Source organism: Charadrius vociferus, unplaced genomic scaffold (genome assembly GCF_000708025.1).
Source record: "Charadrius vociferus isolate BGI_N301 unplaced genomic scaffold, ASM70802v2 scaffold54, whole genome shotgun sequence".
NCBI classification, from domain to species: Eukaryota; Metazoa; Chordata; class Aves; order Charadriiformes; family Charadriidae; genus Charadrius; species Charadrius vociferus.
In genome coordinates, this window is record NW_009648350.1 from 1,564,506 (window position 1) to 1,683,604 (window position 119,099).

General features: G+C 47.9%; 3 protein-coding genes across 3 annotated transcripts in view; 2 read left to right on the forward strand and 1 right to left on the reverse strand.

Annotated features, from left to right (window-relative positions):
* Nucleotides 1–41,578: 41,578 nt before the first annotated feature.
* CAMKK1 (calcium/calmodulin-dependent protein kinase kinase 1, alpha) lies at nt 41,579–102,675 on the forward strand. The gene is made up of 15 exons (XM_009885110.1): nt 41,579–42,034; nt 52,473–52,520; nt 54,219–54,272; nt 62,045–62,096; nt 62,675–62,808; nt 63,405–63,441; nt 65,890–65,911; nt 67,900–67,988; nt 83,435–83,634; nt 83,966–84,019; nt 85,441–85,514; nt 89,940–90,027; nt 92,708–92,836; nt 93,891–93,994; nt 102,603–102,675. The coding sequence occupies exons 1-15, from the start codon at nt 41,579–41,581 to the stop codon at nt 102,673–102,675; spliced, it is 1,614 nt and encodes a 537-aa protein (XP_009883412.1).
* A 15,681-nt stretch (nt 102,676–118,356) lies between these two features.
* MIS12 (MIS12 kinetochore complex component) lies at nt 118,357–118,989 on the reverse strand. Its single transcript, XM_009885111.1, has one exon. The coding sequence runs from the start codon at nt 118,987–118,989 to the stop codon at nt 118,357–118,359; it is 633 nt and encodes a 210-aa protein (XP_009883413.1).
* Nucleotides 118,988–119,099, forward strand: part of DERL2 (derlin 2) — a 6,364-nt gene continuing 6,252 nt past the window's right edge. The window contains exon 1 of the mRNA XM_009885190.1: nt 118,988–119,007. Within this exon, the coding sequence (XP_009883492.1) occupies nt 118,988–119,007 (20 nt within the window). The remainder of the gene's footprint in view (nt 119,008–119,099) is intronic.

The following is a 119,099-nucleotide window of genomic DNA, read 5'->3' on the forward strand; positions in this document are numbered from 1 at the left end:
GGTCGCCCCGTTTCAGCTCTACCCCGGTGGCGGCGGCCCCTCCTCGGCCTGGGCAGGTGCAGCGCGGGGGGGTGGTGGGTGTTTACTCCGGGTTTTACTCCCGGCGGGCGGGACGCGGGTGGGATTCGGGCTCCGGAGGTGTGCACCGAGCCGGGGCTCTCCCGGGCCGGCGTGCTCGGGCAACCGCCTCATCCCCCGGGCGGCGGGGCTGGAGGATGCGCTGGGCAGCCGCAGCTCCAGAGCTGTTCCTTTTACCAAGCCGGAAAATAAATGGGGGATGAAAAAAAAGAAATCCTTCTAAAACCAGGGTTTTTGAGCAGTTTACCCATCACACCGCTCATCTTTTGCTCATTTCTGGAAGGAGAGAGGAGGCAGAGGAGAAGGTAAGAAGTGTGGTGAGCTTCGTGCGTGTTTGTCACTGCTCCCTAATCCTCCTTGCTGCCCTTGGGGATCAGCCTGAGCTCCTCAGAGTTTGGATTTTCTCTGGGGTCGGTGCTTTGGGCTGAGCTGTCCTGCCCTGGCAGTGTCTCGGAGCTCACACCTTGCAGCCAGGCAAGGGGTTTATCTTCCTCTGCCCGCTTACCTTGGCTCTGAGGGAGAATAAACTGCAGCTCTCGAAGGCCTGTGTGCTGTGGACAAGGAAAACTGCTGATCCTGCAGGGATATCACTTTCTTCAGCTGCTCTTATGAAGCTAAAATTACCATTCTGTTGTAGTTGTAACAAATTACTGTTCTGTTGTAACTTAACAGGAAAGGTTTTGTTTAATCAGAAACTGTTGCTTTTCTATTTACAGTAGGCTGTGATTCCCAAGTTAAGCTTACAGTGTCACTTCCCATAATGTGTTAATGTCCTCCCTGTGAGGCATCTCTGGCAGCTTCAATTTGTTCTGGTGTTTGACATGGGATGGCTTTGAAGTGTTGCTTTTGAAACTGGATAAGGCAAGCGGAGAGCTGTTATCTCAGTTGCTTGAAGAGAAAAACCAAAGCCAGCGTGCTGGGGCCATGCTCCAACATGTCCCTGTGCATGGCGTAGTTTGCTGCACTGCACCCTGTGCTCGGGCTGGGGTGTGTGGTATGAATAGGATTAATCTCCAGGCATAGCAATAAATTGCTTTCCCGGGCTTGCTCCCTTGGCTTTTGCCTGGAGAAGGCCAGATCGTAGCAACCAGGAGCGTAAGCACCAGCCTCTTACCATTCCAGCGAGGAGTTCAGGCATGTTATTGTTTGATATGGTATGAAGGCTAGGCTTTAAAAAGTCACAGTAGGTGCTGGGCCACTGGGTCCTGATAGCTTTCTTTTCTGAGGTAAGCTGTGTTCACTGGCATGAAGTGCCTTCAATCTGGAACTGTCTCCAGCTACTTCTTTCCTTTGTTTTTGGGATATGTCTTGTGGGTTGGAGCTGGCGTGCTTGGAGTGGGGTATGTGTGGGTAGATATGCTCCCAGGACAGCTCCTGGCTCAGAGAGAGTAGTCAGAGCTGCTCATCCCACCTGAGCTGCAAGGGGACCTCATCTGTCCCAGCATTGCTCCAGAGAGCAGTGAGATGCCCCCCATTGCTTCACACAGCCTGTTGATGCTTTACTTCTGCTGTGGGTTTCAGCGATGGCACAGATGCCCCGTGCTCCCTAATTAAAGGTGTTCATTAATCTCTAAATGTCTCTGCCTGTGGCAATTAATTGTCCTTGCACTAACCAGACTTCCAAGACCCAGCTTTCTTTTGCTGGGAAGGGGTTTTGGCATTTCTCTTTCCTTATGGGCTCTTGTGGGGTGGCTACAGTGGGAATCTCATCAGCCTGCGGCAGAGGAGATACTTGGAAGGACAGTGCAGCAGTGTTCTGTTTGCTGGTGGAAGAAGCACTGTTTAGGTAGCGGTCACCACAAAAGCTTATGTGGTTTAGAGCTTGGCTGGGTTTGAAGAGGTGGCACTATGCTGAACGTGTCACTCTGTGCTTCAGCCAAGGGTCTGCTTGCCAGAATACAGCATCTCTTCTTGCTGATGTTTGTTCCCTGAAGTTAATGAAGGCTATATTAACCCAGTCGTTTGTGCCAGCCTCTCTTGAGCTGTGGAAAGAACAGTCCTGTCTGAAAGCCAAGTCTTCTGGGAAGCGTCAGGGCTGACCTTAGGCAAGCCTTTACGGGGTCATTGCTACCCCGGAGCAGGGGAAGGAGAAACCTCTTTTCTAAGAGGCTTCAGGAAAAGGCTGGGTGTGCTGGATGGCTTCTGCAGTCTATTAGCACGGTGGTTTGGGTCTCCAGAGGACCCATCTGCCAGGCTGAGGGGCAGAGAGGATAGATCTGATGCAAATCAGTGCATAGTAAGCTAGTGGAGGGGAAGGGATGTGTGTTGGTGGAGAATTCGGTGTGAGGATTTTGTCTGTGCTGGCGTTGTGGAAGGCAGTTTGTTTGATAACATCTGAAATCAATATGTGCAATTACTCTGCCTTGGGAAGATGCTTGGAGTGAGCATAACCATTACTGCCCTAAAGTGCAGGTGGAGTGTTGATGAGCCTGTTCAGCAGCTCAAAGCACTGACAAACACTGGGTGTAGGGGGAGGCAGGCTCTTGCTTATGTGGGAGATCACACTTGGCTTCAGGGCTCAGCGTGGATGCTGAGCACACAGCGTTAGGCAGTGTAAGTACGTAAAAGGTGGGAGGGAGAATGGTTTGTGTGAGGTGAGCAGGAGAGCCCAGCTTTGGGCAGCATCCGGCTGCAGTAGGAGCTCTCCTGACACCTGAGTGTGAAGGAGGGTGGGCAAACATTGCTTTTGGTTAGGTTTTGACTGCCCTCTAACTTGGGCTGGGGGAGACTTCCTGCACAGCCTCTAGCAGATGCCTGCTGCTACTCAGCCCTGCCACTGCTGCTGAATCTTGGCAGTTGATGAGGGTGGGACATTGAGCCTGTCCCTTTGCTGAGGTCCGATGAGGAGGCAAGTTACCCCTTTGGCCTCTGGCCAAAAGTGAGGCCTGAGCTGCCAGTGAAAAAGCCAAGTATAAAGTTGGTATGAGATAAAATGTTACGGGCTTGTGCCTTAAAATGTAGGAAAGTGGACACATCTGGGGAAAACTAGCTGTATAGTAACTCTTGTCAAAATTCTTCCTCTAATGTCTTTCTCCTCATGGTTTCAAATGCCTCTTCTCCTCTGATCTTCAGTCCTTTCTGGTTTTGGTACAGGCTGTCACTTGCTTTAAGAAGCAAGCATTACGTGTGGGGAGGTGACCTGGTCATCAGAAAAGGTGTGGTTTAAGACATGAATGTGGGTAGCTGTCTGTAAAAGCAGTGGGAATGATTGAAGTGTACAGAAACAATTGTTGACATAATGCAGTCCTCGTGGCAGATCTGAAGGTTGGTTAGTGATGTTTGTGATACATAAAGCATCGGGTACAGTGGACAAATGAATATCAAATTATGTCATATAGTCAAGTATGTTGTTTTAATTAAGACAGTGGTTAAGCTTAGCGTGATTGGAGAAAAATGTCTGAAATATTCTAAAGAGAAACAATCCTGATAACTGGTAAATTGGAGTAGGATACTAATCTGAGAGATAACAGTGGGAAGAAGCTGCAGTGACTTCATGGATGTGTGGGAGGGTGGCTGCTGATTTGTGGTGGTGGGTGAGGTGTAAGTGTACATGCATCTTTTCAGCTCTTCAGAAATTCAGATGTTTCTTGGGTTTGTGCAGTTAGCCACAGGTGGTGGCTTTAAAGATTGAGTCCTTCATCACAGAAATGCATGCTCAGTTAGGGACCTCTGCACCAGACCAAGGAGTTGCAGATTCATTTGGAGGATGTTGCAGAATTGTCAAGAAATGGGGTTGCTCAGGTCCTGGGCGGCAGTGTCATTTCATAGACTTCATCATTAATGATGGGGTGCAGTCAAGCACTGTGCAACTTGCAGTTCTAACCTACTTAGGAATTTGCAGTCTTGATTTTTTGGTCACTTTTCCCACTGGGTTAAGTCTTTACAACCTGTTTTTTTTTTTTACAACCTTTCCTGTTCCATCGCAGTCTTCAGTTTTATTTTTGGTGTAAGTGATATGGAAGAAACAAAGGGAGAAGTATAAATATTTGTCATAAATGTCAAGTACATGACACTGGAGAATTTTTTTATCGCTTTCATGTGCTGGTGTTCCTGGATGGGGAAGTTCTCCTGAAAGGTCAAAACCTTTTTAGGATGCAGCTTCTCAGTGGGCTGAGTTTTGCAGCTGAAAGGGAAGGCTGTTGCATGGCATCTGGGAGCTTCTTATCCCAGAAACCTGCTGGTTTAGGGAGGGAACCTGGCTGAAAATGAACCCTTGTATTTTATTTCTTGGTGGCACCCAGCGCATGAGCTGAGTCATGCCTTGTGGATAAAGGTGTGGTTTACTGAGGACTTGTTTCTTTTGGGTTGCTGCCCTAGGTAGGCATTATTTTAGGGCGAGTACCTCCGAAATAGTTGTAGTTCTTTTTGCCAGAAGCCATGTGGGATTAATTTAGCCTGTTTGTCTCTGGGGTGGTTCCAGTGTTTCTGCAGATTGGTGGCTGTGTTCAGGGAAGGCTATGAAATGTTGTGATTAATTCTTCAGTATTGTTCAGAGAGTTTATGGTGGAGTTGTTAACTAGTTAACAGTGACTGCTGTAATTATTCTGGTGTGACTGTAAACAGTGAGGCTGTGATGTGCCACTGTCTGCTGGAGCAGCACTTGAATATGTGTCTTTCTGAGATACAGGCATCCTTCCCCTTTTTACTGTTCCCATGCTGTACTGTCTGCAGAGCAGCCATGTGTATGTCTTAGACAAGCAGGAAAGCCACGGAAGCCTAGCCTTCCTTTCTGCTGATACTGGTGCTGAGGCAACTGCTCTCCTGAGGTTGGTAGAGCTGAACTCATTGCCTCACTCTTTTTTTTTTTTTTGCTACTTTCTGCAATCCCTGTCTCCAGTAGTTTCTACTTCCTCACACCAGTATAAGTGAGGAGGATCATGTCCCAGCCTTTTCAGCTGGCAGCAGTGCCTGGGGTTTTGATGGGAGTCCTTGCTGCAGAGAGGAGGCAGAGGGGTCTGTATTAAGCCATTGGGAGCACAGAGCTGTGTGCCAAGGTGGGAGGAAGAGAGCATCTCCTTGAAACCTGCAGTTCCTGTGCAATATTCCATGAATGTTTCTGGCGAGAGCAAATTGTTTTTCTCAGCCAAGTGGCTACATAATTGTGTAACCTTGTGAGGAGAAAGCATTAACGACACATTTTGGATGTCTGTTAGGTCAGTGTTCCCATAGGGAAACTGTGCAGGACAAGACTCATGACTGCACAGCTGTGTAGATAACATTTCCTTCAACTTTAGACAAAAAAATTCTTGCCTCTGGTGTTCTCACTTTAAGCAGATTTCTGCTATGGTTGTTGAACTCTAAACATGTTAAGTAGGAGCAAGTTCTACAGACCCACAAGGCTTTCAGCTGGAGAAGGATGATCTGCTATGTAGGATGTTAAATTAACACAGAGAAGACTCATTCAGCTGTTTCCTCTGCTACAGATTTCCTTTGTAACCTGGAGCTCCAATTCACAGATAGATCCAAACACTGAGTGCTTAGCATGGGTGTTAAACTATGAGCAGACATGAGGGGCTCAGCTGGGGTGGGAAAAGGAGAAATAAAGAAGTGCTCTGGAAGCCCAGGCTGAATAACACCTTCTGAGGATGTTTAAGTGTTGGATTTTTGACTGTGCTGAAGGTGTGAATCAGGCATACCAAGGGGTGCTATATCATCATACTCTAGTGACCTGGACTTTAGTGCCTACATTTGGTAGTTTGGTACTGCATTGGAGCAGTGCTCTGCAGTCAGATGCTGCTGTCCTCCTTTTGGTGGCTTGTGTTTCTCAGCTGTCTCTGTGTTGCAGACACTATTCACAATTTTATCTCACAGTCTCGTGAACACAGTAAACCTTGGACCAGCCACCCTGTAGTTTGTCTCGGTTTTGCCCTACTTTTGTAATGGTGTACATACTAACTCAAACACTATTTTGCTGTTGATCCCTTGTAGTCATGAGTGACTTTAGAGCATGGGTGTCTGTCTCTTCTTCCCCCCTCCCACTCTAGGCAATAGTTCAAGTTTCTAACCTATAGAAGTGAGTTTTATAACCAACACAAAAGAGCTGCTGAGGATAGGATTTTTTTTTTTATATCCAAGTAGCATGGGCACAGCCTCATGAAGCCCACAGTTGCAGGCTGTCACATCTACAGTACATAAAGCTGAAGGAATCAGGCAGCAGCAGGAAAAAAAATGTGCCAGCACAGCTTTGCAGAATACTGTGTGCATGCATACCTACCTGAGGCTGGCTCTAATTACCAACTCCCATGCTGTTCTGCTGCTGCATCCAGCTCTGTCAAAGTACTCTCAACTAGCACCTGCCTTTGTGCTTCATCACCACAGTACTGCAACACACAGGCATCACTGGAGCTTTTCTCCTGCCTCTGGACCTTCTCATGTGCTAGATGCAGCTGGTGGTCTTGGTCTGATCTGCTGCTCTGATGTGGGCTCTCAGAGACAAACTGGGATGCTCAAAGGGTCCCCTGCCTGAAGAGGATCTGTAGCTGTTACTTCATGCTGGGTGTCTGCTACCAGACCCTCCCTTCCCCTCATACAACCTCAGCTTGTGGGGCCTTGCCTGTTTGTAGACACGAAGCCAGAAGATGTGTGAGCTGCCTCCTTATTAGGAGCCTGGGATGGATGTGATCTGAGGATGAATCACAGCTCCATTGGGGAAGGAGGCTTCTTTGCTGCAGCATATGAAAAGTGATTGATGGTAACATGAAAGAAAAAGGATGGATTTGCCCCTCAAGGGAGCTGAGTGCTGCCTTAGAGAAGTGTTTTCTGCTTCTTCAGAGCTTCCCTCCCTGTCTTTTATGAATGGTTACAGATTAGTGGGGGGAAAAACTGGGAGGGAAGGAGAGAGAACTGGGTTTGGACACTGGTGATATAGAAGGCAGTAGCCCTGTGCCAAAGAAATCAAGATCCTTGAAAGGCAGCAGGACCTGGTGCAGTGTTCCTGTGACACAAAGAAATTATTACAGTCCACGTGCATAAACCAACCACCTAGACAAGTCAAGTCTTAATTTTGGCACTTCTCAACACCTGCTTCCAGTAATGCTATCTGGGTAGTGCTGTTCTGCAATATTATTTGTGCTGGAACCAAGGGTTTGTGTCTGCTTGTGCTAATGGTGTGCCTGCCTCAAGTGGCAGTATGAGGACAGAAGGTTCATCCACTGACCTCTTACTGATGGATGCTTCGATGCTGAAGTCCAGATGGACCCTTCTATAGCTGTCAGGTAGCTTGACTGACAAAGGTTAATGGTATCTGAGGCTCCCAGCTCTGCGAGGCAGAGTGTAAAACAGACCTGAGATGAGATTTTCTTGGCTTGCTGTGTCAGTACCTCATCCCCAGGCTGAGAGACAGGGCTGGAGAAGTGGAAGATGTCTGAGTGCAGCTTGTCAGGCCAACCCTTGCTGAGTGCAGAGGGAACAGAAACGTGTGCCTCTGCCTCAGGGCAGGGGTACAGGGTTACTGTGTGTGCAGGGTGCCATTTGTTGGAATGGTGAGAACAAGGTCCTTTGGCTCAGCCTGCCTAATGCGCACAGCACTGGCAGAGGAAAGGATGGGGAAGTGTGAACATCTGAAGAAAGAGGCAGAAGGAAGGGGTTTATGCAAACTTGAGGGCTTGTAGCTTCCACTACAGTGTTGTCAAGTCAGTCCAGTCTATTCAAGGGTGTGATGTAGGCTTTGCCTGCCTTTGTTGTTTAGTAGTGGTCATGAACTTCAGTGCTCTCGGCTGGAAAATGAGGCCACGTTACTACTGTGCGCTTATGTGTTAGAGAGATCAGGCATCTCTTCCAGCATGTTTCCATACTCTGATCAGGCTTCTGCTTTTTTCCTTTCTCATACAGTATTGATGTGAGCAGTACTTGTAATTTCCCTTGAAGCAATAGTAAAAAGGCATGGTTTATTCATAGCAATTGCTGGGAGTCCATTCCTTAATGCCAGATAGATTGATTTAAGTCAGACTGCAGAATGGAATTGGCATTTTTTGTTAATTTTCAGAGTGTGCTGTTTCCAATGAGCCAAAAAGTGGCTATGCTTCACCCAAATGCCATGGTATCTGTCTGCCATCCAGATTGATTATCACATATGCAAAAAGGCAATATATGATTATGCCCCAGCTGTGGGGAATCAGTTCTTCTGTGGCACATTTTCCCAGCCACCGAATGAGTGAGCAAAACCAGTATGGCTTTCCCCATGTTCTTCCAAACATCTGTCTGCTTGCCTCATTGTTTCTTGTGTTAAGAGCATCAACTTCACAGCAGGGACCAGTGTTTCCTCTGTATAGTATCTGGCACAGGTGATAACTGTGTCTGAAATGCTACAGCAATGGAAAATAAGTCTCCAGATCTGAGTCAAAGAACTGCAGATGCTCTGGGGATGCAAGGCAGAAGGGCTGTTTGTTGGCTAAAGTGGTGTCTCTGATTTTAAGACTCCAGAGTAGTCTTGCTGGGCTGCTTTGGTTGAGTGCCTGCCCAGTTCCCTGGGGAAGCCCCTCTGCCCTCATTCCCAGAGTTCCCTGGCCCTCACTGCTCACAGGGCTGAGGCCGCTCGCCCTTGCTTGCTGCTTGCAGTGGTTGTACCAGCCTCCTGCTAATGGCATGGCTGCAATACCAAGGTATTTTTGAGATTTTTATGTGAGCTAGATAGAAACACCTGGCACACATTGAGGGTGTGTTGTGGTTACTGCAAAGTCTCATTCCACTAAGATCTTGTGGAGGAAAGGAAACCTTCCAGTATTTAATATTCCATGTTCTTTAGGTATGAATAAATATTTCCTTGGCCTGAAACATTCTCCTGCTGTGAAATATGTTCCGTCCTCTTTATCTAAGACAATCAATCTCCTTCTTCCCTCTCTCTTCCCATACCCCAGCTCTTATTAACCTGAAATGTGCTGACATTTCACCATCGAACTGGTTTCTAGCACGTTGGGGAGCATTGCAGAGTGTGTTTGCAAGTTGTTAGTGTAGCTGCATGCAAAAGAACAGGAAGATAGCTCAGAGTTGTTGATCTCCTGGGGAATTTGCTCTTCCTAGCTGATGGCTTTCTGCAAAAGTGTCTGACAACTCTGTGTATCTGTTCCTCGTTAAAAGAAGGGTGTGCGATTGGGGAGTCAATGAAGAAAGCTATTTCATCATTGTGTTTTAATACATTTATTTTGGCAGTGCTCCCTCCTGCAGAGAATCCCAGTCCCACCATGCAAGTGTACTGATCTGAGCTTCCTTGAAGCTGTCTGTTCCACTGTCATGACCTGTGGATCACTCAGTGCCTCTGCAGTTCTTGTTTTACTTCCTTGGCAAGAAGCCTGTGACTCATACTAAGCCCTCTTGCTGCTCCACTCCCCAGGAGGCTGAGCTGTCTAACACTCTCTCATAAAAGAGTGGTTTGGTTCATCTGTGGGATTTCTGGAGTCCCCTGATTTGGCAGCAGATCTGGTTGCTGAGGGCCAAGAGGCCTGAGCGAAGCCCCTGTGTTTTTCCAGGAGCAGGTACAGCTGACTGCACTGTTCGGGGTGGATTGAGTTCCTGCCAGCAGCTGAAGGCAGCTTGCTTGTACCTGGACAGTTAATATCTTGTAGCAAACTCATCCCAGCAACTACTTACTTGCTGATACTGAGAAGCACCATTTCCAGCAGCAATTTGGCTATTCCAAAGTCCTTGATCTCCTCTGAACCCTTCTGCAGCCCTGGTATCTCCCAAGCTGAGCAGTGCTGACAGTGGGAAGTCCAGTGTCCAGGCTGAGGTGCTCAGAGTCATTCAGCTCCAAGGCAAATAGCATGTTCACTCTCCTGATGGCCTCTAACCTCACAGGGCCTGGCTCTGCCCGCCCTGCATAGCCCCATCTTCTAGCTAGACAGTCCTGTGGAGGTTCACCAGAGCCAAAGGCTTTGTGGTGATCAGCTGAGCGGGTCCTGGAGGCAGGCAGGAAGCCAAGAGCTGGAGCACAGGCTGCTGAGCAGGAGGGGGTGTGGAGAAGCCTGCCCAAAAGGGTCTCTGAAGATGCTTTGAGGTCACTAAGTCTGAACAGCCACAGCAACACTCAGTTGGGAACTTGACCTGAAAAAGCTGGAGCCTTAAAGGACACAACAGGGAAACGAGTGAAACACCCCGCTGTCATGGTGAAGACCTGAGCTGTATGGTCTTGGGAATCCACATCCTCCTTGCCTTGTTCCTGTGCAAAGCTGGGGCTGTTGGGAATGTAGTGGCTGTCACTGTGGCCAGCTGAAACTGATCAAGGAGTAAGTGTGACACTACCAAATCCCAGAAGCAAACCAGACCTTTAATTGCTGGGTCACTTATTCAGAAACAGAGCTAAGTGCTTTCTGGGCTTGTTTGTGGGCAATGGCTGTCTCTGACCAAATGTAAAGCACAGTCTTGCTGTTCTTTGTCCCTTTCCCCATACAGGAACTGTCACAAGCTGTGATCCTAGTAGAAGGGTTGCCCAAAGTGTCTGTGGGCTTTGGGATTCTTCACTTTAGACTCCTGAAAACTGCCCCCATAAGGTGGGGCGTGGGGGTGATGCTGATGAAAAGAGGTTCCTCACATTAGAACCAGATGGGCTGCAGCTGCTCCTTCATGTATGAAGCTGGAAGCTGTTGGTTGGGCTTCCCACACCTCTCTCAGATGCTGGGGAGCAGCTGCTCCTTCCCCTGGTGCCAGGCAGGTCCTGCATCCGGCTCTGCATCGTATTAAACAAAACACACTCTTGATTTGGGTGGGCAGAGTCTCTCTCCTGTTAAATCGTTTGTTCTGGCTGCAATTTTGTCTGCTTGGAAACTTGTTACTTTTCTAGCCTTTCAAGCCCACCTCCCAGAGAGCATGGGAATTGTAAGTATTTAGACATATAATAAGAATGATGTAATTAAAATCCTTAATTTTATTTTTCTTGTTTGAGTTTTTTAATTCCTTTGATTTAAAGGGTGGTAGTAGCTAATTGGATTCTGGGCCAGACTTGCACAGGCAGCTGGGGGGAAGGGACTGCAAATGAGCCTAGCCAGGAAATTGCACGTTTAAATATAGCTCTCAGTAGGGTCAGCAAAACACCCAAGGGGCAAATTAAGAATAAAATTTCTGCTGTAATGTGTTCATTTAGCTGCAGACATCATCTTAAGGGAAACACAAAGGAAGCTTGGGAGTGAGGGGAGCAGATTGAAGGGTGGGTGTCCCTTCTGCAGTGCATTTGTGTGATGCTGCAAGTCTCTTCCAGGCAGTAACATCTTTCTCCTGTCCTCTGGGTTAGCTGGTGCATTAGCCAATTCCAAGAAGAAATCACTGATGGGATTTTTGTGTTTGTGAGGGGTTGGTGGTTTCACTGAAGGATGTAAATCCATAGCTCATATAATGCTGTGGGGCTGCTGTTACTGTTACCAGCTTTGGCACAGATCACCAGGGTCACACTGTTCATCGAATGGTAGGGAGATGGGACCCACCACCACCTTGTTTGCACTATTTGGGTTAATGGGGACAGCTTTCCCTGTGGTGTCTTCCTTCTGAATGGGTGAGTGGGATGGCGATTCCACCCCCACAGGTACTGACCAGTTTCCCTGAACTGGTATGCTGGGAAGGTGGTTGGAGTTGGTGGCAGGAGGCGGATTGAGCCCGAATAAAGGGAATTCAGGAAAGTGAAGCACTGGATTTTTCCCTTTGGAAATCTGCAGCCTTTGGGCTTTTCTGCTGGGATCTGAGGCCCTTTCAGCAGAGGGACAAGATCATTGTCCCTGCTGTGGACCTGAGCAAGGAAAGCTGTGTGTAAAGCAGCCAAAGATGCAGGACAAAGAACACATCTGGAGTAACCCCTGGCTGAAAGACAGCAGTGCTCTGGAGTTTGACTAATGTGGGCATTAGTTTTCCAGCCCTGTTTGTCCCTTGATTCCTGCACGGACTGTGGGGTGTGCAGCAGAGATCACCTATTCCTTGGTGGCACTTTAAGAACAGCCTGAATTAGTTCTTGGCATTTTAATTTCTCCTTAAGGCTAAGATAAAGAAATACTGCTGGTGATGGGGGAGGGGAGATGCAGAAGAGCAGCTTGTTTTGTGTTTCCCAGGACCTCAAACCCAGCCCTCGGTGCTCTCCCTTTCGTTTTGACTGTCCCCCGGGGGAAGGCCATGTGCTCAAGGAGATTGAGCTTGTCAGGAAGGTCTGATCCTACATCCCTCCCCTTTATGGAGGGCTGCAGAGCTGTGGCTGTTCAGTTGAGCTGGCGTAAGATTTCATGAAAGCTATGGACCCATGAAGAGGCAGTGGGGAGCTCATCGTCACACCCTGCCTGCAGCTTTTCAGAGCTATTTGTGTCATGTTTCCTGGGCAAGTTTCCCTGGGCCAAATTAAGAGCTCTGTGAACGGCCAGAGCATGGTATTTGGGTGCCTCCAAGATCTACTGGAGTCCTGTAACTGGGTGATTTTCACCTTATCATTTATAAATGGCATACAGAAATATGTTGGGATCATAGGGAAATGGTTGAAACCTTGAATTTGGAAGGCTCCCAACCTGGAAGACAAATGAAAGGAAGCATTAAGGAAGGAGCAAAATGTCATTTTGTTGTTTTTTTTTTTTATTTTAATCTGGGAGTGTGATTCATCTACTGCGTGGTCAGTATGTCACAAATGCTGTTATATTGTATGAGCATTTTGAAAAATCACACCTCAAACAATAGCCCTGTGTCAACAAGTAGGGTTCTCCTTGCTGCTGCTCCCTAAATGGACATAGTAGGCTTGTTTGTGCAGGTGCCAGTTGGGGCTAGGCTTTCAAGGGAGTTCAGCACCCACTTAAATGCACTGGCCTTCTGGGGATAATTTCTTAAGCTCTTTTTAATGCCTGCTTCGATTATAAACTCCTTGAGCCAAAGCTTGCCTTTCAGTGTGCCTTATAGCATTAAGCACAGTGGGGCAGTGATCTCTCTGTTAATTGGTGCTGTTGCCAGGCTATTGAAAAGTTATAATAACCTCGCCAAATTTTCAAGTGCTGGTCTAGGCTCTCTGCCTCAATGTCAAAAAGGGAAAGTTAATTACAGTGTGAACCAAGGAGAACAGGCTGGCCTGAAGGAAATATCGTTAAGGTTCTCCTCAGGTCAGCCCATGTCAAATCACAGCTGTGTCAACCTCTAAATTTCTTCCTCCTTTAGTTAAATTACCACCAAGTAATTTCCTGCAAGTGTAACCACCTTTTATACCAAGAGAATGACTACTGGGTGTTTTCGCTAAATCCAAATAATGGAGGTTGGTGGGGATTACAGAAGCAAACAGAATAGGACAGTTTCTTCTGTATCTCTTCCTTCTTGGTCTGTAACACTGTACTGAGTGTTTGTGTTGGCTTTCTGCTGGCCATGTGTCGAGGTCTACCATGGGGCAGTGAATGTGTGTAGAGGGAGTTTATCCTCTCCAATACCATATGAGATGGGTGTTAAGAGTACCTGAACTTCCCTGTGTGGCTGGCAGGTATGGCACAAGTAGTGCTGTCTGTGCAGTGCTCGTCAGTTTGCAGATATCAATTACCTACAGTGTTGTGGAAGCTGAAAAAATAAATAGCTTCAAAATGATGGTAGGTAAATTTAGAGATGCTCTCTCAGGGCTTCCTGAGTGACTGCTTGAAGCTGTGAGGTGCTGTCAGGAGGACAAACTCTAAACTTTTCCTGATTATCATTACTATTTTTAAGCTCTTAATTTCTGCACCAGCATCTCTCTGAGTATCCGCTACTGGCCCCAGTTGGAGACAGAAATCAGGGCAAGGTGGATACCTGGCCTGACTCAGTATGGCTTTTCCTATAAATGATCTGCTGACTTGTTTTCTAGAAGGTCTTGACCTACATCTCAAACTTAATGCTTGTTCAGGAAGGAAGAACAGTCATAATACCTGTGAGTGCAGAGTTTCATTGTTATCTTTTGCAGCTCCCTCTCAAGATGGGAGGTTTTGGTGTCAGCTGGGGCCAGGAGATGGGACTAGAACCATGTAAATCAAAGCTTGCTGTAAAAAAAAAAAGTGTATTCCAATTTTTTTTTTAACCTGGTTTCCTTCTGAAACCTATATAAAAGACAAACCAGACATCTGCTATGTGTCTCTGTCAGTCCTGTCTCCCACCCTGCCACCCATCAGCTTCTGGAGCCTTTTTCCTCCTGGACTCAAGTGTCTTGCAGGGGTTAAGGCTTCAAAGATGTATTGTTACAATTTTTCCTGGAAATGGATGGCTGGGTAGAGGGGGAAGATGTTACGGTGATGGAAAGATGAGGGGTTCCATCATTAGTTTTGCTCTTCCCAAGACAGGGTGACTTGGTGCTGCTTCTCTTGTCTTCCGTCTCTTTCCTGCTGTTCTTCTAGTGCCGTTCTTTCCCTTTGTCTGCACACATGCTTGGTCCTGAAGGATCCTTGTCCTCTGACCATTTCTGAGGCTGAGCAGGGACTGCTCTGGTTTGGGGCTGCTTGGGGGGCAGTGCTGGTTAAAGCTTGGTTCATTTTGGAGGAGCAGTGGGGCAGCAATGCTGGGATATGTGGAGACCAAGCCTCCACATAGAGCTGCTGCATGGGAGCTTGGGGGGACTGGTGTGTTGGAGGTCCAGGATACAGGTAGCTTGCCTGACCACAACTTAGTACATAAACCTGAACCCTAAGAAGACACCTTAGAAGCCTGCACAAGACTGCCAGCAAGGTGAACTTGCGTGATGCCATACGGCCATGCTGTTGCTACACCAGTTCAGTTGGTGTTAGTTTTCATCTTCTAGGATGGTTCGTCTTGGACAGTGGTCCTGAGCCTTTCTGAGATCATTTTTCCCTTTAAAAGTTCATATGGGGAGTAAATATGGGACAGAGAAGTCCCTGAAAGATAAATAATCCTATAATCTTCAGCTGGACACAGCTCCACAGGAAACAGAATTTGTGGTGCTTTTTTTTTTAATGCTTCATCATCCTCCAGCAGTCCCTTGGCTAGCAGTGTTGTACCCCTGTTTCACAGATGGAGGAAGAAGCTATGTTTTGAGGTCAGGGTGAACTGAACAGTGTCAAATCCAGGTGTGAAGCATTGAAGGGGTCGGTGGGATGTTTGCATAAGGGTAAGGAGTGGGCAAATGCAGTTTGACTTGGGTGCTGGCTGGTAAAGAGTGTAGCACAGAAAATAAAATCCTCAGAGGAAACTTAATAACTGGGGAGAATAATTGTAAAGTACTTCAGAATATTAACCAATGGCTGAATGCGTCTAATTAGCTTAATGAAGCTGGGTGGTTGGGTTCTTTTTTAATCAAACAGATGGGCAAAACATTATGCACAAAAAATGAGATCTGAATACAATGAACACATTTAATTAGCAAATAAAAGACAGAAAGGGTTTGTTTTTCAACTTGAAGTGAGAGATTCTTCTTCACTAAATACTCAAAAAGAGCCTTAAATGTGATGGTTTCTCGGAAGTCTCAGATTGTTACAATTCTTATTTGCAATGGCTTGGCTGTTTGAGATGGGGCTGTCGGCCTGGGGCTGGCTGCACCTGTGGGGAGGCAATCTGGTGCTGGTGGCAGTGATGCCTTGGTGGTACCAGCAGTGCTGTGATGGCACGGAGCAATCAGTGGCTGCTTGTTGCAGGTTGGATTCCGCCAAGGGCAGACTCAGTAGCGGTAATACTGCTTAACCCACTGCCCCAAAGCCTTTTACCTAAGTGTTTATATGTGATCACCTCCATTTTGCAGAAGGGGAAAGCAAGGAAGAAGTAGCCCAAGGTTAAGCAGGGTGTAAATTCAGTGTTGAACATATGGTGCTGGTCAAGGTGCCCTCAGTATTCAGGACACCTATGGAGCATTTCCCTAATGGCCTGTGTTTGCATTGTCTGTGCCTGGAGTTCCTGCAGCCACCTATCTGTGATGCTGCTGGCCCCAGTCAATGCTGCAGTACTGGCTCCCATCCCTGTTGGTGCCCATTATAACATGTGTGCTCTTCTACAATCTGTCTAACCAGTTTTGCTGTGCCGTGGAAACCTGGTGCAAATCAATGCCTTGCCTCTCCCGACAGGAGACTCCTCTCCATATGAACCTCGAGTGCCTATGTAGGTGTGTAATGTAGATCTATAGTATCTCTGAGCCTTTGCAAGGCTGGGAGCTTTTGCTCCAGTCTAATATTATAAGCTGAATAAGCCATTTTGATATTAAGCCTATAATAATAACACCTTGTAGCTAAAGAATGTGTTTTTCCCCATTGGTGGATTACTCAGCTCTGTTCTTTTGAGGCAGTGTTTAACAAAAGCAGAGACTTTCTCAGACTATATTTAATTAAACAGAGCTCAGATCTCTTCCGCTTCATTTCAGTGCTGTGACTGTTGCTCTACAATCTCATCTCTGGGGCAGTTAGAGCACAAGCTCCACTTCTGCCAGTGCACAGGCCAGGTGGGTCACTGTCCCTTGCCCAGATGCGTCCAGTGGTGTGCTAATCCTGGAGGGGCTCTTGTACCCACAGGCTCCAGCTACTCTTTAGTGTGATGGGGAATGTGGCACTTGGGGCACCCTCTGAAGCTGAGCAGGTGCTCGGCTTGAGTCATGTAGCCCATCCAAGTGGCAGCTTAACTAACATGCTTTATGTTACAACTAAGATTTGGGGTCCTAATTTCTACTTGCCTTTTTTTTGTTGTTGTTGCTAACATAGGTATAGGAGCATTTTGAGTATGATGGCTTGATTATCAACAATGAGATACAAAGTGAACACTGTAATTTGAAGACTCCTTATTTTGGTCTTGGGAGGTATCTGTGAGCAGATGGTGATATGCTCTGGTTTTGCTTACTGTTGCAGATTATTTGCCAGATAATTTTTCTGACTAATTCTTTGGCCCGTAGACTGTTTAAAATTGTGGAGTCAGGTTTCTGGTAAAAACACTTGTGTTTGCAAATTTTAAAATCTGTTCCTGTGCCTGAGTGTCGATGTCGCTGTGAGCAGGAGACTCTTCTCTGGGTGGCAGATGCCCTCTGCTTCATGGGAGAGGGGCAGCTCCTAAAGCAGAACCTCCCTCCCAGCAACAGGATGGGAAGTAGCACCCTGATGCCCTGTTAGGGGTTTATTTTATTTTAAAGCATGGTATGGCTGAAGTCCTAACCTCATCATCAGTACTATTGTACTGACCTTCCCTGAGGTCGCATTGCTGTTTTATGTGGCAGGGTAAGGAGGCAATCCTGCTGACACAGAGCTTGTTTTGTGTAGGTGATGCTGCATAACTTCATTTGTGCAGAGCAGCAGTTGGGTGATTTGCCTGTATGTAGCTGGGCAGGGCACTGATGGGGGTAGTGCAGCCACCGGCACAGCTCTCCCTCTGCTGAAAGGCTGCTGTGATTTTTTTTTGGTTTTTTTTTTTTCCTCATATCTTGCCACCTCTCCCTTTAAAAAAAAAAAATAATCTCTTTTATGTCTCTGGAGAGCTGGCTATGGTAACTGCTTGACTGATTTATTCTAGTATTTTAACATTTACTGGATTTACATAACAGCCAAACAATCTGTTTCAGGAGTTTAATATAAGTACAACTCCAGTGAGTCACATCCATGTTAGCAATAACGCAAAGAGAGGCAGCTGGGGGAGTGAGGAGGTGACTTTTTCTGGGTTTCTGCATGGGAATATCTGGCTGCCTGAAATATCTCTGACATAGCTGAGTGACGCTGCCAGTTCTCCTCTGCCATCAGGCATTTGTTCGGAAACTTTGAAAGAGCAATGGGTGTATCACATAGTGCTCCCATCACTGCTCCTGGCTGAGCTTGGTGGCCTTTACAGAGCTACCCAGGCAGTGCTGAGTGTTCCTGGTGCTCTGCAGCCTCGTGGTGTGTTGGGTACCTTTGCCTGGTACACGCATGTCTGAAAGAGGGAGTGTAACTGAGAGTTGCAAGATAAAGCCTGTAGTGATTTGCTTCTTGCTTTTTCAATTAAAAATCACATAGCCCTCATTTGTTCCAGAACTTTTTTGGCCAGGTCTTCAAGGTGTGCAGATCAGCACAGCAGCAAGCGGGATGCTGATGTGTACCAGCACATCCTCTTGGGGTCTGGTGAGCCAAGTGCAGGGTTTTGGAGCCAGAGTGGGTTTGAGCCAGCCAGGTGAGAGCTGGCCCTGTGCCGTTACAGCATGACAGTGGAGCTGTTGGGGCCTTCTTGCTCAGGCATGAGTCAGGAACAAGCCCTGCTCACCTTGGGGACAGCAGGAGTGAGACCCATCAGGATGACTAATAGCAGGGGTTTCCCAAAACACAGTATGTAACCTGCTGCTTTTGGGACTCCCTCAGTTGTCTCATACAGTTGTACGAACGCAGCAAACCTCTGGAGCAGGTCTGCCATGGGCAGCCTGGCCCTCCCCACTCTGGAGGCTCCGTCTGGTGGGATTGTAATGTGGTCAAGCAAAACAGGTCTCCAATTTGAGTTGTCATTTACAAAAATCCCAAGCAAGAAGCAGGAGGAATGGAATAGCTGGGTTTGTGTTGCTGCCCATGTTAGAGGTTGGCTGTTCAGCTAAGCAAGCATTTCTCTTGCTGCAGCTTGCTTATTTGAATTCTTGTCCTCAGAATGGAAAATAAATGCTGGCTGATGAGATCCATTACAGCACTAATTTTAGAGCATGCCAAACACTAGGAAATTGTTTTCAATCTTCAGTCTCATTTCTCCTTTATTTCCCCCCTCCATTTGCGAAAACCGCCTTTGTCATTCTTCTAAATGCCTGGTGATGTCCCCCTCGCTGGTATCTTCAGGCATTCTCCTTCCAGCCCTCTTTTCTGATACTTTTTTGTTCAGCCACTTGACGCTGCTGTTATAAAAGCTGTCTCTGTGGCCACAGGCAGCCGTGTTGCCGCGATCCAGGCAGTGAGTGCTTGGCCAGCTGGTGCGAGATGCCAGCAGAGCCCCCTGCAAGGCTGGGGGCAGCAGGGGAGGCAGCATCAAAGTGGAATTTCTTATCCTTGGGCACCCAGGGATTTGTAAGTCTTTCCAGCCCCACCCCAGCCTGCTTTCTCAATGAGCAAGAGGGAAAATATGAATTTCCCTCTGGTCTGCTGAGGAGTTTAGGAAGCAGTCCCAAAGCTTCAGTGTCTCTCCTTGGCACTAATGAAAACCTGAGTTGTTGCTCAAGAGGATGGAGCAGGCAGTGAATTAGGAATCGAAATGCTTGATCAGTGACAGAGGGAACAGCAGTGCACAAAACCTAGAATATTTAAAAAAAAAACCAAAAAACATGATGGCTTTCCATCAGCTGGAAACTTGCACTGGTTTGGGAAGAGCCTGGATGCCTAACGGGTTGTCTCCTTTGAAACCTTCAGGATGGCTGCAGACACCAGTGCCTCCTTTAGCACTGCTCCTGGCTCACTGTGTTTAGCAGAGTCTTACTGAGCTATAGGTTAAAGTTGGTGGCAAAAGTCCAATGGTTTCACCCCATGCAATTTTCAGGAGCTCTCTGGAATATGGGTTTCATGGATTTGGCAATCAGATGTCCCTGATGGCAGCTGCTGTGACCATTAGCAGATTGCTGAAAGACTTGGTCCCTGCCCTGGGGGGACCTGTGAAAATCTTCTCTCTCCTGTCCCCAGCTCCCTCACCCTTCTATCTTCTGGAGAGCCCAGTCTACTGGCAGGCAGTGGTGGCTGGATCTCAAAAAGAGCTGTCTCTTGCCCTGGCTTCTTGTGCTGGAGACAAGTGAAAAACTCCCTGTTCCCAGCAATTACCGCTTCATGCCTTCCTGGGTGCGCTCTGAGCCCTATAGCTGCTCGAGGTGTCAGCCTGCAGGAATTCGACAGGCAAATGTCTTCATAGTCAGCCTTTGTGAATGTGGCTGAGATAAACCCTTTACTGAACTAAATGCGGTAACAGCTAATCCCTTGGAAACAGTCACCTGGGCCCTGCGCGCTGAAAAGAGGCTTTGCTGCTCTGATTAACAGCACTGGCAAGAACATTAACTCACTTTTCTTTGGAAATGAAAAGCACCTCTCCAGGAGAGTTTAAGCGATTAGGTACCAGCTGGAATATCAAGGTAGGTTTTTTTGCACCTTCCTTCTAAATAGGTATCTTAAAAGCCCGTTCAGCCCTGATGGGATGGGTGATTATGGCTGAGCGTCCCCATGCTGTGCTAGAGAAGAGACTTCATGTGGTGTAGAGGCTAGTGTGAGACCGGTGTCACCCAAGGAACTTCCCTGGGAGGATGGCAGTGTGAGCAGCTTTTGGCATTGACTGTCTATGCTGGGGTGTCTTGCTGTGCACCAGGGCTCAGTATTGTAAATTAACCCCTGTCAGACTGGCCAGCCCCCACCTAAAGGGCTGAAGCTTACTTAAGCCTTGCTAAGAGCCAAATGACACTGACGTTTTCCAGCCCCTTCTTTAACAAATGCCGAAGGCTGTGGAAAGCATTCCAGCTGTTTTGACAAGTCTACTTTCTTTTTTGGGGGGTGATTTTCACTGATTTCTTTTTTTTTTTAACACAATGCTTTGAAATTTCAGTTCAGGATTTTGAAACCATCTACATTAAAAGAAAAGCTCTTGTACATCAGCAAAGGCTACTTTGGGCTATATTTTTGACACCAGGTTTTTATCTCGGTGCTGGTTTCTAGATCCTCTGCCCTGGCAGGAGTGCAGCCTGACTAGTGAGCATCCCACACGATGTTCTCTGTTGAAGGCTGTTGACCAGCAGTCCGACTTGCCAAAGGGATTAAAACAGGTGTATAAACTTTGTCTATAAAATAATGTAAGATGGAGAAAAGATTAAACACTTGTATTAAGTATTTGTTGTTGGGAGCTGGTTTGAATGCTCAAAATACTTCCGAAATCCTGTTACCTTTCAGCCACCATTTCTGCTACTGAGTTTTCTATTTTAAGTAAATAGCACAGAATTATCTCAGAAGGGAAAAAATACAAGTGTCGCTGTTTAAAGCATGCTTTACTGGTTAGATATTTATGGGAGACATTCAGGAAATGAGCAAACGCTTGAAAGTATATGTATTATTTATTATTGTAGCTGATTAATTACCACTTGAAACCTTTTGCTTGGTGTTATGGCTCTGTATACTCTTCACCAAGCAATGCTCCAGCAATGTATATGCTGGCATTTGTCCCAATTAAACATTGCAGGGAGATGAAAATGCTGCAGTTGATTTATGGAAGTTGGGAGCTTGAGCGGTGGAAGTGAATGAGATCTGCAAGTGGACAGGACCTCAGTTGCAATGGGAAGAATCCCCTTCCCCTTGCTATTGCTAGTGCAGCCAGAGGTGGGGCCCTTTCCTCTGGTGTTGGCCATCCCCACAAGGATACTCTTGTTTAACCCTTCTACAAAAAAAGTTTTCAGAATGCTGCAATCGGAAAAGTTCCTTCACCAAATGACTCCTGCAGTACTCGTGCAGTAGAGCAGTGAGGGGGCCTGGAGAGGAATGGAAGAGTCATGAGAGATGTAGGAAAATGCTTTTTAAGGAATGAATAATTTTTGGTGCAGAGGCGGCAGCATCATATTTAATTCTAATTTGGGGATTTTTTGGGAATGCATGATTGATGCCCAATGAGGGGTGCAGGATGTTGTTTCTCAGCAGGCTGTCATTCCTGCGCTCCATTTACCTGTCAGCACTCCCGCGGAGACTTCTCTCTTTGGATGCCATTAACCTATTTCCCGCAACACCTCCCTGCAGCCTTTCCCAGGAGCCAGCAGCACATGAGGGGCCCCATCCAGTCCCTGCAGCTGTAGGTAATCACTTTGGGGTTGTGCTTTGGCTTGTTTTCTTTGGCTATACCTTCACTGCACTGGTGAACAGGAGCCTTCCTGCTCTAAATCCTTCTGTTGCTCGTTGCTGACAGGCCAGGCACAGCCTAGCGCTGCTGAGCCATGCTCCGTCAGCTCTGGGCTCGCTCCTCCTGCCCTTGCGATGTGGCTTTACCTACCTTGTATACAGGCATCCCCAGCTCTCCTCTCTCCCTGATGTGGCTGTCATCCTCCTGGGGAAAGGCTAGCTCTTCTTGTATCTGGGTTCGGTGCCTGGCCTGCAGCAGCACGGGTCCTTTCACAGCATCGTGCCCGGACCCTGCTGGGTCAGGGGAAGTGATGCTGGCACCGGGGCTTCTTTCTCTCCCATACTGGCTTTCCTCACTAGAGGAGACTAAGTAGTCCTACCCTTATAAAAAGGGACATTAATAGTTTTGTTTTGCTACAGTATAAATTTCAGCCAAATTCTGTCTCTTGGCCCTGACTGCTCAATTAAGAGTGTGTATGTTAAGTGCTGTGAGCCTGAGCAGAGTCTCATTGCAAAGTAAACTGAGAGCGTAGGACTTAGGCGAGTCTTTTGTTACCGCTGTACAGGGTTTATGCTAATAACAACAGCAGAGATTGAACTCAATCCCTGATGAGCTTTCCAAGAGTCTGATTAATCTGTTTAACAATGGATCTGGATTTTTGTTTTGATCTCTTTCATGAGAGTTAATTTTTTGTCCCTTTCATAGTAGCTGTGTATCATGTAAGCACAGCAGTATTGCTTTCCTAATTGGCCTCAGGTTTATCTGTCTGTTATGTTAAGGGTTTGCAAAAGCACCTGTCACATGGTATCAGAATGCTTCCTATGCCAAAAATGCTTGGTAAAAACAAACATATATGTGTGCACACACTTTTTTTTTTGGCCTGTTGGAAAGTGTAAAGACATTCTGCTGGAAGATCATGTTTTTGCATGATTGTATTCCCCAAATAGTTAGCTTTGCAAATAACTCTCTTCTGCTCATGCTGGTTTTATGGCTCTGGTCCACATGCCATTGAAGAGAGAGACATCTTTCCAATGTACTTTGGACTAGACCCTGTACAAGCAGAATTTTGGGTTTTTACTGTTTATGGTTATACTGTGGGGATGGCAAGGCAGGGTCCTGTTGCACTGGTGCTGTACAAAAACAGTCAGGGACAGACCCTGACTCAAAAACTTATTGTCGTAAGGTCAAGATGCAGCAAGAGAGGAGAGAAGGGTGGGGAAGCAGGGGAAGGAGTGCAAATTTTTAGCCAGTCAGACTCCCTGGGGTAGGCAATAAATGCTCTGGCTGGCTTTAGCTTTCTGAAAAATACAGCAGCAGTATGGGGAAGCAAGATATTTAAAGTGAAGTTGCAGATGTTGAAGGTAACAGGATTTAAGGTTGTGTGGCACAAAATATCGTGCGGCATAGAGCTGTAGGAACCAGGTTACGCAACGTGCACTTGGAGAAATGTTCCACTATTTAGAGCAAAAGCTTCTTCCTCTCTTGATTTCACCTCTTCTTGAATGCACTTGGTGATTGCTTTTCATGTATGAATGCTTGTAAAAATGGAGCTCCCTAAACAGATGTGGAATGTTTATATGAGTTAATGACTTCAGAGAGCTCTGGTTGTTTAAAAACAGAATGGGGATGAAGTTGCCTTGGCCGCAGTTGGTAGTCCTCCACAGAGCAGATCTGGTGCCGGTGGAGGGACAGGGTGTTGTGGCTGCACACAGCTCCATCCTTGGGGAGCTTCATCATTACTGACTTTCTAATGTGCTTACAGCGGGGTGGGAAGGAGTATTCCCAGGACTGAGAAATCTGTGTGAAAGTGCTCTGGGATTTGCGCTGTCACAGAGCAGAGAGTGAAGGAAATCTCGCCAGTGATTTCCAGTTAGAGCAGGATGAAACCCTTAGCCTGAAACCAGGGGCTTGTATATAAAGGGTTGTATTCTGGGTGTTTTCCTTCTGCTTCTTTGCTCCCTACAGTCCCCTTTGAATTCAGCTGCCAGGAAAGAGAGCTGCATCAGTGTGTTGCTGGTTACCCCAGGGTCAGACCTGCCTTGCCTGCATGTTGGATGCAAACAGCTGAGGGAGTATTTCCAGGGGTGAGACTGTCCTTATGCAGTGGACTCCTAGAGAATGAAATAAGGAGAATAGTAAGCTTCTTTCTGCCTGCCTCTCTCTTTCTCCAAGGTACCGATATTTGTCTGCTGAGAGGATCTGTCTGTCTTTAGTTTTGCTTTTCACCACTGCCAGAGGTGTAAGTTCAAAGTGCTGTGGTGGAGTGCTGGTCTGTAATCCTCCAGCAGCCAGAGTGTGCCTTGTGTGATGGCCAGGAGAGCTGGAGGTGGCCGGTGGAGTCTTGCTGCCTCATCAATGCTTGGAAGAGTGGCTTGGGTGGAGACGGACACATGGAGTGGTTATCCCAGCAGGGAGCAGACAGATCTCATGACATTATAACCGTAGCAGGAGAGCTGGTAATTACTCTTTATTTTGAAGGATCCCTTTAATGTGGGAGAGGGAATGTGTTTACAACAGCAGGAAGTGGATTCGAGGTGCAGCTGCTGTGCGCTGTTCTTGAAAGCTGTTGGGCTTTTCTCCTTCCTGGAAACTTTGTTCATGCATCTGATATGATTGCTGTGGAGAGCAAGGGATGATGATGAGCTGGTGTGATCTGAGCTGTTTGCTTAAATTTGTGTGCATGTGTGTCTGAAGGTATGTGTTTGTGTCATCCTGGCAGCAGCTGGGCTGTGGTCACAGCTGAGCTGTCAGTCCCCAGAACCTCCATCTGAACCCTTCAGAGGTGTGTGTTGACCCACCTGCAGCTTTAGCAGTGTTTGCTGTAATGATGCTGAAAACTGGCTTATCCTTTGCTAATCTTGTACCTACACCTGCAGGCAGCAATTGTGAGTCTTTGGAGGCTTTTCAGCCTTTTCATCCTTCCTCATCAATGCTGGTAGCTGCTGCTCCTGCTTCATGGTAATTTTGACTGAGTTATAACATCCAGGTTTTTTGGGCCTGTTTCTTTGGGTGTAAACCTCTCTGTCCTCAGGCCAGCCTGTTGTCTGGGCTCTCTTCCCTTCTGCTACCCAAGATGGGTCACTTTCCATATTACTAGATTATGTCAGTGGCGAATTTGAAGTTCTTAGAGGGAAGGGGGATGTAGAAAGATGACCAGGAGGCATGGGAAGACACAGTCTAACATTTCAGCCAAGGACAATCACTGCCACACTCCAGCACGGCAACTGTGGAGTCAAGTCTCTCTTCATGGGATTAAGTCCTGTTATCTGACCTCAGTTTGCAAGAGGTTGAGCTGTGGTCACTGGGTTTAGCACACAAGGGGGCAAAGTTTTCCTCTGGGCCAAGGGCAGTAACAAAGGCAGAACAGCCTCAGCTCCATGGAGGAAAGCAGGTGGGGTGCTGGTGACTGTTAAGATCATTAGTCCAGCACAGGCAAATTGCAAATTCACTCCATGGCAAGAAATCTCTATTCTTTTATATTTGTTTATGTGAAGGCACATGCTCACAGGGCTAAACAGTTAGGTGAGAACCCTGGTTGTGTTCTGCGAGTCTGTTGAAAAATTCAGAAAACCTAAAAACTGTGGAAATGCACTACCAAGACTTTGGTCATAGTGTGGTGCCAGCAGCAGGGTGCAGAACAACTTAAATTAGTTCTTTGAAGCTATTCCACTTATGAGTTTATTTTTTGCGCTGCACTAATTGAACATGGAGAAATTAGCAGCCCCTCAGAAAGGCTGTGCACTGGACTGTAAAACAGATTGAACAGACTAATCATCTCTGGGGGTGCTGGGGCTGTTTGAGTGTGTTACTGCTTCTTTGCTTGTACCTGCCCTGATGGACCACAGTGGTGAGAGGGGTCTCCGGAGGAGAGACCAGACCTGCTGACTGATATCCTTGCCTGGATTTCAGGAAGAGGACAGAGGGACAATCTGCTGTAGACCTGCTGTCTGATCTTAAGCTAGCACTTCAAAGGCATCAAGGTATCTGTTGGGGTCTGTGCAGAAGTATTTATGGGAATTACATCTGCTCCCCAGTGTTCTGTTTCCCTGCTTGTGAATGTATCCCATGGGATGTTAGTGAAGAGGAATGCACTTGTTTTGTGAGGTGCTTGTATTCCTCCAGAATGGAGACATATTTAAGTACGGTAAGTGGTTTAACTTAATGCTTTTGCAGCTTCGTGTAAGAGCTTTTGCAAGAGTAACAGGAGGATGTTGAAAGAGTTTGGCTGCAGTCCTGGCACCTGCCTGCACTGAGCCCCGCTGGCTCCGGGAGCTGGGCTCTGCCTGTCCCTGCTGCCAGGAGCAGGGCTTGTGTTTGCATTTGCAGGGGTGCGGAGCTGCACGAGCGGTTGGTGCCAACAGCTTGTACGTGCTAACCCAAGTGTTAGCTGAGGTTGGAGGCATCTCCAAAGTTGACTTTCAGAACACTAAAATGTAAACTCCCAGTGTGGTTTTCCTCTGCTGTTCCAGCACAGGGTTTCCTAGCAGTGCTCTGTCTATCTTAGCATGACAAGATCAGTAGCTATTACGAATGGGAGCCCCTCTCTGACCTTGGAGTGCTGCTGCATTAACATATAAAATGGACAAGTGATTTAAGTAATGAAATGATTTGGATTTGGTCATGGATTGAATGAGGCTTCTAGAGCCAATGTTCTTACTCATCAGATGACTCATGTCTTAGTCACTTTTAGAATAAGTGCTTCTCTTTTTGGGTGCTTCCAGAATGGCATGGGTACCAATGAGCTTAAAATTTCCACCACCCCCTTTGATAATTTTTTTGAAAAGTATCTAAAAAAAGAATGATTGTGGGAGGGATGATAACACAGTCAAATCAAGGCCTTTGGAAAGAACATGATGGGATGGTTTATTGGACAGAAGAGGAAACAGCTCTATCTGGCAAGTAAGGTGCATCCCAGGAGCTTAGCCTAAATTCTACAGCACTGTGAGACTTCAGTTTTGCTGTTTGCTTCCTGGTCTGGCAGAGTGATCTCATGCTTCAAGTCAGACTTCTCAAGTTTTGTTATTAGGTTATTCTCTAGTGAGTCCATTGCAGGTAGCTGCAAGTCTGAGCCTATTTTCAAATTTCTGTGCCACCAGCAGTATGTATAAAGAATCCTTAGATGGAAGCTAGCCCTTGAAACACTCAAGATTACTGTGCAAATAAAACCCTGCTCAACTCTTACTTATATGTAATGATATTTTTCCATTGCCAAAATACTGAAGTAGCTGACTTAAACCTGATTGTTCAGAAACATGCACGTGTGAATATTATATCTGAGAACCTGTGGAAACAATGAAAAATTACTTTAATCCATTGCAACCTTTACATAAAAAAATGAACTTGGGGTTTTTTTGCTTTTTATTTCTTATCTCTGATCTAACCAGCTTTATGATGAATCAGGTGAGCTCAGTGACATGGCGTGATCTTTGCTTCTTACTTGACTCGTAGCTGAGCAGCAGCCGAAGTGGGAGAGCTGTGCAGGGAGCGACATGGGGCATTGCTGCTGGCTTACGCGTAGGCTTTGGTAAACTGCATGTGGTTAAACTCTTATCAGTGCTTCAAATGTTGAAAATATGGATGCACTGACTGTCAATAACAGGTCTGCACATGATTTAGTGGTAGACTTGGCAGTGTTAGGTTTACAGTTGGACTTAGTGATCTTAAAGGTCTTTGACCTCAGTGATTCTAGAAGTCTGGTGCAGATGTTTTGGTTTGTGTCAGGAATGATAATGATGTAGTGTTATTGGGGAAAAAAAAATGCTGGCATTAGATCTACTCTTAAATGACGTGTTCAGTTATAGGGAGAGTACAAAAACAAGTGAAGCAGCCAGAGATTGGGAATCGGAAATTTGGGATTCTCTTACTGAGCATCGTGGAGGTGTCTGGGTGACCCTGAGCAAGAGTGTTTCTTCCGAACTCCTCTATAAATGTTCTTTTGGCCCTTGGTGAATAGGCACCATCTGTAAAACACGGGTAGGTCATGGCAGGTGACAGATACTATGTAAATGAGAATTTCCCATTGAAATGTATTAGGCTACAACTTCAAAAACAGAAAACTGAAGAATAGGGTTTTATTGTTAAACAGAGCTGGTGAAAGGAAAGCCAAAAATAGTTTTCTTATGAGCATCCTTTGACAGGTACTAGAGAATAATTCACAGGCTTGTAGGTTTTAAGTTCTCTATAACTGTCTATGCTAGATCTCCTGGGTCACAAGCATGCAGGATCTACCAGCAGCCCCTTTGAAAGAATTCAAGGAAAGAGGAATTTACCACTTCCTCAAGAAGTTTTTCAGTTTTGCCTCTTTTAATTGCAGAAGTTTCTTTGTGTTCTGTTTGAAAATGTAACTAATTTATAAGGCTATTTCTAAGCCTCAAAGGCAAAGGAATTATACTAATATGATAATATTATAACGATAAAGGCAAATGTTAGTGATTTGGTGTTACTGTACTGAAGATCTCCCAGATGAAGTTTAGTTCACATGCAGAGAATGCAGATAAAGCTGCCTCCAAGTGTGTCACCTCTGTGGGTTTATTTTGGTTTATTGGGTGTTTCTGGCATCACTTTCCAAATGAGCGTATGTGTGTGCCTCCCAGACATCGAGCAATTAGGAAAGCATGGGAGATTACTGTGCTCCCTGCCCTGCCATGTGCCTCTCATGGGCTCAAGTGGCCACAAGGCAAACGGCCTTAGTGGTTTAGGGCTGGAGAGTGACAATGAGAGGAACTGAGCAGGAGCTGTGACCATGTGTGATGCCGGAACATCTTCAGTGTACGGTGGGGAGCAGCAATTTTTGAAGACTCAATCCAAGTATAGCTGATCTGCATGACCAACCTTCCTACAGCCCTCTGCCACTCCACAGCTGGTTTGTGTCCTTGCTCCCCATGCCTTGTATGCAGGCGGCTACAAACACATCCAGACGGAGCCCAGCCCTGCCTCCATGGTGTGTGTGGTGCCCTGGTGGCCAACAGAGTGCTGGTACCACAGGTGGTGCCATGGTGCTCTCTTGCTTTGCAGAGCTTGAGATAACTGTTTGTGTTGCAGCTTGTGCCAGTGGAAGGAAGAAAGCTGTGTAGGGATGAACCCCATCTAAGAGGATGGATGCAATGGGAATTATTTCCAATGCTTCCTTGATGTGAGCCTGCTATCCTAAGAAATGTGGAAGAAAATGTTTACGTCCTCCACCCTCCTGGGAAATGAGCCCTGGGACAGCTCCAGTGTAACTGGGCAGCTCTCTCGATTAGATGCATGTGAAACACATTCACCCAGACACTCACATGAGTGTTTCCACATCTTTGAGGCTGAGATTTTCAGTGTTGTTCACACTTCAGCACGTGAATGTTGTCCCTTCTGATGTTCTGAGACCATAGTTAAAGTTCAAGTATGTGCTTAAGTGTTTTGCTGGACTATAGCCGACATTGCCATTGTAGAGAGAAGTGGTGTGTTGGGAAATTCGATGGCTGCATACAGACTAATTGTTCTGAGATGCATCCTGGAAGGTGCTGAGCACCCTGGCTGGGAGCCAGCAAGGCTTTTAAACACATGCTTTGCTTGTTGGTTGGGTGGTTTTGTTTTTTTTTTTTTCCACGCTGTTACCAGTTTTGTTCTTTGATTTCTTTTCCCCTGGCAACTAGAGAAGGATGAGTAGCCAGAGCAGTGTAATTCATCTGCCAGTGATATCCTGACCTGTACTGCAGGAGTGTCTCATGGGACATGGGATGGCTGATGGGAGCAGGTATTGCTACCAGTGCCCAAGTCAATTGGTTTCTGATTTTTCTCGTCTTCTGGGCATGGGGCAGGCCAGGCTGCATGAGCAATGCTCAAACTACATTTGTAAACCCTATCCCATCTTTCCACATATCTCTGCTTGCTATTAAACTTCATAGATAATATTTCCTTCCCTGTTTTCCTCCTAGACTGTGTTTGACTTTGCCCTGCCTTGAAAATTTTGGAGGCAAACTACCGAATTCAAGTTTTATTTGAAAGTGGCGTTGTCTGCAGTGCAATCCAGGGCAGAGAAGAGCCTTAATCTGCTGGAAACTAATGGATTCTAACTGTTCTTGGGTTTTCAAGGCATTGTTCTTTGGCTTTGCCTGCTGTGTGCAGGAGAAGGGTGCTACAGCCCTAGTCAGAGGTTGGGAAGGAGGCTTTGCTATTCTGCAAAGAGATAGTCCCCATGCATGCTGCCATCAATAACGGCTGTGTCTCTTCTGTCTTCAGTGGGAGAGCTCCTCCTGTAGCTCAGCAGGCCTCTCTGGGGCTGGGGACAGAGCTGGGCATGCAAAGCAAAACTCAATCCTGTGTTGTTGTCAAAAACTGCACCTCACTCAGCAGGGGACATCTCCTTGCCCGTGGATGTACTCCTGTCCTCCTCCTGCACCTGCTGACTTGATGGCCAGAAATGTGCATTTTTCTACTCTTCTTACTGCAGCTCTGCAGAAGTGACAGAGCTGTTGAATGGGCTTGCGTCGTTTCTCATGCTTCAGAAAGTGTCTGGCTGGTTGAGTATGACAACCAGTACTTGTCTTGGGCCACGGGAATGGGGGAACTGCTTTGGTGTCCCAGGGCAGCATGGCACCCCGAGCATGGCTGTCACTCAGCCCCAGGTTCACTGTGCGTAGCCAAAATCCCTGGGGTGCAACTAGGGTTCCCTAGGGTGGCATTTTCACACTTGTTTTTCCAAGTAAAGCTGCACCTGGAAACTTTTGTTGGTTCTTTGTTGTTGCAAAGCCTTTTTTGAGCCCTGACAAATGCTGAGATTATCATCAGCCTACATTTCTGGGATAGCATTGCAGTGACTCAAAGAACAGCTTTCTCCCCAGCAGCCTTTGCCTGGTGACTCCCTGGATAATCTCCAGTCATTGACCTTGGGGCTTTGAAAGTGCATTTTGTCTTAAAGAGCTAAAGCTTAAGGCTTCAAAGGAATTGGGAAGCCTGCTACCCTTTAAATTTCCAAGCAGCGTGGCTTATGTGTGCATGGACAAGGGTAATCATAGGGGTGGCTTACCTGGTTCTGACTGCTGCCAGATCTGTCGCTCATCCCCTGGAGCTTGTTCCCTCTGTACAGAGAAGCTTTCTGCTCCTCCCTTTGATTTTGTGCAGGTCAGCTGAGGCCATGTTTTTAAGTCCTAGGGTTTCTAAAGATGTGAGGATTATCAGAAGATGGGAGTTATCCATGTGGAAATACAGCAAATACTTTCAGCTCTGAATTTGAAGTCCATTTGTCTTATAGCATTCAGTGCTTTTTGTCTTGCCCTGTGTAGTTCTTCTGTGCTTTGTCTTTTGCCTTGGGATATACAGATTTGAAGAGTTGATGAAGATCATCTGCCCATGGACACTTAGAGAAGGGTGCTGGGATCACTTCCCTGGTTAAAAATCTTTGCGGAGATCACCTTGAATAGAAATGTCCAGCCATATTTGAACCACTGGGAAGAAGAAAGCCTGCTGTGTTCTGTGCTGTACATTTTTATTGTAGATTGGCAATCCTGGAACATGGAAATTAATGTTTTTAAAATGCCAGAAAGACTTTTCACTGCAGCTGGCTTACAAAACTAAGCAACTTGATATATCCCCTGAAATGCCTCCAGATCTCTCAAAGGCAGCTGAAAGCTTTTTCCTTATCTGGGAGGAAGATAAAACTCTACGATGACATGTATAAATGTGAACTTGTTCTGCCTGGTGGCTTGTTTGGTTTGTTGTGGATGCTTTTTAAACAACACTAACTTCAATGCTGATCTGTGCTGTGAGATCTGAGGCTAGAAAAGGTATCTGAACTACTTTGCTGTGTTGACGATCTATAGGTGTGACTTTTCCAGATCCTACTTTGCTGCTCCTAGACTATACTAGCGTTCTGCTAAGATTTGCTTTTCTGTCATTGAATTCTTATATATTGTGCAGAATTAGGAAATCTGAGCATCTGTGAGCACCTCAACCATGGCAGTTGGTATGGAAGGTACTGATGGGTGCAGGGGAGGAGGCAGGCAGGACTGAGAAATACATGGGTGAAATAAATTAGGGAGGAGGAAAGAGAGTTGAAGTGTGCATGCTGTCTGCTGGGCACTGATGTGCAGCTGTAGGCTGAGATGCTTGCTGAAGCAGCCTATCTACACAATTTCAGGTTGCTTCTTCCCTCCCCTTTAATTTATTTATGTACTGCTGTATATCATGGGCTCTGCTGAGGAAGCGGGATGCTGCTCAGTCTCAAAGGGGCTTGCTGCAGAATATATCTCAAACTGGGGAATTTGTGTAGAACAATTGCAGGTCCTGGGTTGAGCTGGTGGCATTCATGGTTGGGAAACCCCTTGGTTCATTTCTAACCTGCATCGGTTAGATGCAGAGCACTGAAAGCAATGCCACTTGACCTGTTCAGGTTTTGGGGTGTTTTGTGGTTTTTTTTTTTTTTTTTACTAGACTTCTGTAAACTTGTCCTGGCAAGAGGAGGGTGGTGTGTTTCCTCTCTGCTCTCCACTCTGCAGCTTTTGAATTCAGTTGGGCAGAGGAGGAGCCCTCAGAGGTGTGAGGTTCCTCCATGTGTGGTGGATGGTGGCAGCAGGTAGGGGATGAGGCTGGAGGAAGGATGGAGGAGGTCTTCTCCATGTGTGTAAGTACCTGATGGGAGGAGACAGTAAAGAAGATGGAGCCAGATTTGTTTCAGTGGTGCCCAGGGAACAGACAAGAGGCAATGGGCACGAACAGAAATACAGGTAACTCCATTTAAAAAGGAAAACTTTTTTTTTCTGTGTGGTAGGCAGCTGGAGGCTGCCATCCTTGAACAAAACTGCCTTGCAAAGGGAGCAGGCAGGCTGTTCCTTGTGGTCAGTGGAAGGCGGATCCAGCTATGATGTGTGGTCCTTGTGGCTTCTGGTCTCTGGTTTAACATGTGCAAGCACCTACTGCAGAGTCCTTGTCACACTCTGGCACAGGAGGGAGCCCATAGCCCCACCAGGGAGCAATCCTATAAGATCAGCTGTTGCTTACACTTTGTTTTCTGTTCTTCGGGGTCACAGATTGGTGTGTGAGTGCTGGCTTGCTTGGTTTGCAGGCTCCCTGGCTTTCCTGGAGCCTTTGTTGCAGGCTGAGCTTTATCAGGCTTTAACAGACCTTACACTAAAACCAGAGGAAAGGTGCAGTGTGCTGTGTCTGTGCATGTGCTCACTGCTGTGCATTGTAGTTTTGGTTCTATTTCTTACATTCCCTTTTCTTTCTCTCTGTGCCTCGAGATGCTTTCCGTAAGCTGCTCGCTAGTGCCTAGGATGGGTACTGCCTCACAGCACAGTCATCCGAAGGCGCTGCGGCAATTGCAGTGGTTTAGAGACAGGTTTGATTTGAGTGATCAATTCTGCTCCTGTGAGAGCAGTGGGGGTTTGGCCATTGTGGAGGGTTAGACCTTGCCTTTGCAGACTAATATGCAATTCAGCTCCTCTTGAATTCTTCACTTTGGTTTGTTCATCACTGTATCTTCTGTGGCAGTTTTGAGGTATCATTACATATTGCAGCAGAAGATAGCTCACCTGAGATTAATCCCTTTCCCTTAGAACAACTCAAAAGTCTGTTTTCTTTAACCTGCCATTTACCTCCCCACAGTACAGACACTTGAAAAGTCATTATTGCAATGAAGACTAAATATTAGGGACTCCTTAATTCTGAGGCAGTTATTTTGCTCATGAATCAATGGGGTCTGGCTACTGCCTTGCTCGTTAATATTTTACAAATAAACTAAACCTTTCAAACCTCATGTAATCTGACATTCTCGGTTATTTTTTTGAAGCTCCCCCTCGCCGGCTGTTTAAATGCCACCTCCAGCAAGCTGTGCTCCCTGCCACTGCTGCCTCCTCTCCTGGGAATCACGCGGACTCTCAGCTCAGCAAGTAACAGCAACCATGACACTACTTCCTCCTCTTCCTTCTCCTCTTCCTCTCTGCTCAGGTTCAGCCCCAGGAATCTGCTCCCTCCACTGCACAAATTCTGCACTGACCCTACAGGGAACCTCGCTGTGTGAATTGGTGTTGTCCATGCCCACCTGTGCAACCTCAAGCTGTGACAGCATGTACTCTTATAGTTGGTGGTCAGAAAGCTGCTTTTCTGCTGGGTTATGGGGTTCAGTTTCCCCTGTACAAATTCCACTTGGAGTATTTCCTGTGCTCTTAATGGGTTTTTGGAAGAGGAAGTTGGGTTGTGCAGGCTCTGAGGTCAAGGTCTGTATCAGCCAAGTGCCAGACGGGAGCATGCACAGGAGCAGCTTTGGAAGCGGGTGTCTCCTGAGTTTTTGCTCTCCTCTGACATGACATCAAGCTGTTTGAGTGATTCAGATGTTGTCCAGGCTGTGTGTGCATATTAACAAGCCAAATTCCTTCGAATTGCTGGGTCACTTGGAGGTAGGGCAAACCATCTGGTATGGCTGGGGACATGCTGGGACATCCTCTGCGTGGTCACACAGCACAACCGATCTGTGTGCTCTGCCCATGCCAGCCTGCTCTACCCTTCCATCCTTCATTGCTGTGGTATCAGGGGCTGATGTCAGGCTGGCACAGTGGCCAGGGTCCTTCCCCTGCAAGGCTTTTGTGTCCCTTGTCACAAGGGCAAATGGGATTTGTTATAATCTGAGCTCAGGTCATCTGTAGGGATGGTGTGGACATGTAGAGCTGGGTGTTGGGATATGCTGGGTTTGTGGTCCCTACTGGGATGTTGCAGATGGGGAGAGGAAGCACTTGCATCATTGTGAGCAAAACCTAAGGAATATGTGGGCTGAGTGCTTCCCCGACTGTAACTTGCAAAATAAAACTACCTCCAATGTTCATACGCTGATAAACAGCTTTAAAAGATTAAAGCAGAAGTCAATATAGTCCAGCATCAGGGTCTGATGTTCACAAGTATTGCCAAACCTCTGCTACAAAACACGGCAGGCAAATCCCATATGAAAGTAGTTTGTAGCCAGGGCTTGAGTGCAAAGGAGCACAACTGTTCTTTGATTCATTGGCGTTGTCCCCACCGAAGCCATGGTTAAAACGTGCAGACAGTTGCCCCCAGTCAAATAATGTTCTGGCAGGGCTCCTGTTTCACTGGCATTATCTGGAGTGTTTAATGTTAATACCACTCTCGCTTAGATTTGGCACTCCTCAATGTTTTCTTGTTACAGGAATTTCCTTAAGTAGAAACTTTTTCTTCAGAGTAATTTTTGGTTGATTATTGCTTATATATGCAATTAGTGTAATTGCATCTGATTATGCAAATTTATTTAATCATGTAATTAGAACATGGAGGGATGAAATATAATGCAGTTGGGAAATCTTTTGTAAAACTTCCTGAGCTCAGTACTCTGCGCACAAGGTGGTTGTTATCTCTCATGCTGTAGGCTGGTAGACTGGAGATTTTAGTTCAGCATCCTGGCCAGTTTCAAAACATATTTAAAACGTGCTGTTAATCGCTCTGAAAATTGGTGACATGGCCTTCATGGTGTGAAGGTGTCACTTTTATTTTTTTACATGATAATATCAGGAGCTTGCTGCTGAGCTCAACTCTGCTGTGTCACATCTGCATCCACAGCTTGCACCCAGGGACATGAAAGCATCAGTTCTGCATTGAACCCAAATCCCACATCCTGCCTGCAGCTGGGGTCTCTCGTGGGGAAGAGAAGGAGAGCAGGACAAGCATGGGGTGATGGGGCCTTGGGGTGCCTGTTGTCTGTAGCTCAGGGGCGGAACTGACCCTGAAATCCCATTTGAGAACACCCTGCCTTAGTAAGGCATATACAGACTAAGGAGGAGGAGGTAGAAATAGTGCATTTTCCAGACTGTGGTCTTGGATGTGTGTGTTTGTCATTCAAGAAATCTGGCAGGAGCAGGGGCCTGAACCTGCTTTTCAAATTTCTCACACAGTGCTTGAATTGCAAAAATACTGTTCTTTGTCATTCAGCGGTTACTTTTAAAGCTGTGCTAGGAGCTTCACAGAAGTAATCAAAGCGCGTTGCTTTTATGATCTAATTTTCAGCTGTGGCACAACAGCCAGGCTCACCGCCAAGAACTGTGGGGAGAAAGGGGGGAGGGGGGGGGACCTAGGATGATTATAGCAGGATCAAGTGATTTCTCAGCAAGACACGATTGTCTGTGCTCTGAAACAAGAGCCTTGTGAGCTGCAGGATAAAGCAAACATATGGTGTGTATGCAAAAAACACTAACAGTATATTCTTATTTTTTGGGTTGTGGTAATGTCTCTTGCTTCTAGTCAGGAACCAGTACCAAAAGCGATTACCCTCTTCCCAGCAAGAACGCAGTCCAAGTGGTTGGTCTGGTGTACATCTGTCTTGATTATCTCTGCAAGGGCTGCAGGGATTTGCTTTCTTTTTGGCTTCACAGGGCTGCAGCTTCTTGTTGTTCTTCGCCGATCGGTTTGAGCTGCCTTTTAGCCAGTGGATGTCTGAAGGTGATTTTCACAGATGCCAGGAAGCTCCTGTGTTTCTCCAAGGCCTGATTCCTTGCAGCAGCAGTGTGAGTGGAGACAGGCAGGAGGCAACCTCATCTTCAGGGCCCTGCTGGGTGTGCCAGGGTTGAGCAGAGCTGAAATGAAGGCCAACATGCTCTGAATTGAATTGCTGCAGGAAAAAAATGAACCCTCTGGCTGCTCTCCCACCACAGCAGTGAGACCCATAAGTGGTTGGCTCCTTAGATCTGCAGAGCCATGTGTTTCAAACCACTTTGTGCTTGCAGGGCTTGTGGCAGCTCAGATGTTGCTCTGGTGCATGGCTGTGGGGCTTAAGTCCCCATTATGTTCTCCAGACTGAAGGTGTTGGAGCGAGCTTGCTGGACTTTGGGCAGGTGCCTCCCCTGTGTATAAAAAGTTGATGGGGTCAAGGTGGGGGTGTGGAAATATCTCCCTCATGTCAGGGTAGTGGGCTAATGCTGACTACTTGGGGAAGTCCTACAGAGTGTAGAGCAGGGAGCACAGGAGAGAATCAGGGGTGGAAATAGTCATAGGCTGTATTGCTTGGTGTGGGGAGACAGCTTGGGCTCTGGAAGGGACTTGCTGACCTAGTATTTCAAAAATGACACTCGAGGAGCTGTTCAGGACTTGGCAGCCCTGCTGAGGACTTGCTGCTCCTCTCCTTTAAAGGGAGTTTCTGGGGCCAGTTGACAGCAGTCAGAGCAGATTCTTCATCCTGGCTGTGCTGCTCTGGGGGAACATCAGAAGGAAACACAAGATAGGGCTGGATGTGCAGCCCAGCTCTGCCCCAAGGCAAGACTGAGTGCCTGGTGGGGGGGGTCTAACCTGAGCTCAAGGATGCTGGTGATGGGGATGACATCTTCTCTGCAGGCAGCCTGTCCTGGTACGTGGCTGCCTGCACCATTTAGAAAACTCATCCTCATTCTGACTTTGTGTATGTTAAAGCAGCAGACTAAAGCCTTCAGTAATCTTTGGGACCTCTCTTTGTGAGAGTGCCTGTGGGTCTTGTGTGGTCAAGAGGCACCTAATGGATGTGGCCTTCAAACAGGGTTTCAGTGTGACATCCCTGCCAGTCCCCATGCTGGCACGGAGGATGCCATCCGTGGGCATTTGAAAAACTCTCCAACTCTGAGCAGCAGCAAAACTGCTGCCTGAACACTTTCCATGCAAATGCTCATTATAGTTATTATTCACTATGTTTTTGCAAAGGCCCTTGGTGCCTCAGTGCAGGGCAGATATGTTCTCAGAGACAGAAAGAAGAAGCGGGATGAGGTGGCCTCAGGGCAGTGTCATTCCTCTTAACCTGGGAACTGTGACAGATGAAGCTGTAAAGTCACTTTTCTGGGTAGCCTGTAGCAAAATCAGGAAATGAAGCTGGATTTGCTGAGACCCAGGGCCTCTTAGCCTCTCCGTCCTTCCTCATAGGAATGTTTCTAGTTACCCAAATGGAAGGACTAAGCAGTAAACTAGATTTGCAGTTTTTTATTTTTTCAAACAATGCTTTGAAATACTTTTATTGAGCAGCAAAATTTATTGCATTCGCTCATCTCCCACTCCCACGTACATTACAGAGAGATTTTCTCCAGAATCATATTCTTTTCAAAAGGGTATTTTATACCCTGCTCTGCTCAGTGCCTGTCTGGGAAACATGTGCAGCCATTTGATAAATATATTGCGGAAAACACTGTTGAAGTGGCAGTCTGCCGGCAGCAGAGGAATAGCTACAGGGAAAAATGGTAAATAAGATATGTATAAGTAAATTAATTTTGTTCATATAAGCTTGTTTGCAGCTTTAGTTCATGTCTGCAGCATAATCCTCTGATCTACAGCAGGTGTTTAGTGTTGGGGGATGAGGCTGGTGACTGACTGAAGAGCATTGGGCCCAAAGCTGCGCGGGAGCTTGTAGAAGGTCGTGGTGGTATCTCTGTTTTGCTGGGATTTCCCATCAAGACAACATGCAGTTGTATTACAGCCTGACAAATGGCAAATCCACCACAGATTTTGTCTCGCAGAAATAAATAATTGCTTCTTGTACTGAGTTTTATGCACAGTAAGACTGATCTGTGTGTAACTGATTTGCTTATTCAGAAGCCATTGCTTTCCAATATACTTTTGGAAGATTTATCAGTGAAAAGGAATCCTTCAAAACAGCAGAACCTGAAATAAAGCCCAGCTCTACAGATGGCAATTATTTTCTCTTCAGTCTTGCTGGATTTCTTGAGCCTGCTTTTAGTAGCACAGTATTATTTGTTGTGATGCTGTATGGGTCTATTTGTTTTGATTGGATGAACTGATTTATGGGGTTTATCTAAAGTTTATCTATTTAAGTTGTCAATTAGCTGAAGATTTATTTTGCAGCCTGAGCTGTGGGTTAGAGCTGTGCAAGTGTGCTTTTGATGGGGTGACCCCCCCCCAGATGCCTGCTCTGGGCAGTGAAGAGCTGTGCAAGCGGCTGATATGAGCATCGCTGTTTGCCAGGACCTGACTGCTGTTCCTAGTGCTTCTGGCTTTTTTTTTTTCCTGTTGGCTGAGCAGTGCGGATGTGTGTGAGACACCCAAGTGCTCAATCCAGGTGGGTGACTTGTGGGCTTTCACAGCCAGCTGCACAGCAACGCAGGCAGATGCTTCCCTCCCCTTGCTCCTGCACACGGGGAAAACCTTGTGGTGGGAGGAGGGAAGAAGGTGGGGGAGCTACAGACTTCAGTTGCAGGTTGATATTTTATTTCTATTGATGCTCCCTAGGAACAAGGTGAGCTGTGACTGTCCAGAAGCTAAAGCTGCTGCAAGGAAAGGCCTTGGGTTTGTTTCTCTGTGGGCAGAAGAGCACAGCCAGGCTTCTAATGCAGGGTGGAATCAGAGTTTTCCTCCTATCCCTTGTGCAAGCTGGGTTAAATGGTGAAAGCATTCTTACTCCCTCCTTCCCTTCATTTAAAATCATTTCTCTGATGGAAGGGAACATGCAGGCTGCAGCACTGGACCGTGAGGAGAGCAGCAGCCCAGCCTGGGCTGCAGTGGGCAGCTGCTGATGGTGGTGATGTGGCCTAGTGCGTTCCTGGCCATGCGGAGAGCCCTGGGAAGCGGCTGCCCTGCAGGCAGGGCTGGAGGCTGATCTGTGCTTCCCAGGGGCTGAGGTGCTGACCTTCGCCCAAAGCCAAGCATGCAGGCATCCCATGAGGAGTCAGTCCTGTGTGTGTGTTCTGTTGGGAAATGTGCCACTCCGCAGGCTCTGGAGTGCAAGGACAGCCTTTTCAGAGACAGCAGGGTGGCTGCAGGCGTGCAGTTGCCCTGTCCCAATGCTCCTAAGTCAGCTCAGAAGCTTCCCACGCGCAAACCTCACAGGAGCATTTTGCAGACAGCAAGCCCTCTGCAGCCTTCCCACAAATCTGAATTGAAGGGCAGGATCATTGCCGAGCCATCGCAGGGCTGTAGCTGGCTTTCTAGCTTGAAGCTGGGTTTTGGGGGCCTCTGGAGAGCAGGGAGGTCCAGCAGAGCAAGGAGGCTCTTGTTGCTTTGCGTGGGGGTTTGTAGGACCGTGTGCAGTATGTGCTGGACCGAACCCTGCACCCCTTCCCTTGCTGCTGTGAGCCATCCCTCGTGCCAGCATCCTGGCTCCCAAAGGGATTTGTGCTTTGGGATTGAAGGGTTTAAATATAGTTTTAATAGAAGCTTTTAAAGCTGATCTCACCATTTCATTACTGTTTTGAGTGAGTGACACTTCTGTCAATTTGTTTCAAACAAGCGTGCAGAGAAAGCAGGAGAAGGGGGGAAGATTATACCCGGGTGGAGAAGGAGGGGAGGGAGATGAATAGGGGGCTGTGGGTAGGAAGGTGGTGGATTTGGATTTTTCTTTTCTGCGACAGCGAGTGCCCGGTGTGTGCCCCCCATGATGGGCATGTGACCTTGGGTGAAGCCTCCCCTCCAAATCTTTCTCTAGTTTCCTTATTGACATAAAATACTGCTTGAGCTTGGCTGCTGTGCTTCTGGGGGGGACTTGGGAGGTCGTCTCTCTTTGCAGCAGAGTTCAGCTGTAGTGTGTTTAACTGGGTGTCATTGGGCAGCTTCAAGCCAGGCTTGACCTTTATGCCGTGCTCCTTGAGGAGGGTGTTGTGTATGTTCCCAAGCTGATGCTGGAGGGGGCTCACCCCCACCCTTCCTCGTGTAAATTAAATGGAACCAGCGTGAAAACAAGGTGATGAAAGTATCACCTGGCTTGCAGGGATTTTTATGCATAACCTGTTTTGCATGTAGGGAATCAAAGGTTGCAATATTTCAGAGTTAAACCTGCACTGAAATTCAATGGATGCAGTCCAGGATGCTCTGGCTGAAACTAAGTTCTCCCCCACTGTCCCCAGAAACTGGGCAGAGGGATGAGATGATGAATCCTGCAGCACTGCATTTTCAGAGGTGATTAAGGGATGACAGCCATGTGCTGCAGAGGATCATTTCCTGCTCTGGACTGCACTGGGAAGACTGAAGTCTGTTTTAAATTGAGACTGAAATTGACATCCAGGAAACAGCAATTTTATTCAGCAGTTTTAGCTTTGTGTTGCATTTTTGTGTTCTGTAGGTCTTTTCCAAAGGAAAAGCTGATTCCCACATGCTGGTAATCATTAAGCGTTGTTGATTTCCAACTTAATCTAGCTTTTCCACATGCTGGGCAGCAAGGTTTGTGTGTTTGCACATAGGCTGCAACAGTGAGGGGCCAGGGGCAACCCTGGAACCAGACTGGCTTTTAAATTCTGCCGTTGCTGTTGACTATGTTGCAAATAACTGAAAATGTGGAAGTCACTGGCCATGGCTTGGCTTCTAGGCCATTCTGTGACACTCTCTAGGGCCTTACAGGGCATCAGAGAGACTACTGTGGAGCCCTAAAAGGCTGTGGATTTGCTGTTATGTGCATTGGGTTTGGATACATACCAGAAGCTGTTATACCCTGTAAATCAGAATTGAAGAGGTTGAGAGTTTGACCCTTTACCCTCAGCTTGTTAAGAAGCTGTACTTCTCCCTTTATTGTAAGCTTTGGTTGACTGTCAGTCTAGCTACAGAAGAAGTTCTTTTCTGCTGTGTCACTTGTTGCACATCAGATAAAATCTCATCTTTATCACTTTCATATCTAGCTCAATGCTTGGCTTTGCCTTTCCTTCTGAGTGTTTGCAACTTGTTTACAGCCTGCCAGTGTTTTGCCTTCACTTTCTTTTGCCTTGGAAGAAGCCAGAGATGGGTGTCTTGGTTATGTTTGTGTAGAGTGAACATTATTATTCAGTTTACCTCTGTTTGTTTCCTTTTAGGTATTTCATGGAGAAATTCCTTTATGCCATGTGCTGTCTGTGAGTGCTAGCATTGCAGCTCTCTGCAGTGCCACCTGAAACCATACCAGCTGGACACAGCAATGGGGGACTCTCCAACAAATTGCGTGGATGGAGGCATAGACACGTGCTGCAAAGATACACAGGCTGAACTGGTAGAGCGGGTAGCAGCCATAGATGTGGCTGTTGGCCCAGACAGAAGTAACCAAAATGGTGACATCAACACTGAAGAAAATGACACAGTATTTTCTGATAACATAAAAGACATCCAAAGAAATGGAGTCAAGAGTGACATGGGAATTAACAAATTTCTACCTTCCCAACGGCCAGAAGATGCTCACTGCAGGCATGTTCCCAAGAGACCTCTCAGCAGACCTGTCCTATCAAGTAGGAAGTTGTCTCTTCAGGAAAGATCATCGGGAGGTTATTTGACTTCTGGCAACACTCCAGGTTATGGTCCTTATGCCACAGGGCCATCGCCACGTATAATGAGGAGACCAACGATAGAGTCTAATCGGGTCTCCATATCAGATTCTGAGGTAGGCATGTTCTCCCCTATAGCTGTGCTGTTGAGGTAAGGTAAGTCTTTCTTAACTGGTAATGGGAGTCTTCAGTCTTTTGGTGCAGTACATCTGAAAGCACTGTTTTTTCAAAGGGGGGGGAAAATCCCTGAAACCAGGGATTTTATTAGCTTGAAATGGCTGAACACCTTTGCATTGATCCCCCAGGCCTCTGCTGGGTGTAGCCCTGGACCTGACACTGGTTCCTTCAGCCCCTACCCTCCTGTTAAGGGGCTGGGACCCCTGTTGTGTAGCACACAGAGGCTTGTCAGGCTGTTTAGAGAAAGGGCTGTGACCAAATGGCTTTGCTCTTGTGTCCCTGCTGTATGTGCCCTTCAGGAGTTTATCAGTCACAGCAGCTTTGCTGATGGTATTTATGGATTTAAGCTCTGGAGATTATGTATCTGCTATTGTATTTTGCCATTATTGAAGGCATGATTTAATTTTATAAAAAGCTTAAATGCACTGGTGTTTCCCACTCCTGCCAGGATTTTCCTTTGTCTTTAAAGTGTTTGTATGGGTTTGTAACAGCAGTGACTGAGGGCTGTGACCCCCCTGCCCCCCTCCCCTTTCCTTCAGAAGTGTGTCAGGGTGGCTGCAGTTGTTCTTGCTCATCCATCTTGTACTGCTCTCTCAGTACTGGACCTGGGCGCAGACCTGTCCAGCATGTGTAACACACTGGTAATGGTCAAGTGTATTGGTGGAAGCAGCTGCTGGTTACAATTCCCTGTGTTGTGCTGAGTGGGGAAACCTGTCTCCTTCTGCTGTCCCAGGGAATGACAAGGAGGAAGGTGTCTGCGACTGCAGCTCTTCTTTCTGACACTTCTTTCCCACTGGCATGGATGCTGTGACATGCTGTCACAGGGAGTGGAGGGACGGGCTGCTCAGACCACACTGCCTGGTGGTGTGCCAAAGATGCCGAGCCTGTGGCAGAACCCTTGAGGAAGAGGCGTACAGATCAAACAGACTTTAGCAGGGTGCTCTCTGAAAGCCCGGTGTGATGGAGGTGCTGTAAATGGGTGTTACTTGAAGCCAAAATGTTTTCTAAAGTGCTATTGGCTGGGGTAAGATTTTTAAGTAGGGAATGGGTTGTCTGGCGTACTGGAGAGGGAGCATTGTCTCTGTGGGGCTGGCAGCTGGTTTGGGGAAAAAACACATCTCGATTATCCCCCCAAGCCCAGGCTATGCCTCTTCCTGAGATTTGTATCTGCTATTTGTGGAACAAACCCATGTTTTCCATGTCCTGTCACTCTTCTTGGGATTGAGTTTGTTTCCCGATCATGTTTGTCTTGTGTTTCTGCTTGTAGGGAATGGGGCAGGGGGAGAAGGAGGGAGAGAGGGGTGGGAGATGTCTGTGGGTGCCACAACGCCACAGTCTCACTCAGAGGTGCCATAACAGAGAAGAGACAGCATGATGGAGAGAGCAGTGGTGGTGTGCACCTGCTGGCCTTACCCTGCAGGGAGGGTTGTATCTCCTGCCTGGGTGCTGTGGAGGTGAGCCCAGGAGAAGCCTCTAGTTCATCTTGTGATCATGAGCCTTGTTCTGGTGAGGTATAGGCCCTCTCCACGGGCATTTTCAATCTCTTTCCTCTAGGGCTGGCAGTACAGTGATGCTCACCCAAAGAATTCACTTCTGCTGCTGTGCCCTGGAACTGAAGTGGGACAGAGACAGCAGCTGGGGGCTCAGGAGCAGCACCCATCCCACTCTTCCTCACCCAGTTGATGGGGAGCATGTTGCTGAACATGACTCTGCCAGTACCACTGTGCCAATGTGTTGCTCTTGGGCACTGTGGTGCTTCCAGCCATGATGTTTAGATCTCACCATGATCCTACCCTGTGTGATGAGGGACCCAAATCACTGGAATTTAGATTTTTGGCAGTGTGGATCCAAGTGACCTGGAGCTTAACACCTGTGTGGCTTAGTGTTTTCCTCCTGAAAAGTGGGAACCTCCGAGGATGGGTGCTGGGTACGAGCAAATCGGCCTTTGTCCTCTGGGAAGTTTTGTAGGTCACATGGGTCATAGCATCCTTGGCCAATAGAGGATATCTGCAGAAGGTGCACTGCAGAGCTTGCAGCTTCTTCGCCGGCAGCCGTATGCTTTAATAAGAGACAGGGAGGGAGGGGAGCTAGTTCTTGGAAGCGGACGTGACTTGTGTGCCAGCTTTCCCATCCTGCAGTACTTTAACTGTGCCAGGAGTGGGGCTTGTCCGAAATCTGTTTCGAAGTAACTGCAGTGGAGTGTGACTAGCACATTCCCATCTGCAAGCAAATTCAAAATACTCTGTCCTCTTCCACAGCATCTGCATTTTGGGGAGCAATAGCTATTGCCTTGGGGTAGGAAATGCCTAGTTTGAAATGCAGATGCAGAGCCCTTCATTTTGCTGCTCTGGCAGCAGTCCATTACACAGTGCTGCGTTTTTAATGGTCACTTTGATAAAACTATGTGGAGCCTTGCTCCAGTGCAGCCCAGATGCTTAAAGCTGTGCTCGTTGGAAAGCATCATTCATATTAATGGGGAATTGCTGCAGTGGGGGGGAAGGGAGCTCAGACAAGAGCTCTCTGCATTTGGAGGTGGGTGCTCACCCTTGCAGCAGTGTTCTTGGGAACTGTGCTTCATCTTTCCAGCTTATAGGGACATTATCTCTATCTTGTAAGGATTAGGAAGATGCACAATTGTTTATAGGATAAAGTTTCAGGCTGACCACTGAATAATGAGAAATGTCAGGTGCGTGACGGCAAGATGAACATGCAGCTGAACTCCAGCATCCTGCATATGACCTGCCAGTGACTGCTAACTGCTTGTTGCAGAGTCATCGTATTCATGGCTGAGAGACACTGGAAGTCCAAATACGAGCTATACAGCAGGGAACTTGGAAGAGAAATGGTGAGCAGATCTGATGTTGTTCCATGCATTTGCTCAGTACGTTTGCTGTAAGCAAATAGCAGAGCCTTGCATGTGAGCAGGGAAGACTGAGCAGAGCCGGAAGGTATGGGCAGGGCTTCTAAGAGTTACGGGAGATTCCCTGTTGAGTCCCTTTTGGTCCTATGGGGAATAAAATAACCCTGTGATGAGAGATGCAATCATGGTGTGCTTAGCAGCAGCTGCTGTTTTGTTTTCAATTGATCATTTTAATACACAGACCCTTAGTAAGCAAGGAGGCTGGTAGGTCACTCTGACGTGATCCAGCTCACTGGTCATGGCACTGCCCTGTCTCTCTGCCAATGACTCTGACATGTCTTATTCTAGGCAAGCTGCACATTTGTACTCGAGTCTGTGTTTCTCACCTGCCTTAAGTCCTTTCGGAGTTGCTCCTTGCGTTGTGTCCAGCATCATCAGTTGGTGCCTTTTGGGTGGCAGGACGTCATCGCTCTGACTTGCAGCCACTGCCTGAGTGAGATAGAGTCTGTGCAAGCATTAAGATGAAGTTCGCGAGCATTTGGGCTTTATCAGTGGCATATGTGCAGGTGCTGTCCACCAGGAGCAGAGATGGATGGCACAGCTGCACATCAAAATTTCCTGTGTTTTGCTGATAGTCTAGGATTGAATCTGCTTTCCCTCCTCAGTGATAGCAGGAGTGGCAGATCACTGCCTTGCTGTCAGCAGTTCTGTATCCCTGACTGATTTGGAGAAATAATAGAGAAATGTACTATGTGGGGAGACTGGATACGGAGATACAGCAGAGGTGAATTTTCTGTTCTCTACTGAATTATGGAAGAACCATGTGCTCAGTTAGAGAGATGCTGCTGAGCTTTTTAGTGCTGATTTAATACTTGTTCACAGGCTGGGAGGAAAGCTTGGATTCAGGGATCAGAGGGCCAAGAGCTGAAGCTGAGCCTGTGACGCTGTGGGAGGCTTCACGCAGTGCTGCAAGTAGACAGTGAATTGTGCTGCCCCATCCCCAGGTCTGATACCCCAAGCTCCTGCCTTCTGAGTGGGGTTTCTTGGGTTTGTTATTTAAGAACACAATGGTTCCTGGGCCAGCAGGGCTGCAGCAGAGCCAGGGTTTGTTGTCTTGGACAGAGGCAGTTCCTGATCAACTGAGCAGGGCCACCAATTAGCTAATTACCCTGGGACGAAGAGTTGGCAGCTGCTGGTGTCTTGCAGGCACTGCTGACAAGTCTGGATCTGCACCATTAACTCCGCAAGAGAAGTAACCCGTTCTGCTCTTCTGACAGTGTTAGTGTGTACTTAATTAACCTGATCTGTCATATCTCTGCCAAAATGAATCTGTAACTTTCAACATTCCCTGCTTGTTCCCCTCCTTTCTTAGATTACCTGTGGACCAGAAGATCCTTTCAGTGCTGCCTTCTCCAGTAGGAGTGCCTGCTAGGCTGGTGGGATTTCTGATGCCTTTGCTGCCCATCAGTGTCTTGCTCTAAGAAGAGAACGGCTTTGCCTTTAGCTATGGCGCAGAAGTGGTTAAGCTGGAGCTATTAAGCGTACATAGCTCTGCAGAGCTGAGGCACAGGACCCAGAGTTTAGATTGCTGGCCCACATAGCCTCTGTTGATGTGATGTTCCCATCTCCTGCTTGGCGCAGGCAGCGTGGTGAGAGGAGAGGGTTTTCCCCGAGGCTGCTAAAAACAGCTTCTGCTTTGCTGCATGGATCATGCTCCAGTGCTTGTATGTACCAGGGCAAGGCTCTCTGTGAACATGTTCATATAGACTGGTGGGTGTCTTGTTGCTGTGTTTGCCAAAGCTTGTCCCAACCAAAATGGCTGGGCTTGCATCCGTGAAAGGGTAGAGGTCCTGCTTGCTGGAAAGTGGCATTTGAGAATGCAATGCTGTTTTTTGTTCTGCCATCCCAAACCAACTTTTTTGGAAGACAAGAAAAGTCTCACTTGGAGAGTTGTTATAGAAGAAGAAGAAGAAGAATAAGAATAAAAGATAGCTTTTTCTAGGCTTCCTCCCCAGACTTGCCAGCACAGTCAATTGCTTTATACTTTCTCTCCCTCCAGTCTCTTCTGTCTGAATTGTCTTTTCTCTTTTACGTGCTCCCTTTGTCTCCCCTGCATCCACCCACTCCCTGGCATTCCAGTGGTCGATCCACCATCTGTGATCAGTGTGAGGTCGTTCCAACCTCCCACTGCCTGGGCAGCCCTGCACGTTGTGGCAGTGGGCTGGGGCTGTGTGTGCTTTAGCAGGAGTGGAGAGGATGAGTTGGGCCAGTGTGTTCTCCCTCCTCAGTGCCGCTGCTGACCTGAGCGCGCAGGGAGGAGGATAAGCCAACAAAGGGAATTTTCTTATGCTTGATGTCTATGGCTTATCCCCGAGGCATCGAAAATAAATCACTCTCTCCTTTCTTTCCTTGGCTTTCCACATCTTCATCATGAACCTCCTGCTTGTTTGGCCAACTGGTTTGAAGCAACTGGTGTCAAGAGCTTTGAGAGGCAGTGCTTTGGTGATGAGCTGAACCAGGTCTCATGGTCCTGTAGTCTCTTGTAGCTGCCTGATTTTCTTCACGAGGTTGTGATTTCCTTGCTGTGTGCGAAGGTAAACCCAGGTGGGACCAGGGCAGTGGCAGGGACTGAGCTCCTGAGCGTGGGCTGAGAGATTCCTCTTCCAGTGCCATGAGTCACCTAAACTAATTTCTTCAGAGGTCTTACTGTGGTGCTCACACTAGAGGTCTCTTGAAATGATCAAAGATACATGGAAAACATTTCTTCAAAGAAGAATCCCCCAAAGGCACTGCTAACTTCTTTTCCTTGGATTAATTAACCTTTATTTAAAAGTTACATTTCCAGCTTGTCTAAGGGTAGGGTTGAGAGAAGGAGAAAGCCCAAAGCTGCAGTTGCAGTGTGGCTGAAACAGGGCTGCCTTTGTCCCACTGGTCTCAGCCCCCTTTTATGGTTCTAGCCACTTTCCAACTGATAGCCCAGGGAGCTGGTGGGTGCCTGAGCCCCTGTATCCAGCTTCAGGGTCTCAGGTGGGTGACCCCAGACTGTGGTGCTGAGCCTTGCTGTTGCACTTTGCCCAGCCGTGGCCAGCACTCCTGCCAGTGATCGGTTGTGATGCTGGGCTTCCTGTTTTGCACATGGTTTTGGATATTGTTTAAAAATCTGTTTATTTTCTTAACTCCATGAGCTCTGGGCTTCCTGTGTGTCCTTCTCTGTCCCTGGACAACTTTCTTTTGTATTCATTGCTGCCCCTAATACCCATTTTCTGTCTCCTATTTATTTTGTCTCTTTTTAGAACTGCTTTCACTTCCTCTTCCAGCCAGGATGAGTTTAAACCAGTGCTGTCTTCATTACTGGCTTTTAGTTCCCAATTTTCTTTCCCATGCTTCTCTTCTAAAGTGTATCTCTGAATTGCTGAAACAGAATTCTTTTCAGGTTAGTGAATTTTGCTTCTTTGGGGGACAACATTCTCCAGTATATATGTATGTAGACAGTCTGTTTTCAGAAGTGTCTTACTTTGGAAACCAGCTCTGGCTCTTCCTTCCCATCCCGGTGTTCCCCTGGACAGCAAAGGCTCAATTCTCAATTTCTCGAGGTTTCTGTCGCACAGTGGTGGCAGCAGTGGATTTACAGAATTGGGCCTGGACTCTGGACTTGACTGTGCTTTATGAATTTTGATCAATTTGTTTCCTGTGGCATTGATTCACCACCCCCCCCTGCATCTTGAGTAATACCTTGGACATGTTAACAAATGGGGCATCTTCTTTTTTTGAGGTGGAACAATTATTGCATGCTTGGGTGGACAAGGCAGTCTAATTTGCTGACAGCTGTTCATTAAGGGATCTCATTAAGGTTCTTGCTCTGTTCATATTTATCAGCAGTTGCAAATACACTGGCGTGATGAAATCAAGAGGATTGTACACTGTTATCTTTAAGAAACACTTGGCCCAGAGATAGGTGTTTCTCTCTGATAAAGGAATAGTACAATTATCCCACTTCCTGCAGGAGAACCAAATAATAACATAATAACAACCCTGTCCCTGTGCAGCAACACATGGCAGGAATCACTTGAGCTGTGAATTACGGTTTTTCTGCAAGTAAAAAAAGTAGAAAGCACCTATAATCTGGTTTGATTTTTGCTGTGTTGAGCTCAAGTGCCTGAAGCACTGTAGAAGCTAAGATGATAGTGCTTCTCACTGGTAATTACCTGAGCAGAGAGTGACGGAGGTGTGGATCGGGTAGGGATGCAGCGACAGTGAGTGTAAGCTCTTGGAGGCTGTGCTGGAGCCCTGGCCCTGTCTGAGGCAGCCAAGCCCTGGCATCACCCTTCCCTCAGACCCTCTGAATGTTTCTATCCCAGTATTTATCCATTCCTTTCAAAAAAACAGCCCTAAAGGTAGGTGTCCTGGCATTGATCGTGAGCTCTGTTTAGCAGCAGTGAAAGACCAGAGAGATGCTTCAGGTGATCAGTCTGGTGCAGAGTAACAGTGATAATTTCTAGCCAGAGGTAAGAGGGATGGTGGGAAAGTGATGGTCAGACTCAAAGGAATTGGTGCCTCGGACACAGGGAGCAGGCGTAGTCCCTTCTCAGTTGCATTTAATATTAGTTTGCAAGGAGAAGCTGCAAACTCTGTGCTTTAGAGATGACACCTTGGCTTGAAACTGGGATTGAGAGCAGCCCTGAGGAGAAGGACTTGAGGGTGTTGGTTGATGAGAAGCTCAACACGAGCCAGCAATGTGTGCTTGCAGCCCAGAAAGACAACCACATCCTGGGCTGCTTCTCTATGAGGGTGGTGAGGTACTTGCCTAGGTTGTCCAGAGAAGCTGTGGCTGCCCCATCCCTGGAGGTGTTCAAGGCCAGGTTGGATGGGGCTTGGAGCAACCTGGTCTAGTGGGAGGTGTCCCTGCCCAGGGCAGGGGGTGGAACAAGGTGATCTTTAAGGTCCCTTCCAACCTATAAACCATTCTATGAAACAAGACACTGAGTGCAGACCAAAGGGTATGTGGCTGCATGTAAAAGGCTGTACTGGTGTGAGTAGTCCCTACTTATGGGAAGAGGCGAGTTCATGGGACCTGGTCATTGCAAGCTTTCTGGTGTGAAGAGCAGGCAATACTGAGGTGGTTGGAGGCTTTTTCAGAGGGGTGGTCTCTTTTCCTGCCTGTCTCAGCTGCTCTGATGAGCATTTCCCCATCTCTGCAGCACTGCAGTTTTGCAGAGGACAAGGCAAGGGGTGTGAAGCTGAGCACTGGTGAAACCCAGGGCAGGAGATATCAACAGAAAACTGTTCCTGCTTCATTTGTGAAAATCACTGAGATGCAAAGCACAGCCTCGGGCTGGGAAGCGAATCTACTGACAGAGGGTTTTCGGAGGAATTTGTTCTCCACATGTCTGTACCCTGGCTTCTGCATGCTGCCTGCACCTTTGGGGAGAGGAGTCCTTTCTACGAAATTCAATGGGACTTGTCTTTGCCAAATATTTCAGTAGTCTTGTGCTTTACATTTTGGCTTTTGCTGGGTCATGATCTCTCTTTTCTTGTTGCTTCTAGTTCTGATGAATTGGTTTTTGCCTTTGGAAAGACCTATGCTTTGCTAGCAGCAGAGTTAATACACATCTATGGCCCTATTACTCACAGTTGGCTCTTCCTCCCTGTCAGGGTGGTGGGAAAATCTTCCTTCACTAGGAACAAGATTTAAATCATTCCCTGTACTCCTGACAAGCCATGGCTTGCAAGCTTTAAAAGTCATCAGTTCCCCATTCCTTTATTCTCCTTCAGTGTGATGATTGCTTGCATTAGGAGTGTTATCCGGTTGGTGATGGGGAAAAGTCAAAACTATCATCTACAACATCCGTGCTCTAATGCATCCCAAGAGATACAAGAGTGTTACTTTCATTGGGGATGCTGCATGGGGCTGGGGCTGCAACACCCCCTGTTCTTGCAAGTGGACTGAAGGTGTCTGACACAGCCTTGTTGTCCTGGTGCTGCTTCTGTGGATTGCAGGGCTATTTTGAGGTTTATGGGAAGGCTAATCTACCTGTCTGGGAACAAAGCTGATACAAAATATGCAAAGAAGTGCCCAGTGCAGGGGCTGGAAGGGATTTTTCCAGCCTGCTTTAATGTTTGGCAATTTCAGGGAGAAATACTGTGTTTAAAAATGTTGTCTGGGTAAGTGTTGCCCCATCTAAGGCTCAGTCCACACCATGTGCTGTGGTTGGAAACTCCCCCCCCACCCGCCTTCCCTCACCCCACTGAGTCTGGGGCTCTCCCCTCCCCTGCAATGCAATTAAGTGCTGTGTATGAAGTCAGGACCAAAGTATAAGCCAGTGCAGCCCACCCTCCCTGGTGCTGGCACTGCAGAGATCCCTGCAAGACCACTCTGACTCTTTGCCAGGAGCTTTGCATTGAAGTAAGGTGTGCGCTGTCCTCTTGTGGACCCCATCATGGTGGCCAAACTGGGCAGATCCCTGGGTGCTCCCGGGCAGCTGTAGGGAGAGCTCGGTGCAGGCAGTGCACCCTGGGCTTGCGGTCTTGAGCCCCCCAGACTCTTGCTGTGTCTGGGATGTTCTTGTAATTAATGAGGGTAGAAGGGTCAGCTCAAAGTGAAATGCAGCAGGTTTTGCTGCTGCTGTGAAAGGAAGTGTTTTCCATTAGGTAGTATGATACTAAAAGAAATGATGGATGTAGCATCAGATGACTGCATGCCTCCTCTGTTCTACCTTGGCTTCCACCCATTGACGCCTGGGGACTCTGTCACTCCCTGTGTGGCTCCCAGTCTGTCAAGGAGCTTAGCACCCCGTCATTACATCCTTGTCACAGCTTGCTGGGCGTCTGCATCCACCACCCTTCCACCCCTTGGGGTTTCAGTGCTGGATAGCTTGCAAACAGAGATCGGTCTTGCTTAGGGGTGATTTATTTTGGCAAATCCTGTATTGGCTGAAGGGAATTGATATTGTTTGTGTTGAACTGCAAAGGAGCTTGGCTCTGTGTTCTCAAAGAGCAGCCCATGATCCAGGTGAAGGCTTCCCTGGGTGCAGCCCTGGCCTTTGTGTACGGCCTGCGGAGGCTGTCTGTCTCTGCCAGGCTCATGTTGGGAAAGATATGGGCTCATCCTGCAACCCTGGGGCTGGTGTGCGTGCCTGGGTGCTGCCAGCCCGTGAGAGCCCTGTGACCTGAGGATGGGTGTTTTTTCTGCTTGGTATTGAGCGCAGTCCAATGTAGATGGTTCATGTAAAGGGGCTGGGGGCTGCTGTCAGGCTCACCAGGCTGATCCCGGAGTGATGCTGGGGAATCAGGGCGGAGGGGCCTCTGGTGTTACACCATCACAGCCAGAGTCAGAATTCAGCCTGTAATTGCTTTGTCTTGGACTGCCAAAAAAATGCAGTGCTTATAGTGTAATGTATACTGGTTTAAATAAGATTTAGTCTTTCATTATTCAGCACTCTGCCTCTACTTGATGCTGATTCAAACTCAGTCATTTCCTTTTACCAATGCTCTAATTATGTTCTCCTTTTGATCTGCAGGACTGTGTGCAATTAAATCAGTACAAGCTGCAGAGTGAAATAGGCAAGGTATGTTACTGGAGCTCCTGTTTGTCACAAGCGACCTGCATGCACACACGCAAGTACAAGTGGAAAGATTGTGCCATCTCCTTGCAACTTGTGGTTTGTTTGTTTTGTGGGTTTTTTTTTGTTACCTTATTAGTTTGTGCAAGTTTTGTTCAATGTCAAAGTGGAGCTGCTTTCTCTGAAATCTAAATTTATTTTCCTTCCCTCTGAAGGTGGTTAAGCTGGCTCCCTTCCAAGGTGTTTGCTTGCCAAATGTAATGCTAAAAGCCTTTGCATTAATAGAGCCCAACAAGGAAAGAAAATAAAGTCAGGGCAGGTGTTTGGTCCCCATCAGGACTAGTTTAAGTTTTTGTCTGTGAATGAGATACTAGTTTAATTCTAGTCCATGTTTAAAAGCTGGAGAATGATTCAGAAGAGATTCCTACAAAGTTATTTAAAGGTCTGGGCTGGCGAGCAGTTCAGACACCTGCACATTTGGATGTCTGCCATCATTGCAGATGGGTCCACGAGTGAGGGTGCTATCTGGAAGCTGGACCTGCCTTTGCGGTCAGAACATTGCAGTTGGAAGGGACTGCAACCTGAGCTGCAGAGACCTTTACCAAACGTTTCATTAGCCCAAACTCTTCTCCAAAGTGAAAGGTCCTGGGCTGTGGGAGGAGGCACCCTTACCATCTGCACAGTGGGCTGTGTGTTTGGCTGCTGGCAGTCAGACTGTAATGCTGGAGGTGCTGCTGGTGGTACAGCAGATGTCATCTGAAACTCACACAGCTTCAGACCTGCTTACGGCTTTTGTAATTGGCTTAAGTATGATTTAACGAGAGTGGAGGCCTTCTGTCTGGTGGATTTGCCCCTGCCTTCTCTTCCGCTGTGGGTCACGGTGAGCAGATAGGCACCCTGAGGTTGGTAGAGGGTCTGCTGGACCTGCTATGCTTCTGGATCAGCCAGATGGCTTGTCAGTCTCCTCTGAGAGCAGAACCTTCATTCCAGATCTTAGTGAAGTCAAGAGAAATGTTTTAAAGGCTCTGGTGTTCATCCCACTCATTTATTCAACAGGTATCTGTCAGGGATGATACCTAGCCACAGTGTCATGTGTAACTTGCATAAAATGTATAGTGTTGACACAGAACTGTGGAAAAAAGTGATTTGGATGGAGTTTGACTTCAGGCTGTCCCTGGAGCTGTGGATGCAGCAGTGATCCAGGCCTGTATCTGCCTGGGCAAGAGATGGTTGGAGGGAAGCAGGCAGCTGGTCCTCACTGAAGTCCATTTGCTGTCAAGAGACGGAGTGGTTTCATGCTGAGAATCATCTTGCACAGAAGTACAGGATAGGTGTTTCTGCAGAATTTCAAAACTTGCGCAAAAAAAATCCAGTTGAAAGTTCTCTGTTCCCCACTCATGTTTGAGTGAAGAGAGACACAGTGGCGTTGGCTCAGGCCAGGAGGGGATGGGCTAACACTTAACTCCTCCAGACACTGTTAATCCTCAAATGCTCTATGACTCCAACAGAGCTGCCAAAACGTACGACCTCGCTGCAGGGTCACATTCGTTGCAGTCTTTGCTCAGGGGTAAGGCATGGCCTGAGTCCTTGAAGGCTTGGGTTTTTTCCCCCCCCCTGTGTTAAGATCATGGTCTCCCAGCCTTGAGCAGCAAGGAGTTGAGGTGAAGCTGCTGAAATGACTGTGCAATTTGTGTTTATTTTTAGGGTTCCTACGGTGTTGTGAAACTGGCCTACAATGAGAACGACGACAAGTATTACGTAAGTGTCCCTCTCCTCCGCTCTTCACTGCTGCCACTGCTTCTCATTCCCCTGTGTCCTCTGAGAGCTGGGTTCCCTCTGCCTTGCTGCTTTTAACATATGCATTTCTGATTCTGGTAGCATGCAAGGAATTGAACCTCCCTGCTGGGGATGGAGCCGCTGGTTGTGTGTGGTGCCAAATGGGAGGGAAATCGGGTGGGCCACTGTATATAACAGGTGGGGATCTTGGAGGCAGGCTGCAGAAGCATATCACTGATTTGTCTTGACATTTTCTAGCTATGAAGCAGGTCACCTGAAATTAGAGGCATGTGGGTGGTGGTATTCAGCACCTGCTGTGCCTTGGAAGATCGGCCTGGAATGAGCAGGCATGTTTTGTAAGGAAATGGGGGCGTTGATCAGAAAGATGCTGAACAGCACAGCCCAGCTGGGCAGTGCCTGGTTCCCCTGCATCTTACCCCCTTGCGGGATGCCTCCCCGTACACTGAACAGGACTTTGTTGTCAGGTCGTGGGGTCGAGGGTACAGGCCAGAAGGCAAACCTTGGCTTTTAAACCCTTTGCTGAGCTGAAGCAAGAGTTGGAGGATTTCAGTTTCCAAAAGGCTGCTTATGCTGAAGGTTCCTTTCCTGTTGCTCCCCTTTGAGAGGCAAGTGAATCCCAACCATCCCAGCTGGGATTCCTGCAAAATCTGACTGCAGGTGTGCTCATGTCCCTGGGCTTGCCCTGTGGCATGTTTTGTTCACGCTGAGGGCAGGAGTTGGACAGCTGGCAAAAGGAAAACTGCCTTGCTGTGTGTGGCTGTGCCTGAAGGCTTCTGGAAACACCTTTCAGCAGTTTCTGGTGGATCCCAGGGCAGGTACGTGCTGAGCAGAGCTGGGTGGTTGCAGTGCTGTTGAACCCAAACCCCACTGCGCTCAATGCAGCCCTGCCAGTCTGGCCCTGGGCTTCAGCTGCTGCTCCGTACTGTGTTTGGTGAGAGGGGTCTTGTTCTTGCTGCTGCGATGGAGTGGCCTTGTGGGTGAAAATGGGCCCATCGGAGCACCTGGGCAGACTTGTGTGCAGCTCCCTGTCCCACTGCACAGAGCTGTTGGTCTTGGTACAAAGATGTATAAGAATATGCCGTGGAGATGTAAGGTGTGCTCATTCCCTGCTGCTTACCAGCTAGCTTTTCTTCCCTGACTCTTGGATTTACAAGTGACATGTTAGGTTGGAGAGGCTGGGTGGAATTGTATGCCTCTTAGTGTTCATTAGCCCTTCCGTGCTTCCAGCAAGCATGAAATCGCAGGAGAAATGTCTTGAAATGAAGGATGGAAGAGATGAGGCAAAAATCTGGACAAGGTGCACTGGAGCTGGCCAAGCAAAGGAACCACAATTCTTTCCATCTCCTGTCCTTTCCAAGCTGACTCACTCACTGCACCGGAGCAGTTGCTATTTCCAGTGGCTCCCTTTCTCTGCTGCCCTCCAAGTCCTCCCTCCTGTGCCCTACAGCAGGATGGGTTTGTTGTGCAGAGAGCGATGGTGCCAGCTGTGGCTTCCCTGATCCATCTGTCCTGACAGCTTAGGCAGTGCCAGGACCAGTGGCACTGACTGGGAACACATCACATCACACTTTTTTCCAGCTGAAAATATTTTTGCTTTAAACTGTGCTCTTTCTGTTTTGGTGCTGCCCTTTTGTTCTGGGAATCCTGATGCTGTGCTGCAGGCTGCCCAGGGTGGGCTGGGTGGCTGTCACAGCTCAGCAGGAGAGAGCTGGGTTTAGGTTAACATCGCTGCATTCTTGTCTATGGTTTGGATGTAGATTAACGCCATGGATGTAGATTTAGCTGGTCAAATCAAACCCAAAAGTGAAAGCCGGTGTCCAGGTTAGCCTGGTGTGTGTTAGTTAATCCCCACTTAATCTCCATTTCTTTTTCTAATCTAAGCAAACACTTTAAAGCTACTGCAGCCTGAGAATGGCTCCCATGCCTGGGCACTGTTTCAGCCTTGCTGCCCGAAGAGGGACAGGGTGTGCAGAGCCCATTACCACCAGTATTGCAGGGACACGCTCACCCCAATCCTCCTGTTGCAGCAGTTGAGGCAGGGTCTGAACCAGATCTGAGCTGGGACCCTGGGGCTGTGAAGGTGATCCCGGGAGGTGTGTGGTGTGCTGCAGCAGGTGGAGAGATGGGACCAGAGCGGGGCCATCAGCAGTGTTTGCCTGTGTTTCACTGCAGTGGATGTTGGCATATGGGAGAGGAGAGGGCAGATGGCTGCACTGCTGCCAAAAGGCTGTGATGCTATTCATGTGCTTGCAACCCTTTTGGCTGGGACAGTGGGAGCTTTCCCCCTTCCCCAGCTGCAGTCACATGCAGAGACAGCCTGTCACCCCTAATCCTTCCAGGTGCCCATGCTTGTGTTTTCCAGCCGCGATGGAGAGACGTCCACTTTTCTAAGACATTAAAACAGTTCAGGAGCTGGCAGACTTTAAAGCTTCAGAGAAATAGCACATTGCGTAACTGGCTAATGGTTGCTTAGCTCCCCGTGCCTCCCGGTGCGTCTGACCCGTGTGCACTGCCAGCGCTGAGGTAACTTTCATGCTCCTCTGCTTATCACCTCCGTCTGAGGCCACGTTGCAGCAATGCACCCCGACCTGCTGGGGGGGTTACCTAATGCAACTGCGTGTTACCAGCAGTTAGTAGAAACAATTGCAGTTCTGACAGTTGGGGAGGTCCTTTTCTCTGTATTTATTTTCCCCCAAATTTAGCTCTGGAGGGTTGTTTTTGTCTCAGTAGTAAAAAGCAATAACAGATAATTGGAGGAAATCAGCCCTTGGTTGGTCTTTAGTGAGCAGTCCCTAATAACCGATTTGCATGTGCAGTGTTTTAGCATGAGGCCAGGGTGTTGTTGCCTTCTTTATTTTCTTTAAGCTGGCATGCTGCAATAAAAAGGAGCAAACCTTTAAAGAAGGCAGAAATAGTTTATTTTTTTAGTATAATTCAGAGTGACTCCTGATTCCTCCTGAGGCATGGGACCCTTGACTAGCTCTCCTAGTAAAGGCAGAGTTTATAGGTACCAGAAGCTGAATCTAGCTCCTGTCAAAGCAAAAAGAAAGATTTCTCTTGCTTTAATGAGTTTTAGAGCTGGCCTAGAATTAGGAAAAACTCTCAAGGAAAAAAAAAGCTAATCACCACATTTGGGGGAAAATGTAGATGGGTTGTATTTACTTTGTGGGTTTTCTTACCTTCCATTAAAGATGAGCAAGTGCTTCCAAGAGCTTTATCCTTCATTGCTGTGAACAATCACAGTGCTGTGGAGGGCTGTGAAAATGTGCTGACTTACATCAGTGGATGCAGGGAATGTATTAGACCGAGGAAATTGAACTTTCAGCACTAAGTATGTGACCCAGTGCTGCCTCCAAGGAGGAGACCGGATGGGGGTGCGGAGCTGGCTCCCAGAGCAGAGGTCCCTGTCCTGTGTTCAGTCCTTGCTCCTGGGGCATGTGAAGCTGTTACAGCAGCATTTGTGGGGCTCTGCCAGGGAACCATTTACAGCTGGAAAGGTTTCAGTGTCTCCGTTTGCAGGAGATGCTTTGACAGTGACTAGGGTTAGGGGCGGGAAGGAAGAAAAGCCAAGCTCTGTGAAAAAGCAGCAAATAAAAAGCAAAGGCAAATGTGTCCAGGCAGAGATCTAGTTTGGAGTCATTGTGCTGATGGAATTTGATTCTGTGATGCCTCGGGTCGTGTCTCCTTCCTATTTTCAATCTCTAAATCAGCTTGCAAAGAAAAGTGGTTATGATGGACATTTGTTATGCTACTTCTGGACAAAAGCAATAGCATTGTAGGTTGTCAGTGGGTTTCTCTTTGTTTTGTTTTTTTTTTTTCTTTTTTAATCTGGTTTCCTAAGAAACAAGATTTGTGTGATTGTGCTCTCTGCCTCTGTTTGTACCTAACAACCTTTGCATGAAGGGCTGTTTTCTACCAACTGTCAATGATGGGGAGAAATTTCTTCCAAGCTTATGAAAAGAGACGGGTAAACAAAGTGCTGCTGCTGAGGAGAAGGTGGCCAGCAGCAAGCCTTGAACTTTATAGCCCCTGGAGAATCCACTTTGGTTGCCATCCAGGCGGGAAGGGAAGGCATGGCTCCTGTGTTTCTCATCCTCTTGCTCACATAACGGCTACTGATCCACTGCCAGCTGCTCTCTGATGCAGTGAGGACCAGGGAAATGACCTCTGGTTTACTTTAATACCCTGTGCTGTTCAGCAGCGGGGTTGCAGCAGGGTCACCCCAGGTAAGAGCAGGAGCCTCCAGGAGATGGCTGGAGGCAGGCAAGCATAGCTGCTCTGGGAAAGCATCATTGCTGTGGTGTCAGTGTGGATGGGGCACAGCCTGCCGATGTGATTCTGCTGCTGACGTGACAAATGATGTCTGGGACAAAATGTGACAAATGCAGGAGCAGGATTTTAGGAGCATGACAGCTAAGCCTGTGTGGTTTAGGATTTCCTTTCAGTGCATAGCTTCCCTCTTAGCCACTTGATTTGAGGGATGTCACTGTCAGACAGGACAGATGAGAAAGGGCTGGAAGAGCTCTCTGGTCTGCTCAGCCCTCCCACAGGATGCTGTCATGCGCTAGCAGAGCATTTAAGTGGTTAGTAGTGACCTTTGAGCAACATCCCCACCCCGGGAGCTGCAGGCAGGGACTGTGCATAGGTCTTCTGCCCTTCCATGGGTTTAGGTCCCTTGCAAGGCAAGTCTCTCTCTTACCAAATAAAATGACATCCTATGTGCTGTGAGAGCATCACAAAGTGGTAAGTTCCATTGGCTTGATCCTTTTTATCATGCTTCCTCCCCCAAATAATGGCCATTTTGCTGTTGTCATTACCAGGAACGGGATGTGGGCTGGAGGCCTGGCTGTTTTGAAAGCTGCAGCGTCCCAGGCATCCTTCCTCCCCATAAACCTGGGAACTCCTTTCCCTCATATGTCCTCACAAAGCAGCTTCCCTGTGGTTTCCAGCTGCAGGGTTGCTAGGAGGAGAGCAGTAAACTTAAATAATAAATGTACATCAAAGGAAAGCACATGGTTCCCGCTGCCTCTCAAAGGAAAATGTCATGACCCGTGTTGATGTGTGAATAGTCAGAAGGAAGGTGGATGCAAGGGCATGTGTGGAGGAAATCTCCAGGCTCAGTCTTTTCCTGAGGAAGCTGAAGCAATGCTTGCCAGTGCAAAAGGAAAATCCCTTGGCTTGGCTCTGAGCTGGTTCTTTATCAGAAAGGCATTATCTGGGTAATTAGCTCTGCCTGCGAGTACAACTGTCTTTGGCTCTTTCATGCATGTGAGCCCGGGAGGAGAGGTTTGCTGAAGCATCCCTGCATTGCTTCCATTATGCGCAGCTACAATTCAGCGAGGAAGCCTTGTCCTGCCAGCTCACGCTGTAATTAACGTGAGGCCTCACTGCCATGTGCTCTTGTCTCTGCTCTTGTGATAATTAAGTGGCTCTGGCCCATTCCATGATGAGGTTTGCTCTTTGTCCCCTGTTTGTGTTTGAAAGCGCAGTGGGACAGGTTCTCTCTTCTGATCCAGACCTGCTTGCATAGTAGCAGATACTGGTGCTTTGAAGTTGGTATAAGCACGTCCTGGTGCTTCTTCCACAGCAGTAGAGGTGGTTTACAGTCAGCTCACTTATGGTACAGTAACCCCCACTCGTCTCCCCATCACCCCTCATAGCATCCTTCAAGGAGTTTGGGTGACAGCAGTAGTTTTTGTTCCCTGTTTCTGTCCCTGAGACCAATTATTGTCTTTGTTGCTCCTCTCTATCTTCCTGCTCCCTCCAGCCTCTCCCCAGAGCCTGCTCCAGGAAGAACTAGCCTGATGTGAGCATGGCTGGTGGCAGTTGTTCAGTTCCTCAGGCTGCGTTTCCCAAGCATTGAAGCAACTTGGGAGCTTTCAGCAGCAAACTGCATCTTCTGTTTCTTCTTTTATAAAAGCTCCTTGCCAGATGGCAGGGAGATGGGCAGACTCAAGGTGAGATTAGAGCAAGGGGACCCTCCTCCTCCCAGGCTGGCGATGGTTGAAAGAGAAATAGGTCTACCAACTCCTTTGATTATTTTTTTTTCCCATAACTTTCATTATGGAGAGATATAAGTGGGGAGTGTAGGCTTACTCCTGGCCGTCCTTGGAAGTGGTTGTGCACATCTTGGATCCTCTTTCAGCAGACCATGAATCATTTGGCTGTCCATATTGGACACAGCACTGTGCTAAGTAAAAGATAAGCACTTCTGAGTCTGTCTCTCAACACTGTCGTTTCCAACAGTTGTCTTGGGAGCTGTCAGGCAGGATTGAGAACTACACAGTGTCTCTTCTCAATTACACGGGTGCAAATCCAGAGGATTTCACTGGATCAGTACCAAAAATAACAATCCTTTCAGTGAGCCATGAACCTGGCTGCAGCGGGAGCACTGACTGGAGGTGAAGATCCTGGGGTGTGCAGTGGCATTGCTGCCAGGAAAAACAGCTCAGGAAGGAGCTTGCTGAAATGGTTTTGGTGACCTGTTCCTGGTGTATGTGTTAAAAACAAGTATTGTGCAGACAGCCTGCCTTTGTGGTATTAATGTAAAATTCCTTGGCATTTGACTATGTCCTGCGGGAGTCCTTGGTTAATTATATTTCACAGGGGTCACTCCAGTGTGAATTACAGATTTGGATGCTTAATTAATAGGAGTAACTACCCATTCTAGGGGAAGGAGTGAGTGACCATCCCAGCTCCTGGGGGCATAGACTGTTTTCCTAAGCAAATTGTACCATGAGCTGGTTTCTCATGAAATATTTATCTGCTGGGCCACTTGGGGCTGTTTGAGTGGCCCTCAAAAAGGTTATTAAGGCACAGAGCAGATGGAGGCACAGAGACTGTTTATTAAACTCTGACTGCCTTTTGCCACTATGCTAATGCCAATTGGATGGCAGGGAAAATTGCCCTGACCCTCTCCCACACCTCATCTGCCTGGGTTCGCAACAGTGCCAGCATACGATTGGGTGTGAGAAGGGAGGGAAGCTGTTGGCAAAAGCCCACTTCCCTCTCTGTGCCTTCACCGTGCTCCTGCACAGATGTGGCTTTGCTGTTTCTGATGGTGCAGGGATGGATGCCTATGAAGTATCTTGTTTATGGTCTTGGGCATGGTGCTGGATCACACTGCAGGTACTCTTCATTGCTCTGGCAGCATGGAAGGGGTTTATGGGGCAAAAATAGCCTCTGGGCATAGAAAAGGCCTCCTGAGGCAGCACAGAGCTGATGAAGGGCTGTGTCCTTGCTCTATTCCAAGTCTGTGATGTAGGTTGCAAGGGTCTTAGCTGTATGACCGTGACACTCCAGCGCTTTTGCTTCCTAGACCCTCTGTCAAAGCAAAACATAAGGTAGAGCAGCCTTGAAGTGGCTCTGACTTGCAGCATGGCCATCGCATCATCCAAAGCAGCAGGTGCATAAAGATCAGCTAGAGGAACCCACTTCCTCCCTCAAGCTCCTGCCCCAAATGCAGAAATTAGGCTCCTTTTTCTTTGTCCAATTTAAAATAAATCAAAGCCTTTTTTCATGATTAAAAGATGAATGAAACAAATAGCTAGCAGTGCCTTTAGGAAAGCCTGGGTCAGCGTGTGTGTGTGTTGTGGCCACCGCTAAGCAAGAGACTACTTCTCTAGGTTAAGGAACAGACCTGAGCCAGTCCCTGATGCCCAGCATGCTCCCAGGTCACAGCAATGAGCACTTTGACTCGTGTTCAGTTTTAACACTGCTTTTTCTTCCTTCAGGCTATGAAAGTCCTCTCCAAAAAGAAGCTCTTGAAGCAGTATGGATTTCCACGTGGGTATCTCACATAGTCTACCTGTTGTCCTCAGCCAGCCAAATCTCTCTGTAGGAATGTTGTCCGCAAGGACTGTGGAACTCGGCCTCATTTGAAAGCTGCCCCAGTAGTTAGGGGCTGGTTTAAAAGGCAGTGGGTAGTGAAGGGGCAGGCACAACCACAGGGAAATTCAATGCACTTGGTAATGAGGTTCCTGGCTTTGATTTTCTGAGTCTTTGAAGTGCTAGCTCTTCCCTGTTCACCATCTAGGAAACCTAATTAAGTGCTGGAAGTTAGGCAGGGTAGATCCCTTCCTCCCAGGGGCTATTCTACCCCCTTAGATGGCACCTGGCTCTAGTGACAGGGACGTGGGACCTGGCAAACAGACCAGGCTGGGAAGCTAGCCGGAGCTCCTCTGAATGGGGCTTGGAAACCTCAATTTTGGATGGAGACTGTAATGCTTTGGGATGATAACAAGGTGACAAGATCTTCTAGAATAGCTGGAGGTATTTTGCAGAGGGGCCAGTGGCTTCTTACTCCTGTGTGCCGGGCACTGCTGAAAAACTAGTTTTTCTTCACCATGTTATCACAATTGCAGGTCGGCCTCCTCCCAGAGGGTCAAAAGCATCCTCTGGAGAGCAGCCAAAACCCATGGCACCGCTGGACAGAGTCTATCAGGAAATAGCCATCTTAAAGAAACTGGACCATGTCAACATCGTTAAGCTGATAGAGGTGAGCCGCTTCTCCACCCTAAGCTATACTGAAACGAGCCTGGTTTGTATTGCAATAAAAGGATCTTTCTTCAACTGCTCCTACTTCAGCCAAAATTGGTTTAAAATGGTTGTTCAGAAAACTAGGCTGGTGATTCCAATCAAGATTGTGCCAATTACGTATGACAAACTGACATACTTATCCCGCGCTTTGGGCTGGTGCCCAACAGAAGGCAGCTGGCTTGTGCTGGTAGAAATAGCAGCAAGCTTTGAGCAGTGAAACGTGTGTGTAGACAAGCCTGGGAAGGTGCACAAGTGCAAAGCTTTGGTGCCATTTTCAATATTGGCTGAGGCCAGATTAGGACAAGGAGCACCTTTACTGGTAGGCTGTTTCTCCAAATACAGGAAGAAGCCTAGACTTTTCTGAAGACAGGAAAACCTGTGTCCTTCAAAGCCCCTCTCTCTGCAGGAATCTCTAAATATTAGCCTAAGTCGTTCGCAAAGCTCTGCAGCTCAGCACAGTGTACAAGGAGCAGTAAAATGTTATTTGATTTAAAAATCCTTTTTTTTTTTTCCTGCTGTCTTTTTTTCCCCTTACCTTTCCATTGTCAATTACAGGTCCTTGATGATCCTGCAGAGGACAACTTGTACATGGGTATGTGAGTCATTATATGCTAACAGAACAGCCTGGCCTTAGACCTAGTGATGCAAGTAACACATACCAGGGCTTGGGGTCAAAACCAGGAGAAAACTTTTACCAACTTCAGCAGACTTACTTTCTTCTGATTAGTTAAACACCTAAAGGCAGCTGGGATGAAAAGGCCCCTTGCAAAGGGTAAGGTAGCCTTGTATCTTAGTACAGCTGTGCACATCTCCTTGCCATGGGGACACTAAAAGGACGTGACAGTGGCTCTGCCCTCCCCTTTGTATGTCAGTTCCAGTCCTAGAGTCAGGAGAGAAGGAAAGGGTGCAGGATGGTTTCTCGTCTTCCTGGTATGAGGTTGGTCTCTCCAGACTCCTCCTGTAGGCTGTGGATAGTGGTAGCGACTCTGGAAAGCAGTTTTGTCTCAGGGTGTCCCATGTGACCCCTGCAGACACAGCAACCACCCTGCTGAGCCTCAGGACCTCCTAAGACAGCAGCACTCCTGCCTCTGGCCTCTGAGCCCAGACTCTGCCATGGGGTGCTCAGGTGGGAGGATGTAGCTGGCTGTGTGTTTATGCAGAGGGTGAGGAATTTCCACCCATTTTTGTCTTCTTCTCCCCCAAACCTTGGAAGTACCAGCCACAGCCTAATCCCCGTTTGGGCAAAACCTGGAGGCACAGGCCTGGGAGGCACTGAGGTGCCCTCTGAGATGGGCCAGAGAAGGGGGACATCTAACCCTATTAGATCTCTGCTTCCCTGTAATGTTTCCTGATGAGACAGGCTCAAAGACTGCTTCTCATGAAATAATTATGGGATGCTTTTGAAGCTGCCTGTGAAAGGGGACTCTGCCTAGCAAATGAAGCTATTTGCCTTTGAAAGGCTGAAGCCCCAGTGGCACTCTGGCAGCATTGCAAAGTAGCAGCCCAGGCAGGCATGCATGTAGTGGGGAGGGTGGCTGAGGCCACTGGTTAAAGGCCTGAGCTCCTGGGGATGGAGAGAAGGGGAGAGATGAGGTAGCAAGCTTTTTTTGTTGAATGAAAATAAATGCATGAGGAAGTCAAAAAAGCTGCAGAAAAGGAGGAGAGAAAAAAAAAAAACCACCCAAACCAAAACCAAGCTCTGCCTGTGGAGCAAGATAACAGTCCCACAAATGGCAGCAATAGCAGCAGGACAAGTAGGAAATCTTTTGGTCCCACTGGGGGTCCAAGAGCAAGCAGTGCCCATCACATCTTTGTCCATGCCCCATCACATCTTTGCTCCCCTTTGCTCTGCTGGGGATCCCGTGAGTGGTTCAGGCAGAGCGATGCAGGCAAATCAAGTTGCTGCCTCTGCAGTTCCCGCAGCAGCAAGGGGAAGCTGCTGGTGCTCAGCACTGCTCAGGATTGAGCCTTCTCTAAGTGGGTTTCCTCCCTCCTGCTGCTGACCCAGCCAGGGATAACTGCACCATTCTCCTTCCTGAAATGCTCCCCATGGCAAAGCAAAACTAGAGAAAGTGGACTTTGCTCTCTGCTAATTACTGCTGGCGTTAAGTACTGCTGTAAATGCACTCTGCCATGTACCCTGTTTTCTTCCCAATGAGTATGGAGGGTGCTGATAGAAAATGGAGCAATCTGCAATAGTGCAAGATGGTTGAATAATTAAATGCTGTCACAAGCTGCAGCTTCTTCAACCTGGAGAGCAAGATGAGCTGATGTGGGCTGGCTTTGTACCTTCAGCTTGTCTAACATAGCAGCTGTAAGCAGGGCTGCCGGGTGCTTTGGGGAGGGTGATCTGCTTGGATTTCTTGGGAAGTGCAAGAAATCCCTTAGTAATTCATGAGGAAAGAGCTCTCCTACTGGACAAAGGCAGATATTTCTATTTGCAGAACAGGTCAAAGGCAAGATCAGAAAAACACATTGCCACTAACTGATGCTGCAGCAAGCCCCCATTTAACCCCCTAATCAGACACAAAAACTCACGTGCTCTACAAACCTCAACTCACACCAACAAATCCTTTCCAATTGCTCCTGCCAGGGAGCATTTACCTCTGACAGCCATGTAGCTGTGCTGCTGATTGACACAGCACAAATAGAGCAACATGTTCTTACAGCATCTCGTTCAGTATCAGCAATTTAGCAGAAATATCACACCAAACACCCTCCCTGAAGGTACTGAATACGATAGGGCTCAAATCGGCAAGGGCTGACACCAGGAGCAGCAGCAACGTGGTTGATAAATTATCACCCGCTGTTTCCCTGTGTGGAGTTGGCAGGGGGTGGGGATATTTGTCTTGGCTAAAGAGATGAATATTTTCATTTTGCATCCTCTGGTGTCCTTGTGATGGGTGAGGGAAGAGAAGTGAGTGGAGATACATTGATTCTGCAGGTATGGGAATGGATGTGTTTTTGTAGGTGCTAAAAAAACAAGTAAGCCCAGTCCGCTCTTCTGATTCATTCATGGTTTGATTTCCTTTTCTTGCAGTGTTTGACCTCCTGAGGAAAGGGTAAGTAGCCCTTCTGGGATCCCTTGTGTTGAAATTTGTGGTGTTCATCATAAGCTTCCTAGGTGAAATGGAGGTTTGATATGTACAGTGGGTCAAACAGCTATCTGCAGGCAAGTGCAGAGGAGGCAAAATCCAGCTGTAGTTGCCTTTGTACTGTTACAGCCTGGAATGATGTGGTGAATAGTAATGGGCTGGGAGGACATGTCCTGGTGTCAGGCTTTGATCTGGAAAACAAATTTGATGCCAATTCCCCATCAGGTGCCTGGAAGAAAAAGTTTTAATAGGAATACTCTGCTGGGGTGACAGCCGCATCGTGGCTTCCTCTGGCATAAGAAGTATGTGGCTGCATTCAGATTTACTTGCCACCTGCTGCCTTATTTTGCCCCTAGCACTAACATATTGCGGGAGGCTCTTTTATTGGCATGTTTGTCCATAGCAGGAGAAGTGATAAAGTGGTGGGAGTCTCTTCACTGCTTTTTGCTACACCTGTGCTGATTCTGGAGCTCTGCAGAGTCACAGTGAGGTCAGGAGAACTGCGCCCAGGATGGGGGAGATTCTCAAAGGGCTTATTTTTCTCTCTGGCCCCATGAACAAGCCTCTTGCAGGCTGCCAGCTCCAGTGGGTTGCTGGTGAGAGGCTCCCCAGTCTCCCTGGTGACCAGGCTGATGACTATCCTGTAGGAGAGGGGGAGGAAAAAAAAAAAGCTCCTGTAATCAGCTGTGGCCAGGGAACATGGAGCTCAGCTGAGCACAGCCTGTCTGCCTCTAGCAGAAGGCAATTAGACTCCATTAGTGGCTCTGCCAGTCCTGCTGTTCACATTATTTCTCCCTGATTTCAGCAGCAGAAAAATGTGCAGGAAGAGGGAGGGAAGGCAGTGGCAGAAAAATGCAAATGGGAGATGAAGGTCATCAATCAAATGACAGCAAGGGAGGAGAGAGAAATGCTGCAAGAAGGATTTGCTGCTGGGGGCTGAGTGGAAGAGCCTCAGAGCCTGGTTTTGGCAACGGGCTATGCTCATCCAGGGTTTGGCTTGCAAGGATGGTGTCTCAGGAGCACTCCCTTAAATCCAGCTTGAGTCAGTGGGTGTATGTCCAAATGCAAGGTCAAGCTGCGGAGCACAAGCAGGATTAACCCCCAGTGCAGTGAAGTCCTTAGCTCCTGCCGTTCATCTGCTGGGGAACAGAAGATGCTGACTAGCTCTTACAGCCTCTTTGCCCTCAGCTTTCAGCAGGCACAGGCAGAAGAGGGGCTTTTAGAGGATACTGTACATCTCTCAGCAATGGCGGCATACAAAGGAAAGGAGAGGAGAAGCTGACCAGGTAACCTTGGCTGTTTAGGGCTGAATGGCTGAGTTCTGGTGGTGGCTGAACCCTGAACAGCAAAATAGGTTTTCAAAGCAGTTTAGCACAATGCACTGGAAATATTCCCACTTAACCTTTGAGCCAGTGGTTCATGTCTAGATTCTGCCTTGGTTTAGACTAGCTGCACACTGATGTTGCTTCAGGACTGAGCCTCAGCAGGTATGACATACAGTGCTCAGCAACGGGCACTCTCTCCCACTGCTGCCTGGTACCTCCTGGTGATGCTGGTGCTCACAGCCATGAGCAGCTTTAGCAAGAAACCAAAGGCCAGATCCAGTTTTGTTCTTTCACTACGCTTTTCCCATTAGGACTCTCAGTGAATGAAGTGTTTGCCTATTTTGTGCAGACAGCAGCAGTTAATTATGGTGTTGGTGAGGGCTCTGTGGCTCATGCTGGCTCAGAGACTGTGCAAAGCCACCTGTCACCGCTAGCCGAGCTCACTAATGTAGGCATCACTGCATCCAGAAAGAATGGCTGTGCCTCTGTCCTGTGTCACAGCACCTGGAACCTTTTGGGAGCCTGGCCCACGATGCTGGGGACATGGTGATGGAGAATGTGAAACTCCTCCAGCAAGGAGTGTTACTGCCATCCTGCAAAGTACTTAGTTACTCTCCCTCCTCCCAACAGGCCTGTCATGGAGGTACCGAGTGACCAGCCCTTCAGTGAGGAGCAGGCTCGGCTCTACTTCAGAGATATCGTCTTGGGCATCGAGTACTGTGAGTACCACCAGCACTGACAGCAGCTTTGCAGAGCGTGTGTGTTGGCCTCCTGCTCAGCTGGGGAGAAGCTGGTGGGCTGTGAGTCAAGCAAGTGAAGTCCTCTCTAATTGCATGTGATGGGGTTGGCAGTTGGTGGTGGCCCCGGCTCAGCTCAAATTTACACGGGCAGTATCACAGTTGCCAGGAGCAGGAGTTCCTTAGAAAGGTCATTAGGAAAATAGTGGCTTCTTTGTCTTTTATCTCCTTTTGGAGAGTGTCTTTGAAGTCAGTAGCAGAGCCAGAAAATGGGTGTTTGCACAGACTGAGTCAGTTAGCTTCAGCTGGAACAAATTGCCATCTCCAGCTAAGCAGGGCAAGTGCTGGTCATGGGGAGAGCTGGCAAGTGGCACTGGGAGGGCCTCTGCCCGTGTCAGCTCCCTCCGCAGCATCAGTGTCAGTGACTCCTCATCACTCAGGGCTGTGGTATGACAAGAGCCTAGTGCTGCTGTGCCCTCCCAGGGAGGTGGTGGCTCGAGAGTGTTTCCAGGCTCCATCCAGAGACTCCAATGGCATGGTTCCTGTTTGCAGCCTATTTGATTATCATTGCTGGTTTTTAGTAAGTCTTCTCTGTGTGGCTGAGGCCAGATTCTTTGCTGAGCGCCTGTCCTGAAGAGTACAAAGAGGCCACAATGTAAATGTGTAAATGACAGCAGGGATTTTTCTGGCCCCGTTGTAGCTGACATGTCTCTGCTGGCATCAACCTGGCCAGAGTGGGAGGATTTGAGGACACAAGGTACAGTGGTCTGTGTGCTGGCATCTTGTGAGTGTGGGCCCTGCAGAGCAGCCAGGGCTGGCTGGTGTTTCCCCTTGTGGACTCTGAGCAGAGCTGGCATGTCTGTGTAACCTCTCACTCTCCACAGCAGAGGATGTGAGGCTCTTGGATGGTGCATTTTGCTCACTGCTTATCAACAGACCTTGTGCTGCAGGCTTCGTGGCTGGGCTTCTCTTCTGACCTGTGTCTGCAGTGGGAGGATGCCTGTAGAATAGCTGGTTGCTTTCTTTTCTGTAAGATAGATCTCTGAAAGTAGCGAGCACAGTAGAGCTGGGCACTTATGAGTGCAAGACACATCTGTACCATGCAGAAGGGTGTGGGTCAGAGAGCCTGGTGCTTTGATGTGGTGTGGCACTGGTAGCTGCCATTACTCCCATGCTGTGTCTAAACATATTACACTACACATTCCCACTCCTTATGGGCCTCATACACCGTTGTCACCAAGTCAGAAGGCATTAACTCGGATCCCCTGTTGCTTACCCACATTAGCCTGGGCTTCTTCTCTCCCTTTACCAGCAGAAGGTCTCTGCCTTCACTCCCCAGTGCTGCTCCTTGCACTGGAGCAGTTCATGCACAGGGTGCTACCAGGGACCTGTGTAGCATGGAGGTACCCCTGAGCTGGCTGGTTTGCAGTTACTGCTTGTGTACCAGCTGGATGTGTTGTCCGATGAACTGCTGGTGAGCTGCATTTCTCTCTGTGCATGTTTGATTCTGCTGTCCTTCTTGTAGACTGCCTTCTATAAAGTTTAGTGATCTTGTCATAGACTGCTTTCTCTGCATGTTGATGCACTAAAGAATTGACCATGGTTGGATGGCTGAATAGGAGGAGGAAGAGTCAATACAGCTTTTGCAGAGGCAGTTCATGCCTCACAGATCTTCTAGTTTTCCAGAGGAGACAACAAACAGGTAGATAAGGTGATCCTGTTACTCCGTTGTGTTTCAATTGCCAAATAACTTTTGATTAGATCCATTAACAGTAGCTCATAAAGAAGCTCGTAAGTCTTTTTGGTTGGATGGACTTTTGTGGATTAATAACTAGACAATCAAGAAAGTAGGAATACAACCTTCACAATGGAGAAAAGTCACTAGTGCAGTTAAACAGGAATCCATAATGTGGCCAGGGTTGTTCAATATATTCCTAAATGACCAGAAAAAGGGTAGAGTACAAAAAGAGAGATTGGTGATGACATTTAATTATTCAAGATAGTAATTCTTAGAACTGACTGCAAAGACTGGCAGGAAGATGCCATGATAGCAAGGGATGGTATGATAGAATGGTGGATAAAAATCCATGTTGCTGACTGCAGCATAATACATGTGGGGGAGAAACAACACTAAAAATACATACATCGTGACAGGCTCTAAATTAGCTGTTCTCACTCAGACTTTGTTCTGGATAGTTCTCTTGGAAATGCCAGCCCTTTACTTAGTGACAATCAACAAAGCTAACAAGATTTGGAGAATTACTGAGAATGAAATAGAGAAGAAAACAGAAAATGCCATCATACAGTTATTTGGATTTGTAAGAGTTCTTAGGTACAGGCAAGGAGTATCTTGAATATTTTGCACAACTTGGCTCAGCCTGTCTTAGAAACGGCTCTCTAAAACTGAGAAAAGCCTGAGAAGGATGATCACGGTGGTCCTGGAACATCTTCTATGCACAGATAGAACGTCTTATGTACAGAGATAAGACCAAAGGGGTGATATGATAGAGGCTTATAAAATCCCAAGTGTCAGGTAGGTGGTGAACAGGGAATGAAATTCTCTGAAAAAGCAAGAACTGAGGCATAGCAAAGAAAATAATCAGGTAGCAAGTTTAAACCAGGAGGAATTATTCTTTCATGGAGCATGTAATTAAACTGTGATGTTCATAGCTAGAGGAGATAGTAGGTGCCAGAACTAAATGGGCTCAAAGTGATGAGACAAGTCTGTAGTAGACAAAAGCATGAAGGACAATGAAATATAAGGAGCAGGCAGAGTTTGCCATCGGGCTGTCTAAAGCAGGGAGTGTGGGTACTGAAGGTGTTACATCTCTCTGCCTGATGCTTTTCCCCAAGCTATTGACCCCAGCAGAAGACAGGGTGCTGGCATAGGTGGCCTTTGCTTTGGCTCCTCTTCCATCCAGCAGCTTGTCCCCACCATCCGTGAGGTTATTGCTGTGTTGACCTGACAGCAGGGGTAACTGCACTGTGCCAGGTTCCTGGAGGCTGATCTAGGTTAGCTTGGCGTCTCTCGGGCATGGCAACCTTTTATAAACCTGACTTACTTTGGCAGTGCAAACACACAGTTTTGGTGGCAAATCTGAAGGCAGAGCAGCCAGCAGGGAGAGACAAGGATGCTTGAGCAAGTGATTGTCATCGCCAGTCAATGAGCAGTGCAAACTGAAAGGTCAGACGTGTGAGACAGCCATGTCACCTTCCCTGTTTAGTCCGAGGTGAGATTTTTTTCTAGCTGTTTCAACCTTAGGAAATAAATACCTGCCTCTTTCACAAACCGGAAGGAATTGTTTCAAGTGTGCTTGCAAAAAGCTGACATGTAGCTGTGTCAAACTCGTGCAGTATGCTGCAGTAGTGCATTGAGCCACGTCTGCCTTCATTTTGTCAATCTCCGGAGGTCTCTGTGAGCTCAACAGCTCCTTGGAGCCAGAGCAAACCCCCCACTTCTACAAGGCTTTTGTTGAAGACTCACCTGGTTTCAAACACCTGCTGAGAACAAGTCTGAGTGTGATGGACATTGCCAAGGTGGAAGGTGACTTGCAGTGCCCTGGTCCATCTCCACGTTGAAATGCAATACCACCTCATTTTGTTTGTCCAAAGCCAGTGGGTGGGAATGAAATCAATGTTTGCAAGTCTGATGGTCCAGAAGTTTTCCAGGTGCTGCCAAAATCAGTCAGGTCACCCCAGGAAATCAGTGGAAATATATATATGAATGGGAAGCACAAGACTTTTTTCAGTAGAGTTTGAAGGGTGAAGACTGCAGCTTTTTATATTCTCATTAGCATTCATATTATACCAGAACCTGTATGCCTCAGCTGGGAGATCCAAGCTTTGATGTGCTGGATGCTGCTGGTGTAACAGCTCCTGCTTAGAGGAAACTTTAATTTTAGAAGGTAGTGAAAAAGGAGGAAAAAAAAAGTAAAGTGTGGGTAGTCCTAGCAAGAGGGAGTGAAACAGGGTAATAAATTATAGGATGCCCAAGCACTCCCAACAACAGGAACAATAGGACGCTTTATTTTGGGCTATTGAGTAACCACTTATTTTATTAGCGAATGAAAGTTAAAAATGGTGTTCTCTCAGAACTGCTGGGCAAATGCATGGCAATTATTATGTAATTACAGAGGAAAAGTGCACCGTTTGTGCATGCTGAAGGAGAAGTGTTGCCAGGCAATCTAGCGATTGCAAGGTAATTTTAATGTAAGCATACATAATTGTTATGTAATTTGGGAGACTCAATAACCATGCAGCTGCTTGAAGCTCGCAGTCATCTCAGCAGCAAATGCATCATTGCTGGTTGGGTTTTATTAAATTAGAAGTTGCAAACTGGATTCCTGTGGGAGCCTGCAAGGCGTTAATCCAGGCCAGTGTGCTGCCCTCGGTGTGAATAGTACGTGGTGAGCAGGAAGGGGATGCAGGAGCCAAGCTGATGGGAGACACGGGCTGACCTTTTAAATTACTGGTGGTGGCATGTGGTCTATGGCTGCTGTGTGTTTGTGGGGACTGGATGCCACTGGTTATTCATGGTGCTTGCCTGGGGTGGAGGCCTCCTGCGAGAGGGCTGGCTCTGGGGAGAAGTCTTTGAAGGAAGGCAGTGGTCAGTTTGATGAGAGCAGAAACTCCCTGTGCCAGGTGGGAAGCTTGGGCATGGTGGGAGGCAGGGACAGATTCCCTGGAGAGAGCTGAGAGCTTCCTCATCCAGGCAGTAGCACAGTGCCACCTTGCCTTGTCGACTGCTTTTGAGTGGGTCTCTGGGTTTAGTATGTTTATTACTGGGAAGTGTGGTTTGACACATGCACAGTCCCTGCCTTCTTCATTGAGCAATGAAGAACCAGAGGCAGGTTCAATGTCTGAGAGCCAGGGAGATCTGTCCATGCTACAGTATCCCTTCCTCTGGTCCCAGAACTGCTGGGAAAATATTTTAAGCTTAAGTGTGGCAATATTAACAGTTCTCCTGTTCTGTTTTCGTATGCCTGTCCTAAATCTGGGCTTAAATCTGAACTTCAGGAGTCATTTAAGCACATGTGAACTTTAATTTTCGTCGTGGTGAAATGGGCTCTATGAAGGAAAGTACTTTTCCTTCTGCTTGCAAGACTTCCCCAGCACTGATGGCATTGCACGCCCCCTCGTGAACTGGGGAGGCAGGCTGTTGTCTGTGTGTTGTAAGTACCACTGGAGAGGTAATTTCAGAATGTACTTAAGTGCTTTGGATGGAAAAGTTTTGCTGGATCATTTGTGTCATTAACTAAAGCATGTGCCTAAGCATCGCTGTGAATTGGGGATGTGCGCAATTGCCTCCCTTTCCGCTTGTAACTTCCCTCTAGTCGTGCTTATCTGGGGTTATTTAAGCTTCAGTCTCCCTTCTAGTAAGGCAAACATTGCTTTCCCAATGATACTCAGCAGAAATAGATGTGCTGGATAGTGAATAGTCACCAAAGGAATTAACGGTTGTGGCAGGAGACAATCCTGAAAGCTGGAGGTGAGTACAGTGCTCCCCTGCAGAACCAGGCAGCTGCAGGTCAGCCCAGGGTGCATCGGAGCTGGGACCCTCCAGCAGCACTGGCCAGGCGGGCACCTGTCCATGCGCCCTACGAGATGGCTTCCAGCACGCTGAGATCGGTGGCTCAGGCGTTCCCTCAGTCAAAGGCTGTGTCTTTATGTAACAGCCTCTTGTTCCGTTCATTTGTCCAGTCCCTTTTTAAACTTGTGTAAATCTTTGTCTGCTGCCTCCTAGTTACGTACTGTGGGGTGCAGTTCCCATTTGGGGTTGAGTCTGGTCATGCAGGTTTCAGCTGACAGGAGTGATTTAGGAACAATTGTGCCCTCTCTGTGCCACCCTTGATTTATAGACCTCAAACACATCTTACTTCAGGGATGGCTTTTCAAGGCTGCAGAGTGTCTGTGCCAAGTGTCCTTCCACTCCTTTCATCACCTGTTAGAAAAAGCTAGCAGTCCTGGAGCCCCCCAAGCCTTATTAATTGAGGGCACAACAGTATTTCAGAGTTATCTTCTACAGTAAATGTGGCTGAAAATACTGCAGGAGTTGATGCATTCCTCCCCTCACCCCCCGCAACAAAGCTTACAGGTTTGCTGGGCAAAGACAGATATTCTGCTGTTCTATTTCTGATATCCTGGACATGGTGATACCTGAATACAGATTTGACTTGAAGGCAGTAAAATTTCCTTCTGGATTGACTCAGTGGTGACTTATATTTAATAACTGCACAGTAAATGGGTTTGCTGAGTAAAGGTGAACTTGGTGTCGTGCCAGTTTGCTTTGGCAGATGAACAGTGGAAACCAGTACCAGGTGAAGCGTGTGACAGGAGGATTTTCTTCCAGTGTCAGGTTGCTGTCTCCTGGCCAGAAACGTTTTCTTTATTGTGAGCAGATGTTTGGTTCAACACAAGTAGTAGATACCTTCAGCTCTTCTCCAGTGGAGGGAGACATATGTGGGAGCTGCAGGAGAGGCGGTGAGAGAAGCGTACTCCATCAAAAGACACGAGGGATATGCCAGGCAGGTGTATCAGTTTGGTTTTAGGATTGGAACGCAAGTAGATTTGTTTAGTAGGAGCCTAAGTTAGGAATAAGAATTAGCAAACAAAAGGTCTGTCTAAGCAGGTAGCCTGGCTGTGACACTAGCCAGGAGCAGACACTTAGCACAGAACACACACGCAAGCTTGACCCAGGGGAAAACCCTGCTGACTTGCACAGTCAAGATGAAGCACAGCAGCTGTCCCTTCTGCTGTTTAGCTGCAAGCTCCGTATTTTATCTGGCTCGTGAGAAGCTGAAACAATTGCTGTCAGTGTGGCCGAAAGGAAGAAAAAAAATGTTATTTCCTGCATTCTCTGTAGAAAAGGCACAATTTCCCTACTGCAACTGTGTCTAGGGAAACTAAGGGTGGCAATTCCGGTCCCCTCCTGAGAGGAATGCTTGTCTCATCTGTATGAGCTATGGGGTTGAAGCTAAAGCTGTTGGGAAGTTACCTTTCCAGGAACAGTTCTCTGCAGGGTGTCTGTATGAATGCCTGCAATGCTCTGGAGCCTGGTACGCTAAGCCTAGAGTAATAACAAAGTGCCTGATGTGCAGATGAAAACTGGCTTTTCTGAGATAAGCCTTAATCTACTTGATCATCGATATGTGAGTATAATTTCCATTATCTTAAAAGGAAATTTAAGCAACAGCTGAGTCAACACAGGCTTGTGTATTCTGAAGAATAGCTACTGCAACACAAGCCCAGATTAGGTGCTTTCAAGCATCAGTGGTGTAGATGGGTTTGATCTGGCTGGCTCTTGACAAAGCTGAGTTCCTCAGACCTCATGTTGGCGTGGGCCAACAGAGTTAGGACACCAGTCTGATGGAGCTGCTGCATGCTCTCCTGTGACTCCCAGCGAGCTACTAGATCCATCTGTGCCTCCATTCCCAAGTGTGGAATGGAGACCTGCTCCTGCCTCTTGCCTGTGCAAATTCAGAGCTGCTCAAAACGGAGGCGGTGGGGGGTCTCAACTGCAACTACAGCTGCGAGATGCTGGCTGTTATAAATGACACCACCAGGGGAAGAGGGGCTGGCTTGTGTTTTATCACTTGCAGAGCTCTAGTTAAATGATAAAAATAATAAATAAAAAACCTTTCATGTAGCTGCAGGTGTTGCCGATACTGATCGATGAGGACTTTGTATAAGAGTAATTTGCTGTTGGAGCAGATTGGGGAGAGATGCTAGAGCCTCTTAAGAAGGATCAGGCAGTGGGGGGGGGTGGTGGTTGTTGTTTTTCGATGCAGTTATGTGATTGTGCTTGAGGTTCAATGTATCCCAGGGCACAGACTGCACAGTACTTGCTGCATGTACCCTGTTCCCCAGTTTCCCACTGGTCCCTTGATCACTGGCATGTGTGTAGCTGTGGTAGGAAGCTCTGCATGTCCTCTGTGACCAGTGATATATGGTGCACTCGTGGGCTGGAGGACAAATGTAAAAGCCTTTGGCAAGGCTATGTCTCCATCCTCTTCCCGATTGCTTCCTACCAGCAGTATCCCATACCTTATCCCTTCTGCCAGGAGCATGGTGGGCAGCAGGTTGCTGAAGATGGACCACAAATGGAAGCTGAAGTCTTCTGAAGGGCTGGGCAGTGCTGGGTGTTGGGGTCCCCCTTTGTAAAACCTGGGCTGAAGCAACATATTCAAGTGGCAGAGTTTTGATGGATGCAGCAAGAGAGTGGCAAAGTGGTGACCAGAGCTGAGAAAATTGGAGCTGGGATCCTCGCCCCAGCTGCTACATGAAACCCCTGCAATGAGCTGAGCATGGGAGGGAAGGTGTTCCCCTTGCACAACCTCCTTCACCCACGTCCTCCTGCTCTTTATCAGTGGAGCATTGTGGACAAGTACAGAGGCTTCAAAGAGCAGGCTTCTGGTTTAAGCTCTGGTTGGTGGTGCAGCGTTTTCCTTGGGAGGGTGTTAAATCATTTTTGCTACAGGGGTGATGTGAGTAATACTAAGCAGACTCTGCAGTAGCACCGTATGGATTGTTTTTGCCCTTGAATGGGAATGGGATTCTGTTTTTAATCAGGTATAATTCAGCATCAGCCTCAGTAAATAGCAGTATGTGTCAGTGTGGTGCGAAGTTTTACATGTATAATTTTTAAATGGGCTTTTAGCAAGTTAATATTAACGTGTTGGTGCTCTAAGGTTTCCGGAAGGGAATGCAGTGAAAGGTACATTTCTTTTAAAAGGACCAAGGAACAATCTGTCTTTCTGGCACTCCTATCCTTGCTCCCTCTTGGTCTTCACTGGCTGTTAATCTAGTCAGACAGTTCCCAGGCGTTTGCTTCTGAATGAAAAGGAAAGCCTATTTAGTCTCCGAATAGTCTGCAGTATCTAGAAATGAAGAGCATTTGTGAAACGAGTTGCACATTGTGAAAAAAGCTGGCTTGTCCCACCAAAGGCAGCTAAGGGACTGAACAGAAAGAAATTACGTGCTCAGTGGGGCTTTGCTAAGGAGCAGTGACGGAATGGGGAGGCAGAGCAGCAGGGGACCTCTGGAGAGCCCAGGCAGGGCTGTGCTGCACACACAGGCAGGAGCCCGCTGGCCTAGCAGCAGAGATCCTTCTCAAAATCTGCCCTTTTCTCCAGCCCCATCTGCTGTACCACAGCCACTGAGGATTCACCCCTGCCTGAATGCCGCTTTGTGATACAAGTGCTGCAGGATCTCTAAGCCACAGCATAGTTTTACAGCTGTGTTGCTCCAGGACCTCAGCCCTGCCCCATACCTTCCCGAGCGACTGGGGTACAGCTGAGTGGTGAGATCCTCTCAGGGGCAATGTGCGTGCTAACAGCAGTGATGATACTTAGAATACTGGCTTTCTGCAAGGATTTCATTTTGTAGTTATTGAAATAATTTGGCTCTGACTATCGCAAGCTTGGTTCTGCAGGGATGCTGACCCCAGTTCAGAGGCACGTAAGCCTATGCTGTCTTTTAATACCATTCCTACGTCACCCGCTGGCTTTTCACAGAGATGATGTTCAGCATGTGCCAAAGCAATGCCCAAAAAGGACATGTTTTGTGACCTGGAAGTACAAGCTAGTTGCCCATTTCCTGGACAGTTAGCTCCCGGAGGGTTTGCAGGCTTGAAGGCATCTGGATGGCAGAGTACCATCAGGCAGTTGTGACAGCCTCTTGGCGTTTAAAGACACTGTCTTGTTGTCTAGGTCCAAGGATGAGAAACCACGTTTGCGGTGCTGATGGAATTGAGAGAAGTGGGTACAGGCTGCCTGAAACTGTTGAAAGGATGTGACTAATCCAGGTGTGCTGCTGTGGAGGCTTTCAGAGAGTCCATCCTGGGACAAGGTCTGCTGTAAGAACCAGCTGCAAGGTCACAGGCAGCTTTTCATGGAGCTGCAGGTGCTTTTTTTCCTGCCCCTGTTGGGAAGGTGTGAAAGCAAGAGAAGTGGGCAGTCTCCGCATGGCACACCGCACATCCTCATTGCTCTGAGAAACTCTGGATTACTGTTGTGTACATAAACACACAAACTATTGTATCCATGCTGCTAATGCCAACAGAATTAAAGTACATCGTAATGAAGAAACAAAACAAAGCCCTGAAAAGCTAAATTTTCAAGGAGACCTTTTATTTTGGGTAGTTGTTTCACGTGGGCTCAAATTTGAACACCTGAATACGGGTTCATCTCAGCTGCTGTGGGCAGTAGGTGCATTATACCTGCTAGAGGCTCTGTCTGAAATCGAGGACAGAGGAAGATGGTCCTTTCCCAACTGTTGCTCGCACCCTGAGTGCTCTGAAACCTCCTCCGAGGTTGTATCTCTCCACCACACACCATCAGTCTTCAGCAAGCTTTTCTAAAGTGCCTGCGCTCCATGCCCAAAGTCAGGAAACAGTCTAGACTTTTAGGCGTGATTTCCCTTGTTTCTGAGCACCCTGGGGCTCCAGGGTTTGACTAAGTCCAACTTCAGATGGGCCTGGTCAGGCTTTCTAACACAAGTTGTGATGAAAATGTTGTATGTGGGCCCTCACCTGTCCTGCCTGCTTCATTCGTAGAGTGGCTGTGAAGTTTAGCACACACATTTCTGATGTGCTTTGGGATCTTTGCCTAGATGATGCTTTAGAAATCCATGGGATTGTTACTCTGATGCAAATAGGCTTGAAATGCTGTTACCTTTCCACTGAAGTGAAAGATGGCTCCAATAAAACTGAATTTAACGGAGCGCTGCAGAATCAGATTCCTCCTAACGGTTCTGTAATATCTTACATGGTTTTATTTTCATTATGAAGAGGTATTGATCTATTCTTTGAGTCTGGTCTGTCAGCACAGAAAGTGTAGAGCATCTCTGAGCCCAGGGAAGTTGTTCCAGAGAGCTGCTGACCTCTGCTGTAAGAGCAAAATCCTTTCCATGTAAAAGCAATTTGTGGGACCATTTTGTCAGTTTGCCAAAGCAGCTTCAGCTTTGGCCAGCTCAGCATCAATTTTAACCTTGGGAGGGAAGCAGACAGGTACATTTGCATGGGAATGAGTGGGTTTTGGCTGTTGATATCCACCTTGTGTGTGGCACAAAGGTCCTGGGAGGGGAGCACCGATGGAATGGTCCTTCCCAAGGCTGTGTGCATCCAGCACCTACATCCCTGTGGCTGGACGGTGTGGATTTCAGGGCAGTCTTGCTGGAGCCGACATCTGCCTGTTTTGTGACTGTTTCTGTAATGTTGGAAGCAAAATACCCAATGCCTTGTTGTGGCCAGTCTCTTTGAGTAGGACACGGAGTAGCTGAAAGTTCCCTCTGGAAGGCAGGGACTCAGCTTAGGGGTTCCCACTTCCCCATGGTGAGAACTAAGGGGAGGTCATGGGTTGGTTTAAAAGAAAATCCCCAAACACTCATGGAGCAAGTTGAGGTGTGGTGATACAGGTATCTTGTTTATGTTCCTTGAATGCACATTTCAGGTTTTATTTGTGTTGGAAGTGCTTTCCTTCTCTGCTGTGCCTGATGCAGCCCTGCTCCTGTTCGCTAGTGGCTGTGTCACAAAGTGTCCTTAATCCCAAGGACAGGACGAGTGTTTTGTTTCTGGGACCTCTGGTCCTGGCTTCCAGTGACACTGAATAGCAATCCTAACAAAGCTGCCTTTCCTACCTGCTGCTCTTATGTCTACAGAGGGAAGGAACTTGCTCCCAGATGCTTTGGGCTGGTAAAATTAGAGGGTTAATTTGTGATTGTGTTTGACTGTGGCTGTCACCTGCTCCCCTTGGGTGACTCCATGGGTTGTGTGGCTGTCCCTTCACTGCAGTCATTAGCAGTCTGGAGGATATCATTAGTGGTAGGCTTTTATTTCTGAGACGCTTAGCTCTCCCTCTGGAGTTCTACAGGGATAACACCACCTTTTCCTCTGTGTGTTGTGCTGGAAATGCAGATCATGCTGGTTTAACGAGTACCTTCCCTGCAAGACAGCTCTGTCCCTGGGCTCGTTTCGCAGTGTGTGGCAGTGATGCGTGTGTCACTGCTGGCACGTCCTGCTGCTCGGCCGGTCAGCCTTTGGCCAGCCCTGCTGAATTAGTTGTTTCTTGCTGTTCTCCCTGCAGTGCGTTACCTGCAAGAGACCTGGACTTGCAGCAGAAGTTAGCGGGTTAGAAAGTTTTTCTGCGCTTAGTGGTGTTGATGTCCTGCAGATGAGCAGTCCTGCTTACTTTCTCCAGCTCTCAAACACGCCAGGTTTTTTCCTGTCGCTTACAAGCGGACTTGGGAATGATTTTGGGGGAATCTTTTTCTGCAGCCCTGTATTGTGCTGAACTGTACCAGTGGCAAGGCACAGCACAGGAGAGGATAAGACCATGCGTTTTGAAGGCTGAAGCCCATTTTGGATAGCTGTGCAGGAGAGGACACCCACAGCAGCTGGCAGACAGGGACTTTGAGTTGTATTTCTTCAGAGCAGAAAAGGGATTTCAGGTTGCCTTCATCGGGTTAACAGCTCCATAACAAATAATTTCTTGGCAGATGTGAGCTCCTGCTCTTACAACCTTTATAGCTGTGGTGGAGCCTTGTTCATTTACACCAACTGGTGCTTGGTGCACAATTCCTGTCTGCCATCGTTCTCCCTTCATGGCTATTGCCTCTGCACAAGGCAGCTGGATAGGGGATAGGATTTGCAGATAGCATAAGTCTTTTGAGTCGACTGGCACAAGACTTTCATTACCTTCACCCAAACAGCGTGGCAAAATGGCACGGTGTATGGGTTGAACACTACTCTTGACATTGCCACTCCTGATCTGGCCAGCCACTTCCCCTCTGTGCCCACCTCCTTCCCATCCCAGTTTGTTATTATTTAAATTGGGGGCCATTTTTGCAGAAGCGCCTGGCTGACACTGCATTGCAGAGCCCTGGGATATGTCAGGCTCACTTCTGAAAGCTCAGCCTGTGCTCCTTTGCCCCAGAGGCACTTGTGCTAATTTTCTCCTGTGAGCAGTCGAGGTCAGAGACTGTCACTGTCCCGAACGCTCATGTCAAGCACGTGGATATTCTGGTCTGGGAGGCCCAAATGTTCATTGGCCCAAGTATTTGATGGCTTTAATTTTTGCAGAGGATGTGTTTCTTATTTCGTTGTTCAACGTTCATATTTTTCCTGTGTCTAACAGCCAGCAGTGCCCAGACCTGCTGGGTACCAGGCTGAGATGGGTGCTGAACAAACACAGAGCATCTGGCAAATGGCCTGTGTTTTTCCTCTACTTCTATTAGATTGCTCAAAGGCAGGGAGTGTGTTTTACAAGACTAATAGTTATTTGATACGCGAATTGGTTTGTGGCTTTGTTTGGGTTTTTTTTTCTTCCCTGTACAGAAGAAATGATAAAAAGTGTAGAGTACCTGCTTGCCTAGTGTAACTCGCTCAATTTTCACAGACTGAGCTCCAGACATGTACTTGTATGGCCCATGTATATCTGTGGCCTGTGTTTTGGTGGGTTTTTGTTTTGAGGTATTGGGAATTTTAGCCCTGTAGTATCAGACATGATACCAGCTACCTGCCTGAAAGGAAGCTCATCTCCTGAAGGGAAGCTTCGCTCCCTGCCTTGCCTTTTTTTGCTCTCCCTATATTACCATGATGAAATGTCAGCTTGCCACCAGCTTTGCTGTGGAGCAGATGTCTTCTTGTCATTACTGTTGTTGCAGGGTTTTCAGTGTTTATCCTGACTGTCTAGCTGGGCTGTTACAGCATTAACTGGCTCACATCACAGTGTGGCCATGCAGTTGCTGCACATCTGGAAGAGGATGTAAGCGCCAGTGCTCCCCAGTGAGTTTGTGTCTGCTGGGTCTCCAGATCAGCTCTTCAATGTGCCAAGGACAGCATCCCCCAGCAGTGCTTTAAACTAAGGAGAGGTCCTTGCAGAAAAAGTGTCTGGAAGCATGACTTCTTCACAGACATGGCCTGCTGAAAAGCTGGCTTGAGAAGAGCAGAACAGTTACGTGGAGTTTGTTCTTTCTTGGTCCTAAAACACAAGCTGGGATGCTCCATAGGGCAGGCTGCTCTTGTGGCAATGTGGTGACCGGGTTTGTACAGCAGGAAAGGGTTAGACCAGCGTTCTCCCCCACCCAAATGCATATTTCCTAGGAGATATGAAAAGAGTCCTGGGGAGGTGTAAGAACAAAGATGCTCTGTTTGCAAGAAGGAAATGTGAAAATGGTGGTTGCGGCCAGGGGAGGAGGGAGGCTGTGAGGGGTCCTGTTCCCCTGGGAAGGGTGCTAAAGGCTTAGAGGACTTCCTCTCCTGTTCAGTAAAGTCCTCTTGGGTTTTCTACAGTTCTGCTTTTGGGGTCACTTTGTGTTCCAGAAGTTGGGGGTTTTTTGATATTTTTTTTTAAATTTGTTCTCCAAACTCTTGAAGTCAGCCACTTTCCTACAAGTCCCTGCTGCTGCTTCACTCTGGCTCAGAAATGGCTTTTTTGCAGCTGTGACATTGTTTCCCAGATAACTTATAACAAGAAGAATTTTTTTGTTTTTTAGTGCATCTCAGCCTCCCAGCTCTTTGCAAGCGTTTCCTTCATTTTGGATGTAGGAGCAATTCAGCTGGTGGCCATGGTTGGCCTCGTGGAGCTGGGATGGAGCTGGAGTCTTTGCTGCGGCCTCGCAGAGTGAAGGGCCACGTGTAGCAGTAGCAGCGTTTGCTCTGCAGGGCTGCGTGGCAGAGGTTTGGCCACGGCTCTGGGTGTGAGAGTGGTCAGAGTGGCTGGCAGCCTTGTGCAGTGGTGGGGATTTGGGTTGATGCAAAACAAGTTGAGGTTGTTTCTCTATTTGTGGGCTCCATTGTGAAGCATGTCTAGAGAGAGCACCTTTTTGGGGGTGCTGGCACCATCCAGTTGTTGGTTGGTCCATGGTCAGAGGCATCTTCAGAGCTGGAAATACCCACTGATTTCTGAGCCTTGGCACTCAGCTGCTAGTTGCCTAAGTATCTCCTCTTGGCCAGTTTCATTCTGCATGTGGTTCTGCCCCTTTTGATTAGCTTTATGGCACTGCAGTCTCAAAATAAATGAATTAAAAACTAATTTCTTTATTTGGATCCCATAAACCCTTAATACAGCAATTTGCCCCATCCATCAACTGGCCCAATAAGGCCAAGCAAATCTGAAGGACTGGAGTGATTTCCTTCTCTAGCAGCTCTGCTCAGCCCCACTGGTTGGGCTGTTTCTGGGTTCATGTCCGTTCTTTGCATAATTACCGGTGATGAATGTATTTGTTGTATTCCGGTGTACATCCAAGTGAGGCACCAAAAAGGAATGGCTATAGGAAATGCTATTCCTACTACATTATATTGCATATCCAGCAGCAGCTTTGAGTGGGGTGCCTGAGGTTGTGCCTTTATTTTCATCTTCCTGGAAAGGTTTCCCCTGGACGTGTTGGCTGCCGTGGCAGATCATGCTCCTGTTTTTGTTTGGTTTTTTTAGTGCATTACCAGAAGATCATTCACCGGGACATCAAGCCTTCCAACTTGCTCTTAGGAGATGATGGACATGTCAAAATCGCTGATTTTGGAGTCAGCAATCAATTTGAAGGGAACGATGCCCAGCTTTCCAGCACAGCAGGGACACCAGCATTCATGGCACCAGAGGCTATTTCAGACACTGGCAAAAGTTTCAGTGGAAAGGTAGGTCTTTGCTCACAGTCTTCTGGGACCCCCAAGCATGGCACAAAGGGCAGCGCCACACTTGCATCCTTTACATGTTGCCCACCCAGGAATTGTGGTGGAGATGGGGCTGGTTAAGTAAAACCAAAGCTCTGAATCTGTGTTCAGTCCAGGCCAAACACATTGGTTGTTCTCTGGAGTGGGCAGACAGACTTTGCTGTGGATCCACTCTGCAGAGTAAAATAGAAAATGTTAAATGCATACAAATAATGTTCTGTGAATTAGTGGGAAAATCCACCTCATTCAGGTCTGTGTTGCATCTCACTTACTGCCTGCACATGCTTTCTTTCAGGCACTTGACGTATGGGCCATGGGAATTACGCTGTACTGCTTTGTTTACGGGAAGGTAAGCTGCCTTTCAGATGCTGGAGCCCTGCATGGGAGTGTCTGCCTGCATGGCTTTTGACTCATTCCTTTCCAAATAAAGGCAAATGTTAGAAACAAAGACCTACCTTCTGCAAGCTCCCATTTTCCTAAATCGCCCTGTGAGTGAGAAGGGGCTGACCTTGTGATCTGTGGAAAGGATGGTTTTTACAGTTGGCCTCTGTACTCAGACCAGTTGTTTGTGCTACAAACCCAGAGGAGCATCAGTAGCACCAACAATGGTTTGTCAGGGACTTATCCATATTGCCTCTATTTAGTAACAAGTCAGATAGAACATGGAGAGAGGCATAGGTTTGGTCCCAAGCCACTGCAGCACTTAGCAAACCAGATTACAGAAAGCTCTTGTCTGCCAGAGCTGAGCTGGGCCAGATGGAGACCGCTTTAGCAGAGCCAGCTCTTCAGAGCTGCCTTCTGCAAATTCCATGTCCTGTCATGGCTTTTCCCTCTCCTGTGGCCCACCCATCGTCTCCAAGGGTGAACAGTACAGCAGGTACATGTGGGCTGTGTGTGCAGGATGTTACCCCGAACCTCCTTTCCAAGCACAGACCACTGCAGATCCCACCCCACGGGCATAAGGCATCCAGCTCAGGGGTGAGAGGTGGCTGGGGGAAATAGCAGAGGCAGAGCTATCTCCATTTCTGGCGTGATATTGCTGACCTAAGTCAGGATGGAAAAATATTCTCTGACCTGTGTCTGTAATGATGTGCCATTTGGGCCAAATCCTCAGCTGAAAGGGTATAACCTTCATTTTATATTCTGGTGTAACCTCATGGTAATATTACTTCCATCTGTGGCAAGTGCTGGAGGAACAAAGAAGGGAATATAAAACCAAGCCCAAGGATATGTGTCTGTTCTATGTGTTCCTGTACAGTGAATATTGTGCATTTTGTACCTATTTTATATTTGATATTTTAATCTGGCCCGACAGGCTGGGACAAGGCCCACCAGCAGCCCACAGCTCACTAAAACAAGTGTACCTGCTCCTTCAGTTTTGACGCGGATGTTGATAGGGTCTGTGAATATGCTGCTCCTGCATCCTCCACAGTATTCACCACAGCTCAGTTAACCACCTCTCAGTCCTGCCTGCCCTGCCACGTAGGAAAAGCCAGAATCTAGGTCTAAATGAATGCAGTGTAAAAAGTCATGCTGAAGAGAAATATGCTTTGAATCCACATATCTGAATTTACAATAGAAAAACAGGTATTTCAATAGTAATGCCTAGCTCCAAATGGTGTTTGTCACACAGACCACAAAGCAGTGATACAAGCCAGCCATTATCAGGATCTCCATTTTTCAGAGAGTAAACTTCTGTTATGTGAATGAGAAATGCCTAAGTAGTGCCAAGATCTCTGACAACTGGAAAATCTTTTGTTTGTTTTACAGTGCCCTTTTATAGATGAATATATTCTGGGTCTTCATAACAGGATCAAGAACAAGCCTGTAGAGTTCCCAGAAGAGTAAGTAAACTTTACTCAACTACTGTAAAATAAAGTTCAGTTTTCAGCATTATTCACTGTGCAGCATAAATGCTGGTAGGTCACCACAGAGGGACAGACAAGGGCAGGTGAGGTCCTTCACATGGGATTTGTACAGATGTTGTCTAAGCATTACAGCTGCCTCTGCTGTTCCTGTGCCCATGTTGTGCAAACAGGGGCTACAGGAAATGGCTCCTGAAATCTTTGGAAGTGGAGGGATTTCGGTATGGGTGTAAGGAGTTCTGCCCCAGCTCTTGACCCTGGAGATGCTGGAAGTGTGGTTTGCTTGGGGTTTTGTGTTTCTCCCATGTGGTAGCCACTTGAATGATTCAATGTATTAGTTTTCAAAACCAGTGTGGTTTACAGACCTTGGTCTCAGTCTAAGAGAACACACGCCACTTCCATGGACTTACCTTGGAGCTGGGAGAAGTGTCTGATAGAAGGAGGCTTGTCCTGAGATACACAACCATGGTGCATCCCCACTCCTCTGCCTCCTCCAATACGCTCCAGGAAAACATGAGTTTCTTGTGTGCTGGCAGACTGGGGCTACTTATGAAAAAAGAAATTAATTTCCCTGTTTGATACTGAGAGGCTGTCCCCCACCCCGCTTTGGTCAGGGAAGGAGACCCATGTTGGCCACAGCCAGAGCTGTGTGGTGGAGACTGCTGGGCTGTGTCAGGTGGGATGGCCGGTTGCATGACTGTGTGCAGATGACTGGAGTGCGTCCTCTAACCTGCACCAGTGCGCTCAGGGGTGTGGGGGGACAAGCCAAGGCCACTGACATGCCACTTGAGCAGTGGGAAGTTCAGCGTTGAGGCACTGAGTGATGAGTGTTTATGGTCTTGTCAGATGAGGCTGGCAGGAGATGATTACACTCAATGTGTGCTCAGTCTCTGCTACCATGCCTTTCCCTTCATGTACTGGCCACTCCTCAGCATTTCCTCTATCTTCAGGACTCTCATGACTTTATGTTGGTGATTAATTTGTTTCTCCATGTTGCTATCAGATGAAGTAGCCAAAGTTGGACTCTTTATTTTCCTTCCAAAATCAGCACAGTAGTCAGGCAAAGAATTTTTACCCTTCTTTACCCAATTGCTCCTTCTAATAAAAACATAAAGATAAAATGACTTGATTTAAAACATGCATGAAGAAATTAAAACTCTAATAAAAGGCACATCTGGTATTAGAGAGGAAGGGAGGGATGTTGTCAGGCAGCCCGTGATACATGCACATATCCACCATTTATTACATGAATTTTTTGAGATGCTCACTGAATTTTTAGACACCTACAGCGAAGGGCTGGGCCTCTGCCTTGGCAGTCCCAGGCTTCCTTCTGAGTCTGCTGAAAGCAGTGGGTACTCAGGCTGTCTTATTTTAGACATTTTAGATGGGATGACTCATGCCCCAGGCTCCATGGGCTGTATTAATTACCTCTCCATTGACTATGAAGCACAGCCACTGCAGATAGCTCAGATGGAGCCATCTCTGCTCAGGCTGGTGGAGCCCACACTGAGGACTGTGTGGAGCACACCTCCCAAGGACCTGTGGCTGCAAGGTCAGGTTGCTTGTTACATGGCAAACACAGCCCCCCGTCATGGGTATGGAGCAATTCTGGCGAGCCAGCCCTGTGCCGTTGGTGAGGTTTTACAGCTAACCAGGCTTCAGGCATGAAGAGCAGGAAGGCTGTTCATGCCACGTTGCTGTGTTCCCACCGGTTGCTCTGCAGTCAGGGCAGGACTTTGTCTTGACATCACTGCAGGAAAAAAAAGTTGTTTATGTTTCCCTGGCAGTCTTCTCTCTGCTTGCTTGGATCCTGGCAAAATGCCCATCTTCTCTCAGCCATCAGATATTTGGGTTAGCAGTCAGCTTACAAGTGACTGTTCCCATCTGTCCCTGCAGTAAGTTATTAACATTTAATGGGCTAACTGGGTTGTGCTAAGAACCTTTTCTTCATTCAGACACTTCCTTCAGTGATAATTGGGCTGCATGATTTATTTGCATTTCTCAGTGACCTGTTCTCCCAGTCTAAAAAAAGCTGCACCCCTTGTTAGGTTATTGGAGGAGCAGAGAGTTACTGGGTGTTGACGGCTGTCTAAGCTATGTCTATTCGTTAGATAAAGGCAGTTACAGAGAGGCACATAAAGCTGGAATTCACTGGACTGGATCCACCCTGACCTCCTGCAGAATTAGCACCTCGCTACAGTTAGGAATATTTTGGTTTCAATTTATTTCACCATGGCTACCAAAGACACATTCCTCTTTGCAGACAGTCCATGGAAACTCATTGCGTGTTTCCTGACAACCTTTAGGACAGAGATGGAGCTGACTGTGCCGGCGTCATTGTCCCTTCCCTTCCCTTAGAGACGCTGGGATAAATATTTATCGCTCTGGAGTTCTTACTCATGTCAATGAGTCCTTGGCTTGACACAAGGTAAATGCGGTTAGCTCACTCCCTGATGATCCTGGCATGACTATAAAGCAACCTGGAGAAGTTTCTGTCCAAACATGTATTAAAAGAGACAGAAGCTCTGTGTAGTCCCTCCTGGTGAAGAGCTGAAGTCCAGGACAATATTCTCTGACCTGCGGGCACCCTGTAAAATGATCTATGGTGCTGGCAGTCCTCCCAAATGGGTGCTGAGCTCTGTGATACTTGGCCTCTTCCTGAGAGCTGTTACAGGATTCTGACTGTGAGAAATTCCAGATAGCGCAGGCTTTTCAGATGAAAAATGCCATTGGGTACAACATGCACCATGGCAGAACAGAGAGAAGGAAAACCAGAGACAGGGTGATGTGGTCTGTTACCTGGCTATAACCCACCTGAAATTTTGTGATCCTGTTTATGGGGCTTTTCCCTATGACGTTAATCCTTTGTTGTGTAGAAATCGATCTGGTGTGCAGAAGTTTTAGGCAATTATTTAAAATACAAGAAATGAAATATATAAAGTTGTTGCAATTTGGCACAGCTCTGATGTCAAGTATTTTAAAAACATCATCTCACCTGCATCTCAGTGTGTTCCTCCCATAGGAGTTTGTTTATTCTGACCTGCTAAATGCACTGTCACTCCCCATAGCTGTTCCTCTGTGCCTGGAGCCTATCTCCAGAGCAGCACAGTTCTTCACATTCCTACCTAAATCATCACATGCAGTGCAGCCTAGGAAATGGGAAGTCTCTGAAGACTTATCCTGCCATTCCTCTTGTCTGGGCCATATTGCTTGTGTACTGCAGACCCTTGACGCACTCTGAAAGTGTTCAGACTTTAAATTGAACCCACTTTCTACCCCTGCCCATTGAATGAGCAGTGTTTCCTTGTGGTTGTTTAAGATCACGTAACCAAAGTCCACATAAAGTGTTCATAAATTATTAAACAGCAGCTTTGTTGTCATCTGACTATAATATCCCTTACTGTCGTGTGGTCTTCAATTGGGTTTATAATAGTTTATTCCGCCCTCTGCTTGTGAGGGGTGCAGAGGAGGTGAGCACAGCACCTGGTCCTCATCAGTGTTTTCAATCTGAAATCCAACCCTGCTGGGGAGTGACATTTTATGCTGCCAAATCCCATCTCCATGCAGAAACACAGCTCCTCAAAAGTCATTTGTGATACAGACTTTCAACTGCCTAATATGATTCTGTCATACGCTGGCATTTTATTTCAGTAGCACTTTGATCATACAGATCAAGTGTGTTTTAAAGACATTGCCTGCATCATTAGCAACAGAATTCATTGAAATCTCTGGACTGGAAGGACAGACTGCAGGACCACGGGCTCTGTGTGAATAGGGTGGCTTCTGGGTTCAGGCAGATGCATTTCTTTTAGTCATGTCTGTTCATTGTCTCCTTTTGTTACCCCAAGGCTGAGCTGTACAGGTAGGAAATACTGAGTTACCAAACTGGCTGCCATCAGTCTTCATGGAAACAATTTAATTAACACAACCTGTAAGCTTAGCTGGGAAGTTGAATGTCAGATGGGGATGTTTCTTCCAGCGTGTGGTTGCACATGATGCAGGTTCTGCATATCAAGTTCTGCCTTTCTTGTATCGCAGAGCCCAGCTCCAGTTCTGCCCTCAATAACATGATGTTGTCCCAAAATCTGTTCTCTGTAACTCCCCTGTAATGTGTTGTCTTCAAAAATGTCCTGAGATCTATTTGCCTGATCCCTTGTGCTGCCTTTTGAGTGTGTGTAGCTGTGTTAGTTGGCAGAACAGGATAATCAAACCCCATAGCAGTGACCGTGATGCCTGAGAAGGAGCCAAGCCAACTAGACCTTCCTTTCACAAGCTGGGTTTGCAGAGAAAAATACTTTCTCATCAGACCAGATTCTCTGCCGAGTAACTGCAGTAAGGACTATGCATGCCTTGAGCACTTACAATTCCCCCGTTAACTGTATACTTGCTGTTTTCTTTACTCAGGGCACAGATAAGTGAAGAGCTCAAGGAACTGATCCTACGCATGCTCGATAAAAATCCAGAAACAAGGATAACAGTCCCTGAAATTAAGGTAAACTGGACATTGATATTATACTTCTTTGTCTCAGATGATTTTGTTGTTCCTTTGGTACCTTCTAATGAGGCAGAGCTGTTCCCGGTGTTTGTTTTGGGAGCTTTCTCTGGCATACCGCCTTGGAAAGGGAGAGTGCTCATTTTGCAGCATGTAACAGCTCTGTCACTGCTGCTTGCTTGGGGAATATTGACAAAACCTTTCTTGTTTACTTATTTAAATTAAAATTACTCAAAAGCTGACTGATCCTCGGCAAATCCCCAGGAATTGACACTGTCCTGGCAACTGCTAGCTGCACAGCCTGTGCTGTCACTGTTGGACCTGTGTTACAGGGTCTTGAAGCGTGTTCCTTGTCTGGTGCTTGTGTGGTCAATGGCCCCAAAGCAGCACATTTGTTTCTATCAGCTTTACTTGGGGGATGCTTATTAATACAGGGAACAACTAGGACTGGTAGAGCACAGTGCTTCGCGGGGTTTGGCTTCATTCTGGTTTTGCCTGGGCTTTCTGTCTTCCTGTCACTCCTCACCGAGACCTCAGACCTGCTGGAGGCTCTCAAGATTTCCACAGAGATCCATCAGCATCCTCTGTGGGGCGTACAACTCTTTTCTGGTTTGTATCAGGCCAACACCAGAGCATTTGTCACCAAAGCTGACAGTAGGAAGGTTGGACTTTGAGAAGAAATGTGTTGTTGCTTCCCTCTGTGTCCAGGAGGCCACAGCTGGTGATGGTGGGAAGTGCTTTGGAGCTGTATTAAGTGATTTTGCTTGGCAGCTCTTGCAGGTACTTCCTGGGGAAATCTGAGCCCTGTAAGAACCCTGGGGAGAACAGCAAAGCAGGGTGCTGGATCTTATCCCTGGCCCTGCACTGAAGATGCTTGGTGTGCTTGAGGACATGCATTTGAAGCTGAAAAAGCATGTGCGTCTTGAGCCAGGCTGGGCTCTGGGCTCAGCCCAGGGCCTTGAGCACTGTTTTTCTCGTGTTCTCAACGAAGGAAACCATCCCATGAGCGGCAATAGAAAAGGGGAGCTTTCTTGTGTTGTTCCCCCAAGTAAGGCAATGGCCAAGCAGCTTCTTGGGAGAGGTGGCTGTGGAGTTACTGACACCATCACTGAAGGCCCTGGCCAGAGGAATCCAACCCAGGAGTACAGGAGAGCCTGACATGTACAATCCAGACAAGGAGATGGCACACTCCTTCCATATTTGTATTCATAGACTAATCCCACGGAGCTTCTTTGCTTTGAAGGTAGCATACAGCTTGGCTGCATGGCATCAGAGCTCTAGCCTTGGCTTCTTGCATAGTCAGATGTTTCTAGGCTGTTCCAGGCCACCGCCACATTCTGGATTCCTTCTCTTTGTTTTCCTCTGTTTCATGATTCCCTCCTCTTCCTCTTTCACGTTCCTTCCTTGTAAGATAAAATACTGACATGGCTGCAAACGATCTTCTGCTGGTGAGCATTAGTTCCATGCTGCTTCTCATATGTGAATTTATAGTTAATAAGTCTTCTCGTATTTATGGTTGATAAGTCTTTGATGTCAGCATTGAAGATAAACATGGCAAAAGCTGGAAGAAGGCAGTAAAATTATATAAGGGGATTAGGCTGGACAAATATCTTAACTGCTCCAAGCAGCTGGGTTTGAAATTGCTGTTCATTATCAAAATAAATCAAGCAAATCATTTCGTATGAGGAACATTGAACATACATCTAGGTAGTCCTCTCCTTACCCAAAATATTTGCAAGTTCCAGGTAGACTGTAGAGTTTAATGGACTGGTTTCACTTAAGGCTGGGCGTGGTGATGTGCCTTTGAATTGAGTTATTATAAGCACAAATAATGTTCTTTGGAAAACACAATGTAAGTGCTGTAAAGCAGCTCATCGCGAAGCCCTTGGAGAACACTCTAGACACCTGCATCCAGCTCATCAGAACGGCAGTAGGCAGTAAGCATCTATCCCAATTAAACTCCTTGTCTCGGAGGGTGAGGCAGGCCTTTCTAGCACCAACACTGGAGGATGCTCTCTCTGACAGGCAAAATGTCCAGCCTCGGATGTGGGTAGCAGAGACCCTTGCCCTGTCCTGCTGTCACCTCCCTTCCACAGCAGCAGGGCAACAACAGGGAGGGATGGTGGAAAACCACCTCCTCACTCCTTTGTGTGGGTGTGTAGAGGTTTACATGGTGTCCAGGTGGCAAGGTGTGTTATTTCGCTATTTATGTAGGCAGAAAGCCATTCAGGTAGCATTAGGCTGCAATATTCAGGTCCAAGTATTAAGTGTCTAAACCCTTGTTTGTGCAGATGCATAAATGATCTTGATTCTCCCAGGCAGAGAGCATGTGTAGCCATAGATTCAAATGTGCGTATTAGAGGGAAAAGATGAAAAGGCTCTGGCTAACTTGGATTTTCAAAGTGTTTAAAACTTGATTCAGAGGGTGTTGTGTTTCTTCTGGTTGGTGGCAGTGGGTGTGACAGCACTGGGCATTGGGGGATACCATCTGGCCAGGCACCAGATTGCAGCGATTTCCAAGGGAGCTGGTTGAGATGCATTGCTGGAAGTGGAAAATGGAGCAGTACCAACAGCTTACCCCCGTAATCAGCCCTGTGCCCCCAGTTCTCTCTCACCGCTGACATCATAGCACTCTGGAGAAGGGAGAACTACCGCTGTCTCTGTGTTCCTCCCAACACAGGTGCATCCATGGCTAACGAAGGGTGGTGAGGAGCCTCTGCCACTGGAGGAAGAGCACTGTACTGTGGTGGAGGTGACGGAGGAGGAGGTGAAGAACTCTGTCAAGACGATTCCAAGTTTGCCAGCTGTGGTATGTATAAATCACAACTGCATCCTCTGCATTGGTCAACAGCATGGTACCCTGCTGAAGCTTTCAACTGGTGAAGGAGGCTTGGAGAGGGTACACGTGTGCTCCTGGCACGAGAAACTTGGCCTTTCAACCCAGTATGAACTCTATGTCTCTGAGTAGCGCAGCAGCCTGACTCTGCAGGGCCTGACCGTGTGAGCAGCCCTGTTTATGTCTGTCTGGCTGCTCTTATAAGAGCTGTAGGGTCACACCCTCAAAGTATCTGGCATCAGACATCCCAGGACACCAGAAGCATCGCAAGTGTGGTTTGTTTCATTAATCTAGAGCTTGCAAGATGCCTCATTTGGATCTTCAGAATAAAGGCTCCAAACCTGGAGGTGACCTGGCCAGAGAAGCAGGGAGAGGACATCTGCTAGTGGAGTATGTAGCTGGCACTTGCCTGCCAAACTTGGGGCACCACAAGTGTGTGTTCAGGGCTCTCTTGGCAGTCTGTGTGCAGCCAGATGGAGGTCTGCTCTAAGTAATTATTATGATGCAGGTGTCTTAAGGGGTTCCTTGTACTGGGGAGGGGGGTGCTCAGCACAATGAGGACCCATTTTCAAAATTGTTGTGGTATGATGTTAATACAGACCCTTGCCCCAACAGCCAGCCGTGGGAGTGAAAACCGTCCTTTCCCTTTGACAGCAGGACCTTTGCCTTTGCTCTAGCAGGAGCTTCTGCACAGTGCCTGCCTGGGAGGATGGCCCAGGAGAGATCCGGTGCCTCTTTCCTACTAGCTTGGACCACCATGAAGTGGCAGGCAGTGGTCAGCAGCATCTGCCTCGCCTCTGGCTAGCAGTGGTGTGTGTCCAGGGGTCTGAGCTCACTGCCTGAGGGAGTGGCTTTGTCACCACCTGGAAGTAAGATAACTGTTCTGTGGGTTCCTTTGGTTTGTGCTCTAGCTGTAATGCTGTTAAATGTCTGTTGAATTATTAAAGAAGCTGTTGTTAGACTCCTTTGAACTAGCTTCAAGGAGTCAGTCCTGCTGTTCTCACTGGTCTGTTTTTCTTCCTCAAAGATTCTAGTGAAGGCCATGCTAAGAAAACGCTCCTTTGGAAATCCGTTCGAAGCTCAGACGAGGCGGGAGGAGAGGTCCATGTCTGCTCCAGGGAACTTACTGATGTACGTATATACAGCCTTGCCTTGTACATGCAGAGTAGAGGTATGTGGGGAGGATGAAGGAAGTAGTTTGCAAATCTTTTTTGTAGCATTTAAGGACAAAAGTCCCTTCTAAATCAAACACTGAAGATAAAATCTACCTCAAGTTCTCTAAGATTAAAATACAGTGCATTAAAGCAGCCTAAACACTCTTTTTATAGATGTAGTTCTCTCTGTAAGATGGGTTTGGCCTAAACATACGTAAGATGCTAAACTTGGGTCTGGTTTTTAACCTGCTAGTTTATAGTATATTGTGATCGACGATCCATTAGAGGTTGATGAACTAAACCAAGTTAAATTAGAATCTAGTTTAGATATGTATTGGAGGGTTTAATTCTTTCTTTTTAATGAACAACAGAAAAGATACCAGACAAACAGTTTGCATGTTTTATAAACACAATGAGATGATGTGGTTTATCTTTGGTCTGGGGCCCAAATCTGGGCAGAGACACTGTGGAGACACATGGGCAGACAGTGGAGAACACTTTATTGTATGTTTTCTCAAAAGAAAAAGCAGTATTTTTTTCACGCTGCCAGTTATGAAATATTGGAGCACGTTGCAACAGGATATTTTGGAGGCTGGATATAAATGGCTATATTGGGATTAAAAAGGGAATAGACAAACTAATAACTATTAGATGCATCAACAATTTTTAAACACAATGGTCTGGATGTACAGGGGTTGGGCAAGGATTCCTCTGGCCTGTATTTGGTTCTTACTCTTTCTCCCTCGTTTTTGTTACTGGTCGCTTTCAGAGCCAGGGTTCTGGACCATCAGTCCAGTTGATAACATCTGGACAATTAGCCTGACCTGGAACAACTATTTTCATGTTCTTACCTCACAGGATCTGTATGGCTGTGGTTCACAACAAAGCTGTGCGGTCCCAAAATGTCCTCTTTCACCCAAAATCCCAGCACCATGCTTAGCAGACTCCCATGAGGCTGTGTGAAGAGTCTCACTGCAGCTTTGACAATGCAAATAGAGGAGTCTGTCTCATGAGTGTGTGGGGATTTCAGGGCTCAGCTCAATTAAGGATGATGATGCTTTAGGGCCCAACTGTATCGGAGACTTCAGTAAAGGCTTTGCCTTTGAGATCCAAGACCAGTTAATATTAGACAGCAGTTTAACAGTAAAACAGCCCATAGACTGAGTGCTGCTGTAGGGACATATCTGAAGAGTATGGCAGTCACTGCTCCTTTGCTAGCTTAGCACAAGGGATTTGTCCTCACTTGTTTCCCTTGGCTCATTGCCTTCCAAATTAGTTATTGCTAATTTGACACACGTCCGTGCCCATATCTTCACTGTCATTCCTGGCCATGGTGTTGCCTTTTACTAAATTTGAAGAAAAACGTATTGTATACTTCCCACTGTCCAGGACAGCTAATTCAGCACAAGGCAGGACTTCTTTTCAAGCTCTGCCTGAACTGATGTTTCAAGGTGGTCTGCTGTTCTAGTACCTTGGACCTGTTTACAAGAGGGACCTGTTCTCTTCCATCTTCATTTGAGATGCTTGAAAGCCCATGCCACTAACCAACTGGTGGAAACGTTACCAATGTCTAATCCCTTTTTAAATCTTTTTAGGCCTTCAAGATAAGCTGTAAAACTTCACTTTTTATTTGCCTCCTTTCTAAAGTTGCTAGTCAAATTCTTTTCAGCTTATACAAAAACAGCATCTTCCCCTGTCTCTACTTACTTCAGTCCCATGTTTGCATTCAAGCTGCTTGTATAGGACTAAAAGATTTCTGAAAACTGTGTATGATTTCCACTGTTGTGCTGCTGTGTCCAGTGTGCTTGTTTTACAAAGACATATCAGGTCTGGGATGGAGCTGTGGGTGTGCTGGGCTGACCTCTGCCCAGCAGTGTAAGCACTTAAAAATGTCCAAAAAGCACGTGAATCGTCTTTGTGCCAGTTCTCCACTGCACTAACCCCTGCACTTATTTTCTCAGTCTCGTGCCATCAGTGCCAATTTTTGGCAGTAACAATTGACTTTATCCTAAATTAATTCATGCACAACTGGAGCTTTGAGAACCCATATCAAAACGCTTCTGTTTAAAAGACAGACATTTGTTAGGTCTCTTCAACAATAGTGTCATATATTAAACATTGCAGCAAGGGTGTTTGTTTTTTTTTAAGGAATGTGGATTATTATTTCAAACTTTGAAAAATGCTATACTAGTTGAATCTAATGAAAATTGCTTTAAATTTAAATAGATTTGTTGAATCTAATGCATTGATTTTAAGTGAACTGAGTCTAAATGGGAATGTTCATTGTTCAGTGAGTTATTTCTTGATTACAGTGTTATTTCCGCAGGGGCAAACAGAGCTAGACACTAAGCCCATCCAGTTCTTAATTCATAGTGGGTTGTTCTGCAGTAAAACCACTCTTAATACACATATAAAATGTAACATCAGTGCAAATATTATGAATAGCGCTGTGTTAGTTAAAATAAATTTTAAGTGGGTCTGGATGACTATAAATTTCTAGGACCTAGCAGGAACAGATAATATTGTTGTAGCATAAAGGCTCAGCAGAATTCCTGCATGTCGGGCATCGTTTCCACCCCTGTAGCTGGACAGGGCACCCCACAAGTGGGACTTGCCAGAAGGGCAGCACCCACAGCCATTGCTGCTTTCTGGCCACACTGCCGCGTGGTTGCCCACAAGGAGCCAAGAGAAAAATGAGCCACTTGCCAAGGTCCCAAGCTTTCCACCACACAGCTTGTCCTCCCCAGTGGCAGTGTCTTTAGAGAGAGGTAATATTGCTCTTGTAAAATTGCATCTCCTTCCAGTTACAGGTAGAAAATAACTTCTTGTGTTTCTATATAAGAAAAAAAAAAAGCAATTAGGAAACTCCAATTTCACATTCAATTTATTTAATTAGGCTGCATGTGAAATTGCCAGAGCTCCACTCACTGCTGCTTCAGGCTTCTTACATCTGTGCCCATACTGAGAATATATTTTGCAGGAAGTCCTCTGACAGCTGAGTCTGCTTTCTGGAATTTGATGCCTAATTGATGGTCCTTAATGGATCTGCCCTTTAAGAAAATAGGAAGAGAAAGGAGCCAGTTTAACAGCTCACTCTTTGGGATTTGGAGAGGGGGAAATTGTAAAATGTGGTGTGCTTTTTTTTTTTTTGTGTGTGGTGATGGTGTTTTTTTAATTTCTCCCTGCATTACCTGTACAGAGTGTGCTGGGCTCTGTTCTTGGAAATGCTTCTTGCAGAAGTCTTTGTGATAGCGGGAGGTCTTTCATGTTTGCCACAGCTTTTGTCCCTTTGGAGGACACCATTAAGGCACCAGTGGTTTGAAATAGTTCTTAAATTAGTACTGGGAGGAGAGAGGTCTTTTTTAGCACTCCTTAGACCTGCAAGAAGCAAATCCTCTCCTGGGTGTTATTTACTGGTTTGTTTAGTAGCATTGAAAAGTTAAAAAGGCAGCTGTTAAAATGGTACGCACATTCACCAGATAGAAGGGAACTAAAATGAAGATGCCTCAGTTTAGCAATTCTCGTTTTACACCGGCTGCCTCTCCCACAGCAGCACCTCTGCACACCTAGAAGCCGTGTGAGTGCTGCCGGCTGTGACTTTGTCCTGTGAGCTGTGCAGTGGCCAGGGCTGGGTGTCCAGGCGGTATGGGATCCTGCCTTTCATGGAGGATCTCCCAGAGGATGTAGGGATTCACTGAGCCTTGCAGATCCTGCAGACCATGGCCACATTCAAGCCTGCCATTAATGGTGGCTGCAGAAGCAACTGATAGTTTCTAATTTTTGCAGTTGCAGAGTATTTTTTAAACCTAGCTGTTTAGCATTTACAGCTAAGTTCTGGGTTTCTGTTAGCAGTTTTTGCTACATTTCTTCTGCCTGTTCCAGATTTCTCCTAATTGAGTCAGCACTGGCTTCACCACATTTTATTACTCTCATTTATTGCAACTACTACCTATCAAATTAATTGCTGTGTTTTGACAGACCCAATTTACTTTCCCATTATGGCTGCTATTACTATTGATGAAATGTGGTTGTCAGCTCCTGTACAGGGGATCAGTCTGTATGTAGAAAGCCTACCCTCCTTCCAGCCTTCCCAAAAAGAGAGCAAAAGAGCCGCCACTGCCCTTAGGGCTATACTGTCCATGTAGGCTGGGCATGAGGTAGCCAACAGGGAGAGGGAGGTAAGAAAGTGGCTGCCCCAGGTCTCCAGGCAGAAACAGCTTCTCCCAGAGCAGCAGAGAGGTACCTGCCTCAGGGGGCTTTGTGCTGAGAAAGTCCCAGGGCTCGGTGCCGTAAGGCGGCTCAAAAATAGGCTGCAGAGATCCCTGTAGGGCAGCTGGGTTTACAGCATCGTCTTTGACAAGAGAAGGGCTGCAGGTTGGGTTTAAATTTGCCAGGTGTTTCCACTGAAGATGTCCCCTTGGTGTCTGCTGCTGCTCAGTGTCTGTCTCTCCAGTCTGGGGAAGATTTCAGATAGGTACCATATAGATGCTGTTAGAACAGAGTCAAACCCAACCAAAAGCCATATCAGTTTTCACTGCAAAGAGAGAACTGTGTCTTGTGGGAAGAGCCATGCCCCACGGTGCAGGCAGATATCCTCACAGTCTGCCGAAGGTCCGAGGCACCGACTGTGGCACAGGATTTTCCTCTGACAAAGACCCACCCTCAGCCAGACCCTCCAGCGAGTGGCCCTGTGCTTGTGAGGCTCTGCCCGTGCTGAGCGCAGCTGCTGCATGCCACATTGCATGTGGGGTGATGCCATGACTGTGACAGGACACAAAACCCCCAGGGGTACTGAATTACACAGCCCAGGAAGGCACAGCTGGGCATCGGCAGTGTCTGGATCTTTCAGCAGTGGTAGGGGCTGGAGTGGGTTCGTACCAGTGCTACCAGTAACCGTCCTCATCTGTCCTTTGAGCTGCAAGTAAATGTGACAGCTGCTCCATCCTCATTTCACTCTGCTTGCTAGGCTTGTTAGGTACGGAAATACAAGCTCCTTTGCCTGCTGCCATCATCGTCATGATCACTTTCTTCCTTTGTCTCATTGTTTTGCTCTCAGGGACAGACTCCTCTTAAACACATCTGTATATTTGCATCCATCTTTAAGGTAATTCAGTGTTTGTGTTTCCCCTGGGTGCTGTAGAAACGTGTGTCCTCTCCTCAGCCTGTGTGATTTGTGTCGTAGCGAGAGCGTTTGGCTCCATCCCTCCTTCCTGTAGGAGCAATTTTACTGCAGTAATTCTGTGTGTGTGACACTAATGTTTATGTATACTTTTATCATCATTATTATTATTATTTGTGGTTGTTTGGTGTTTCAAGCCTTCTTTGGGGAGGGACGGGTGAAAAAAGCCAGTTGGGTTTTAGCAGGAACTGCTGCTCAGCCCCATGTTCATGGAGGAAGAACCACAGATTTTGGGAAAGGCTGAGGATGAACTTTGTAATTGGGGCTCAAGTTTAATATTTAGTGGTTTTACAAAAGAAATAAGAGCGAGAGCCTTCTCTGCTCTGAATGCTTCACCGCTCCCCTACGCTTCTGCCTCTGATGCCGTGCTGGGAAGGCTCTGGGCTGACCAAAATTGTCTGCTCTGTGCGACCGACCACCCCACCTCAGACAGGGCTTCATAAAAACAGTCATTTGTCTGACCAGTTGCACAGACCCTTCTAGGAAAGGGTCCAATTAATTCTATTAAATAACAAAGTAACATTCAGTGCAAACCATGACAAACTGCTTACAAACCTATCAGTATGAAGTCCCAGGATCTAGTTTTTAGGCAGGATGCAGCCTCCACCCAGGCCTGGGGTGATCTGGTCTGGGGAAATAACCATGTGCCTCTGAATACCTTTGGGAGCAGCTCCACCGCTCTGGAGACTCTGGCTGGCGTGGCTTACCGCTCCAAGATGAACGGATGAGCCAGAGCCAGGGTGCCGTTTGCTCCCAGTGAGGAAGGACTTGCAGAGATTCTCCAAAAATAGTTGGGAGAAGTCAGGCAGAGGAGGATGGGGACTGATGTGGTGCTGTTGGTGACAGCTGATGCCGCTGCCTGCTGTTACATTTTTCATAGAGAACTTCCTCATGAGGAATGGCCCTTTTTCTTTCAAGATGTATTTCAGGAGTGACTGCACAGCCCTGCCATGGTTGGTTTGCCCCCCAAAGTTTGCCCATGTCCTCAGCAGACAGGAAGGGGGACGTCACCAGCCTAGATGAGGGCAGATTATTGGTATTAAATGGGGACTCAGTGGAGGAATTAAGCACTTACCAGGAGTGTGTGTAAATGCTGTGATTCGGCTCTTTGTAGGTTGTCCCACTCCATCCCTCTGCTGTGCTGCCTGTGTTTCGGAGGGAAGTGCTGTGAGGCTCGTTTCTTGCTGGGCATGAAACTGTAAATACCCAATGGCTGTGATCTTCCTGCAGCCACCGCACTTATCAGCGATCTGGTCTCTTAGATAATCATACAGGCCAGGCTTTGCTCACCTGAGATTTAAAAAAATGTAGCAGAAACACAGTCTTATTCCTTAAAAAGAGTTATTTAATGGAGACTCATGTTCAGCCTCAGGCCTCACAGCACGAACCCCGGCTCCCATGCAGACTACAGAGCGCTTATGCCTTGATCTCAGCTGCTGTACGTGCAACCCGAGTTTAGCTGATATTCACCACCGTGCACAGCTGGCAGGTCAACCCGTTTTGTGTTGCACCCTTCCCGTGCTGGCACAAGGCGTTCGGAGAGGCAGAGGCTGCTCGGGGAGCATCGAACGCACCCCAGGCACAGATAAGGCTCGGCAGGACACGCCAGGCAGCTGCGGGCAGGGAGCTGTGCTGTGCCGGAGAAAGGAGCATCTGCTCCTGTATGGGGTGATGAATCATTTAAAGAGGGTGATGACATGCACCAAAGATGGGACTGTTCCTCAACCTCTGCCCTCCAGGGAAATAGTCCATGCTCCGGGTTCAAGGTCAGGTTTATCGCAGGGCTTTGCTGGAGCAGAGGGGGAAGGGAAACACGATTTTGATTACTTCTGGTTTCTTCAAAAATTGGCACAGCCCTATGTGTGCTTTCAGTGTCATTCCCAGCCAGACAATAACCCCGGAGCCCCAAACCTACACTTCCCGAACGCTGCTCCAGGCAGAGCTGCACTGACTCTCCACTGCCGAGTTGGCTTGTCCACCCAGACTGATTCTCTTGCAGCTGGGCTGGTGTGAGCGAGGCCGGACACCCTGGGGGACACGGATGCTTGGGGGTAGCATCACCTCCCTTACGCTGTGGGTATCTTCACATCTTCATGATGGAGAAACAGGTGTTTTAGGTGCAAGTCAGCTGCCTGCCATAGGTCTCTGCTATGGGGTGATGTGGATGGCACCTGGAGGTGTCACGTTTTCTCCATTCAGCCTAGAGCAGTGACAGCTTTCCTTGGCCAAATCTTAGTCACAGGTCATCATATGGATGGCTGGGTTGGGTGGAGGTGTTCCTCCTCAAGGCTGCCTGGGGTGCCAGAGCTGGCTTTGCCCCGGCAGAGCCAGTGGCACAGACCCACTGACTGCGCTGGAGTGAATGCAGCTGGCAGCAGGGCTTGGGCTGCCCACGGGCTCGTGGAGCAGAGACAGCAGTCACCGTGTGCTGTGGCTACAGCATCCCAGGGAAGCGGTGGCAGCATGTACACCACCACATGCCATTCAGCAGTGCAACTGGGCCTGTGGCTGGTGCGGCTGCCAGCACGGCTGAGGCTTTGCCGGGCTGGCTGGCTCAACTCAGAGCCTGTAAAAGCCCCCCAGCCTGAGCCAGCAAAATGCCCCATCAGCCTAAATGCCTCCACTCATGCTTGGGAGCAATGCCCTAAACAGCTCTGAGCCTGCCTCTGTGCTGGCAGAGCTAAGGTGTCCCGTCCCACCTCTGTCCCATCTCACCACAGCAAAGCTCAAGCCTTCTACATAGGAAGACACTGAAAATTGAGTGGGGAAACAGGCTTGAAGCTATCATGGTGTATGTACAATGCAAGTTACTTTGGCTGTGTTTTAGGGACTGCTGCTGTCATGTGCTGAGTGGTGTTGGGGACCAAACTCACAGAACTGGAATCAAACAACTGCTGCATAAGGAAGCATCCAGTTTTTATTTCCTTGTACAGCAGAGCTTTGGAGAAACAGTTACAGTGTCAATCCATCTGATTTAAAGAGAAAAAAAAAACAAACAAAAAAACCCCAAACAGACTAAAGAAAAGCAAACTAGAACTCCCCAAATACAAACTAGATAATGTGGAAACATTACTGATGGGCTGCAAGACTTTCTCCAACAACCAGATACCTCTTCGTGATGCTGCAGCCAGGAGAATCCACTTCCCTTAGGGATGTGCAAAGCTCGTCCTTGGGGCGCAGAGACCAAGCAAGTGCATAGGCACAAGTTGCATAGGACTGCAGCGCATCGAGCTGGGATACTGCTGAGCTGTTTATGGGGTACCAGCACAACAGGCTGGTTCTTTGCTATTCCCTCTTAGTATTGAAGTTGTCAACCTGGGTTGCCTGTTGGAAAAAAAGACCCCCTGCTTTATTTCTTGCATTGCTGTGTGCCTATAATCTCTTTATTTCCTTGCCATTCATGTAGAAAACAAGGGAGCAGAGAAGGAGGCAGGGACCCAGAGCTGCCCGACGTGTGTGAAGATGAAGCTACATCCTGAAGCTGCCTGGCTGTTGCAGGCTGGTCGCTCACGTGCTGCTGCTGTTGTACCCATCGTGGTGTTGTCTAGCACACATCTGCCCTCATCGCCAAGTCTGGAGCCTGCAAAGGGAAAAAAAAAAGAGAAACAAAACCCAAAAACAACAAACACAACCCCCAGAACAGACCAACCCAGAAAATCACAAAAGAGGAACAGAGCAGCAATAAGAAGAGCGAGTCCTCAGGCAGTGTGGCTGGCAGAGGGCTGGCTCAGCCTCGTCGGCAGCTGCGTTCCTCGTGCGAGGTGTCCGTGCGCTCCTCCGTGTGTGCCTTGCTCTCCACTTGTGCTTCACGTGTGGGCTTTGTAGTTGGGTGTCTTGGCTGATGAATGTGGTTTTATTTGTAACGCAGCAAACCAAACGTCGTCTCATGGGTCATTCACCCCAGAGACTTCTTCCTTGCTTTTTTTGCATTCTTTATTTGAAGCATTGCAGGGGGGAAGAGGGGAAGTGACATCGGAGCCAGGTCTTACATCAGAGGCCAACTGTTCTATTTAATGCATGGGTAAAGCACTTCTGGATACCAGAACGCAGCCTGCTCCTGTTGGAGTTGGCAGCAAAATTTCTAGGGATATTGGTTAAATGAGGATGGGATCTTCCTTTTGGAGTGAGCACTGTCACTCTCTATGCCTGCCTTTCTTTTTCCCTTTTTTTCTTATCCCTCAGTTTTGCACAGTGTAAATCCTGCCAGCGTCAGGGCAGTGTTGTAAAATAGAACTACATAATATCCTCTGTAATGTGCAATGAGCCTTTGAACGTTGTAGGGATGCGCTGTTACATGGCAAGGCTTAGTGCACCAGGGGCACCTGCTAACCAAGTGTGCTCTTCCCAAAGAGCTGGGATTGCACCCTGTCCTGTGTGCACACACCTTCTTCTCAAAGATAAAAAGAAAGGGCAGCTTTTGGGTTTATTTTATTTAAGGATGATTTCCTTTCCCTCGCTTATTTCTTAGCTCCTTTGAAATTATGTACCTGATGCTTTTAAACTTTAATTTCCTGATAAATGACCCAAACTGGGAGAGTTCATCAGGATGGAAGATGTTGGTGGAGGGTTTCTAAACTAAGAAAAGCTACAGAACACAGATGAGAGAAAAACTTGATCTTTTGAGTTTTTTAAGGCTTTAATTTTATTTTAAGACTGTAATTTTTATGCATGTGCTGATGCTGCTATTTTATCCATAGATTGCTTCTAAACTTGGGGTTAGAAGCTTCATCTCTACAGTTTGACAACAGGTGAGAGATTGCACTTAAAAGGGCAAATGCAGCTCTTTCCGTAGCTGTTGACTATATGGACTGTGTGCTTAATCAGGAATTTCACTCTTGCACTCGGAGAGTAAAAACCAGTGACACCAATCCATCAAAATTCATATCAATATTTTCCCTTGAGCTTTATAGGGTCTGAACTTGCCCCTGGGAAGCCAATGGGATTGGATTCTTATTTTATATTACTTAAAGGACAAGATTAAATTTGGTTCTTACATAATCACCTTACTGTCTTTTTTTTTAGGTTAATCCTGAGGGCTTGGGACTTTGTCCCCTAATTTTTTGTGTGAGGGGATATGTGTATGAGGATTGTCGGTAGTGACTGGTATACTGGCGTTCCCATTCTGTTCACTGCAGTCTAGTTTGGTGGTTCCCAATGTCTTCCTAACTGGGCTTTTTTGCCGGTGCCTTCTGCTCCCCGTCCCCAGCCTGCTGCTTCCCCTCGCCCAGAAGCAGTCGCCAGCTTGGGCTCTGCCCTGCATCTCACCTGTAGATATTGGCAAATTGGGAAATAGTGTTGCAGCTAATGTATTTTATTAAGGTGACCTTAAATTTTTTTAAGTGGGCAAAGGGATTATCCCCTGTAAAGGTTACTGCTCTGGGCCTGTGCTCTGCATTGCTTGCATGCAGATGGTAAACGCTGCCCATGTTTGTGCGTCCGCCTGCACCAACTGTGCGCTCAGCATCCCCCGAGGGGCTGTGGTTCTGCTCCGGCCACCCGCCACGATACATCCCATGGGTTGGTGTGCTCGAGCACGTGCTTGGCCCCTGCTGCCTTGTGGTGAAGATTTAAGCAGCTGGTGAAAGGGAGTGAAAATGGAGATGGGGACTTGGCAAGGCTGAGGAGCGCAGACGTGGGAGGAGGGACTGGCCAGGAGGAACTGCTGCCTGCAGAGGGGATGGTCTCTGGATGCAAACAGGTCTGGGGACAAGGCGCTGGGGTGCCACCGTGTCCTGCTGTGCAGCAGGGGCCGAGCTGAGCAACCCTGGGGAAATGGTAGGAGCAAACTGTCTGTCCTCTGGTTTGCAGGAAGATGGGCTCTCTCCAACTGGTGTCCCCGGGGGTGGCTATGGTGGAGCTCTGCTGCAGCAGGGCCGGGCTGCCGGCAGCGGTGGGGGGATGGCTGCGATGCCAGGTGAGCCCTGGCCTGTGCAGAGGGATGATGTTGGGACAAGGACATGTCTTGGGGAAACTACCTTACCCCTGGGAAAAAAGGGAGTACCAGTAATCCTTATCCCTGTGGCTCTTCTGAGGTCTAAGCAATACTTGGGTGGTGCTCGGAGAGCTCTTAGACTGTGAACGTGGGATTATTTATTGTGTTTCTGATACATGGTAAGAATAATTTGAGGATGGAGAGACACTTTGTTAATCCAGCCAACTATTGGGGTTATTCTAGTAATGCCCAAGGCAGGGCAGCTCACAGGGCAAGGCTGCAGGAAAGCTGTTCTCGGTCTCAATTAATGCAACCAAAAAAATGATCATTTACGTGTCAGCTCTATGTCATGTTCCTTTAGTGGTAGCTGGAGCGTTGCTTCAGTTTTGGAGGGGAATGGGGGGAAATGGGTGTTTTTTATAATTATCCCAAAATCTACTTTGAAAATATTGCTCTTTCTGCTGAAAGAAATCCTTCTGGAGCTGTTTCCACAGGTCCAGGGAGCAACCAGCGTTGTACAGCTGAACTCTTGTCATACCGTGTTTCTCCAGCAAACCTGCCAGCCTTGTGGGTCTTTCCTTTCTATCTCCAGAGACCGTCCGTATCGTGTCAGATCACAGCCTGAAAACGTAAATTAAATGAAATTAAAAAGGTTCCCTATCAGCAAGAGAAACATTCAGATTTATTCAAAGGCTTGGTACGACTCCTGCAAAAATACGCTCTACTTCTCACTTAGCTGAAATGAAATCCTTCCTTGTTTGTGTGCGTGTTAGGGCAGCTCGGAGCGATGCTGTTTCTGCTCTGAAGAAAGGGAGAGACTAAAGAGATAGTATTCATTTGAAAATAAACATCTTTGGCAAGCTGGCCCCTTTATCCCTTCAAGAAAGTCTTTCTCTGTAGCTGGATGGCTGAATACTTGTCTCGCTTCTCTCTGTGAATGAGGGCATGGGCTTTGGCGTGGCAGAGCTCCTCCGAGCAGCGAGAAGAGCTGGCATGGGCTGTGATGCTTTTGTGTATGCTCTCTATTTTTCCCCTCCAAATCCTCACTTGCCTGTGCTATTTCTGGAGCACCGGCATCCTGTGAAAAGAGATACCAGGATGCTTTGAGCTGCGTTAGCTGGGCTCTGCGTCCCAGGAGGGCTCTGCTTTCCCCACCGCGTGATGGCACGGTCAGCTCCGGTCAGCTTTGGTTGGCTTTTCCAGCTTGGGAATGGGCCCGGATTGAGAGACTTTAAAGGAATTTCTCTTTGGGGGAAATTGCACATCTTTTTGCTCTCCAGAAGGTAGATTTCTCTCTGTCTTGTTCAATTAATACCTCAAGGCCTTCGGTGTGGGAGGTAGTGCTAAGTAAAAATCCTGGTTTAGTCTCTCCTGACTGGCACAAAGGAATACTGCAGTGAAAGTCTCTAACCCTTTGGGCAGGAATGAGTCGCTTTGGATGTCACATTTGCGAATAAATGAGGCTTTCACCTCTTTAGTGATGTATTACAGCGTGCGAATGGATGCATGGAGAACCACTCCCAGCATTTACGAAGCTGCCTCCCCCGGCCGTGCCGTGCACGAGCTCTGCTTTGGGTGGTGGTTCCCAGTGAGGTATCAGTGAGAAGTCGCAGCGCGGGCAGCCCTGGTGCGGCCAACGCCAGGAGCCCATGTTCGCAAGAGAAACTCAGTCACCTCCAGCAGTAAGTGTGACTGGGTTGTGATTTTTTTTTTTTTCATTATTTTTTCAGTGCCTTGAGACACGAGAAGCGAGCTGCACAGCAAAGGACTGGGCTTTCTGAAAGTTCACGTGCCACGAATGTCTTTGACGTGTTTTCTGTATCATCATTTTGAGGGTGGATAAATCAGGTCTGTCCTGTGCTGGTCATGGCAGCATCAGTTACGTATCTTGTTCGTGTCCTATCTGGGGCCAACATCTCTTGTCCGGACGGTGCTTCGCTTTTTGCATGTTGCATGTTGGAGAAATCTTTGCTGCACTAAGCTGGAAGTGCCCCCGGAGATCAGTGCCGAGGCAGCGGCGCAGTTGAGTTGCGAGTTTGCAGGTGCCGGGGGCTGCGCTCCGCCTTGGGCACCAGCACGGGCTGCTGCCTTTCCCCGCTGTGGAGCGGCAGTGGGGCTGGAGGTGGAAAATGGGGCAGCTTTAGGTGGCTTCTCCTTGCATATCCCCTGCGATACACCATGGGGGGACACCTGATAAGTACAGGGGGCTCTGGCGAGCCCAGCATGCTCCTGCCACCCTGCCCCATTTAGCATCTGTCCCCTTTGGCAGGTCTTCATCTCCCCTGCTGTGTGCCAGAATCGGGCCCCCGAGGCAAGCAAAATTGGGCAAAACCCGCTGAGGCTGAACACACCCCCAGCGCCTCGCAGCATGGCCTTGCTAACCCAAGCTGTGGTGTTCGGGGGTCCAAGGGAGGATGGTTTGACAAATACTGCCCAGGAAAATATTCCTGGGGAATAAAGTGGGAAAGGTGGGGGCAGTCGGGCAGCATCAGGGTTGGCTGTGGGGAACCTGATTTTGTGTACGGCCACATCCGAAAGGAGCCCGGTGGGGGGGGGATGGTGTAGCTGTTCCTCGCAAAACAAATTGCAGCTCGGTGAAATGACTCCCAGGATGGGGTTTAATTCTTTATTTATTGCCAGACTTGCAGGGGGCAGCTGCTGGGAGGAATTTTATGTTCCTTCAGCACAGCTGCACGTCCTGAAGCTGTCAGCAGTGCTGCAGCAGGGGCTGAAGGAGGTTTTTCCTCCGTCTCTGTGTCTGGAGGAGCTTGTTTGCCCCCTCCGGCTTGGTGCCGTCCCTCTCGCATCTTGCCCAAGAAAACCAAGACCTTTGTCTCACCAGCCACAGGCACCAGCTCTCTCCGAGGGTCCCGGCTGCCCTCGCTTGGGCTGAGCCCCTCCTCCCCCCAGCTGCAGCGAGCAACGTCCCATAGCTGATGCTCTGGGCTTTCTTACACCGAAGAGCACCATCGGATGTGTGAGGAGCTGTTGCATGATTGCAAGTTATCGTTTGATGGTGCAGCTAATGGGAGAGGTTCAGAGCAAGCGCAGTAAGGATTGTTGTCTCTGCCTGGCTGTGTGAGTTAAGAGGCTCATTTACAGTCTCGGACACCTTCATCAGTGATTTCCAGGCGTAGAGCCCGTATCTTCAGAGTTTTGCTAGCTGCTAAGTATCGTTGTTCTGCTACAATAAAAGATGGTCCTTCTTCGGGGCGGGCGATCTGGCCTTTGTGTCGGATGGCGATGGCAGGACCGACAGGCTCCTTTCTGCCTGGAGCCGATGGGGATCTCGGTAAACGTAAAAACATTTCCAGAGGAAGGACTGTGCTGCCGTGCTGGGGATCCTGCTGCAAGCTTGAGCGCGGCATGTCCAGCAGTAGTACTGCAGCGTGGAAAGCAGACAGTGAGGGTTTTGTGTATCTACAACTTCCTTTGGGTACCAAACTTCTCCACTTTACCAGAGCCCATGTACGGTGATGTTTGCTGAGCAAAGCAGTGCAAAAGGGAGTTCTTTTCTGGCCCAGAGCCTCCTGCAGAAGACTGTGCTCTGATCAGGTCTGTCCCAACCTGATTTAACCTGGGTTATCCTGTGACCCTGTCACTCTGAACGCAGCCCCCCACAGGACCAGGGAAGGAAAGGAGCTCCAGAACCCGTTGCTGCCCCTTCCCTTCCTTGGAGGAGAGCTGTGTCTGCTCAGAGTCGCTGCTCGCAGATGCCCGGACCCTCAGTCAGTAACCACGAGCCATCAGTCAAAGTGTTCCAAAAAAAAAAAAAAAAAAGGGGAAAATTCAAGGAAAAAAAAAATTGCAAGTTTTGAGGATATAATTTGGATCCTCTGTGCCGTAATTTTGCTGCTGTTTCTGATTTATGGGCCTGTTCTGTTATTATTTAAGTCTCTTGTTATACTTGATGTTAAATATATGTACTCTGCTATAACTCAAGCATGATGTATATGCACTCAGTACTGTAATGGCACATGGCCATTACACTGTAAATATGTACCATGAATAGAGATGCTATTTTTTGCATGCTTTTGTACTCTAGAACTGAAGAGAAGATGACAATAAAGTCCACAGAAATTACACTTGGCATAAGTGCGGTTCCTGACGTGACACGTGCTGCTGGCTCTCGCCTGCTCTCTGCTGTTCCAGCTCTCTCTGTGCTCCCAGCTGCAGCAAAGAGGGGCTTCCACCGCTCCTCTCATCCCTCCCCTTTTCCCATTGGGCTTTTCCCAGGACAAAGAGGCTCAGGGACCCGTCGTGCTTTGGTGCCACATCGCCAGCTGTTACAGCATCTGGCTGTAATGCGACCTGTGATGTCGTCTTGCCTTAATTGCATTTGCTTCCGAAGAAATGTCCAATTTGCTTTGAGAAAGCTCCAGCCCAGGCCAAGCTCTCCAACTCTGCAGGTTGTGGAAACCACAGCAACACCTGGGCTCGCCTGGTGCTGCTGGGCAGGATTGGCTGGCTGATCCCACGGTGCTCCCACGACCTTCCTCTGGGTGAGGCACATGGAGGCACCGCTCTCTTCTTATAACACCAAAAAATAAATAATACAATAAAAAAAAAAAGGTGATATCATCTGTCCTTAATACTCTGCCCAAACAGGTGCATGATGGGCCAAATGACCGTTAATGCTGCACACACCCGTTAATTCAGGGGTACATAAGTTGCTCGCACCCCCGGAGTCCAAATGCAAAAGGAGCTGAGGTACAAAGTAGGTGCAGTGAACGGGCTCTGGGGTCCTGACCCTTCACTAAGGTACCCTGGGCTTTATTTTTTCTCCTGCCACCTTCGCGATGAGCTGCCCAGGAGGAACCGAGTCCCCCTGAACGCTGGGTGTCCCCTGAAACAGCTCATCAGTCGGGGGGGCACAGTACAGGTTCCCTTCCGTTCAACAAACCGGGCACAGCTTCTCCTTCCCACAAGCTGATTTATTTATTTTTTTTTGGCTTCACAGTCAGGGGACAGAAATGGGGACACCAAAACCTTTCCAGCCAGGGACAGTCTCCCATGCAAGTGCAGGTCCTCGGCTGTGCCCGCACAGCAGAAGGAAGTGGGAAAAGAAGAAAACTTGGATGAATGGTGTCCTGAAGCGTGTGTTTCCAGCAGAGGTGGGCTGTTGGCTGTTGTGTTGTTGGGAGAAGATGCGCTGGGGGATTAATGCTCAGTTTTGCCGGACGACCCACGTTGTTTGTAGGTGGGCTTTGCTGTTTTATCTGCTTTGACAAAGTCTCCGAGTGTGGGCGTAGCTTAGGACATCCCTGACCTCCCTTTCCTCCCTCCCTGAAGAAAGCAGGGGCTCCCTTTGTGCCCTGAGCCAGTTGCTGTCCGCCGGGAAACTCATCCCGGCACAGAAGCATCCCTGTCTGAGCCCATCCTCGACCGCCGGCGGAGGGTAACGAGGCACAGCCGTGCTCCACGCGAGGATGTTACAGCTTTGTTTTCCCGTTCTGCTCACGGCAGCAGACTGCGCACCGAGATGACGACGGGTGTTTCCCAGCAAACCACGCTAAGACACAAACCTGCTATTTATTTTGCAAACACTGAGCCGAAAGCAGTTTGTGGCCCCGTTACTTGTAAGGAAGGGCGTAGTGATTACCCTCTTCCAGGTGCAGCCCCGTTTAAAACAGAGAGGGGTTTTGCTTGAGTTTTATACGCCATGCAGCTTTATTTCTCACCGGGGGATGTTTATCCCTAACAAGCCCGGTCTTTGCATTTTTGTTAAGGGAATGACCCTCTCCGGGGTGGCAATGAGGATGGACGTCTGTGGCTCTCCCAAAATCACAGCAGAAATGGCCGTGGCTTGCCAGCTGCAAGGGGCACGGGAGACTTGGCATGGGAACCGGGGGACGAGCTCCATCACCAGCTCCTGCAGGCTCAAGGCAGCCACTGAAGATCACTTTAAACTTTTTTCCTCTTTTTATTTTTCCCCCAGGTGGGTTTCCTAGCTTGTTTCTGGCACACCGACACCAAATTAGCGACCAAAGAACCGAAACCCCCTTTGGGGCCGGGTGGTTCAGTGCTGCAGCCATTCCCACCGGCCGAACCTTTGCGCGTACGGAGGGTACCGCGTCGCTTTGTGCTATGGGAGAAGCGATTTGTGCGATAAGCTCAGAAAAACATGCCCAGATGTGCCCCAGCACCATAGCAACGGGGCCGAACCCGCTGCAACCAGCGCCACGAAAGGAAGGAAAACCACTCCGTAAGAGGGAGCGGCGGAGGCTCGGGTGTGCCAACGGGGACGTCGAGGACTCGTTAATGCACAAACACTTCTGCTGGATTAATGCTATCACTCACTCCCGGTGTTTTGTCAGGGAGTAAATAAAATATTGAAGTGGCATAATTGCTTGTTCCCTGGGAATGTGGTGTCCTGGACGCACCTCGGTGGGTCACCTCGCTGCCACCGCCACCATCCAGCCCCAGGAGGTGGTCGGTGACGTGTCCCAGGCCAGTAAATGCCCGCAGGGTTGATGGCCAGTCCAGGATCTCACTGGGGACTCAATTTGGGTTTCGATCCAGCCAGGTAAGGGCTTGGAAGGCGCTCCCCCTCATTTTCTCTTAAATGGGCTGCGTTTCAAAATGGATTTCTTGAGCAGTAAATTGTAATTTAGTGCTTATTATAATATTCATTAAGGGCTGACTTCTTCTGTAGCACTACACCAAATACTAATTATTAGAAATTAAGGTGACAGTAGGGAATAATATTCTGAATTGTGTAAGTAGGAGTAATAACAGCCCGGGAGGGATAAGTGAGGCAAAGCAGCGGGAGAATTTCCTGTCTGCAGGGAAACGAGAGGTGACAGAATCCCCAGAAGCGGCCGTGCGGGCGGCAGGGCTGCCCGGGGAGAGGGTTTGTGGTGAGGTGCCGGGCTGGGGAGCTGCCGGGGAAAAGGGGACAAAAATAATCAGAGCGGCTGGTGGGTGTGCGAAGAGCAAACGGACGGGGCGCAGGCGTGGGAGCGTCGGTTGGGTCCAAAGCATCTGGTTTTGGGGCATCACCACCTGGCCCGTACAGGGAAATGAGCTCCAGAGGCTCAGTCTTGTCTCAGCATTATTTCTCTAGTTCATTTGCTTAGTTTATTATTTTTTTTTTCCTCTTCAGGCTGAAATTAACTTTCCTATGATGATTTCCAACAGAAGATGGGAAGACGTTTCTGCTGGGGCTGACATTAGATGCCGGAGCGTGTCCTTATGAGGTGCAGGTTTGGGTGCTGGTGAGCAGTTGCTGCCCGGACTGTGGGCATGGTCCGGCTACAAACGGGTGGTGGTTTTAGAGCAAAAGCCCAAGTCCTTAGTCGCAGCCAAGGGGGAGCCAAACCGACCCCTGGAGCACATTCGGTCATTCCAAGTTCGGCCCCGGGAGCCACGACTGCCACTTAAAACGGAGTGCAGCGCTGGTGGGATGGATGCGGGGGAGGACGGACGGTCGGGGAAGCAGCCAAAGCCGGGCCGGGCTGTGCGAGGGACGTGGTTTTTCCTGTCCCCAGCGAAGGGGGAGTGCTCAGCCCTCAAATGACGCAGCCCCAACCGGGAGTAACCCCGTTATAAACTTCACCCTTCATGGTTATCCATGCTGCTCCGCACCAAGCTGTGCCGCCACCTCCGAGGCTTCCCTCCAGCAAAGGCTGTTTAATGACGTTCCTTCTTTCCTATAGTTTAATTAGGGAGAAAAAAGTGATCTTACATGCGAAAGTGACCCCTTTGTTGCGAAATATTTCCAGGATTTTTTCTTTTCTTCTCCTTGAGTAGGAAAAAGCTGTTTACCATATTCTTTTTTAAAGCAATTGCCAGGGAGGGCCGGCAAACACGGCCAGGAGCCGCCAGCATCAAGCCCTGACTGAGTTTCTTCGCTTGAGTAAATCAATGTTTTGCCGCTAATGTGATCTGAATGCCCATTTACTGCGCCCCATTTATTTTAATGCCGGTGCTGGGGGGCGCCGGGGGGGCAGCACCAGGGCAGCTCTCCGTCAGTCCCACCGAGGTGCTCGGTGCTTTCACCCCCGTCCCATTTTACGGTGTGTGATGCTCAAACCCATCAGGGCAGGGCGGCCGTGCGCACAGCGCCCGGGACAACTCGCATCACCCGTGGGGCCTCGCAGCGCCCGTCTGCCTCCTTCCATCCCTGCCTCTCGGGCTCTGTTTTTTTAGCAGAGGAGGTATCTCAGTGCTGTTTCGGAAAGGGGGATGCTCTTGCTTAGTCTGAGCCAGCCAAAATCCCTGTGAAAGAATATTTTTTTGGCATAACGAGGGGTTTCTTTCATCATTATAATGGGATGCTGTCACATGAGCATCTCCTCCCTGCCCTGCTGCTCCCTTCAGCCCTGCTGCGGGACAGGGACGGGGACAACGGCCCCCAGCCACCGTGGGATCGCCAGCGAGGGAGGGAAAGCAATTAAAGCGTGTGGCTGCCACCGGCGTTTCCTGCCTGTAATTAAAGCTTTTAATGAGGAGGCATATGGTAAACCCCCCCCCTCCCCGGCCCAAGACTGGCGTTTTGCCAGGTGGGGGTTTATTAACGGCTGCTAATTACACTGTCATTCAGCATATCCATCGAGGAGAGCTGCATCACCTGGCCCCAAGTGCTCAAATTGGCTGTGAATGCTGCACAAAAAAAAAAATAAATCTCTTAATGTTTATTTATCTTTTTTCCCCCTTGCGTTGGGAACTGATCCCCCACTTTGGGGACACCACCACCCCTGAGACACGGTGTCATCTCCTTCACCCCCCGTACCTGACCCCCTCCTCCACGCGCGGGGGCTGCAAATCCAGTGGATCGTCCTCTGAGTGCTTTTTGTTCCCTGGGGTGAGTTTTGCTGAAAACCCGATATTCCTGGTAGCCGCCGCGAGGCTCAGTGTGTTTTCCCAGCCCGACGGCTCCGACGCTGCTGGGACATCCCTCACCCTGACGAGCCTCGGGGCTCCCGCATGTCTCCACACCGGGACTGCCTGTTATCCCAGTAAGAAAACCGATGGCTCCGCTCCCCTTTGACCTCAGCTCTGCTGCTGGGGTGTTTATTGGACCAAATGCGCTACAGCAAGGCTGGTTCCCCCCTAAAAATGGCTCTTGGTAACATTTTATAGCAGCTGGTTATATTTATTTTGAAATATCTTATCTCACTGCCAGCCTGGGGCTCTTTGAATCATCCAGCTCCATGCAATCATTCGGAGAACATGAGCATTAAAATCAACCACGTGGAAGTTTTCCCTTTTCTTTAAAAGCCAATCCCAGGTCCCGCAGCAGCTGTACCTGTCCCACTGTCCCCGACGGGATGTGTGCCGTGGCCATCGCTGCTCCGAGGCGCCGGCATCAGCCCCCGCGAGGGACGGGAGCGCGCGGGGAGCGGGACAAGGATGGACAGAGAGGCCGCCGAGGATGGAGTCAGGGTATGTCGAGCTGCTCACCGGTGCCCGGACCCCGAGGGGCCGCACAGACCTGTGAGCATGATTCGGGACTGGGAATGCGCCTGCGGCACCGCTGGAACCAGCAGCGGGGGAAGCTGGGAGGAAAACCCTTTGCCGGAGGCTGTCGCGCTGCTGAGGTTCATCAGGAGGGATTGCGCTGGCTCCCTGGCAATTAGGGAGGCGGGCAGCGGCAGCCCGGGGTGTTCACAGGCCGCTGCCTAACGAGCTTTTGCGACGTGGGGTGGCAAAGGGGGGCGGCAGCTCCTGGGCTCCCGTCCCCAGGGTGGCGGGTGGTGGCCAAAGGCGTCCCCCGCACTGCTCTCCGGAGCATCAGGCAATCGTTTCTTTAAAAACAGTTCATTAGGATGACTCGACTGATGGGAGCGCACGTGACAGGACATCATTTTGGGGAGCAGGAGGGTGCGAGGCTGGTACGGAGACGGCCCTGCCATGCCTGGCGCTCGCTGGTAGCTGTCATCTTGCCGGAGGGCTGCAAGTTTGACAGCAGAGTTACTTATTTGAGAGATTTCCCTCTGTGACGTTACAGGGGATTTTGCCATCGCTACGTGAGGTTTGTGTTGGGATTTCCGTGCATTGCTGTCTGACGCTGCTAAAGCAATGCCCAGCAGAATCCCAGTGCAACCATCATGCCCAGTACCGCCGCTCCCCGACAGCCATGAGCATGAAAACCGTACTGGGGAAGACCTTGGCGCTGTGCAAGCTGCCTGGTCAGATGAGAAAGCGCAGGTCTGGGGACAAATGAGTGAAAATAAAAGTAAGTCCTCAATACCGCATGAGGCTGTACAAACTGGGTACGTCCCGACGCGGCTTTCTGCAGAGAGGCGCGCGGTCTCTCGTGGCTCCGAACACCCAAAGCGTCTCCTGCTCATTTAGGGTAAAACAACTGATGGATCTGAGGAGACACTTGGTGGTTTGTGGTGCACAGGGAAGGTACCAGGAGAGGGGGAAAAACAAATCAGCCACAAAACAGCCTCTCCCGCCAGCGGAGCCTTGGGCCGGTCTCCTGGTGCCCTCTGCCGCCGGTGGCCCCCGGTCACGGCAGAGCGCGGCTGCGGTGGCACCGCAGGGTTTGGGGGACCGCAGGGGGGCTCCTGCCCTGGGCTCACTTCAGGGTTTTGCTTCGTCGGTGCTCATTTTGCACTGTGAGAGTATTTTCAGTTTCATGCCATAACATTGGCATTAGGCAAGGTGACGTCCCGTGGGTGTCACCCCCCTCTCCGCTAAAACTTCTATAGATAGATGTTTCATTCACTGTTTTATTGAAAATGTTATTAAAAAGGACTTCTAATGCTTATTGGCATTTCACAGGTAAGTCTTTAAAAAAAAGTAGCATTATTGCCTCTCACAGAATAATTGTTCTTCAGTGCACTGCTCCCACGTGTTACTGAAAGACGCCGGATCTCCCGGTGAGGGTTTTTATTACTCTTTGGGAAGGATTGTGTGTAGCAAAACCCTTCTCTGTGTATCCCACCCACACACACACCCCCTCCACAGTTAAAGACTTTTATTTTTTAAATTGATTTTATGAACAAAAATGAAGAGCAGAAATTAGGTTACAGGACTTTAATCGCGGTTGAATTGAAGGAGCCAGTCTCTTCAGAGGGGTCATGGCAAAATTCCCTTTTTTCCTTCACAGATCTGCTCTTCTCCGTATGGCATTTATTTCAACTAAATGGTTTTGTCATCAGCTCACCAGCATTTAATCGTGGCTGAAGAGAAGCCTAAATAAAGAGCTCAGTGTAGCACATCTCCTGTTGAGACTCTCGATTAGCTGTAAACGGCTCTTACGCGTTCATAGTAATGATTCATTCATTCACCGAAAAAAAAAACCCAACCCCTTTTTTTCAGGAATAAATACCTTAAAAGATGTAATTCAACAAGAGCAGTCAGGTCACCCTTTAACCCACCAGTGCCAACGTACCCAAGCGTCCCACGGCCACGCAGCCCCGCACTGGGCGCATGCAGAACCGCTGCGTGGACGCACGTGCAGCCCCCCACAGCGGGACATTCCCCCGCTGCGCGGCGATACCTGTGCTCGGCGTCGCAGACGCAACGTGACAGGTTTCATCAGTACCGTCTTTCACACCTCCTTCTCCTCCTCTTTATTTCTAATACAAGATACCAATAACTTGGAGGACTTCGATGAATATGTCGTGACAGTAGGAGATTTGGACAGATGTTACACTGAACTGTGCGTACGGGTTTGTTTCATCCCCCTTTGTCAAACTCTTACTTGTAATTCTCCTGTGGGCTCTTTGGGTTCAATTTACCACTTTTGTTTCTTAGTAAATTTTTCAAGTGCTATTCTTTACAACTTAGCATTAAATGAAACAATATCTACATATGTGCACTCAGTTTACAGACCAGTGGCTGCTTGATTTCTGCAATGGAACTGATGGTAATGGTATAAAATGAAGACACTTTTTTGATAAGATCTACAGTGGACATTGGGTTAATCAAGTTTTTCTACTCTTCAAACTTCAAGTTAGAGAACACTAGATAACTTTTAAGTCACTAAGTTGTTTTCTAAGCACGCAAGTTAATTTTTACCCTATTCCCTGTTGCCGAGGCAACGTATGGTTAAAGATGCTGCTCTCACCGAGCTGATTCTGTATGAAGCCTTCAGAAGTCAGGGACGAAAGAACTGCAAAGTAGATTTTATGCTTTTATTTTTTTTTAATTTATTTATTATTGCAGCAACTTCTAAATTATTCACAAGTTTAATGTCTTTTAAACATCTATGCTGGTAAAGTCGAAATTAGTATTGATATTTCAGGATGCATCTGTACAGGAGATGCAAAACCTCCTGAGGCCAACAGAAAAATGCACGCAGACTGTAACGTACTGTGAATGCAGTGCAGATAGAATAAGCTTAATGAAGTGATTTCAAAGAAGTCAAGCACATCAGTCAGTCTTCTCAACATTTTTACAGGAAAACCTCATTAAACATGAATAAAATGAACTTTGCTATTTAGTAGAAAAAGGACACTGGACAACAAAAATAAAAACAAAAATAAAATATATATATAAAGCAACATAAGCTGAAGTAGGTCAAAGTGATCGAGTTGGTCGTTCCCTCCAGTGGCTTCTGGATCTTCCGTCTACGGAGCAGCACACTGTCCTGGCCTACAGGAAACACAAGCTGCTGCTTTGCAAACGTCTGCGGAGTGGTAAGTAACCCTGAAACTTCAGAAATTGAGTTGAAATTCAGCATTGCTGCACACAGATCTATTTCTCATCAGAACCTTGACAACAGCATCACTGTCTTGCTCTTCTCTATGGAATTCCTGGTGTCGGCTTTTAAATCCCAGTGAAGGGCACCTCAGCCATAACCAGACACTGCTGGTGCAAATCCGCTCCTTTGGGAAACGAGTATGAAGTCCCCACATCCTCACTGACAAAAACATTGACTCTGAACTGGTATCAGTCTGGAAACTGATTTTTTTTTTTTTATATAACCAAAATAAACAAATGCTATGCCATGTTCAAAGTTAATGTTCGTAAGGCCAGGAAGATATGTTCACAGCCAGGTTATCCAACCCAAAACTTATTCCCAATCACAACTTTCAGAGTTACATTTCAGAGAAAAACAAGGCTGTTTCATCTCCCTGCTTCCCTAGGGAGCTGCTAAATAGGTGCAAACTGACACAGTCCAACAGCTTTTAGTTGAGATCCCGGCAGGACTGGAGGAGTAAGGGATTAGGGGAGGTGCTTCTGGAAAGATAAGCCCCTGTCATTTCAAGCAAGCTGTCTAAATGATTTTTGTTGCTTTTCCATTACATTACATTTTGTTGCATTTCCATTACAACAACTGATCGTGCTTCTTTATTTTTTTGCTTTTCTCTTCAACATCTTTCAGCACACCTTGCAGTTTCTTAGAGTTCTGTGTCAGGAATGCAAAGCTTTCTTTGAAGTTGCTGGTCCCGTGTTCCCTACATATATTGTCAAGCCCATCAAACCATTGCAAAATCTTCTCAAGCTCAGCCCGAACAGCCTTCTGTTCCTCCAGTTCTGCTCGCAGCGCCTGCCCAGCGGACGCCTCAGCCCTGTACTGCTGCTGCAGCTGCCGGATCTCATCCTGAAGCGCCTGGAACTGCTCTTTGGTGTAGGGGTACTGCTCGTGGACCTTGTCCTCGGGAAGGACCACGTTCTTAGGGATGTTTAACACCAGCTGCAGAAGCACTTCTTCCATCTTACTGAAGAGTTTATCGAAGTGCTCCTTCATGAAGAGAAGAAATTTCTCCGTGCTTTTCCGGATTTGGAAGGGACGGATCTTACAGCCGGGAAACCCATCCAGCTTCTTCAGGATTACACTCTCGACCACCAGCATCACTTCGAAGAGGTAGTCCTGGAAGGCGATGTAGACGCGCAGCATGCACGTCTGGGGGGTGAACCCGAAGAACTGCGCTTCGTAGGCCATGGGATTGACCGACATGGTGGCGGACGAAAGCCGGTAAGGACAGGAGAGAGAAGCGCAGGCCCCGGGGCGATGGGCTTCGCTGCCGGCGGGAAGGCCGAGCCCGGAGCTGAGGGGAAGCCGGCTCC

Coding starts and splice junctions, on each gene's coding strand:
- MIS12 (XM_009885111.1), bottom strand. CDS start 118,989: ATGTCGGTCAATCCCATGGCCTACGAAGCGCAGTTCTTCGGGTTCACC.
- CAMKK1 (XM_009885110.1), top strand. CDS start 41,579: ATGGGGGACTCTCCAACAAATTGCGTGGATGGAGGCATAGACACGTGC. Junction 84,020..85,440: donor ACTGCTTTGTTTACGGGAAG/GTAAGCTGCCTT, acceptor TTTGTTTTACAG/TGCCCTTTTATAGATGAATA. Junction 90,028..92,707: donor TAACAGTCCCTGAAATTAAG/GTAAACTGGACA, acceptor CTCCCAACACAG/GTGCATCCATGGCTAACGAA.